The sequence below is a fragment of the Heteronotia binoei genome, chromosome 1, assembly GCF_032191835.1.
Source record: "Heteronotia binoei isolate CCM8104 ecotype False Entrance Well chromosome 1, APGP_CSIRO_Hbin_v1, whole genome shotgun sequence".
In the NCBI taxonomy this organism is placed as follows: domain Eukaryota; kingdom Metazoa; phylum Chordata; class Lepidosauria; order Squamata; family Gekkonidae; genus Heteronotia; species Heteronotia binoei.
In genome coordinates, this window is record NC_083223.1 from 267,293,287 (window position 1) to 267,435,344 (window position 142,058).

At 50.3% G+C, this 142,058-nt stretch overlaps 2 protein-coding genes across 2 annotated transcripts in view; one reads left to right on the top strand and one right to left on the bottom strand.

Moving 5' to 3' along the window:
• Positions 1-57,045: 57,045 nt before the first annotated feature.
• ADAR (adenosine deaminase RNA specific) lies at positions 57,046-117,523 on the top strand. The gene is made up of 15 exons (XM_060253496.1): positions 57,046-57,079; positions 59,514-61,113; positions 71,248-71,446; positions 73,309-73,463; positions 75,705-75,840; positions 79,019-79,230; positions 82,409-82,565; positions 91,547-91,718; positions 92,373-92,466; positions 94,778-94,897; positions 99,301-99,434; positions 102,679-102,861; positions 104,426-104,538; positions 112,077-112,204; positions 114,916-117,523. Exons 1-15 carry the CDS (start codon positions 57,046-57,048, stop codon positions 115,154-115,156), a joined length of 3,678 nt encoding a protein of 1,225 aa, XP_060109479.1. The 3' UTR covers positions 115,157-117,523.
• A 13,120-nt stretch (positions 117,524-130,643) lies between these two features.
• The window catches only part of CHRNB2 (cholinergic receptor nicotinic beta 2 subunit), a 60,293-nt gene continuing 48,878 nt past the window's right edge, over positions 130,644-142,058 (bottom strand). Inside the window, exons 5-6 of the mRNA XM_060255438.1 lie at positions 140,873-141,905; positions 130,644-130,828 (exon numbers count right to left, since the gene is read on the bottom strand). Of these exons, the coding sequence (XP_060111421.1) occupies positions 130,658-130,828; positions 140,873-141,905 (1,204 nt within the window). The 3' untranslated portion in view covers positions 130,644-130,657. The remainder of the gene's footprint in view (positions 130,829-140,872; positions 141,906-142,058) is intronic.

The window sequence follows — 142,058 nt, forward strand, 5'->3', positions numbered from 1 at the left end:
ATCGAGGAGGTCGCACCCAAGCGCCCTCTGCGTTCCCGCCCGAAGCCGTCGCCCTGGTTCAACCAGGGGCTGCGGCAACAAAAGCGGGGACTCAGAAGGCTAGAGAGGCAATGGCGGCGTACTCGAGACGAAGTAACCCGAACATCTTATAGAGAGAGTTTGAAGGCCTATGAGATGGCAATCAAAGCCGCAAAGAAAGCGTTCTTTGCGGCTAAGATTGCGTCCGCGACTTCGCGCCCGGCCCAATTGTTCGACATAATTAGAGGACTTACAACACTGCCGCAAGGCAGACCAAATTCTATTGAATTGGGAATAGGCTGTGAGGCTTTTGCGAAATTTTTTGTGGATAAAATCGCATCACTCCGCCCCGACTCCTCTGCCAATTTTGAGACAGTTAGCGAACTCGAGGCTCCGAGCCTGTCTTCGGATTATATGCTGGATGACTTCGACCCCCTCAGCCTGGAGGAAGTTGACAGGATCCTCTTAGCTGCTCGCCCAACTACCTGTAAATTGGACCCATGCCCTTCCTGGCTTATTAAATCTTGCCAGGGTGACCTTAGATATCCTATACGGGATATCATAAATAGATCCCTGAGGGAAGGGCACTTTCCAACGCCGCTCAAAGAGGCTGTGGTCCGTCCCCTCTTAAAGAAACCATCTTTAGACCCGGCCCAATTGGCACACTATTGGCCGGTCTCAAATTTGCCCTTTTTGGGCAAACTTATTGAGAGGGCAGTGGCGATGCAGCTGCAGACTTTCCTGGAGGATGCTTCCATCCTTGACCCATTTCAGTCCGGCTTTCGCCCGGGACATGGGACGGAGACGGTGCTGGTCGCCCTAGTGGATGACCTTCAACGGCATCTGGATCGGGGTGGCTCGGCGGTGCTGATGCTGTTAGACCTGTCGGCTGCGTTCGACACGGTCAACCATCGGCTACTGAAGGGTCGCCTCGCCGACGCAGGGATTCAGGGGTTGGCTTTACAGTGGCTTTCCTCTTTCCTTGAAGGTTGGGGACAAAGGGTCGCAGTTGGGGGGGAGCTGTCCCGGAGGTGCACACTTGATTGTGGTGTGCCCCAAGGGGCGGTTCTCTCCCCGATGTTATTTAACATCTATATGCGACCTCTTGCCCAGATTGCCCGAAGGTACGGGCTAGGGAGTCATCAGTATGCTGATGACACCCAGCTCTATCTACTGATGGACGGCCAGCCGACCTGCGTCCCGGAAAATCTAGATCGGGCACTATATGCCGTGGCTGAATGGCTCAGACTGAGCGGGCTGAAGCTTAACCCTGCGAAGACAGAGGTCCTTTGCTTGGGTCGCCGCGGTCCGGAAGGGGGAATCCCCCTACCAGCCTTTGACGGTGCGCCGCTGATAGCGGCGGACAGGGTCAGGAGCTTGGGGGTGCTGTTGGAGCCTTCCTTAAAGATGGAGGCTCAGATAGCAGCCGCTGCCAAGTCCGCGTTTTTTCATCTTAGGCGGGCAAGGCAGTTGGCCCCCTTTTTGGAGCGCGACGACCTAGCAACAGTGATCCATGCCACGGTCACCTCGAGGTTAGACTACTGTAATGCCCTCTACATGGGGCTGCCCCTGTCCCGAACTCGGAAATTGCAGCTGGTGCAGAATGCCGCGGCCCGGCTGTTATTGGGTCTCCCAAAGTGGGAACACATTCAGCCGGGTCTTCGGACCCTGCACTGGCTTCCAGTAATATACCGAGTCCGGTACAAGGTGCTGGTTATCACCTTTAAAGCCCTATATGGCTTGGGACCTGTCTACCTGAAGGACCGTCTTTCCCCGCACGTTCCCCAGAGAGTACTGAGGTCGGGAACACAAAATCTCCTTACTATCCCTGGGCCGAAGGAAGCCCGTTTGAAATCCACCAGAGAAAGGGCTTTCTCTGTTATGGCCCCTACATGGTGGAATCAGCTGCCGGAAGAGGTGAGGGCCCTGCGGGACCTTGTACAGTTCCGCAGGGCCTGTAAGACGACCCTCTTCCGGCTAGCCTATACCTAGCTTGAGAATTTTAATGTAACTTGCCGGATTTCTTTTATATACAGTTGATATATTTATTAATATTTATTGATAACCATGGTTTTGTTTTTATCTGTTTTAAATGCTGATCCCTTTATATGTTTAAATACTGTAATTTTGTTGGATCTATCACTGGAAGCCGCCCTGAGCCACTTGTGGGAAGGGCGGGATATAAATCCCAAATAAATAAATAAATAAAATAAATAAATTTGGATGAGGCCAATGGCCCATCCAGTCCAACATCCTGTTTCACACAGTGGCCAAGAAAGGTTCATCAGTGGGGCTAGGATACTAGGAGCCCTCCCACCGTGGCACCCACAAGCACCAAGAATACAGAACATCACTGCCCCAGACAGGGAGTTCCAACAATAAGCTGTGGCTAATAGCCACCGATGGACCTCTGCTTCATATGCTTATCCAATCCCCTCTTGAAGCTGTCTGTGCTTGTAGCCGCCACCACCTCCTGGGGCAGTGAATTCCATGTGTTAATCACCCTTGGGGTGAAGAAGGACTTCCTTTTATCGGTTCTAACCCGACTGCTCAGCAATTTCATACATGTCCACAAGTTCTCCTATTGGAGATCAGTTCTAATTCCAGGGGGATCTCCAGACACGGCCTGAAGGTTGGCAACCTTTGATTTGGAGCAGTTGACCCATCTCTCTGCAGCCTGTCACTTGTACACATGATGCAGAATGCTGGCTGCAGATCGACAATCCACCTTTTGTGGGTAAGAACTGGCAGCTTCCTTAAGGGCAGTGTGCTTGTTCTTCAGATGCGGCACCCGAGATTGTTCCGTGTTTCTCAACCTTCAGCACAGGCCTTGCCACAGAATTTGGCTTCCTGACACACTCCCGTTTCCATTTCTGGCAAGCAAGTTCCTAGTCCTCATGGAGGCAAAGAGGGGGAAAGTTGCAATGGGCCAGAAAATCAGATGCTGGATATGCACATACTCTTAGAAGTCATGTGGACATCTCTATACCATTAAAAACGTTTAAAAGTTAGAAGGGGCCTAAGGACCATCCAGTCTAACACACACACACACACACACACACCGTGCAGAATGACCTATGGCAGGGATGACAAACATAGGAATGTCCTATCAGGCCCCCGAGCAACTGGCTGTCATCTGCTTCCTTCTCCCTCTCTTGCTTCCTTCTGCAGCTTGCTTTGCAATGCTTGCTCAATCACACAGGAGCTACAGAGCAAAATCTCTATTTATTGACTGAGGCTCCTCCCTCGGGGAGGAAGGGGGGGGGGAGGGAAAGCTTGCTTTGCCAGGCTCTCTCAATCGCACTGCAGAGCTACTGAGCCAAGCCTTTCTTCCTTCTATTGGCTGAGGCTTCTCCCCCTCCTGGTCCCCTGGGGAAGGAAGGAAAGAGCCAGAGCTTCCTTTGCCTACTTCCTTGGATCCCATGGGAGAAAGCCAAAGAAATCACCCATAAGACCGACGAGTACTAATGTTTTAAACATGTTTTAAGTTTTTTTTTGTTTTTTTAAATCTTTCACTGTTTGCGCCTGTGTCCTTGATAAAGTTTATATCTCTGCTATCTAATCTTAAATCGTTACAAAGTGCTGGTTATTACCTTTAAAGCCCTATATGGCCGAGGGCCTGCCTACCTGAGGGACCGTCTTTCCCCATATGAACCCCAGAGAGCACTGAGGTCAGCAGGGAAGAACCTGCTGACTATCCCCGGGCCGAAAGAGGTAAAACTACAGAGTACCCACACTCGGGCTTTCTCTGTAGTGGCTCCACACCTATGGAACCAGCTCCCGGAAGAAACGCGGGCCCTGCGGGACTTTGAAGAGTTCCGCAGGGCCTGCAAGACCATCCTTTTTAGGATGGCCTACATCAATTAAAGAGAGAGACTGCTAAGGAAAATAAAAACTTACCATCGGTTTAATAGCACCAGGATGTCAATTTTATTAATTTTACTAATTTTAGAATTTTAATTAATTTGTTAAATTAGTTGTTGCTTCGAATATTATTGTACCTAATGTATTAATTTAATGCTGTTAGCCGCCCTGAGCCTGCTTCGGCGGGGAGGGCGGGATACAAATAAAATGATGAATGAATGAATGAATGAAATAGGTACACACATGGCCCAGACCGACATGGCCCGGCCCAGCAAGGTCTCATTTACGTCAGATCTGGCCCTCATAACAAATGCGTTCGACACCCCTGACGTAAGGCATTGCTGAGACTAATCTCTGTTCAGACCCCTCCAAGGAGGGAGAACCTTCATAGTTTCCGGGCAACTGATTCTACCACTGAACTGCCCTTGCTGTTAATTCCCTCCCCCACCCCCACCCCCGTATCCTGCTGATATGTCCCCATGTGTAACTGAAATCCACTGTTATGAGTCTTAAGGATATAAGAAAAGCCACGTTGGATCAGGGCAATGGCCCATCCAGTCCAATACTCTGTGTCACACAGTGGCCAAAAAAACAACAACCCAGGAGCCATCAGGAGGTCCATCACTGGGGCTGGGACACTAGAAGCCCTCCCACTGTTGCCCCCTCCTCCCAAGCACCAAGAATACAGAGCATCACTGGGGGTAGAGAGACTTTCCTCTGGGCATGTGTAAAGTGCATTTCCGGCCAGACGGAGTAAATATCTCCTGGGTGGCAGAAACCCTGGAATAGAGGATGTGGCATCCGCGCTCTCGTTAGCCCCGACACCGATCCAAACTGAGCCTTGGTGCTCCAAATGAATTTTCTGTTTTCCCCTCTCTCCCTTCCAGCTGAGTCACGAGCCCATAAAATTTTTTCATTCTGTTTTCAAGGCAGATTTAAGACATAATAAATGCCGGCTTAGGAGCTTTGTCAGGGAGTTACATACTTTGAGCACTTGTGCAAAGTGCGCCTCTCCGCATCCGTTAAAAGAAAAGGCAGAAATGGGTCTCCAGCTGCTTTCTCTTGATCGCAGTATCTTTATTAATTTCCATTTACGAAGCAATTTATGACGATGGCTTCGGGTGAGAATACAAATGAGCGGAACCTCAATTAGGAGAACCAGCTGCAAATATGCGGTGAGCGCCGTTTCTCCTGTGGGACCAGCATTGGAGTCAAGTGTGTTTCAAACTGGTAGCCTGCATTGTTGACCCTTATTAAAATATTTATCCCTCAGTAGTGGGTCTTTCAGCAGCCTGAAGACACCCCCCCCCCCCCCCCAGTCTAGCCAACTTGCCAGAACTCAGAAGCTAAGCTGAGTCAGCCCTGGTTAAGCCTTGGACGAGAGACATAAGCACATAAGAGAAGCCATGTTGGATCAGGCCAATGGCCCATCCAGTCCAACACTCTGTGTCACACAGTGGCCAAAAAAACCAGGTGTCATCAGGAGGTCCATCAGTGGGGCTAGGACACTAGAAGCCCTCCCACTGTCTCCCCCACCCCAAACACCAAGAATACAGAGCATCACTGCCCCAGACAAAGAGTTCCAGCAATATGCTGTGGCTAAGAACCACTGATGGACCTCTGCTCCATATGTTGATCCAATCCCCTCTTGGATTGGTATAGTGGTTAAGTGTGAGGACTCTTATCTGGGAGAACTGGGTTTGATTCCTCCACCTGCAGCTGCTGGAATGGCCTTGGGTCAGCTGTAGCTCCACCTTTTTCTCTGAGGGGGCCATACAGGCCATCTAGTCCAACCCTCTGCTCAGTGTAGGAACAGCTTTTCTGTTGTTCTTCTGAGGGGAAGGCCTCGGCCTCTCTCCCTTGTTGTCGGCCCTCCAGAGGAACTGGTTGAGGCCACCATGTGAGACAGGACGCTGGACTAGATGAAGAAGAAGATATTGGATTTATATCCCGCCCTCCACTCTGAAGAGTCTCAGAGCGGCTTACAATCTCCTTTACCTTCCTCCCCCACAACAGACACCCTGTGAGGTGGGTGGGGCTGAGAGGGCTCTCACAGCAGCTGCCCTTTCAAGGACAACCTCTGCCAGAGCTATGGCTGACCCAAGGCCATTCCAGCAGGTGCAAGTGGAGGAGTGGGGAATCAAACCAGGTTCTCCCAGATAAGAGTCCGCACACTTAACCACTACACCAAACTGGCTCTCCTACACCAAACTGGCTCTCCTGGACCACTGCTCTGATCCAGCAGAGCTCTTCTGATGTTCTTGTTAGAAACAAAACAAAATTCAAATAACACATTTAAAATATTAAAATATATGACTCAGAATGATACTACTGAAACCAGCCCAGTGCCTCTGGTGATCCTCCCACGGCCAACCTGAACAATTCAGCCTTACGGGCCTTGCTGAAACAAAGCAAGTCTCACAGGGCATGGGTAGCATCAGAAAGCGCATTCCACAGGGTAGGGGCCAGCAGTGAGAAAGCCCTTCTCCTGGAAACAGGTAACCAAATCATTCTGGGATCAGGCAATTGTAAAATAAAAGACCCTGAGAGGAGTGAGCAAAGGGACAGGGGGAGGGGCACAATGGTTGTAATATCTATCATGTCCTCTCCTCAGTTATCCTGTCTCTAAACTACAAAGCTCCAATTATCTTAGTCTTTCCTCATAGGGAATTCTAACAAGATCAGCATTGTGAATGGAGAGACATTCAATTCTGGCCCCAGGATATCCACCTAGGGAGGATCTTCCTGGAGCCGGCTCCCATGTCGGGTGGCGAAAAGAGGATCACCGGCTTCGTGTCAAGCCCAAATAGAGGCTGCCATCTTCTGGCTGCAGAAGGTACGTACACTTTGGGCTAGGAGAAAAAGCCCAGGCAATCCAAATGATGACCTCCACCCACTTGTCCCAGTGGAAGTTCCAGGGATACAGTTGCCAGCCTCCAAGTGGGACCCGGAGGTCTCCAAGAATCACAATCTCTGGACTGCAAGGATCAATTCCCCTGGAGAAAATGGCACCAACATTTGCCAGCCCCTGGGTTGGGAATGTTTTGGAGGTTGGGGGAGGGGATCTTGGGGAGGCCAGGGTTTACGGTTGCCAAGTCTGTGTTGAAAATACCTGGAGACTTTGGGGGTGGGGCCAGGTGAGGGCGGGGTTTGGGGAGGGGAGGGGTCTTAGCAGGGTACAAGGCCATGGAGTCCACCAAAGCAGCCTTTTTCTCCAGGGCCATTCCATTCTCAAACCCAACCTCAGGCAAAAGCCTCAGCCTGTATGCCCTGTTGATGGCCCTCCAGAGGAACTAGCTGGTCACTGTGTGAAACAGGATGCTGGACTAGATGGACCCTCACTGGTCTGATCCAGCAGGGCTCTTCTGATGTTCTTATGAGGGGAAGGCCTCAGCCTCTCTGCCCTGTTGTTGGCCGTCCAGAGGAGCTGGTTGAGGCCACTGTGTGAGACAGGATGCTGGACTAGATGGACCCTCACTGGTCTGATCCAGCAGGGCTCTTCTGATGTTCTTATGAGGGGAAGGCCTCGGCCTCTCTGCCCAGTTGTTGGCCCTCCAGAGGAGCTGGTTGAGGCCACTGTGTGAAGCAGGATGCTGGACTAGATGGACCCTCACTGGTCTGATCCAGCAGGGCTCTTCTGATGTTCTTATGAGGGGAAGGCCTTGGTCTCCATGCCCTGTTGTTGGCCCTCCAGAGGAACTGGTTGAGGCCACTGCGTGAGACAGGATACTGGACTGGATGAACCTTCACTGTCCTGATCCAGCAGGGCTCTTCTGATGTTGTTATGAGGGGAAGGCCTTGGTCTTCATGCCCTGTTGTTGGCCCTCCAGAGGAACTCGTTGAGGCCACTGTGTGAGACAGGATACTGGACTAGATGAACCTTCACTTGTCTGATCCAGCAGGGCTCTTCTGATGTTCTTACGAGGGGAAGGCCTCAGCCTCTCTGCCTTGTTGTTGGCCCTCCAGAGGAACTGGTTGAGGCCACTGTGTGAGGAAGGATGTTGGACTAGATGGACCCTCATTGGTCTGATCCAGCAGGGCTCTTCTGATGTTTTTATGAGGGGAAGGCCTTGGCCTCTCTGCCCTGTTATTGGCCCTCCAGAGGAACTGGTTGAGGCCACTGTGTGAGACAGGATACTGAACTGAGCCAGTTTGGTGAAGTGGTTAAGTGTGCAGACTCTTATCTGGGAGAACCGGGTTTGATTCCCCACTCCTCCGCTCGCAGGTGCTGGAATGGCCTTGGGTCAGCCATAGCTCTGGCAGAAGTTGTGTTTGAAAGGGCAGCTGCTGTGAGAGCCCTCTCAACCCCACCGACCTCACAGGGTGTCTGTTGTGGGGGAGGAAGGTAAAGGAGATTGTGAGCCGCTCTGAGACTCTTCGGAGTGGAGGGCGGGATATAAATCCAATATCTGAACTAGATGAAGCTTCATTGGTCTGATCCAGCAGGGCTCTTCTGATGTTCTTATGAGGGGAAGGCCTCAGCCTCTCTGCCTTGTTGTTGGCCCTCCAGAGGAACTGGCTGGCCACTGTGTGAGACAGAAGGCTGGCCAGGAGGACATACCGGGAAGGAGGCACCTAAGGAGGTGGGGAGAGGAGGAGGAGAGGCAAACAGAGCTGCATAAAAGAATTCACTGGGTCTCATTCCTATGCTTGGCTGCACAAACTCTATTTTACAGTCCCTGCGGTGGATTCAAAGCTCCCTTCGTCAGACACGAGTAGACACTGATTAAAGAAGGGCTACAGCAACTAAGGAGTGTTATCATTCTTTTATATAAGAGCCCTGTGGCACAGTGTGATATAGCTGCAGCACTGCAGTCCAAGCTCTGCTCACGACCTGAGTTCGATCCCGGCGGAAGCTGGGTTCAGGTAGCCAGCTCCAGGTTGACTCAGCCTTCCATCCTTCTGAGGTCGGTCAAAGGAGTACCCAGCTTGCTGGGGGGGAAGTGTAAATGACTGGGGAAGGCAATGGCAAACCACCCCGTAAAAAAGTCTGCTGTGAAAACGTTGTGGACGCGATGTCACCCCAGAGTCAGAAACGACTGTTGCTTGCACAGGGGACTGACTACCTTTACCTTTTATCATTCCTTTTGTTGTCAGAGTGAGTCGGGGTGAACAAAAGCCAAGAATATAGGAAAGAACCGGGGGTTGTTTTGTAGAAAAATAGGTTGTGGAGCTCATTAGCGTAACTCATTAGCATATGCTGCCCCCCCCAACCAAAAGCAACCCCCATGCAAGAAAAGAGAGCCCCGAGCGAGCGAGGCCTGCTTGGGCTGGCTAGAGATCCAGCCAGCCCAAGCAGGCCTTGCTCTCTGGGGCTCTCCTTGGCCACCCCACCCCCTTCAAAAGGCCAGCAAGTCACCTGCCGCCCAAAATCACATAAGAAGTGTAGAAAGGGTGGTGTGGGCTTCTCCAGGGGTTAATGAGGGCTGCTGGGGGCGTGGCAAAGGCCCTGGTGGCTGGCTGGCTGCTCTCCTAATCCAGGGATTGTTATGCAGCTGCACCTACTATGCAATGGAGAAGGTAGGTGAGGAGGAGGAGGAGAGGGAACACTCAGAAAGGTTCAGGAGCTGTGCTCCTTTGAGCTCCTGCTGAATCTGAGGCCTGGACAGAACCATTCTTAAGCACCGAGTCTAGGGTTGCCAAGTCCAATTCAAGAAATATCTGGGGACTTTGGGGGCGGAGCCAGGAGCAAGGGTGTGACAAGTATGATTGAACTCTAAAGGGAGTTCTGCCCATCCCATTTAAAGGGACTGCACACCTTTTTAAACACCTTCCTTCCATAGGAAATAATGAAGGATAGGGGCACCTTCTTTTGGGGCTCGTAGAATTGGACCCCCTGGTCCAATCCTTTTGAAACTTGGAGGGTATTTTGGGGAGGGGCACGGGATGCTATACTGAAAATCTGGTCCCTCTACTTCAAGAAAAACAGGACCCCAGAGCAGCAGATACCCGCGGATCAGTTCTTCCCTAAGTCTCCATAGGGAATAATGGAGTGCCCAGCAGACATTTCCTTCCCCTCCCCCCGCTTTCTGATGACCCTGAAGCAGGGGGAGGGCTTCCAAACTGGGGGATCCCCTGCCCCCACCTGGGGATTGGCAACCCTAGCCGGGTCTGGAACATTCCTAACAATCCCCTTCTAGAGACAGGTGAGCTGAGGACCGGGGAATGTGGCAGCTACTCTTCGCCTCCTTTCGAGCACATCACCTGTCAGCCAGGAAGTGCTGAATCCATCCACTCTCAGGTGTGATGAGCCAGCAAGCTGTCAGCTCCGCCCCACGGTATTGATTGGCACCGCTGGGGCTTGAAACTAGTTTCAGACACCTTGGCTTCGAATAACTCTCTGCCTAGGGCTATCATTGCAATAAGGTGAGCGCCCAGACGTGCTGTGAGAGAACAGCTACTGTGGCATGTGAAATTAATGAGAGACTCCTGGGACCCAAAAGGCTACCGTGGTTGCCCACTGTGTCTCTGCGTGTTGCCTTTCTGTCTTGGCCTGCTTTCAATCTTCTTCCACCTGGGGGAAGAGTAAGTCTGTCATAACCCTGCATCAGGCATGAATGAATACTTGCGTCGCACCGGGTTCAGAGACACACAGCCCCTCCTCTCCGAGACTTCCTGTTGCATCTCTGCATGGCAGTGCCCCTTGGCGAGTCAGTTTGGTGTAGTGGTTAATTGCGTGGACTCTTATCTGGGAGAACCGGGTTTGATTCCCCACTCCTCCACTTGCAGCTGCTGGAATGGCCTTCGGTCAGCCATAGCCCTGGCAGAGGTTGTCCTTGAAAGGGCAGCTTCTGTCAGAGTCTCTCAGCCCCATCCACCTCTCAGGGTGTCTGTTGTGGGGGAAGAAGATAAAGGAGATTGTAAGCTGCTCTGAGACTGATTCAGAGTGGAGGGTGAAATATAAATCCAATGTCGTCGTCGTCTTTTTTTTTTGTCAGGCAGTTCTCTTGTGCCTTTATACTTGGGTGTATTTGGATCAGGGAATCGCTCTCTGGGCAGAGATGCAGCAGAAATACCTGCCCTTGAGGTTTTCTGTCGTATCGCTGCATGAATCACTGCTCCTGCATTGCCTCCTTGCAATCGGCCTGATGATGACTGATGATTCTCTCACCTTTCTGTATTAAGTGTGATTGGACCACCCCCAAATACAGATGCAGCAAAACTACCTGCTCTGAGAAAGAAGCCTCTTGTTGCATCTCTGCACGAGTCACTTCTGACTTTACGTTCCTCCAGCCATGTTCTGCTTTTTATCACCCCCCACTGTTGTTTCAGCCCAGTTAACAATACTAACAAACAAACACAGACCCCAATTTGTGATTCTTTTAATCTGCTAAGAACTTTTCCATGACTCTACATACCAACTCACTGCCCACTTTCTCTGTATTTAGGACTGCTTGCCGTTCCATTTTTGCCTGATGAAGTCTGCTTAGAGCATATGAAAGCTTAAATTCTGAATCAAACTTAGTTGGTCTTAAAGGTGCCACTTGTTAAATTTTGGCCACTATGTGACACAGAGCGTTGGACTGGATGGGCCATTGGCCTGATCCAACATGGCTTCTCTTATGTTCTTATGGCCACTGTGTGACACAGAGTGTTGGACTGGATGGGCCATTGGCCTGATCCAACATGGCTTCTCTTATGTTCTTATGTGACACAGAGTGTTGGACTGGATGGGCCACTGGCCTGATCCAACATGGCTTCTCTTATGTTCTTATGTGTGACACAGAGTGTTGGGCTGGATGGGCCATTGGCCTGATCCAACATGGCTTCTCTTATGTTCTTATGTGACACAGAGTGTTGGACTGGATGGGCCACTGGCCTGATCCAACATGGCTTCTCTTATGTTCTTATGTGACACAGAGTGTTGGACTGGATGGGCCACTGGCCTGATCCAACATGGCTTCTCTTATGTTCTTATGTGTGACACAGAGTGTTGGGCTGGATGGGCCATTGGCCTGATCCAACATGGCTTCTCTTATGTTCTTATGGCCACTGTGTGACACAGAGTGTTGGACAGGATGGGCCACTGGCCTGATCCAACATGGCTTCTCTTATGTTCTTATGTGACACAGAGTGTTGGACTGGATGGGCCACTGGCCTGATCCAACATGGCTTCTCTTATGTTCTTATGTGTGACACAGAGTGTTGGGCTGGATGGGCCATTGGCCTGATCCAACATGGCTTCTCTTATGTTCTTATGTGTGACACAGAGTGTTGGGCTGGATGGGCCATTGGCCTGATCCAACATGGCTTCTCTTATGTTCTTATGGCCACTGTGTGACACAGAGTGTTGGGCTGGATGGGCCACTGGCCTGATCCAACATGGCTTCTCTTATGTTCTTATGTGTGACACAGAGTGTTGGGCTGGATGGGCCATTGGCCTGATCCAACATGGCTTCTCTTATGTTCTTATGGCCACTGTGTGACACAGAGTGTTGGGCTGGATGGGCCACTGGCCTGATCCAACATGGCTTCTCTTATGTTCTTATGTGTGACACAGAGTGTTGGGCTGGATGGGCCATTGGCCTGATCCAACATGGCTTCTCTTATGTTCTTATGGCCACTGTGTGACACAAAGTGTTGGACTGGATGGGCCATTGGATGGGACTGGAGAGCCAGTTTGGTGTAGTGGTTAAGTGTGCAGACTCTTATCTGGGAGAACCGGGTTTGATTCCCCACTCCTCCACTTTCACCTGCTAGCATGGCCTTGGGTTAGCCATAGCTCTGACAGAGGTTGTCCTTGAAAGGGCAGCTGCTGTGAGAGCCCTCTCCAGCCCCACCCACCTCACAGGGTGTCTGTTGTGGGGGAGGAAGGTAAAAGAGATTGTGAGCCGCTCTGAGACTCTTCAGAGTGGAGGGCGGGATATAAATCCAATATCTTCTATTGGCCTGATCCAGCATGGCTTCTCTTATGTTCTTATGGCCACTGTGTGACACAGAGTGTTGGACTGAACAGGCCATTGGCCTGATCCAACATGGCTTCTCTTATGTTCTTATGGCCACTGTGTGACACAGAGTGTTGGACTGGATGGGCCATTGGCCTGATCCAACATGGCTTCTCTTATGTTCTTATGGCCACTGTGTGACACAGAGTGTTGGACTGGATGGGCCACTGGCCTGATCAATACGGCTTCTCTTATGTTCTTATGGCCACTGTGTGACACAGAGTGTTGGACTGGATGGGCCATTGGCCTGATCCAACATGGCTTCTCTTATGTTCTTATGGCCACTGTGTGACACAGAGTGTTGGACTGGATGGGCCACTGGCCTGATCAATACGGCTTCTCTTATGTTCTTATGGCCACTGTGTGACACAGAGTGTTGGACTGGAGGGGCCATTGGCCTGATCCAACATGGCTTCTCTTCTGTTCTTATGGCCACTGTGTGACACAGAGTGTTGGACTGGATGGGCCATTGGCCTGATCCAACATGGCTTCTCTTATGTTCTTATGCTTCAGACCAACACGGCTGCCCACTTGGATCTTCATACACTCAGACATACAATTGTGGCTTGAACGACACAACCTCCAGACCTGCATCTGCTTGCTGTACAAGAAATTCCTAAAGAACGATCGATAGAAGGGATGAGAAGAGCTCATAACGGAAGGGACACACAAAAGGCCAGACTGTTACATCACTTACAGGAATTCACCCGCAAATGAGGAGAAGCAGAGAGGCCCGAGTTCAAGTTATTAGCCCTCTGTTGCTTTCCATGCGCCTTTTACAGTGTTGTGATTGGATTTTAAAAGAAATAATTATTATGTTCTGAACTGACTTGGAGTGTGGGAGGAGGTGAAGATATATAACTGTTGGTCCAATAAAACAAATGAGAGTTGCCCTAGTTCCCTTTGGGTCCACAGATCTGATATTAACCAGTCCAACTGTCCCTTTATCTCCCGATCTACTTTCCACTCCCGGGCCAGTTTCCCACCCATCTGGCCAGCAAGAGCCGAGGCTGTTCAAACGCCAGGATGCCGAGAGGATATTAAAGATCTTTGTGCGATGGAACAGATAGCGGTGAGCGTATCCACGAAGCCGCGGCTCTGACCGGCAGGCGTCTGGCTGCCGCTTCGTTTGCAACGGACGAGTGCTTGGGAACGGCCCCGTTTCCCATCCATCAGGGGAGCCAGCTTTGATTACTTCATTTGGCGCGCAAGTAAATTTTTATGCTTTGGGATGATAAGCAGGCTTATAAATCCCTTTATAGATCATTCTGGCGAGATATACGGTTGCACGCAGGAGAACAGAGAGCTCCCCCGTTGCCTCTGGGGGACGGCGGACAAATTGATATTGGGCAAGTTCTTTGGATTGGTCTGGTGCAGGGCTTCTTTTTTTTTTTTTAGCAGGAACTCCTTTGCATATTAGGCTGCGCCCCCCTGATGTAGCCAATCCTCTGCAGCTGGATATGCAAAGGAGTTCTGGCTACCAGGCCTTGAATTCAGCAGGAGCTCACCGGAGCACAGCTCCCGAAGCTTTCTGACGTACCCCCCCCCTCCCTCCCTTATCCATTGAATAGGAGGTGCAGCTGCATAATAATCTCTATATTAGGAGAGCGGGCAGCCAGCCAGCCAGCCACCAGGGGCTTTGCCACACCCCCAGCAGCCCTCATTAACCCCTGGAGAAGCCCGTGCCACCCTTTCTCCACTTCTTACGTGATTTTGAGCTGCAGGTGGTTTGCTGGCTTTTTGACTGGGGTGCAGCTCAGGAGAGCCCCAGGAGAGCGAGGCCTGCTTGGGCTGGCTGGATTTCTAGCCAGCCCAAGCATGTCTCGCTGGCCCAGGGCTCTCCTTTCTTGCATCGGGTTGCTTTTGGCTGGTGAGGAGGCAGCATGTGCTAACGAGTTATGCTAATGAGCTCCACCGCCTATTTTTCTACAAAACAACCCCTGCCTGCTACAAGAAAAGCCCTGGTCTGGTGATCGTTATTGGGGAAACAAGGTGAAGAATCATCCCCATCAAGGAACAGATATGCTTGGGGATTGTCTACACCAGATGTGGCCAAACTGTGGCTCTTTCGCACGTATTATGTGATTCTCAAAGCCCCCACTGCCCTGTCAGCTGGCTTGGAGAAGGCATTTCTCTCTTTAAATAATTTCTCCAAGCCAGCTGGTGGGTTGGAGAATGCATTTAAAGTTGCTTTCTTTCCACACCTCCCTCCCCATCTCCCTTCCTTCCTTCTCTCAAACATCTGACATTCATGTCTTGTGGCTCTCAAACATCTGGTGTTTATTCTGTGTGGCTCTTAACATTAAACAAGTTTGGCCACCTCTGGTCTACACTGATATAGAATCTATAAGAACGAGAGCTCTGACACTCTCTCTGCTCATCAGCAATGTAGCTCTACCTGCGCCTTCAATATTTAACAGCGATTTGAATTCCAAACAAGCAGTTCCGCCTCCGATCCCAAATAGTAAGATGGGTAGCCATGTTTGTCTATAGCAGTAGAAAGATGAAGACGGGTAGTTGGGTTAGTCTGCCTGTAGCAGCAGAAAAGAGCAAGAAGAAGAAGATGAAGAAGATATTGGATTTATATCCCGCCCTCCACTCCGAAGAGTCTCAGAGCGGCTCACAATCTCCTTTACCTTCCTCCCCCACAACAGACACCCTGTGAGGTGGGTGGGGCTGAGAGGGCTCTCACAGCAGCTGCCCTTTCAAGGACAACCTCTGCCAGAGCTATGGCTGACCCAAGGCCATTCCAGCAGGTGCAAGTGGAGGAGTGGGGAATTAAACCTGGTTCTCCCAGACAAGAGTCCGCACGCTTCACCACTACACCAAACTGGCTCTCTGCGTTAGTGTGAGCTAGATCACAGTTTCTTAGCCTCCAGCTCACACATTTCTGTCTTAGCTCAGGAAGGATGACCCCAGAGCACAAGCTTTATGCAGCAGCTCCCAACTTGAATGCTAGTAGCTCGCAAAGTAGAATTTTTGCTCACAAGACTCCGCAGCTCAGAGGGAACATTGCTCATTATGCATGATACAAGAGGTCAGAGGTCTGAATGGACAAAGCGATGAAGTGGGGTAAATCCCATTTTCAACAGCTCCTGGGATAAGATTTTATGCTGCCATTTCTGTTCCTCCGGGTTTTGTGGGCCTCTTTCTTAGGGCACCAGTTTGGTATTGTGGTGAAGAGCGGCAGACACTAATCTGGAGAACCAGGTTCAATTCCCTCCTCGAGTCAGTCATAACTCTCTTAGAGTTCTGCTCAAGAGAGTTCTCTCCAAGTTCTCTCAGCCCCACCTTCCTCACAGACAGGGTTCCCTCTAAGCTGAGTTAGCGTGAGCCAGCTCACAGTATTTCGGCCTCTGGCTCATGCATTTTTGTCTTAGCTCAGGAAGGATGGCCCCAGAACAAACTAATTCGTTCAGTAGCCAAGTTGCTTGCTCACAACTTTAATGGCAGGAGCTCACAAGGTAGAATTTTTGCACACAAGACTCCACAGCTTAGACTTAGAGGGAGCATTGGCAAGGTGTCTGTTGTGGGGAGGGGAAGGGAAAGGAGATTGTAAGTCAGACCCTGAGTGAAGGGCAGGGCAGAAATACAATTTCCTCCTCCTTCTTCGCGGCTTCAAGCAAAGTAGAGCTGTCTTACATCTGTAAAGCAATTCTAAGAATCTTAGAGAAGCCATGTTGGATCAGGCCAATAAGAACATAAGAGAAGCCATGTTGGACCAGGCCAATGGCCCATCCAGTCCAACATTCTGTGTCACACAGTGCCCAAAAAATCAAAGGTGCCATCAGGAGGTCCATCAGTGGGACCAGGACACTAGAAGCCCTCCCACTATCCCCCCCAAGCACCAACAATCCAGAGCATCACTGCCCCAGACAGAGAGTTCCAACAATATGCTGTGGCTAAGAACATAAGAGAAGCCCTGTTGGATCAGGCCAGTGGCCCATCCAGTCCAACACTCTGTCACACAGTGGCCAAAAAACCCCCAAGTGCCATCAGGAGGTCCACCAGTGCGACCAGGACAGTAGAAGCCCTCCCACTGTTGCCCCCCCACCCAAGCATTAGGAAGACCGAGTATCACTGCCCCAGACAGAGAGTTCCAACAATACATTGTGGCTAATAGCCACTGATGCACCTCTGCTTCATATGTTTATCCAATTCCCTCTTGAAGCCGTCTATGCTTGTAGCCACCACCACCTCCTGTGGCAGTGAATTCCACGTGTTAATCACCATTTAGATGAAGAAGTACTTCCTTTTATCCGTTCTAACCCAACTGTTCAGCAATTTCATTTTCTCCCCTTACTCCCACCCATCAGGTGTCAAAAGGTCATCTTGTCCCAAAACAGCCTAGGCCTCTGGCACAGTGTTCAAAACACTGGCTGCCCCCCCTCCCATTTTTGGTCTCCTTGCCAGATGATAAATTACACACAATTATTTACGGGAAATAGGCTTCCTAACCCTCCCGCCCTGGCGGGGGACCCCAGGATTTCCAGCCTCTTCCCCCGCTCCCCAAAAACACGGCTGAGCCCATCTCGGAGGAGCAGCCACGGCGAGCGGAGAAGAGGCAGCAGATGCGCAGCGGCTTTGCCCGCTCTGAGACGGGGCGGCTCACCACGCTCCCCAGCGCCATTTCCCCCCTCCCCCCTAGCTCCACCCCAGTGTCTCCTGGCTCCACCCCCAAAGTATCCTGGCTCCACCCCCAAAGTCCCCAGATATTTCTGGAGTTTTACTTGGCAACCCTAACGGGAAATCCGCTTGACACTGCTACTGTTCGCACTAATCAAATTAAGAGGGATTTACCTTATCAAGGAGAGGGCGAGAGAGAGAGAGAGAGACAGAGGCGAGTCCAAATTAATTGGAGATGTCCTCTCTGTTCTCCCAGCTTTTTGAATCAGAAGAGATGGAGTTCACGTTCCTGAAAAGTGACATGAAGAAAAGAATTTAAATAAAGCAAGGGACGGGACTGGCTCACTCACCTTGATATGGAAGAGGCGTTGAGAAAGGAGAGTTATCTATTAGCGCGGCTCCGGGCCACTTCAGTGATTTAATTGTCCTCCCTGATGGCTCAGGCTGGAGAGGCGGCAGTTCTGTATTTAAAAAATAATAAGCAGAGAGGTAGCCGCTGCTTTGAAAATTGCTGATAAAAGAAACTGGAGGACAGGACCAGAAATGAGATGGCCAGAAGAGAGCTGGGTGGTTAACGTTTACTCTGTTACCCTCTGTAGTGCTCTGCAATGGCCTCTATTACTCTGCCTCCTTGACTGTCTTCGCATTTCTTAATGATTTTCACTGCTGCCAAAGGCTCTTGCCTTAGATCTCTTTGTTCAAGATGAAGAACTGCATGGCTTAGTTATATTCAGGGGTGGAATTGTAGCAGGAGCTCCTTTGCATATTAGGCCACGCACCCCTGATAGGCTTCTCAATCCCCAGGACCCAGCAGGGGATCCCCCAGTTTTACAGGCTTCCCCCCCCCGCCCCCAGTCAGCTGGCCGGCAGGGGAAGCTACGCCCCTCAGCCAACAGTACCTCTAGATCTCTCACAGGTTAACAAAACCCACAAACAGGTCCCGTTTTAAAACGCCTCTTTGTGTTTGTGTGCCCCTTTAAAGTTGAGCAGGAAGCAGGAAGTATTTCATGGGGAAGGGTCAGAAGCAGAGCCTCCGTTTGTTTTGCATTTGTTTCACAGCAAGTAAGTGTGTGTGCGTGTGAACATAAGAGAAGCCATGTTGGATCAGGCCAATGGCCCATCCAGTCCAACACTCTGTGTCACACAGTGGCCAATATATATGTGTGTGTGTGTGTACACACACACACATATATATATACTGTGGTTAATAGCCACTAATGGACCTCTGCTCCATATTTTTATCCCATCCCCTCTTAAAGCTGGCTATGCTTGTAGCCGCCACCTCCTGTGGCAGTGAATTCCACATGTTAATCACCCTTTGGGTGAAGAAGGACTTCCTTTTATCCGTTTTAACCTGACTGCTCAGCAATTCCATCAAATGCCCACGAGTTCTTGTATTGTGAGAAAGGGAGAAAAGTACTTCTTTCTCTACTTTCTCCATGCATAATCTTGTAAACCTCTATCATGTCACCCCGCAGTCGACGTTTCTCCAAGCTAAAGAGCCCCAAGCGTTTTAACCTTTCTTCATAGGGAAAGTGTTCCAAAATTTTAATCATTCTAGTTGCCCTTTTCTGGACTTTTTCCAATGCTATAATATCCTTTTTGAGGTGCGGTGACCAGAATTTTACACAGTATTCCAAATGAGACCACACCATCGATTTATACAGGGGCATTATGATACTGGCTGATTTGTTTTCAGTTCCCTTCCTAATAATTCCCAGCATGGCATTGGCCTTTTTTTATTGCAATCGCACACTGTCTTGACATTTTCAGTGAGTTCTCTACCACGACCCCAAGATCTCTCTCTTGGTCAGTCTCTGCCAGTTCACAACCCATCAGCTTGTATTTGTAGCTGGGGATTCTTGGCCCCAATGTGCATTACTTTGCACTTGGCCACACTGAACCTCATCTGCCACGTTGACGCCCACTCACCCAGCCTCAACAGATCCCTTTGGAGTGCCTCACAATCCTCTCTGGTTCTCACCGCCTTGAACAATTTCGTGTCATCTGCTAACTTGGCCACTTCACTGCTTACTCCCAACTCCAGATCATTAATGAACAAGTTGAAGAGCATGGGACCCATTACCGAGCCCTGCGGCACCCCACTGCTTACCGTCCTCCACTGCAAAGACTGCCCATTTATACGCACTCTCTGCTTGCTATTAATTAGCCAGTTTTTGATCCACAAGAGGACCTGCCCTTTTACTCCATGACTCTCGAGCTTACTAAGGAGTGTGTGTGTGTGTGAGAGAGCAGCGTAGCCCCTGTAATTGTCAGATGTGGTTGTGGAGGAACCAGACCCAGTGAGAGAGAGAGAGAGTACTTTTCAGAAGTCTTTGTAGGGGAGGCAGTAATAGTGTGTGTGTCTGTCTCTGTGCTTGTTTTGCATTGTTTTCAGAGTCTTTGTACAGGAACCTGTTTATGGGAAAGAGCAGGGGTGGCCAACGGTAGCTCTCCAGATGTTTTTTTGCCTACAACTCCCATCAGCCCCAGCCATTGGCCAACAGCAAGGTGATATGAGTATAGCTCCACAATACAGTGATGCAGTGGGCTTTAAAGGCGTAGGGGGAGGCCAACTGATCTAATAGATGGATGCCTGCTGTCTCATCCAAAGACCTGGCAGAACAGCTCCATTTTACAGGCCCTACAGAAGGCCAGATAGGGCCCGGATCTCTATTGGGAGCTGATTCCACCAGGTCAGAGCCAGGTCTGGAAAAGTCCTGGCTCTGGTAGAGGCAAGACGGGCATCCCTTGGGCCGGGGACTGTCAGAAGATCCTGGGAGGCCGAACGAAGCGACCCCCGGGGCGTATATGGAAGGAAACGGTCCCATAGGTATGTTGGTCCCAGGCTGTGTAAGGCTTTAAAAGTCAAAACTAACACCCTGAAATGGATCCGGTACTCCATAGGCAGCCGGTGCAGGTTGCGGAGCGCCGGCCGTATGCTCATCCATATAGGTGATGCAGTCAGCAGGCGAGCTGCTGCATTCTGCACCCACTGCAGTTTCCGGGGCAAGCCAGCGTAGATCAAGTTACAGTAATCCAGTCTGGAAGTGACCATTGCATGGATCACTGTAGCCAAATCTTGGGAGGATAGGTATGGTGCTAGTTGCCTGATCTGCCGTAGGTGGAAGAAGGCAGACCGCGTAGCTGCTGTGACCTGGACCTCCATGGAAAGGGAGGCATCCAGAATCACTCCCAGATTCTTCACCTGCTGGGCCGGTACCAAAGTGCCCCGTCCAGGGCTGGGAGCTGGATGCACGAACCCACCCCCCTTCGATTCAGGTACAGGACCTCCATCTTAGTTGGATTTAACTTCAGTCAACTCTGCCGTAGCCATCCAGCCACAGCTCCTAACGCCTCCTGAAAAAAAGCCCTGAACAGACCCAATTTCAAGCAGACCTCTTTAAGGATTGCACTGCTAATGTAATAATAAAGTATACACTATTATTTATCTATGGCTCTCATTTTTAAAAAATAATCTACAGCATTGCTGCTGCTACTAAGGAACTCAGCTGCACCCACCCTTCAAATCCCTCAGGTCTAAAGAGGCTAGATCTAGGTGGGCAGCCATGTTGGTCTGAAGCAGTAGAACAAAGCAAGAGTCAAGGTGCACCTTTAAGACCAACTAAGTTTATTCATAGGCTTTCATGTGCTAGGGTTCCCAAATCCAATTCAAGAAATATCTTGAGGGGGTGGAGCCAGGAGACTTTGGGGGCGGAGCCGGGAGAAAGGTTGTGACAGGCATAATTGAACTCCAAAGGGTTCTTTTAAATGCTTTCCCTCCATTGGAAATAATGAAGGGTAGGGGCACCTTTTTTCTGGGGCTCACAGAATTGGACCCCCTGGTCCAATCCTTTTGAAACTTGGAGGGTGTTTTGAGGAGATGCACTGGATGCTATACTGCAAATTTGGTGCCTCTGCCTCAAATCACAGCTTCCCCAGAGCCCTAGGTACTCACTGATCAATTTTCCATTATACCCTATGGGAATCGGTCTCCATAGGGAATAATACCCAGCAGACATTCCCCCCCCCCCTTCTGATGAGCCTGAAGTGAGGGGAGGGCCTCCAAACCGGGGATCCCCTGCCTCCCCCTTTGGATTGGCAACCCTATGCTAGAAGCAGACTTCATCAGACAAAAGTATGGAATGGCAAGCAGTCCGCAATATAGAGAAAGTGGGCAGTGAGTTAGTATGCAGTCATGGAAATTTTTTTTAGCAGATTAAGAGTCCCAACAAACACCAGACCCCAACTTGTGACTCTTTTAATCTGCTAAAAAACGTCTCCACGACTCTGCACACTAACTCACTGCCCACTTTCTCTATATTCAGGACTGCTTGCCATTTCATACTATTGCCTGATGAAGTGTGCTTCTAGCACACAAAAGCGTACATCAGAGGTGGCCAAACTGTGGCTCAGGAGCCACATGCGGCTCTTTCACAACATATTGTGTGGCTCGGCTCTTGGAGCCCCCACTGCTTCATTGGCTGGCGGCTTGGAGAATGAATTTTAAGTTGCTTTCTTTCTACCACTCCCTCCCGATGTATTCCTTCCTTCCGGCTCTCAAACAGCTGATGTTCATGTCTTGCGGCTCTCAAACATCGACCATTTATTCTGTGTGGCTCTTATGTTAAGCAAGTTTGGCCACCCCTGGCTTACATTCTGAATAAAACTTCATTGGTCTTAAAAGTACAACTTGATTCCTGCTTTGGCCTAAAGAGGTTGAAAGGCGGGATAATGGGGGGGGGGGCTAATCACGTGACGCTTGGCCGTTCTCGATCACGTGCCTGGCCCTCCGGTCGCGCAGCGCGTGACGCTCTCATTCTGCGCCCAGCACGGCGGCGCTGAGGAGAAAAAGAAAGAGGGCTACGGACGAGGAGGGAGACAAAAGCTCGCAATCTGCTTTTGCAGGACGGCGCTCGGGCCGGAAGGGCTTGAGAGGGTAAGGACGCTACGGAAAGGGTGGGGAAAAGGCCGGTGGGAGGCGCCGCCGGTTGCAGAACGAAGCCCCGGTGAAGCGAAAGAAAGGAACCGAGCGGGAAAAACGCAGCTCCGGGCCGCGCGTGCGCGGTGGCGAGAGGCTAGGGGACGACCGGTGTCGTCCGCGCGTGCGCAGTGTGGGGGAAGAGCGGCCACGCGCCGTTCTCTCTGCGCCGGGCTGTTCCGAGCGCGTGCGCAACGAAAGCAATGGGTGTTTTCCAGTGTGTGGATGCTCTAAAGGAAGCGGGGGGGGGGGAGTGGTGCCAGTGCTTTTCTTTTGCAACAGGGAGAAATCTTTGCGGGGGTGTACCGTTGCTCAGCCATGCGGGGAAGAAACAGACTATTTGCCTTCTTCTCTTCTCTCCCGAACCCTGACTCCAGGCTGTAGGTGAAAGGAAGAGGAGGGGGGGGCGTAGCCCTGTCTTCTTCTCTGCTGCCTAAAAGCATAAGAACATCAGAGAAGCCATGTTGGCTTCTTCACCCAAAGGGTGATTAACATGTGGAATTCACTGCCACAGGAGGTGGTGGCGGCCACAATTATAGCCACCTTCAAGAGGGGGTTAGATAAAAATATGGAGCACACGTCCATCAGTGGCTATTAGCCACAGTGTGTGTGTATATACAAAATTTTTTGCCACTGTGTGACACAGAGTGTTGGACTGGATGCGCCGTTGGCCTGATCCAACATGGCTTCTCTTATGTTATGGATCAGGCCAGTGGCCCATCCAGTCCAACACTCTGTGTCACACAGTGGCCATAAGAATATAAGAGAAGCCATGTTGGATCAGGCCAGTGGCCCATCCAGTCCAACACTCTGTCTCACACAGTGGCCATAAGAACATAAGAGAAGCCATGTTGGATCAGGCCAATGCCCAATCCAGTCCAACACTCTGTGTAACACGGGCCAAAAAACCCAGGTGCCATCAGGAGGTCCATCAGTGGGGCTAGAAGCCCTCCCACTGTGCCCCCCACAAAACACCAAGAATACAGAGCATCACTGCCCCAGACAGAGAGTTCCAACAATACGCTGTAGCTAGTAGGCACTAATGGACTTCTGCTCCATATGTTGATCCAATCCCTTCTTGAAGCTGGCTATGCTTGTAGCTGCCACCACTTCCTGCGGCAGTGAATTCCACATGTTAATCACCCTTTGGGTGAAGAAGTACTTCCTTTTATCCATTCTAACCTGACTGCTCAGCAATTTCATTGAATGTCCTTGAGTTCTCATATTGTGAGAAAGGGAGAAAAGTTCTTTCTCTACCTTCTCTATCCCATGCATAATCTTGTAAACCACTATCATGTCACCCCTCAGTCAACATTTCTCCAAGCTAAAAAGCCCCAAGCATTTTAACCTTTCTCCATAGGGAAAGTGTTCCAATCCTTTAATCATTCTAGTTGCCCTTTTCTGCACTTTTTCCAATGCTATAATGCCTTTTTTTGAGGTGTGGTGAGCAGAATTGCACACAGTATTCCAAATGAGGCTGCACCATCGATTTATATAGGGGCATTATAATACTGGCTGATTTGTTTTCGATTCCCTTCCTAATAATTCCCAGCATAGTGTTGGCCTTTTTTTTATTGCAGTCACACATTGTCTCAACATTTTCAGTGAGTTATCTACAGAGACCCCAAGATCTCTCTCTTGGTCAGTCTCCACAGTTCACACTGGTGGAAGCAAAAAGAGAAGGTGCAGAAATGTTATTTGCCAGGCTGATCCATCGTATGTATTTAAGTGAACAACTTCTCATTTACGTGTAAAATAATATTTTTGTTGACTTGCATCAAGGGCTTTTTTCTGAGGGAATGTGGTGGAATGCAGTTCTGAAACCTCTTTGTGGAAACAAAAATGTAAAAAAAAAAAGTTTAAAAATTCACTTTAGTCACCCCTCTTGAGACCTACATTTATCTAATGTGATGTGGTGGCTAAAAAGGCAAATGCAATTTTGGACTGTATCAACAGAAGTATAGTGTCCAGATCACATGAAGTGATGGTATCGCAATACTCACCTGGAGTATTCTGTTCAGTTTTGGGCACCTTATTTTAAGAAGGATATAGACAAGCTGGAACGGGTCCAGAGGAGGGCGACAAAGATGGTGAGGGGTCTGGAGACCAAGTCCCATGAAGACAGGTTGAAAGAGCCAGACATGTTTTGCCTGGAGAGGAGGCGACTGAGAGGTGATAGGATCACTATCTTCAAGTGCTTGAAGGGCTGTCATCTAGAGGATGGTGTGTAATTATTTTCTGTGGCCCCAGAAGGTAGGACCAGAACCAGTGGATTGCAATTAAATCAGAAGAGTTTCCGGCTCAACATTAGGAAGAACTTCCTGACCGTTAGAGCAGTTCCTCAGTGGAACAGGCTTCCTCAGGAGGTGGTGGGTTCTCCTTCCTTGGAGGTTTCTAAACAGAGGCTAGATGGCCATCTGACAGCAATGAAGATCCTGTGAGTTTAGGGGGAGGTATCTGTGAGTTTCCTGCATTGTGCAGGGGGTTGGATTAGATGACCCTGGAGGTCCCTTCCAACTATCTGATTCTAATGCCTTGTTAAAGCCACTTCATTGTTCCATCCCATGATGGCAAAGATCGGTCAGTCGAAAACATTCTTAAAACTGATTTTTAAACATTGCAGGTTTGCTAGAAAAGCAAAGCTCTCTGGTGCAAAAAGTGTGTTGATGCTCTCCAGGCATGCCACTAAAACCAATATACAGTCTTGGTTTTGAATTTTGTTTGAATGAGAATCCTGGTTGGCCTCGACATATCATCTGAGGGAGCGAAGAAGCACGTGGTCCCATTCCAAATATGCTCACCACCTTGTGTGCCTTTCGCAGGTTGAGATGGAGGTGGGCGGGCTCTCAAGGTAGAACTCCTACCCAGAGTTGAATTATTTATTTATTAAATTAGAGTTTTAGACTGCCCTCTCCTGTGGAACAGAGCTCAGGGCAGTGTACATAGAATCATAGAATAATAGAAGAAGACTGCAGTTAGTAGACTCTAGACCAAACTGGCTCTCATAGAGTTGGAAGGGACCTCCAGGGTCATTCAGTCCAACCCCCCCCACACACACACACAATACAGGAAACTCACAAATACCTCCTAAATTCACAGGATCCTCATTGCTGTCAGATTGCCATCTAGCCTCTGTTTAAAAACCTCCAAGGAAAGAGAGCCCACCACCTCCCGAGGAAGCCTGTTCCACTGAGGAACCGCTCTAACGGTCAGGAAGTTCTTCCTAATGTAGAACTGGAAACTCTTCTGATTTGATTTCAACCCGTTAGTTCTGGTCTACCTTCTGGGGCCACAGAAAACAATTCCACACCCTCCTCTATATGACAGCCCTTCAAGTACTAGAAGGTGGTGATCATATCACCTCTCAGCCGCCTCCTCTCCACGCTAAATATCCCCAGTTCCTTCAACCTTTCCTCATAGGACTTGGTCTCCAGACCCCTCACCATCTTTGTCGCCCTCATCTAGACCCGTTCCAGCTTGTCTATATCCTTCTTAAAATGTGGTGCCCAAAACTGAACACAATACTCCAGGAGGAAAGAAGGCAGGCAAATAGATAGCGAAGGGGAGAAGAGGAGTGGAAAGAAAGCAACTCCCCCTAAATTCACAGGATCCTCATTGCTGTCAGATGGCCAGCTAGCCTCTGTTGAAAAACCTCCAAGGAAGGAGAGCCCACCACCTCCTGAGGAACCCTGTTCCACTGAGGAACCGCTCTAACGGTCAGGAAGTTCTTCCTAATGTTGAGCCGGAAACTTTTCTGATTTAATTTCAATAAAACATTTACATAATATATTCACAATTAAAATAATAAAACCTGCAGTTTATACCTTGTTTCTGCAGGAGTACAGGAAAATTGCCAATGGGATAATGAAGGTTGAGTTCAGATTCCTGAGAAGTCATCTCTTCATTTAATCTGAGAATCCACCTACTCGTTTGCTTGTGTCTGACAAAGGGAGTTTGGACTCTCAAAAAGCTTCCACCCTGAAACACTTGTTGGTTTCTAAGATGCTACCGGGGCAGTCATAACTCTCTGATTTGAGTTTTTTAAAATAAAGGAACCCTTGAGTCCTTATGGGTACATGTATATTTTTAATCCTGTTTTTCAGGATAAAAATTGGCTTTCAAAGCAGCTTCTGTGGATTGAAATCACAATACAAACAATGATTGATGTTTAAAACAGCATGTATCTTTACAGGAAGAGAGATTCCTCGAGTTGCTTTTAGGCACAAGGAGCACATTCTCAGCTGTACCCCCCCTTCTCTCAGATGGTCACAGCAAAGGCAATTGAAAGCTGGAGGGAGGGAGGCACTGGAGCTGAGTTAAGCCCTAATGGAAGAAGAAGACTGCAGATTTATACCCCGCCCTTCTCTCTGAATCAGAATCGCAGAGCAGCTTACAATCTCCTATATCTTCCCTCCCAACAACAAACACCCTGGGAGGTAGGTGGAGCTGAGAGAGCTCTCTTACTGAAACTGTCCTTTCAAGGACAACCTCTGCCAGAGCAATGGCTGACCCAAGGCCATTCCATCAGCTGCAAGTGGAGGAGGGGGGGGGGAATCAAACCCGGTTCTCTCAGATAAGAGTCCGTGCGCTTAACCACTACACCAAACTGGCTCTGGCTTGCCCTTCGTTTGATTGCCAGTTCTGTGGCTAATCGAGCCCTGGAAGAGGTGGGGCGCTTTCAGCCCCAAAAGGCTGAGTGAGATTCAACCTGAAATTGCTAAAGAGGAATACTTTCAGCACATGCAGAGTGCATTTAAAAATCCTTGGCCTGCTTTTCAGTGGAAAGCCGCTCACAGGTGGGGGAGAGCAATGAAATTGCATTAAAAATGCATAAAGATGTTCCCAGGAGAGGCGACGCTAAGCTGAGCAGGATCCAAGTGGGTTATGGGTTGCTGCCTTGTCTCCCTCTGACAGGCCTCTCTCTAACACAACTTCTAGTTGCCAGTATGAACAGTGAACGTAAGAGAAGCCATGTTGGATCAGGCCAGTGGCCCATCCAGTCCAACTCTCTGGGTCACACAGTGGCCATAAGAACATAAGAGAAGCCATGTTGGGTCAGGCCAGTGGCCCATCCAGTCCAACACTCTGTGTCACACAGTGGCCATAAGAACATAAGAGAAGCCATGTTGGATCAGGCCAATGGCCCGTCCAGCCCAACACTCTGTGTCACACAGTGGCCATAAGAGAAGCCATGTTGGATCAGGCCACTGGCCCATCCAGTCCAACTCTCTGGGTCACACAGTGGCCGTAAGAACATAAGAGAAGCCATGTTGGGTCAGGCCAATGGCCCCTCCAGTCCAACTCTCTGGGTCACACAGTGGCCGTAAGAACATAAGAGAAGCCATGTTGGGTCAGGCCAGTGGCCCATCCAGTCCAACACTCTGGGTCACACAGTGGCCGTAAGAACATAAGAGAAGCCATGTTGGGTCAGGCCAATGGCCCCTCCAGTCCAACTCTCTGGGTCACACAGTGGCCGTAAGAACATAAGAGAAGCCATGTTGGGTCAGGCCAATGGCCCCTCCAGTCCAACTCTCTGGGTCACACAGTGGCCGTAAGAACATAAGAGAAGCCATGTTGGATCAGGCCAATGGCCCATCCAGTCCAACACTCTGTGTCACACATTGGCCAAAAAACCAGGCGCCATCAGGAGGTCTACCAGTGGGGCCAAGACACTAGAAACCCCCCCCCCCCACTGCTGTGCCCCCCCCTCCCAAGCACCCAGAATACAGAGCATCACTGCCCCAGACAGAGTTCCAACAATAAGCTGTGGTTAAGAGCCACTGATTAACCTCTGCTCCATATTCTTATACAGTCCCCTCTTGAAGGGCTGTCTATGCTGGCAGCCGTCACCACCACCTGTGGCAGTGAATTCCACGTGTTCATCACCGTTTGGGTGAAGACGTTTATCAGTTTTAACCCGACTGCTCATCAGTTTAACACGTAATAACTAATATATAATAAATCCCTGTTCCTTTTCTTTCCGCCTTGCTCTCCAAACGGGAGCATGCTATCCCAGGGCCTCCTCGATGCGCATTTGTTGGCTAATTAATTTCCCCACACGCAAGCAGCTGTGTTTGGTCTTAACGGGTTTGCAGCTGAGTCCTGTGGTGAATCTCTCTATTCTCTCTGCCAGCGGCTATAAATAGTTGCGCATGTAGAGCGGTGACAAAGGGAAGTGGCAATTCGGTGGCCTTGTGTCATTTTGAAGATCGGCCATAAGGCCCTGGGGGTTTTCTCTTCTGCCCCAGTTGCACGCAGAACTCAGCTAAGGGTTAGCCCCGGGATAAATACTCATCAGCACCTGCTAAAAGGGATAGTTTCAGAGGGTAGCCATGTTGATCTGCTGTAAAATCGGGGCTTTTTTGTAGCAGGAACTCCTTTGCATATTAGGCCACACCCCACTGATGTAGCCAATCCTCCTGGACTTTACAGGGCTCTTAGTACAGGGCCTACTATAAGCTCCAGGAGGATTGGCTACATCAGGGGTGTGTGGCCTAATATGCAAAGGAGCTCCTGCTACAAAAAAGCCCTTGGGTCAGCCATAGCTCTGGCAGAGGTTGTCCTTGAAAGGGCAGCTGCTGGGAGAGCCCTCTCCAGCCCCACCCACCTTACAGGGTGTCTGTTGTGGGGGAGGAAGGTAAAGGAGATTGTGAGCCGCTCTGAGACTCTTCGGAGTGGAGGGCGGGATATAAATCCAATATCTTCATCTACCTCGCAGGGTGTCTGTTGTGAGGGAGGAAGGTAAAGGAGATTGTGAGCCGCTCTGAGACTCTTCGGAGTGGAGGGCAGGATATAAATCCAATATCTTCATCTACCTCACAGGGTGTCTGTTGTGGGGGAGGAAGGGAAAGGCGATTGTGAGCCGCTCTGAGACTCTTCGGAGTGGAGGGCGGGATATAAATCCAATATCTTCTTCTACCTCACAGGGTGTCTGTTGTGGGGGAGGAAGGGAAAGGAGATCGTGAGCCGCTCTGAGACTCTTCAGAGTGGAGGGCAGGATATAAATCCAATATCTTCATCTACCTCACAGGGTGTCTGTTGTGGGGGAGGAGGGGAAAGGAGATTGTGAGCCGCTCTGAGACTCTTCGGAGTGGAGGGCAGGATATAAATCCAATATCTTCATCTACCTCACAGGGTGTCTGTTGTGGGGGAGGAAGGGAAAGGAGGTTGTGAGCCGCTCTGAGACTCTTCGGAGTGGAGGGCAGGATATACGTTAATCCAATATCTTCTTCTACCTCACAGGGTGTCTGTTGTGGGGGAGGAAGGTAAAGGAGATTGTGAGCCGCTCTGAGACTCTTCGGAGTGGAGGGCAGGATATAAATCCAATATCTTCATCTACCTCACAGGGTGTCTGTTGTGGGGGAGGAAGGGAAAGGAGATTGTGAGCCGCTCTGCGACTCTTCGGAGTGGAGGGCAGGATATAAATCCAATATCTTCATCTTCCTCACAGGGTGTCTGTTGTGGGGGAGGAAGGGAAAGGAGGTTGTGAGCCGCTCTGAGACTCTTCGGAGTGGAGGGCGGTATATAAATCCAATATCTTCATCTACCTCACAGGGTGTCTGTTGTGGGGGAGGAAGGGAAAGGAGATTGTGAGCCGCTCTGAGACTCTTCGGAGTGGAGGGCGGGATATAAATCCAATATCTTCATTTACCTCACAGGGTGCCTGTTGTGGGGGAGGAAGGTAAAGGAGGTATTGTGAGCCGCTCTGAGACTCCTTGGAGTGGAGGGCGCGATATAAATCCAATATCTTCTTCTGAGTACAATAGCTAGATTTGAATCTGGCAGCACCTATAGACTAGCAAGATGGTCAGGGTATAAACGTCCAACAGTCAAAGCTCCCTTCGTCAGGCATCTTTAAAATGTATTAAGTCGCTCGTTGTGCAAATAGAAGCATCCCGTCAAGTTTCCGTAGGCAGTCAGGACACATGTAAGCAGGGCTGGCGCTGCGTATAAGCATTAAATTCTCAGAGTCTGAACAGATAGGAGCCTGTGAATTGTTCTTAATTTGTAAAGCCAGTATGGTGTAGTGGTTAAGTGTGTGGACTCTTATCTGGGAGAACTGGGTTTGATTCCCCGTTCCTCCACTTGCACCTGCTGGAATGTCAGTTATGACTCTTCAGTCAGAAGTTGTTCTGCTCAAGAGCGGTGTCTGTCAGAGCTCTCTCAGCCCACCTGCCTCACAATGTGCCTGTTGTGGGAGGGGGAAGGGAAGATTGTAAGCCGCTCTGAGACTCCTTTGGGTAGTGAAGGACAGGGTATAAATCCAATCTCTTCTTCTTCCCCACTCCTTCACATGCACCTGCTGAGTGGCCTCGGGTTAGCCACGGTTAAGAACTAACATAAGAACAGAAGAGAAGCCATGTTGGATCAGGCCAGTGGCCCATCCAGTCCAACACTCTGTGTCACACAGTGGCCAAAAAACCCCCAAGTGGTACCAGGAGGTTTACAGGGGAGGGACGGTGGCTCAGTGGTAGAGCATCTGCTTGGGAAGCAGAAGGTCCCAGGTTCAATCCCTGGCATCTCCAAAAAAGGGTCCAGGCAAATAGGTGTGAAAAACCTCAGCCTGAGACTCTGGAGAGCCGCTGCCAGTCTGAGAAGACAATACTGACTTTGATGGACTGAGGGTCTGATTCAGTATAAGGCAGCTTCATATGTTCATATGTTCAAGTGAGGCTAGTTCTTGAAAGAGCTGCTCTCTGAAGGAAAAAGGAAAGGTCCCCTGTGCAAGCATCAGTTGTTTCCAACTCTGGGGTGACGTTGCTTTCGCAACGTTTTCACAGCAGACTTTCTACGGGGTGGTTTGCCATTGCCTTCCCCAGTCCTCTATTCTTTCCCCCCAGTAAGCTGGGCCCTCATTTGACCGACCTCGGAAGGATGGAAGGCTGAGTCAACCTGGAGCCAGCTACCTGAAAACCCAGCTTCTGCCGTGGATCGAACTCAGGTTGTGAGCAGAGCTTAGGACTGCAGTACTGCAGCTTTAACACTCTGTGCCACGGGGCTCTCTGTTCTCTCAAGAGCAGTTCTCAAAAGAGCTCTCTCAGCCCCACCTGCCTCACAAGGGTGTCTGTTGTGGGCAGAGGAAGGGAAAGAAAATTGTATACCGCTCTGAGACTCTGCGTGAAGGGTGCGGTATAAATCCAATCTCCTCCTCCTCTCCCTGGATGACCTCAGCTAGCTGGATCCTTCCAGATCCTGGAAGGTAAGGAGGGTCAGTCCTGGCTAATACTTGGAGGGGAGACCACCAAGGAGGTCCAGGGTTGCTTCACAGAGGCAGGCAACAGCGAACCAGTTCTATTCTTCTTCTCTTGCCTTGAAAACTGTAAAGGGTTGCCATAAGCGAGCTGCGACTGGATGGCATTTTATGAACGCACAGGCATTCTTCTTTGCCCTGCCGTTGAACTTAGCAAAAAGTAGGTGAACCTAAATCATCCTCGCTTTTCGTCAGAGGCAATTAGAGGATCCGTCTAGAGCCGTTTATAGCCTGAACGGTGTTAATTGTCTTCGTAGCGTTCGGATGAGCTGAAGACTTTTGTCCCAGTTTCCGAACAAATTCCCTGACTGTTGTAATCCTGCGTAAATGAGTATGCAAATATAAATGCGAGCTGTCACGCTAGCTGTCGGTTTGAATGGATTCTATGTGCCGCAGCTCCGGGAGTTAGAAGGAACTTTCGTATCAGTTTCTGACTTCCGGGTAGCGGTCTAATAAAACGGTGCTTTGCGATCGCCTTGATTTCCCAGCATAGCAAAGACAAGGGCAGCTTGTCAGAAAAGGGCGACTAGAATGATTCAAGGGTTGGAACACTTTTCCTACGAAAGGTTAAAACGCTTGGGGCTCTTTAGCTTGGAGAAACGTCAGCCGAGGGGTTGACATGATCGAGGTTTACAAGATTATGCACGGGATAGAGAAGGTAGAGAAAGAAGGACTTTTCTCCCTTTCTGACAATACGAGCACTCGTGGGCACTCCATGAAATTGCTGAGCAGTCGGGTTAAAATGGATAAAAGGAAAGACTTCTTCTCCCAAAGGGTGATTAACATGTGGAATTCACTGCCACAGGAGGTGGTGGCAGCTGCAAGCATAGCCAGCTTCAAGAGGGGATTGGGTAAACATCTGGAGCAGAGGTCCATCAGTGGCTATTAGCCATAGCATATTGTTGGAACTCTCTGCCTGAGGCAGTGATGCTCTGTATTCTTGGTGCTTGGGAGGGGAAACAGGGTGAGGGCTTCTGGTGCCCTGGCCCCACTGATGGACCTCCTGATGGCACCTGGCATTTTTTGGCCACTGTGTGACTCAGAGTGTTGGACTGGATGGGCCATTGGCCTGATCCAACATGGCTTCTCTTATGATCTTACACCTGTCATTCAAGGGAAGCAGTGGCTCAGTATGTACCAAGAGGACCATGAAGGACAACCGTCATGGTTGTCAAGGCTTGGGTGCGTTGTAAATTTATGCATGTAGTGCGCAAACCTGTTAGTACTTTGGCATCCCTCGGCTCTTTTGGTTAAGCATGCAGACTCTTATCCGGGAGAACCGGGTTTGATTCCCCACTCCTCCACCTGCACCTGCTGGAATGGCCTTGGGTCAGCCATAGCTCTGGCAGAGGTTGTCCTTGAAAGGGCAGCTTCTGGGAGAGCCCCCTCAGCCCTACCCACCTCACAGGGTGTCTGTTGTGGAGGAAGAAGATAAAGGAGATTGTGAGCTGCTCTGAGACTCTGTCCTTGAAAGGGACGCTTCTGCGAAAGCCCTCTCAGCCCCACCCACCTCACAGGGTGTCTTTTGTGGGGGAGGAAGATAAAGGAGATTGTAAGCCACTCTGAGACTCTGATTCAGAGAGACGGGCGGGGTATAAATCTGGTCTTCTCTTCCTTCTCCCCACCTATACCAAGAGGAGCATGAAGGACAACCTTCATGGTTGTCGAGGCTTGGGTGCTCTGTAGATTTATGCATGTGGTGTGCAACCTGTTAGTACTTTGGCATCCCTCAGCTCTTTCGGTTAAGTGTGCAAACGCTTTATCTGGGAGAACCGGGTGTGATTCCCCGCTCCTCCACTTGCACCTGTTGGAGTGACCTTGGCTCAGTCATAACTCTATCAGAGCTGTTCTCTCCTGAGCAGTTTCTGTCAGAGCTCTCTCAGCCCCACCTACCTCACAGGGTGTCTGTTGTGGGGAGGGGAAGGGAAAGGAGATGGTAAGCCGCTCTGAGACTCCTTCGGGTAGTGGGTAGGGTATAAATCCTCCCTTCTTCCTCCTCAGTGGTCTCTCATGTAAATACTGACCAAGGCGGACCCTGTTTAGCTTCCAAATTCTGATGAGATCAGGCTAGGTCAGGGCAGGAGATTGTATGGGTACTCACAGTGTTGCCATGGGCATCCACATGAAGGAGAAAGATACCTGACGAAAAGAGCTTTGACTGTTGGACGCTTATACCCTGACCATCTTGTTGGTCTCTAAGGTGCCGCCAGATTCAAATCTAGCTATTCTACTCAGGGCTTTTTTTGTAGCAGGAACCTAATTGCATATTAGGCCATACCCCCGCTGATGTAGCCAATCCTCTTGGAGCGTACAGGGCTCTTCTTACAGAGCCTACTGTAAGCTCCTGGAGGATTGGCTACATCGGGGGGAGTGGCCTAATATGCAAAGGCGCTCCTGCTAAAATTCCATCCCTGGGCCACACACCTCTGATGTAGTCAATCCTTCAAGAGCTTACAGGGCTGTTCGTACAGGGCCTACTGTAAGCTCCTGGAGGATTGGCTATATCAGAGGGGCGTGGCCTAATATGCAAAGGAGCTTCTGCTAGAATTCCATCCCTGGGCCACACACCCCTCATGTAGCCAATCCTCCGAGAGCTTACAGGGCTCTTTGTACAGGGCCTACTGTAAGCTCCTGGAGGATTGGCTTCATCGGGGGGAGTGGCCTAATATGCAAAGGCGCTCCTGCTAGAATTCCATCCCTGGGCCACACACCTCTGATGTAGTCAATCCTTCAAGAGCTTACAGGCTCTTCGTACAGGGCCTACTGTAAGCTCCTGGAGGATTGGCTATATCAGAGGGGCGTGGCCTAATATGCAAAGGAGCTTCTGCTAGAATTCCATCCCTGGGCCACACACCCCTCATGTAGCCAATCCTCTGAGAGCTTACAGGGCTCTTCGTACAGGGCCTACTGTAAGCTCCTGGAGGAGTGGCTACATCGGGGGGAGTGGCCTAATATGCAAAGGTGCTCCTGCTAGAATTCCATCCCTGGGCCACACACCTCTGATGTAGTCAATCCTTCAAGAGCTTACAGGGCTCTTCGTACAGGGCCTACTGTAAGCTCCTGAAGGATTGGCTATATCAGGGGTGTGTGGCCTAATAGGTAAAGGAGCTCCTGCTACAAAAAAAAAAGCCATGGGTGGGAGTAGCCTAAAAGCAATCAACTTGCATTCATGGTGCCTACAAAATTGGACATGTTTGTGTATGCCGGGCTGCCAGGATGGTTTTAAAACATGTCTCGGCATGGATGCTGCTGGAACAGGTATACCCTGAATCCAAGGCGGTTGATGGATTGATAGAATGCCAAAATACAAATTCTGGAACATGGGAGGGAAACAATGGAACTTATTTTTAACCCTTCTGTGGGCTTTTTCTCCCCATTTTCCTGGCAAGCCATGCTGTAGTGCAGGGGTGGCCAAACTGTGGCTCTTTCACACATATTGTGTGGCTGTCAAAGCCCCAACCGCCCTGTTGGCCGGCTTGGAGAAGACATTTTTCTCTTCTTCCTCCTCAGTTTGGTGCAGTGATTAAGTGTGTGGACCCTTATCTGGGAGAACCGGGTTTGATTCCCCACTCCTCCCACTTGCACCTGCTGGAATGGCCTTGGGTCAGCCATAGCTCTGGCAGGAGTTGTCCTTGAAAGTTTGGTGCAGTGGTTAAGTGTGTGGACCCTTATCTGGGAGAACTGGGTTTGATTCCCCACTCCTCCACTTGCACCTGCTGGAATGGCCTTGGGTCAGCCATAGCTCTGGCAGAGGTTGTCCTCGAGAGCCCTCTCAGCCCCACTCACCTCACAGGGTGTCTGTGTGGAGGTGGAAGTTAAAGGAGATTGTGAGCCACTCTGAGATTCAGGGTGGAGGGTGGAATATAAATCCAGTGTTGTCTTCTTTAAATCACTTTGCCAAGCCAGCCAACAGCTTGGAGAATGCATTTGAAGTTGCTTTCTTTCCCCTCCTTCCTTCTCCCCCCCCCCTTCCTGTCTTGCAGCTCTCAAACATCTGATGTCCATGTCTTACAGCTCTCAAAACAACTGATGTTTATTCTGTGAGGCTCTTACATTAAGCAAGTTTGGCCTCCCGTGCTGTAGCGGCACATTGTGGCTCATGAAAAGAGGCCATAGACATTCCTGGCAAAACGGCTGTTGCATTTGTGCTATAGCCCAAGCACGGCCGTCGGGAATGGGGAAGGCTGCAGTGATTGACAAGGGACTAGGGTGTGTGGGTGCTGTACTGACGCCTTCTACAGCAGCGGTGTGTTTTCACCCTCCTGTCCGGAAGCCTTCATATGCTTATAAGCCGCAGTCTTCATCGCAAAAATACTGAGCCTGCCTTACAGAATGCTGAAGAATGAGGCATCGAATGTTATGAATGCAAGGAAGTACAGGGTTTGTGCCAAAATCCCTGAGCTCCTATACGGGCAGCACTTTGAGAGCCAGTTTGGTGTAGTGGTTAAGTGTGCGGACTCTTTTCTGGGATATATACCGGAGGCTGAAATGTCATGTGCCTGCTTTCCAATCCAGTGGGCTGAGTGTTTGACCTTGACGGACTATCGGTCTGGTTCAGTATAACGTCTCTGCTGGAGAGATGTTTCTCCAGTAACAAGGTGGATTGCTATCATCTTTGCGGTCACTTTGATCGGGTGCGTGTTGTGCCTTTGATTTCTTCCTGCTCTTCTGGCATTCTATGAATCTGTGCGGGGCTCTGCAATGAGTTGTTTTGAGCGTCGCTCTTCAGTCTCTTTTAATTCTGTAGACAGCATTATTCACAACTTTTTGTGATTCCGCAAACCTAGTCCCATTGGATTTTTCACTGGATGCTTTAGGCTATATGATTGTATTGTATTCTGTAATCTGATTTGGGGTAGCCCAGGCTAGCCTGATCCCATGAAATCATGGAAAGCTAAGCAGGGTTGGACTTGACCAGTGTTCTTGCTTAGTCAGGGGTGTCAAACATGCAGTTCGGGGGCCAAATCAGGCCCCCAGAGGGCTCTTATCAGGCCCCCGAGAAACTGACTGTCATCTGCTTGCTTCTTCCTCTCTCTTGCTTCCTTCTGCATCACAGCTTGCTTTGCAAGGCTTCCTCAATCACACAGGAGCTACAGAGCAAAGCCTCTATTTTCTCTATTGGCTGAGGCCTTGGGGAGGAAAGGGGAAGGAATAGCTTGCTTTGCCAGGCTGTCTCAATTGCACAGTGGAGCTACTGAGCCAAGCCTCTCTTCCTTCTATTGGCTGAGGCTCCCCCCAGTCCCCTGAGGAAGGAAGGAAAGAGCCAGAGCTTCTTTGCCCAGTTCCCAGGATCCCATGGGAGAGATACAAAGAAAGCACCTTTAAGACCAATGAGTGCTAATGTTTTAAGCAGGTTTTAAGTTTTTTAAAATATATATATCTGTATTTGTCTGTGTTCTTTATAACATTTGTTATCTCTGCTACCTAATCTTAAATAGGTGCACACATAGCCCAACCCGACATGGCTCGACCCAACCCAACATGGTCCGGCCTGAGAAGGTCTCATTTATGTCAGGTCCGGCCCTCATAACAAATGAGTTCGACACCCCTGCTCTAAGCTGAGTTGGTGTGCGCTAGCTCACGGTTTTTTAGCCTCCAGCTCACAGATTTTTGTCTTAGCTCAGGAAGGATGACCCCAGAGCACACTAATGTGTGCATTCGCTCACAACTTTAATGCCAGCAGCTCACAAAGTAGCATTTTATTTTATTTAATTTATATCCTGCCCTCCCCGCTCAGGGAGCCTTACAGGTTGGGGTCGAAAAATGACCAACAGGGTAAAACATCAATAACAATAAAACATAGAAACGATTTTAAAACATCAGTTATAAAACAACATAACGATTAGGTGCTAATACAGTGGTTCATGGAGCAGTTAAATTCCAATGGTAGCAGTATAACTGGATGGTCAGTATTAGATGTTCCAAAGGGACCCCAGATCACCATAGCGTGGTAGGAAGTCCAGAGTGATGTTAAGTCCAGAGTGGTGATAAGGTTCCGGTTTATGGGCCTAGTCCGTTGCTGTAGAAGTTGTCATTATGGAAAAGCAAGGTGGAAGAGTGCCGTTTTGCAGGCCCTGCGGAACTGTAGGAGCTCTCGCAGGGCCCTAACGTCGTCCGGCAACTCATTCCACCAGCTAGGGGCAGCCGCAGAAAAGGCCCTGGCTCTAGTTGACTGAAGCCTAACTTCCCTGACGCTGGGGACTGTCAACAGGTTTTGAGACCCGGACCGATGTGCTCGCTGGGGCATATACGGGGAAAGGCGGTCCCTAAGGTATGCGGACCCTGGCCATATAGGGCTTGAAGCGAATCTGGTACGTTATGGGTAGCCGCAAGACTCTGTAGCTTAGAGAGAGCCTTGGTCCTGGATGGGAGACCTCCCAAGGAATACTAGGGCTGTGGCGCAGAGGCAGGCAATGGGCAAACCACCTCTGAGCACCTCTTCCCTTGAAAACCCTGCAGGGGTCACTGTAAGTCAGCAGACTCGATAGCACTTTCCACCACCAGTCTGCCTTGAGTTTCACAGAGAAAGCCGAGCTATCAATGAAGGAAGTAAATCTTTTAAGATTTAAGTGGCAGCGGAAAATCTTTTCCTCCAGGCGTCTGTCGTGTCCTTGTCGCGTTTCTTGTGCTTCAGTGAGGACAGAATGGCCCAGTGGTGGAGCATCTGCTTGGTCAGCAGGCGGTCCCAGGTTCAATCCGCCGCGTCTCCAACTAAAAAGGTTCCAGCCAAATAGGTGTGGAAAACTTCAGCTTGAGACCCTGGAGAGGGGCCAACGATATACACCACAGGGTTCCCATGCCAGCACATCATTGGATCATTCAAACCAGCAGGGGGCCCGTGATTGGAGCAGGGCAGTAAGGATTTGGATCCTACTGCCCGTTGTTCCCGAGTCCCTAAGCTCAGTCCTACAGGCTCCAGTGAGCCAGGCAGGAGCACCCTTAACAACACACTTCTTAGTCCGCAAACACAACAGTAGTCTTCCATCCAAGGGCAAACCAAGGCTGACCCTGCTTAAAAGAATTGACACGATTGGGCTTGCCTGGGCCGTCCAGCTCAGGGTAGATGTGTAATTCACACAGTCCGTCGTATGTAAAGTTGCCTTCACAATCACAGCTGTCTTGCGGTGACCCCTTAAGAGTTTTCAAGGCAAGAGATTAACCAGGTGGGCAACCGTGCTGGTCTGAAGCAGTAGAGCAAGGTTTGAATTCAGTGGCACCTTTTAAGCCCAACGAAGTTTTATTCACAGTATAAGCTTCTCAGGGCCTTTTTTTTGCAGCAGGAGCTCCTTTGCATATTAGGCCACAAACTCCTGATGTAGCCAATCCTCCCAAGAGCTTACAGGGCCAACTGTAAGCTCCAGAAGGATTGGCTGCATCGGGGAGGAGTGGCCTAATATGCAAAGGAGTTCTGCTACAAAAAAAAAAAAGCCCTGGTTCGTGCACAAGCACACTTCTTCAGAAAAAAGCATGGTTAAGCATGAAAGCTTTGTATATTATAAGGCGGGTAGCCGTGTTGGTCTGAAGCAAAAGAGTAAAGTTAAGAGTCTGGGGGCACCTTTAGGACCAACAAAGTTTTATTCGAGGTATGAGATTTTGTGTGCAGTTCGGTGTAGTGGTTAAGTGTGTGGACTCTTATCTGGGAGAACCGGGTTTGATTCCCCCACTCCTCCACTTGCACCTGCTGGAATGGCCTTGGGTCAGCCAGAGCTCTGGCAGAGGTTGTCCTTGAAAGGGCAGATCCTTATCTGGGAGAACTGGGTTTGATTCCCCCACTCCTCCACTTGCACCTGCTGGAATGGCCTTAGGTCAGCCATAGCTCTCCTAGGAGTTATCCTTGAAAGGGCAGCTGCTGTGAGAGCCCTCTCAGCCCCACCCCACCTCTGTTGTGGGGGGGGGGGAGATATAGGAGATTGTGAGCCGCTCTGAGTCTCTGATTCAGAGAGAAGGGCAGGGTATAAATCCGCAGTCTTCTTATTCTTCTTCAACGAAATGGAAGAAAACCGTTCTGTCTATAACAGGGATGGCCAAACTTGCTTAAAGTAAGAGCCATATAGAATAGACGTCAGCTGTCTGAGAGCCGCGAGACGTGAAAATCAGACGTTTGAGAGCAGGGAGGAAGATGGGGGACGGAGAGGTGGAAAGGAAGCAATTTTAGATACATTTTCCAAGCCACTGGCTGACTTGGAGAAGTGGTTTAAAGAGAGAAATGCCTTCTCCAAGCCAGCCAATGGGGTGGTGGAGGCTTCAAGAACCACACAACATCGGCAAAAGAGCCACATGTGGCTCCTGAGTTGCAGTTTGGCCACCGCGGTCCATAAGTTAGAATGAGTTTTCTCAGAGGTCATTTTGTAGAAAAATAGGTGGTGGAGCTCACCCAAGGATTGTTATGCAACTGCAATACTATTCAATGGACAAGGAGGTGGAACTCTCAGAAAGGTTCAGGAGCTGTGCTCCTGTGAGCTCCCACTGAATCCGAGGCCTGGGTTTTCTTCCATCTCATCGGATCAGAAGAAGCGCGTGTGCCCACGAAAACTCATACTTCACCGGTATTCAAGGAGCCCCTGAATTCTAACCTTCTTCTATGGACAGAGGTGGTGGTTTGCCCTCTCCTTTCTCTGCCTCCCCCAAAGCACTGCAGTTCTGGCGGCTTGCAAAAATCAACCCCCGTGTTGGTCTGAAACAGCAGAACAAAGCAAGAGTCAAGTCGCACCGCACCTTTAAGACCAACAAAGTTTTATTCGGAATGTAAGCTTTCGTGTACTCTAAGCAGAAGTGTGCTTAGAGCACACGAAAGCTTACATTCCGAATAAAACTAGGTTGGTCTTAAAGGTGCAACTTGACTCTTGCTTTGCTTTGCATAGTCTGCCATTTCCAAGAAGGAGAGCCCCCCCCTCCCCGGGGGCCTCTAGGGGGTCTCCCGCGTTTCTCAACCCTCCCTCCGCGTGGCTTTTCAGAAGCGCCGGAACGGGGAAGGGAGAGCGAACCCTTCCTGTGCCCTCTCCAAAGATGGCTGCCCCTGCTTCGCCGCGTGCTCTTTCGCCGTCACTTGGTCGGCGCGCGGTTCTTTCCGACCCTTTTTCGGCGTCATCAGCCCTTGCCGGTGCGCCTCCCGCACGATACAGGCGGTTTCTTTCGACGGTGCCCGCAGGGTTGTGGGGAGGGAGGTAAGACCGGGCTGCGCGGGAGGAGGGCGCGCTTGAGCTCTGCCGGAGCTTCGCCGGCATCTCCAGGCCTGGGACTGCTGCAGTCCGTGTTCCCCCGTGCAAATGCACCAGCCGCTTCCTGTGCAGGCGTACCGAGTAGTGTCCAAACGCCTTGCGTGTTTACTGCGGCGTAAATCGCACTGAGCTCATTGGGACTTGCTCCCAGGTCGGCGTTGTCCTAGACTCGCAGGAATAGGGTAGAATATGTAATTTCTGCGTAGGGTTGCCAAGTCCGATTCAAGAAAGATCTGGGGACTTTGGGGGTGGAGCCAGGAGCAAGGTTTTGACAAGCATAGTTGGACTCCGAAGGGAGTTGTGGCCGTCACATTTAACGGGGCCGCACGCCAGTTAAATGCCGTCCTTCCATAGGAAATAATGAAGGATAGGGGCACCTTCTTCTGGAGCTCATAGAATTGGACCCCTTGGTCCAATCTTTTTGAAACTCGGGTTGGTATTTTGAGGCCAGGCTCTAGATGCTACACTGAAAATCTGGCACCTCTACCTCAAAAAGCAGCCCCCCCCCCACCAGAGCCCAGATACCTGCAGATCAATTCTCCATTATTTCCTATAGGAATAAGTCTCCATAGGGAATAATAGAGTTCCCAGCAGACATTTCCTTCCCCTCCCCCTGCTTTCTGATGACCCTGAAGTGGGGGGAGGGCCTCCAAACCGGGGGAGCCCTTGCCCCCACCTGGGGATTGGCAACCCTGTTTCTGCAGAGAGGCTTCAGTGGTTCAGAGGTGATTGGTGCCTCCATGTACCAAGTTGTTGTGTAGGTGTGTGTGTGGGGGGGGTAAAACTGCATGGGTCTGGTGTGGGTGGGCTTCCTCGCCGGGCTGGCTGCACTTGGGGGCAGGATACTGGGTCACTTTGGGGCTGATCCAGCAGAGCTACTGTTGCGCTTGCTCTTTCATTCCTATCCTCCCCCCCCCCCCCTTCCTCCTTATAACAGTATCCACCCATTCCCTGCCACTGCCTCTTACATTTTTAACCTGGCCTGCTTCTGGAATTCAGGGCATCTTACCATTCACCCCTCTTCAGTTCTGTCTTTGCAGCAATTGTTGCCGATGTTACCAAAGTCTGCAGCCAGCACAAAATGAACTGAATGGCTGTGTGATCGATCTCCCAGTTTGATGTAGTGGTTAAGTGTGCAGACTCTTATCTGGGAGAACCGGGTTTGATTCCCCACTCCTCCACTTGCACCTGCTGCAATGGCCTTGGGTCAGCCATAGCTCTGGCAGAGGTAGTCCACGAAAGGGCAGCTTTTGTGGGAGCCCTCTCAGCCCCACCCACTTTACAGGGTGTCTGTTGTGGGGGAAGATGATTAAGGAGATTGTAAGCCGCTCTGAGTCTCTGATTCAGAGAGAAGGGCGGGGTATAAATTTGCAATTCTTCTCCCCCTGTTCGACTCTGTTGCTGTAATTTTACTAAATTATGCATCAAACTGCCCCATGCATCCCATAATGTCTCTCAAGATAGCACTTCTTCCCTTCCCCCCGCCCCTTCATCAAGGCATGAAGCACAGAGAAGTTGCAGCGTGGATTATATATCTAGGTTCTGTCTAGTTATTTTAGTGGTCGTAATGCAGGCACTTAGTCTTTTCTTTGTATTCTCTTTAAAAATGGATTGTCTCTTTTAAGAAGGTTGGCATGAAGGCCCAGTTCCTGGTGCAACTTTTGTTCAGACGTCCTGGCGTTCACGAGGGACATGTGCTCCAGGGGATTTCCCTAAGATCTGCAGAATGCTATTTTTGAAACTTCAGTCTAGCAACGTGCGTGCGTTTAAACAGATGCCATCTGTTGTTCCAAAAGGGCATTATTCAAAGTCTACAGATGGAGTGGGAATGATTAAAGACCTCCTCATTCGTCCCCCATTATTTCTAGCCACAATTTTCCTTTGCCTTTCTCTGTTAACAAAAAGCATATGTTCAATAGTGACTTGGCTGGTAGTTAAAAGTAATTTTAGCTTTGTGAAGGGGCTGCTCCTGTGAGAGAACAGGTGCAGTCACGCTACTAAGGCTAAACCTGTTGGCCAGAAAGTTTCCCAAAGGAATCTCCTCTCTTGCTAGGTAGTTTTGGGCTTTTAGTTGAGAAACCCCTCTGTCTTGCAGGTGATGATGATGAAGCTAGTAAGTCTTTGGTGTAGTGGTGAAGTTTGTGGAGGCTTTTCTGGGAGAACCGGGCTTGATTCCCCACTCCTCCACTTGCAGTTGCTGGAATGGCCTCGGGTCAGCCATAGCTCTGACAGAGGTTGTCCTTGAAAGGGCAGCTGCTGTAAGAGCCCTCTCAGCCCCAGACACCTCACAGGGGGTCTGTTCTGGTGGGAGAAGATATAGGAGATAGTCGGCTGCTCTGAGACTCTGTCCTTGAAAGGGAAGCTGCTGTGAGAGCCCTCTCAGCCTCACCCATGTCACAGGGTGTCTGTTCTGGGGGGAGAAGATAAAGGAGATTGTCGGCTGCTCTGAGACTCTGTCCTTGAAAGGGCAGCTGCTGGGAGAGCCCTCTCAGCCCCACCCACCTCACAGGGTGTCTTTTGTGGGGGAGGAAGGGAAAGGAGATTGTGAGCTGCTCTGAGACTCTTATTCAGAGAAAAAGTCAGGGTATAAATCTGGCGCAGAGTGGTAATGCTACAGTACTGCAGTTGGAGCCCTCTGCTCACGACCTGAGTTTGATCCCAGTGGAAGCTGGTTCAGGTAGCCAGCTCGAGGTTGACTCAGCCTTCCATCCTTCCGAGGTCGGTAAAATGAGTCCTCAGCTTGCTGGGGGGGAAGCGTAGATGACTGGGGAAGGCAATGGCAAACCGCCCCGTAAAAAGTCTGCCGTGAAAGCAACGTCACCCCAGAGTCGGAAACAACTGGTGTTTGCACAGGGGACTGCCTTTACCTTTATAAATCTGCGGTCTTGTTCGTACAGGCAGCTGCATGAATTGTTATGGAATTGTTTGAATTTTGTTTAGGAGGCTCCCTGGACCATGTTGTGAGGTTTCTTGGTACTCTTACAAATCTGCCTTCACTTTTGTTAATTTCTATGCCCCAAAAGTTGCTACACCTTAGGGCAGGGATCTTGCGGTGTGCTGCATGCCAACACCTTTCCTGGCGCTCACCAAGTATTACTGGGATGTGGGTGGGGCTTGCACCCAACAGGACTTCAGATTGGCTTTGCAGATTTCCGCCTTAAATGTCGAAGAGTCGCTATAAGAGTCGTGCATAACGTTTCCCCCTACTGTGATTAGCTCCGCTGCCTGGAGTGGCCATTTTGTTGTTGCGCCCACCATCCTGTGTCTGAATGTCAAAAGTGCCCACAGGCGTGAAAAAGCTGGGGACCTCCTGCCTGAGAATGAGAAGAGTGCATTGCCTAGCTCAACAAACATAGCCAGCTTCAAGAGGGGATTGGATAAGCATATGGAACAGAGGTCCATCAGTGGCTATTAGCCACAGCGTATTGTTGGGTCTCTCTGTCTGGGGCAGTGATGCTCTGGATTCTTGGTGCTTTTGGGGGGGGGGGCAGCATTGGAAGGGCTTCTAGTGTCCTGGCCCCACTGGTGGACCTCCTGATGGCACCTGGGTTTTTATGGCTTCTCTTATGTTTTTATGTTCTCTTCACACAAAAGTTAGGCGAACGTGAGGACATAAGAGAAGCCATGTGTGCATTTGCATGGAGTGCATTTGCTAGGATTCTGCCAGAACAATACTCACGACTTTGCCTACCAAGCAGTGGTTGGGATTTTCCAGGTCCAAACTCAAAAGTTCCCTCTAAGCTGCAGAGTCTTATGAGCAAAAATTCTACTTTGTGAGCCTCTGGCATTAAAGTTTTGAGTGACTGCATAAATTAGTTTGCTCTGGGCCCATTTTTCCTGAGCTAAGATAACAATTTGTGAGCTGGAGGCTAAAAAAAACCGGTGAGCTCCCGCTGACTCATCTTAGAGGGAACACTTGCTTAGGTGGAGTCGGTAGGGCTGAGAGCGTTCTGAGAGAATCGTGACTAGCCCGAGGTCACCCAGCAAACGTCACATGTAGGAGTGGGAAATAAAACCCGGTTCTCTAAAGCAGAGTCCGCTGCTCTTAATCCCTCCGGTACGCTGACCCCGAGCAAGAACTGTTCTTCTGCCTTTACTGGCAGCAAAGTTTTGGAAGTGACTCTTCCAAAATTCCATGTGTTGTTAGCAGTTGCTGTAAGAGTCATGCATAACCTTTCTCCCTGCTGTTAGCTCCACTGCCCGTAGCAGCCATTTTGTCGCTGTGCCCACCATTCTGGGTCTGAATGTCACATATGGCCCCGAATATTTCAATTGCTGAACAGAGCAACCTGCCATCCTGTAGTTGTAGTAGGAAAGGTGAATGGTACCTGCAGAAGCTAAGTGGGTGTAGGTTTTTATAGGCAGAGAGCCAGTTTGGTGTAGTGGTTAAGTGTGCAGACTCTTATCTGGGAGAACCGGATTTGATTCCCCGCTCCTCCACATGTACCTGCTGGAATGGCCTGGTAGGAGTTGTCCTTGAAAGGGCAGCTGCTGGGAGAGCCCTCTCAGCCCCACCCACCTCACAGGGTGTCTGTTGTAGGGGGAGAAGATGTAGGAGACTGTAAGCCGCTCTGAGACACTGATTCAGAGAGAAGGGTGGGGTATAAATCTGCAGTCGTCGTCTTCTTGGTCAGCATGCCTGGAAGGAAGACGTCAGGACCCCGTGCGTTCTCATATAAAGTGGGACATTGTAGAGAAATGTCCTGCGCCCAAGAATTCATCCCAGTATTTTGATTATTGTGACGGCTGTCTGTCTATATCCAAGAGGCTATCTGCAAGCAAATAGCTGGAAGAAAACATATGAAACTGCCTTGTCCTGAATCAGACTTTTGGTCCAAGATCTACTAAGACTGGCAACTGCTCTCCAGAGACTCACGGATAGGTTTTTTTCTACTGCCTGGTCCAGGGGTGGCCAAACTTGCTTAACATTAAGAGCCACGTAGAAGAAGCATCAGATCTTTGAGAGCTGCAAGACAGGAACATCAGCTTCTTGAGAGAAGGCAGGCAGGCAGATGGAAGAGGGAGGGAGAGGTGGAAATAAAACCACTTTAAATGCATCCTCCAAGACTCTGGCTGGCTTGGAGATGTGATTTAAAGAGAGAAATGCCTTCTCCAAGCCAGCCGACAGGGCAGTGGGGGATTTGAGAGCCGCACAATATGTGTGAAAGGACCACAGTTTGGCCACCTCTGTCCTGGTCCTATTGACGTTACCAGAATTGCCCTGGAATTATGTTGTGGGGAATTAACAGGTGGGCAATTCGGGTCTAGTGGGATCTTTGGAATCTGTGTATACAGAGGATTTCTCCTTGGAAGTCACCCAATAACGAGGAGGTGTTGTCTAATAATCAAGGGGGGGATTATTGTAAAAATATAGGCACACGTACAAGGGTATAAAATCATACATCAAACATACGGGCCTAAGAAAATAGGGTTGAAATGGATAGGGGTAAACATGAGGCGGACAAACAGGGTAATAATTACCTATCGTAGTCTTCCAGCCCCGTGGTGCAGAGTGGTAAAGCTGCAGTACTGCAGTCGGAGCCCTCTGCTCATGACCTGAGTTCAATCCCAGCGAAAGCTGGTTCAGGTAGGCAGCTCGAAGTTGACTCAGCCTTCCATCCTTCTGAAGTCGGTAAAATGAGTGTCCAGCTTGCTGCGGGGGGGGGGGGGGGGGGAGAAGTGTAGATGACTGGGGAAGGCAATGGCAAACCAATTCGTAAAAAGTCTGCCGTGAAAACGTTGCGAAAGCAACGTCACCCCAGAGTCGGAAACGACTGGTGCTTGCACAGGGGACCTTTCCTTTCCTTTCCTTGCTGGGGGGAAAGCGTAGACGACTGGGGAAGGCAATGGCAAACCACCTCGTAAAAAGTCTGCCGTGAAAACAATGTGAAAGCTACGCCACCCCCAGAGTCGGAAACGACTGGTGCTTGCACAGGGGACTACCTTGACCTTTAGTCTTCGAGGAAGGCGCCAATGGCGCCAAAAAGGGAGATTGGGAAGGACCCTCAACTGATCAGGTATTGGAGGGGCGTATCTACACAGCAGGGTAGGCGTACTGTCAGATGCACACATGTGGGGCATTGGTTCAGAGGTTATAAGGACTACCGTACTTTGAGCCCTTAGGGGGTGGGAGGTCCAGGGGTTTATGACAAGGGGTCCGATGGGACATGATGCTGTATCACATGGTACGTTACCTCAGAAGAGGTACATTACCTCACATGGGTACATTACCTCAGAAAAGGCTCCAAAATGGGGTATGGTCAAACATGGGTCAGATCTGGGGTGAGGGGGATTAAAATAAGTATCTAGAATGACAATAGAGGGCCAGATTGACGTCTAAGGTGACACCCGGTTTACGCAATAGCTCTGACCGGTCTTCCTCTTTTTCCTCCTCTGGCTGGCAGCATTCTTTGTCTAGAGTCCCGTTTGACAAAAGCTTGGGCAATCCTACCCAAGTTAAACTTAATTGCTTTATGCAGATGTTGAAGAGCTGTTGTTGAGCCTATCATGGAGTCTGGCTGGGCAGGAATATGGCCGTTTAGTGCTGCCAGCATTGGAATGTAGCCTCCATGGAACGGGCTGAAAACCGCTTGGCTGGACAGCTTATGGCAGTGCGACTTCTTCCATTGCAGTGGCCGAGAGTATGCACGCACGGTGCGTCTGGGAGCTTGTCGTCACTCCTAGTTAACCATTCAGAAGTAGAGAGTGCCTCTGCAAAGATGAGGCCCTTAGTATCTCTTAGAAAAATGGCAAATGAAACCCACGTCTTAGAGTAGATGTGTGTGAGTTGTAACTCCAGGCACCCTGGCAGCCAAACTAGTGATCACGATGTCCATATATAAGTGAAAATAGAAGGCTCCCGCTCGCAGACTGGAGATGCGGGGGATTGAACCTGGGATCTTCTGCATGCCAAGCAGAGGCTCTACCACTGAGTCATGGCATGAAAGGGAGGAACTGTAAGAAAGAAGCCTTAAACTCCCAGCACAGAGCACACAAGCTCTTGGTTGGGCTAAGGGCACTGGCCAAAGCGGGACGGTTTCTAACTGTGACATGTAGAAGAAGAAGATTTTGGATTTATATCCCGCCCTATACTCTGAATCTCAAGAGTCTCAGAGCGGTCACAATCTACTTTACCTTCCCCTCTCCCCCACAACAGACACCCTTGAGGTAGGTGAGGCTGAGAGAGCTCTTACAGCAGCTGCCCTTTCAAGGACAGCTCTGTGAGAACTGTGGCTGACCCAAGGTCATTCCAGCAGCTGCAAGTGGAGGAGTGGGGAATCAAACCCGGTTCTCCCAGCTATGAATCCGCACACTTAACCGCGACACCAAACCACCACATAATCTTGAGCTTTTGCTTCTCTCTTGGTACCTTTATGGAGACCCTCTTCTGTTCTCCCCCATTTGTAAATGCCGAAGAAACAGTGTGTGTGTGAGAATGTCTCGGGCACTACAAGAGAAACCGCTGATCCCAAATCATTAAATTATGTTTTGGAGATACTACCGATATTGGGCATATCCCTTCCCTCTGGGATAAAGTTACCGCGGTCGAACTTGTCATAAGGCACAGAGTGTGAACCGCAGCTTAGGATGAAATTTCACCTCCACAGCTCAGGTGATCAGGCAGTTTAAACAGGACCAGAAAGGCTACTCTCAGAATGCCAGGTGAGGTGAACTGTGGCTGGCAGGCTCCAGCGCTTTAGACCGCGGGATGCTTCTGCAAGAGAGAAGACGGGAGCCAGTTTGAAGGAACCCAGGAAGCCTGTCTGTTTCCTCGGAGCAGGGAAAGCACAGCCTGCCTTTGCAGTTTACACTTCCCACTTTGCCCTCATGTGCTCAAGCAAGGGGAGGGGCTGGGCTCAGCAGAAGGTCCCTGGTTCATCTCCAGTTGAAAGGACCAGGTTGTAGGTGGTGCGAAAGACTTCCGCGTGAGTCCCTAGAGAGCCGCTGCCAGTCTGAATAGACAACACTGATCTTGAAGGGCTGAAAGTCAGGTTCAGTATAAGGGCATTTCATTCATGTGTGCGTTCACGTTTACAGTAATACATTCCTCATTTGCTACGTCTTCTGTTGCTAGAGCTTCCTTTGCCCAGTTCCCTGGATCCTATAGGAGGAGAAGAAGAAGATATTGGATTTATATCCCTCCCTCCACTCCGAAGAGTCTCAGAGCGGCTCACAATCTCCTTTATCTTCCTCCCCCACAACAGACACCCTGTGAGGTAGATGAAGATATTGGATTTATATCCCGCCCTCCACTCCGAAGAGTCTCAGAGCGGCTCACAATCTCCTTTCCCTTCCTCCCCCACAACAGACACCCTGTGAGGTAGATAAAGATATTGGATTTATATCCCGCCCTCCACTCCAAAGAGTCTCAGAGCGGCTCACAATCTCCTTTATCTCCCTCCCCCACAACAGACACCCTGCGAGGTGGGTGGGGCTGGAGAGGGCTCTCACAGCAGCTGCCCTTTCAAGGACAATCTCTGCAAAAGCTATGGCTGACCCAAGGCCATTCCAGCAGGTGCAAGTGGAGGAGTGGGGAATCAAATCCTGTTCTCCCAGATCAGAGTCCGCACACTTAACCACTACACCAAACTACAAAGAAAGCATCCTTAAGACCAATGAGTGCTAACGTTTTAAGTTTATATATATATATATATATATATATATATATATATATATATATATATATATATATATATATATATATATATATATATATATATATATATATATATTTGTGTTTGTGTTCTTTATAAAATTTATATTTCTGCTACATAATCTTAAATAGGTACTTACATAGCCCAACCCGACATGGCCCCAGTCCCTCAAGGTCTCATTTATGTCAGATCTGGCCCTCATAACAAATGAGTTCGACACCCTTGCTCTAATGCTGCCTCCCTACATCCATTAAGTCTGCTGCTAGAAATCCTGCTGGTCTCTGATGGTGGGCAGGCCTCTACCAAGAAGAAGAAGAATTGCACATTTATACCCCGCCCTTATCTCTGAATCAGAGACTCAGAGGAGTTTACAATCTCCTATATCTTCTTCCCCACAACAGACACCCTGTGAAGTGGGTGGGGCAGAGAGAGCTCTCACAGCAGCTGCTCTTTCAAGGACAACCTCTGCCAGAGCTATGGCTGACCCAAGGCCATTCCAGAAGCTGCAAGTGGAGGAGTGGGGGAATCAAACCCGGTAATCCCAGATAAGAATCCATGCACTTAACCACCACACCAAACTGAAGGGTTGCCATCAGCGCTTAGTTCTTTTGCCCCTCATCCAGGGAAATGCTGATCACCGCTTTGGGATAAGGCAGAATTTTTTCTTCAGGCCAGTTTGGCCAGGGATTCTGGAGGGGTTTCTTTTGTCATCTTCTAAGTATGGAACAGGGGTGTGTGGGGGAGAGGTAGTTGTGAATTTCCTGGAGGGCTGCCAAGTCCAATTTAAGGAATATCTGGAGACTTTGGGGGTGGAGCTAGGAACACTGGGGGTGGAGCCAGGACACTTTCGGGGTGGAGCAGGAAAAAGGGAGTGACGAGCATGACTGAACTCCAAAGGGAGTTCCGGCCATCGCATTTAAAAGGAACACACACCTTTTAAATGCCTTTCTTCCATTGGAAATAATGAAGGATAGGGGCACCTTCTTTGGGGGGGTGGTTCCTAGAACTGGACCCCCTTGTCCAATCTTTTTGAAACATGGCGGGTGTTTTGAGGAGAGGCACCGGATGCTATGCTGAAAATTTGGCGCCTCTATCTCAAAAAACAGCCTCCCCAGAGCCCCGGATACAAACATCATTTCTCCATTATACGCTATGGGAATCAATCTCCATAGGGAATAATGGGAGTGCTCAGCAGACATCCCCTCCCCACGGCTTTCTGACGACCCTGAAGGGGGGAGGGCTTCCAAACTGGGGGATCCCCTGCCCCCACCTGGGGATTGGCAACCCTACCCTGGAGGTTCCTTCCAAGTCTAGAATTTTATGAACTCCGGCACTGAGACTGACTAGCGGCAAGCAGTTACTAATGCTGACAAATCAATCCAAACGGAGGTCCTTCTGTGAACTTCCTGCCGTTAATAATTCTGCAAATCTACCTTTCCAGACTTCCTCCTTTCCGTAAGTAACGCTTGCCAAGCAAACCTGGCCGGCTGCGGCGGGTCCTGAGGCGCGCTTCCTTTGCTGAAACAGGACACGAGCCTCGCTATCGTCTTGCAGGAATTGAAATTATACATACCCAGTAATTAACTATTACGAGGGGGGCAGCCGTGTGAGTCTGCCTGCAGCGGCAGAAGAGGGCAAGAATCCGGCAGCACCGCTAAGGGTGTCAAGCTCATTTGTTATGAGGGCCGGATCTGACATAAATGAGGCCTTGGCGGGCCGGGCTGGGCTGCGTACCTATTTAAGATGAGGTAGCAGAGATATAAACTTTTTAAAGGACATAAACACGACTAAAGTTCTTAAAAAAAAAAAAGAAATAAAACCTTAAAATAAAACATGCCTAAAGCTGCAGTACTGCAGTCCTAAGCTCTGCTCACGACCTGAACTCGATCCCTGGTGGAAGCTGGGTTTTCAGGTAGCTGGCTCGAGGATGACTCAGCCTTCCACCCTTCCGAGGTGGGTAAAAGGAGTACCCAGATTGCTGGGGGGAAAGCGTAGAGGACTGGGGGAAGGCAATGGGCAAACCACCCCGTAAAAAGTCTGCCGTGAAAATGATGTGAAAGCAATGTCACCCCGGAGTTGGAAACGACTGGTGCTTGCACAGGGGACCTTTCCTTTTCCTTTCCAAAACGTTAGCATTCATTGGTCTTAACGGTGCTTTCTTTGTATCTCTCCCATGGGATCCAAGGAACTGAGCAAAGGAAGCTCTGGCTCTTTCTCTCCCTCCCCAGGGGACCAGGAGGGGGAGGAGCCTCAACCAATGGAGAAAATCGAGGTTTTGTTCTTTAGCTCCTGTGCCATTGAGCAAGCCTTTCAAAGCAGCTGAGATGCAGATGGAAGCAAGAGAGAGGGAGAAGGAAGCAGATGACAGCCAGCTGCTCGGGGGCCTGATAGGAGCCTTTTTGGGGCCTGATTCAGCCCCTGGGCTGCATGTTTGACACCCCTGCCTTTAAGGATAGCAAAATTTGTGGCTGCATAGGAGTTTTTGTAAGGTGTCTGAAGAAGCGAGCAGTGACTCACAAATGCTCCTACCCTGCCACAAATGTTGTTAGTCTTTAAGGTGCTACTGGAGTCTGAAGGTTGCCTGCCTCCAGGTGGGCCCCCAGCAATCCACAAAACAGTCACTGTGACCAGGGCTTTCTTTTGTAGCAGGAACGTCTTTGCATATTAGGCCACACACCCCTGATGTAGCCAATCCCCCAGGAGCTTACAGTGCCTACTGCAAGCTCCAGGAGGATTGGCTACATCAGGGGGGTGTGGCCTAATATGCAAAGGAGCTCCTGCTAGAATTCCATCCCTGGGCCACACACCCCTGATGTAGCCAATCCTCCAAGAGCTTACAGGGCTCTTCGTACAGGGCCTACTGCAAGCTCCAGGAGGATTGGCTACATCACGGGTGTGTGGCCTAATATGCAAAGGAGCTCCTGCTAGAATTCCATCCCTGGGCCACACACCCCTGATGTAGCCAATCCTCCAAGAGCTTACAGGGCTCTTCGTACAGGGCCTACTGTAAGCTCCAGGAGGATTGGCTACATCAGGGGTGTGTGGCCTAATATGCAAAGGAGCTCCTGCTAGAATTCCATCCCTGTTAGGCCACACCCTCTGATGTAGCCAGTCCTGGAGCTTACAGGGCTCTTAGTACAGGGCCTACTGTAAACTCCAGGAGGACTGGCTACATCAGGGTTGTGTGGCAAAGGAGTTTCTGCTACACACACAAAAAAGCCCCGACTGTGACTATAATTACAACGAAAGTTAAAGACATTACTATGAAATTTAAAGATTTCAGCCGTTTGAGCGTTAGCCTGATGGAGAGTTTGGTGGAGCCTTTGTGACCCAGCGAAGGTTTTTGCAGCTATTGTCTATATTAATTTACGAGGTTCCTTTGATAATCCCATGCCTGAGGAAATAATCGTTGAGACAGGAGAAGGAAGCTGACGTTGCCCGTTGCATATCCCTATGGGATTAAGAAGCACAATGTCACATTCGCTGCGAGAACTGAACCTTTGCGCGACGGAGTCTGAAGCCGCCAAACTGCCAAATTGAAGCGCTGTTTTCTATGGTCTTTGCATCCTACTTTATGGTATACCCACTGCTTGGGGACTTTCTAATAGAGATTTGTGTGCCTGGATCTCATTCTATCGCTTGGTGTTGGTGATTTTAGCAAGACTGTAATGTGACTGTGTGAATGTCTTTAAATTTCATAGTAAGCATACTCACAGCGACTGTTTTGTGGTTTGTTGGGGTTAACCTTTTGGGACGACTCTCACGGTATACATGGCCTCCGGGTGAGGCCTGGAGACCTCCCACTCTTACAACTGATCTCCAGCTGGCAGAGATCAGCTCCCCTGGAGAAAAATGGCTGCTTGGAAGGGTGGACGGTATGGCATGGTACCAGGCAGAGGCCCAGGGCTCTTTTTGCAGCAGGAACTCCTTTGCATGTTAGGCCACACACCCCTGATGTAGCCAGTCCTCCAAGAGCTGACAGGGCTCTTCGTGCAGGGCCTACTAAAAGCTCCAAGAGGATTAGCTACATCAGGGGTGTGTGGCCTGATATGCAAAGGAGTTTCTGCTACAAAAAAAGCCCTGCAGAGGCCCCTCCCCAAACCACGCCCTCTCTTAGCTCCATCCTTAAAGTCTCCAGGTATTTCCCAACAGAGATCCGGTAACCATCTACACTTTTGCGTTTTACTATTACAACCAGCATTTCTCTCTACTGAGGACCCAAAGACAGCCAGTTTGGTGTGGTGGTTAAGTATGTGGACTCTTATCTGGGAGAACTAGGTTTGATTCCCCACTCCTCCACTTGCACCTGCTGGAATGGCCTTGGGTCAGCCATAGCCCTGGCAGAGGTTGTCCTTGAAAGGGCAGCTGCTGGGAGAGCACTCTCAGCCCCACCCACCTCACAGGGTGTCTATCGTGGGGGAAGAAGATAAAGGAGATTGTAAACTGCTGTGAGACTGATTCAGAGAGGATGCAAGAGAACCTTTCCGACCTGCTGATCCCACCGGCTACCTCCAAGAAGCGTTTGGGCGGCCGGTCACTGCACTATCCCCGTGGGTCGGGGCTTCCTGCTTGGTCTTAGTACGCCCACGTAACACCTGCGGCACCCTGGGCCCGGTCTGCCAAATCTTCTGCCGTCACCCCGCCAGTGTCTCGTTTTGCACCTGGAGAGGCGAGCGCGTTACCCGAGCCTGTTAACCAATACCCGGGGAGGAAAGTTTATGCCGCCGGCGTAGGTGAGCCTGCCCTTGACCCGGTTTGAACACTCCTGCCTCGGTGGGCTGGCGGCTGCACCTTGGCTCTGCCATCTGTCTGGAACCCGTAGATCCCAAATGACGCGAAGGGAAGGGGGGGGGGGAGGTGGTCAGAGGGGGAGATTGTTTTTCACTCGTTCCGGGCTCCGTCATCTCTTGGCCACGTTCAATAACAACCCACCTGCGTAGCCATGCGTGTAGCAGAGGTAGGATGCTGAAGGCCGATATCGTGTGTGTTTTCTGAACTGGAACTGGACCCAAATAGATTTACTTTCAGAGTATAGGCCATGTGAATGAATGCCCCGCCCGTTCCGGGCACGCCTAGGCTAGCAGACCTTCTAACTGTGGCACATTGGGCAGCTCAGTTGTACCCAAGGCAGTGACACAGGGCACCATTACCCGCTGTCAGGGGAGCCTGATTAGAAGGTGAGTGGAACAGCGACTCATGCAGTGGCACAGCGGGCAGCCTCTTGGGGCTCAGAGGAGCCTTTGGCCCGTGTCGGGGTTGGAAGACTGAGAAATTGCATGCAGCAGACAGCCGGTGCTTCGTTTGAAGCAACGTTGGAGGCTGTTTGGTGTGGGAACATTAGGCAGTCTTAGGTAGGGTTGCCAATCCCCAGGTGGGGGCAGGAGATCCCCTTGTTTGGAGGCCCTCCCCCCCCCCGCTTCATGGACGTCAGAAAGCCAGGGGGGTGGGATGTCTGCTGGGAACTCTTATTCTTTATGGAGACTTATTCCCATAGGAAATAATGAATGGATCTGCGAGTTTCTGGGGGAGGGGCTGTTTTTTTTGAGGTAGAGGCACCATATTTCCAGCAGAGCATCCAGTGCCTCTCCCCAAAATGCCCACCAAGTTTCAAAAAGATTGGACCAGTGGGTTCAATTCTCTGAGCCCCCAGAGATGGTGCCCTTATCCATTATTTCCAGTGGAAGGAAGGCATTGAAAAGGTGTGCGGTCCCTTTCAATGTGATGGCCAGAACTCCCTTTGGAGTTCAACGATGCTTGTCACACCCTTGCTTCTGGCTCCACCCCCAACGTCTCCTGGCTTCACCCCCAAAGTCCCCAGCTCTTTCTTGTATTGGACTTGGCAACCCTAGCCTTAGGTAATTGAGGGAAGGGGCTCAGAAGCAAACGAACAGAGGCAAAATCGACTCTGCTACGTGGCGTTTCGGGGAGCGAACTGTGTCTTGCAGCTGCTCTGTTCTCTGCTTTCCAAACGCTGATGGTAGCAAAGAGGCCGCTTTTGATTTGGAAAAGGCTGTTTTAACTTTCTCGGGTCCCAGGAGCTCCAAAACTCTCCCCCATATACCTGGGGGGGGGGGGATTCTGATCAAGACCAGAAGGAATGTGTGTGTGGGGTGGGGGGTGTTAAGAAGAAGAAGAGGACATTGGATTTATATCCCGCCCTCCACGCCGAATCTCAGAGCAGCTCACAATCTCCTTTATCTTCCTCCCCCACAACAGACACCCTGTGAGGTGGGTGGGGCTGAGAGAGCTCTCCCAGAAACTGCCCTTTCAAGGACAACCTCTGCCAGAGCTATGGCTGACCCAAGGCCATTCCAGCAGGTGCAAGCGGAGGAGTGGGGAATCAAACCCGGTTCTCCCAGATAAGAGTCCGCGCACTTAACCACCACACCAAACTGGCTCTCTTCTCTTAAGCCCCTCTTCCTACAAGTGCCCAGTTTCTCTGGCCCGAAGCCTCCCGGTTTCCTGCCTGACCTCTAGAGCAGATGGTTTCTCTTTTGGTCCCACCCACCTTGCCTGAACTAAGCAGGAGTCAAGTTGCACCTTTAAGACCAACCGATTTTTATTTCGAACGTAAGCTTTCGTGTGCTCTTAAGCACACTTCGTCAGACGAGGAATCCAGCACAGTGAGCAAAGCCATACAGAGCTGGTAGGCAGCGGCCCAGAATGCCACATGGTACAAATTTAAGAACCAATGACAATGAAGTAAAATTATCTGTTAGGCAGTGGTTTAGCATGTAAAATGGTACAATGACCGAATAGTAAAATTAACAACTTGAGCAAACCTTTGATCTGAGTAGCGTGAGCATGCGAAAGCAACAAAACAGCGGTATGTCAAAATGTGAGATCGTCTGTCAATGACAACGGGAGATGGGTTCAACATATGTAATGGGATAAGCAACCAAAGTCCCTGTTTGAGTGTGTCAATACAGCTAAAAGAGAAATACATTGGACAGGGACGTTCTTGTCCGCCTAATTTACTTTTTAACATGTAAAACATCACTCTAGTTTGCCATAGGAAAAAGGAATACAATAAAACAGAGTGAAAATGGGTGAAGTATATGTAATGAGATATACAGCCAACAGCCCTGTTTTGAGTGTGTCAGAACAAATAATTATACTGACACACAATTCTAAAAGAGAAACACATTGGAATACCGTGGCTGTATATGTGAAACTCACTGCCTGAAATGTGAAACCACTCGGCCAAGCGTGGAGAGGGGAGGTTGGGCTGCCAGGGAATTGAAAGCGAAACTTATCTTTGGAGCGATGTTCAGAGGCCCCGGCAGCAGGAGCCCAGGGGAGGGGAGGGGAGGGGGTGGGTAGCATTCAGGAGCTTTAGCAAAATATCCTCCCCCCCTTTTGCTAACAGGTAGCCCAGAAGGAGGTCAGGTTCCTCCCATAGTCCCTCGTGGGGTGGGGTGGGATCTGAAACGCTCGAGTTTGTGGGAGCGCAAGGCTCTCTCCCTCTAGGTTTCTTGCCATCACTGCAATGCCCCGTACTTACCGGGGTGGGAAGAAAAAAGGTAAGCTTCCCCCCTCCCTCTTCCTACCTGCCTTGAGCCCCCCCCCCCCCCCCCGCTCTGAAACACCCAGACGGCTTTCTCTTTCTCCCCTCTCCCCTTCCGGTTCCCTTTCAGTTTGTTGCTCTTAGAACCAAAGGCGGCGGGGCTGAAGGAATGCAGACCTGGTACGTTTTGAGCAAACGGGGGGCTGCATTTGAATTGGGGGGGGGAGGGTATTAGGGGGCTTTGTGGTTAGCTTCAAACTGTGGCATTGCCGAATGGCAAGGGTTGTCATGTCCCCCCATGGCCACCGGTGGCAGGCTGCCTGAGCCCACCCACCTCTGTAACAGATCTCCTGCAATACTATTTGGAGACCCAGGCCCAGTTCTGGTGCTGATCTCAATGGGCCTTTGCCCCACAAGGGGGCTCTGCAGTTGTGGGCAGTGTTCCCTCTGAGCTGAGTTAGTGTGAGCTGGCTTGCAGATTTTTAGCTTTCAGCTCACAGATTTTTGTCTTACCTCAGGAAGGATGACCCCAGAGCACCATAACTGATGCAGCAGCTCACAGCTTTAATGCCAAACATAGGAATCGATTGCACCTTTAAGACCGATTTAGTTTTATACAGAATGTAAGCTTTCGTGTGCTCTAAGGAATCTGGCAGGGAGCAGAGCCATACATAGCCGGTAGGCAGTGGCCCAGAATGCAAAATGGTACAGATTTAAGAACCAGTGACAGTGAAGTAAAATTTTCTGGTTAAAATGGTACAAATATAAGATTCAATGACAGAATAGTCAAAGTAACAAATTGAGCAAACCTTTGATCTGAGTAGCACGAGCGCGCGAAAGCAACAAAACAGCAGCGTGTCAGCTTGTGAGAGTGTCGGTCAATGCCAGTAACTCACAAAGTAGATTTTTTTGCTCACAGGACTTTGAAGCTTAGAGAAAACATTGGTTGTGGGCTCAAAAGAAGGAATGCCTGGCTCCTTCGCCCGAACCAGAGGTGAAAATCTCCAGAACACCTGGGCCAGGAACTTAGCATTTGATGGCATAGTTTCTATTCCGGGGCTTGCGTATCTTTTTTTCTTTTTCTGTGCGGTGTGTGCACGCCTTGGTTTCTTAGGGGTTGCTTAGATCATGTGGTTGTGAGAATAAATTGGGGAGGGAACCACGTATTGGGAGATGACACCAAATCCCCGGTTTTAGTGTGTGTGTGTGTGGGGGGGGGGAATCCCACTTTGCTTTGTGTATGTTGAGTTTGCACTCTGTGAATGCTCAGAGGTTAAGCTCAAACAGTCTGATCGGAAAGAAAGGACTGGTCCTCCCCCCTCATCTCCCTTTCTCAGTTCCTTCTAAGTTCCCCGCTGAGAATTTGCCCCAAATTAGTCTGTCTCAGCCCCCCCCCCCAAAAAAAAAAATCTCAGAAGCTCGTAATGTAAGATGGCACCTGTTAGTGGCACTTTTAAGACCAACAGAGTTTAGTTCTGGGTGTAAGCTGAGGGTAAAAGGAGACCCAGGACAGAAATAGAGCAATTAATACTCTCCACATTTATTGCCATTCTCACTGGCATTTTCCAGTTTTGTCGTTTATTGCCAGGTTGGTGTGAGAGCCAGTTTGGTGTAGTGGTTAAGTGTGCAGGGAGAACCGGGTTTGATTCCCCACTCCTCCACTTGCAGCTGCTTGAAATGGCCTTGGGTCAGATTGTGAGCCGCTCTGAGACTCTTGAGTGGATGGCGGAATATAAATCCAATGTCGTCTTATTTATTGACACTTATTATTATTTGACATTTATTGCTTACAAGTTTTCCCTTGCAACTTATACTGCCCAGACCAAACTCTTCTTCTTTCAGTTTGTTCATTTCACTATTTAGCCATTGGATTCTAACTTTGTACCGTTTTGCATGCTTAACCCTACCCACAAGCTATATGTAGCAACGCTAACTGTACTCCATTTCATTGTCTGATGAAGTGTGCTTCTAGCACACGAAAGCTTACATTCTCAATAAAACTTGGCTGGTCTTCAAGGAGCCACTGGACTCCCAACAGTGTTCCGTTGCTTCAGACCCGCCCAGGTGCCCACCGTGTCGGGGAGTAGTGGAAGGGAAAGAGCATTGTGTCGTTCATGTCTGTTCATTGTCTGGCAAAGTTTGAATCAGTTTTCGACTTACCTTGAAGGAAAAGCCACGCTCGTTCAGTCCTGGGCAGGGTGGGCTCCTCTTCATTCCCAGAGTCTCTGAAAGCAGCGTTTTTAGTCTGTGACGAAGAAAGCATGCGTCTGCATTGCTGGCGTGGGGTTTCTCTGCTAGGAGCTTGCTGCTCAGTCGCTAGGGAAGCCGTTGCCTCTCGGTGCCATCTCGGGACAGAGGGGGAGGCTGGTCAGGTGCGCCCGCCGGGGCTGTAGGGAGCATGTAACCCACGTCTGAAACGTGCCTCATTCTCTTTGTCTCCTTCCTGCCAGGCCCCAGCTCAGCGGCACCCGCAAGAGGGACTCGCGGCTCCTTCTGCTCTGGCGCACGAGTGCCCGCTTTCCCCCTCGTGCTCCAGCACCACGCTATGAGCAGAGGTGTCTGTCAAGGCAGAGGTTCAGATCAGACGCTCCGCAAACCCAGCGGCCTCTCTCACCCAGCTTTCTCCAACGGTCCTCTTTTCCCGCAGGCAGGAGGCCCCTACGATTTCCGTCAGCAACAGGCCCTCTTCCTAAAGGGGCAGCTGCATGACGCGCCGCTGTGGCAGTGCCAGGCGCAGAGACCCCAGGCGTATCAAGGCTACCGCCCAGATTCAAAACCTTCCAGCCCACCCGCTCCCCCGAGCGTCTCCTTCAACTGCTGGGGGGCAGCCAGAAGGCCTCCGTGTAACAGCTGGCAAGAGCCAAGTCGGCATTTCCAACCTCCGCCCAGGCAGGGCGGCCGGAACTTCAACGGAAAGCTTGATGAATTTGTGTCTGAGTTCCAGGAGCTAAGACTCGCCGTCCCGGAGGTCGAACGACGGCTGCTAGAACTCCTACGGCAGCTGGAGCCCGGGAGCACCGAAACAGCTCGCCAACTCGCCCGCAAGCTCCAGATCCAAAAAAAGGAGGTCAACCAGCATCTCTACAGGCTCCTCCAACAGGGGAAGCTGTGGAAAATAGGGGAGACCCCTCCTCAGTGGAGATTGGCAGATAGCCCTAACCCTTGGGGCACAGCCAGAGAAGGCCCCTGCGCCAGCCAGAAGAGCTGGTGCAGAGCTCTGCCAGCCGGGTCTCCCGAGCAGAGTTCTGCCACCGATTCAGAAGACGATTCCGATTTGCCCGTCATGGCCGAGGTCAAGGAGAAGATTTTCGACTACCTGTTCAGCGTCCCGGGGTCCACGGCGCTCAACCTTGCCAAAAGCATCGGCTTCAACAAAGCCAGGGACGTGAACTCGACCCTCAACGCCCTGGAGAAGGCCGGAGATGTGTGCAAGGAGAACAGTAATCCCCCGAGGTGGTCCCTCACCGACAAGAAGCGGAAGCGCATGCAGCTCAAGGTGAAGGCCGAGGAAGTCCAGGAAATGGCCTCCGTCGTCCCGGATCCGGCCCCGGAGGCTCCGGCCCCCGTCATAGAGAAGGAGCTGCCTGCAACTGTGCCAACTCCTCCTCCTCCTTCCTCTCCTCCTCCTCCACCTCCTCCGCCGCTGCAGGAGGGCGAGGCAGAGAAAGTTGAGAACGGGCAGCAGCCGTCCGAGCCGGTGGCGGGAGACGTCGCCGCTCCCCGCTTCGGCCCCCCTCGCAGCAAGAGAGCCAGGTACCAGTGGTTCCAGGGCTACGACAACTTCGAGAACGGCAAGTGGGCCACGGACGACATCCCCGAGGACCTGAATGCCATCGGCAACCAAGACGAGTCGCGGTGCATCATGGAGTCCCCCCTGTCCCCCGGCTACACGGCTCAGTTCGACGCGGCTTTCCTCAGCACCCCTCTGGAGAAGCTCATGGCCTGCCAGAAGAAGAACCCCGTGAGCGGCTTGATCGAATACACCCAGTTCATGTACCAGCACTGCGAATTCGTCTTGCTGAACCAGAGCGGGCCCTCGCACGAACCAAGGTAAGGGCAGATCTCCGGGGCTGGGGAGGGGAGGGGGAGGAGGCTTGCTTTGGAAGAAGGCTCTTATCTTTTCTCGTTGTCTTGCATAAGGTGATCACATAGCCATCTTCTCCCTTAAGTAATCGTAGAAGAAGGTTTCACTGTCCCGGGAGTGTCTCCGTTTAGATCACCGGCTCGTTTCAGTAGCCGCTATGGCTCCTCGCGCTAGGTAAAGAGCACTGTTAACGGTGGCTTTATCAGACCCTAAAGGGCAGGGGTGGCCAAACTGTGGCCCGGGAGCCACATGAGGCTCTTTCACACATATTGTGTGGATCTTGAAGCCCCCCCCCATCACCCTGTCGGCTGGCTTGGAGAAGGCGTTTGTCTCTTTAAATCACTTTGCCAAGTCAAGCCAGCCGGAAGCTTGGGAGAATGCATTTAAAGTTAAAGCTGCTTTCTTTCCACCTCTCCCTTTCCCCATTTATTTGCTTTCTTTTCACCCTTCCTTCCTTCCTTCCTTCCTTCCTTCCTTCCTTCCTTCCTTCCTTCCTTCCTTCCTTCCTTCCTTCCTTCCTTCCTTCCTTCCTTCCTTCCTTCCTTCCTTCCTTCCTTCCTTCCTTCCTCTTGTGGCTCTCGAACGTCTGTCGCTCATGTCTTAAGTACATTGACTCTTATCTGGGAGAACCGGGTTCGATTCCCCACTCCTCCACTTGCAGCTGCTGGAATGGCCTTGGATCAACCATAGCTCTGGCAGAGGTTGTCCTCGAAAGGGCAGCTGCTGTGAGAGCCCTCTCCAGCCCCACCCACCTCACAGGGTGTCTGTTGTGGGGGGAAAAGATATAGGAGATTGTAGGCCGCTCTGAGGCTCTGTCTTTGAAAGGGCAGCTGCTGTGAGAGCCCTCTCAGCCCCACCCACCTCACAGGGTGTCTGTTGTGGGGGGAGAAGATATAGGAGATTGTTGGCTGCTCTGAGACTCTGTCCTTGAAAGGGCAGCTGCTGTGAGAGCCCTCTCAGCCCCACCCACCTCACAGGGTGTCTGTTGTGGGGGGAGAAGATATAGGAGATTGTTGGCTGCTCTGAGACTCTGTCCTTGAAAGGGCAGCTGCTGTGAGAGCCCTCTCAGCCCCACCCACCTCACAGGGTGTCTGTTGTGGGGGAGAAGATATAGGAGATTGCAAACCGCTCTGAGTCTCTGATTCAGAGAGAAGGGCGGGGTATAAATCCAGTATCATCGTCATCATCTTCTCATCCAGGTTGTGTACATCTCAGAATTAAGAATGAAGTAGCAGGGATACTTTTCTGTCAATCTGCGCGCTCTCTGCCCTTCTGTGCGCCCCAGATGACTAGCAGCTTGGGTTATGCGCGAGCAGGCAGAATGGTAAAGGTTGAAGCGGGCTGCTAACTTTTGTGGATTCCCCCACCGCACGTGCGCACACACACATTTGCTTCAGTTGCTTCTCTGGAGTCTGCTGAGATTCGGATTGCTCGGTCTCCACTGTCTGGAAAACTCCTTGAGATTTGGGGGCAAAGTCTGGGGAGGACAGGGACCTCAGCGGGGCGCAGTGCCCCAGAGTCCACCCTCCAAAGCAGCCGTTTTCTCCGAGGGGACTGTTCTCTGTAGTCAGGAGATGAGCTGTAATTCTGGGGGAATCTTCAGGCCTCGCCTGGAGGATGGCACCCCTCGCTGACGTGGCCGTCAGCTTCTCTCTCCCCAATTTGAAAAGGGCTCCTTAGCAGAAAGGAAAGGAAAAAGGGTGAGGTGTGAAGGAGAAGAGGGAGAGAGCTAGGGCAAGAATGAATGAATGGATGAGAATTCAATCCTCGGTCACGGCTGCAAGGGGAAAGGACCTGCCCTCTAGGTGTTCGGTAGCTTAGGAAATATATTCTCCCTTCAAGTCTCTTGTCTTCCTGGAGTCATCCTGTTCTCAGCAGCAGGTGTCCGTTGCCTTACACAGGAGACCTAGAGCGTCTCTGCCTAGCGCTTAGAACAGCCCGAGGATTTGGGTTTTTATTTTGGAAAGATTTGCTTGGTGGTTTGTTAAGAGGCACTGTGTTAAAAACCACACGCCGCCTCTCCCTGTGTTTGGGTTGTTGTTGGGTTCTTCCCAAGCGCTGGGTGTGGAGGGCTGTGGCTCATTGGCAGAGCATCTGCATGGCATGCAGAAGGTCCCAGGTTCAATCCCCCGGCATGTTCGGTTAGAAAGACCAGGCAGTAAGCGATGCAAAAAGGCCCCGAGGCCCAGGAGACTCAACTACCAGCCAAAGTAGACAAGACTGACTTTGATGGACCAAGGGTCTGACTCAGTACAAAGCTTTGATGGACCAAGGGTCTGACTCAGTGGCGTCCTATAGAGGATGGGGTGGAATTGTTTTCTGTGGCTCCAGAAGGCAGGGCCAGAACCAACGGGTTGAAATTAAATCAAAAGAGTTTCCGGCTCAACATTAGGAAGAACTTCCTGACCGTTAGAGCGGTTCCTCAGTGGAACAGGCTTCCTCGGGAGGTGGTGGGCTCTCCTTCCTTGGAGGTTTTTCAACAGAGGCTAGATGACAACAATGAAGATCCTGTGAATTTAGGGGGAGGTTTGTGAGTTCCCTGCATTGTGCGGGGGGTTGGACTAGATGACCCTAGAGGTCCCTTCTAACTCTATGATTCTATGAAGGCAGTTTCGTGTGTTTCACCAGCCAAAAGCCCTGTGTGTGACACTCAGTGGTACATCAGCCGACTTAATAGCAGTGTTCCCTCTAGGCCCCGGGGTGGCCAAACTGTGGCTCAGGAGCCGCATGTGGCTCTTTCGCACGTATTGTGTGGCTCTTGAAGCCCCCACCACCCTGTCAGCTGGCTTGGAGAAAATATTTGTCTCTTTAAATCATTTTTCCAAGCCAAGCCAGCAGGTGGCTTGGAGAATGCCGTTAATGTTGCTTTCTTTCCACCTCTCTCCCTCACCCCCATCTATTTTCCTTCCTTCCTTCCTTCCTTCCTTCCTTCCTTCCTTCCTTCCTTCCTTCCTTCCTTCCTTCCTTCCTTCCTTCCTTCCTTCCTTCCTTCCTTCCTTCCTTCCTTCCTTCCTTCCTTCCTTCCTCCCTCCCTCCCTCCCTCCCTCCCTCCCTCCCTCCCACATCTGACGCTCATGTCTTGTGGTTCTCAAACATCTGACATCTATTCTGTGTGGCTGTTACGTAAAGCAAGTTTGGCTACCCCTGCTCTAAGCTGAGTTAGCGTGAGCTAGCACACAAATTTTTAGCCTCCAGCTCACACATTTTTGTCTTAGCTCACGAAGGATGGCCCCAGAGTGCAACTAATTTATGCAGTAGCTCACCACTTTAATGCCAGTAGCTCACAAGGTAGAATTTCTGCTCACAAGACTCTGCAGCTTAGAGGGAACATTGCTCGCTAGATAGGAAGACTGGCCTAGTTCCTCCCCTCACCCCATCTTGGACCAACGTGAAAAGCAGATCTGTTCTTTGCAAGCCACAGAAAAAGGAGAAGCTGTGAAGCAGGGAGGAAATACTTCTTTCTTTGCACAGGGAGTGTTTAAAACATGGAATTTGCTGACAGAGGATGGATGTAGTAATGGTCACAGGCACAGACAGCGTTTAGATTCATGGAGGGAGGGGTCGATCAGCAGCTCCTAGCCATGGTGGCTGAAGGAATGCTCCATATTCAGAAACACTGATCTTCTGAATCCCAGTGCCAGGAGGCAACATCTGGGGAAGGCCTCAGTCTCTGCCCTGTTGTTGGCCCTCCAGAGGAACTGGTTGAGGCCACTGTGTGAGGCAGGATGCTGGACTAGATGGGCCCTCACTGGTCTGATCCAGCAGGGCTCTTTTGATGTTCTTTTGAGGGGAAGGCCTCAACCTCTCTGCCCTATTGTTGGCCCTCCAGAGGAACTGGTTGAGGCCACTGTGTGAGACAGGAGGCTGGACTAGATGGACCCTCACTGGTCTGATCCAGCAGGGCTCTTCTGATGTTCTTATGAGGAGAAGGCCTCAGCCTCTCTGCCCTGTTGCTGGCCCTCCAGAGGAAATGTTTGAGGCCGCTGTGTGAGACAGGAGACTGGACTAGATGGATCCTCACTGGTCTGATCCAGCAGGGCTCTTCTGATGTTCTTATAAGGGGAAGGCCTCGGCTTCTCTGCCCTGTTGTTGGCCCTCCAGGGGAACTGGTTGAGGCCACTGTGTGAGGCAGGAAGCTGAACTAGATGGACCCTCACTGGTCTGATCCAGCAGGGCTCTAATAATGTTCCTATGAGAGGAAGGCCTCAGCCTCGCTGTCTGGTTGTTGCCCCTCCAGAGGAACTGGTTGAGGCCACTGTGTGAGACAGGATACTGGACTAGATGGACCCTCACTGGTCTGATCCAGCAGGACTTTTCTGATGTTCTTATGAGGAGAAAGCCTCAGCCTCTCTGCCCTGTTGTTGGCCCTCCAGAGGAACTGGTTGAGGCCACTGTGTGAGACAGGAGGCTGGACTAGATGGACCCTCACTGGTCTGATCCAGCAGGGCTCTTCTTACGTTCTTATGAGGGGAAGGCCTCGGTCTCTCTGCCCTGTTGCTGGCTCTCCAGAGGAACTGGTTGAGGCCACTGTGTGAGACAGGATGTTGGACTAGATGGACCCTCACTGGTCTGATCCAGCAGGGCTCTTCTTACGTTCTTATGAGGGGAAGGCCTCGGCCTCTCAGCCCTGTTGTTGGCCCTCCAGAGGAACTGGTTGAGGCCACTGTGTGAGGCAGGATACTGGACTAGATGGACCCTCACTGGTCTGATCCAGCAGGACTTTTCTGATGTTCTTATGAGGAGAAAGCCTCAGCCTCTCTGCCCTGTTGTTGGCCCTCCAGAGGAACTGGTTGAGGCCATTGTGTGAGACAGGATGCTGGACTAGATGGACCCTCACTGGTCTGATCCAGCAGGGCTTTTCTTATGTTCTTTTGAGGGGGAGGTGTTGATCTCTTTGCCCTGTTGCTGGCCCTCCACAGCAACTGGTTGAGGCCACTGTGTGAGACAGGATGTTGGACTAGATGGACCCTCACTGGTCTGATCCAGCAGGGCTCTTCTGGTGTTCTTCTGAGGGGAAGGCCTCAGCCTCTCTGCCCTGTTGCTGGCCCTCCAGAGGAACTGGTTGGCCACTGTGTGAGACAGGAGGCTGGACTAGATGGACCCTCACTGGTCTGATCCAGCAGGGCTCTTCTGATGTTCTTATGAGGGGAAGGCCTCGGCCTCTCTGCCCTGTTGTTGGCCCTCCAGAGGAACTGGTTGAGGCCACTGTGTGAGGCAGGATGCTGGACTAGATGGACCCTCACTGCTCTGATCCAGCAGGGCTCTCCTGATGTTCATGTGTTCTCAGAGGCCCTTCGGCACTGCTGACCTCATTTCAAAACTGATCAGAACAAACCTGAGGGCCCTTAGAACTTTACTGGAGTTTCCTGATCAGAGGCTAGGCCTCCTTTGGAAGACAGCCTGCCAGTTGCTGCTGATCTTCCACTGCTGCTCACAACCACAAGAGAATTCCAAACAAGCTGCATCTTCAGTTCAAGAGGGGCAGCAGGCAAAGACCCATAAGTCTTGGTGTAGCCAGTCCTCCTGGAGCTTACAGTAGGCCCTGTCTTAAGAGCCCTGTAAGCTCTTGGAGGACTGGCTGCATCAGGTGATTGCGACCTAATATGCAAAGGAGTTCCTGCTACGAAAAAAAGCCCTGCCAATGGACCTTCTAGTCCAGCACCCTGTCTCTCTCACACGGTGACCCCAACCAGTTCCTCTAGATGGCTAACTATAGGGCCGAGAGGCTGAGGCCTTTGCCTGATGTTACCTGCTGGCTCTGGGATTCAAAGGTTTTGTGCCTCTGAATGTGAAGAAAGTTTGAGTCCAGTGGCAACTTTAAGACCCATCAAGTTTTAATTCTGGTTATAAGCTTTTGTCAGGTTCATCTGAAGAAATGTGCATGCATGAGAAAGATTATACCAGGGGTGACCAAACTTGCTTAACATAAGAGCCACATAGAATAGTAGTTTTCTCCCTTTCTCACAATACGAGAACTCGTGGGCATTCGATGAAATTGCTGAGCAGACAGGTTAAAACGGATAAAAGGAAGTACTTCTTCACCCAAAGGGTGATTAACATGTGGAATTCACTGCCACAGGAGGTGGTGGCGGCCACAAGCATGGCCACCTTCAAGAGGGGTTTAGATAAAAATATGGAGCAGAGGTCCATCAGTGGCTATTAGCCACAGTGTGTGTGTGTGTGTGTGTATATAAATTTTGGCCACTGTGTGACACAGTGTTGGACTGGATGGGCCATTGGCCTGATCCAACATGGCTTCTCTTATGTTCTTAATAAATGGCAGATGTTTGAGAGCCGCAAGACGTGAACGTCAGATGTTTGAGAGCCGCAAGGAAAGAAGGAAGGAAAACAGATTTTATTTTATTTTATCAGATTTATATCCCACCCTTACCGAATGGGCTCAGGGTGGCTAACAACAGTTAAAAACAAACATAAAATATTAAAACAGAAGATACAATAAAATCATTTCCATACCTTTTGCAGTCAAACTAGAGAGCCAGTTTGGTGTGGTGGTTAAGTGTGCGGACTCTTATCTGGGAGAACCGGGTTTGATTCCCCACTCCTCCACTTGCAGCTGCTGGAATGGCCTTGGGTCAGCCATAGCTCTGGCAGAGGTTGTCCTTGAAAGGGCAGCTGCTGTGAGAGCCCTCTCCAGCCCCACCCACCTCACAGGGTGTCTGTTGTGGGGGAGGAAGGGAAAGGAGATTGTGAGCCGCTCTGAGACTCTTCGGAGTGGAGGGCAGGATATAAATCCAATATCTTCATCTACCTCACAGGGTGTCTGTTGTGGGGGAGGAAGGTAAAGGAGATTGTGAGCCGCTCTGAGACTCTTCGGAGTGGAGGGCAGGATATAAATCCAATATCTTCATGTACCTCACAGGGTGTCTGTTGTGGGGGAGGAAGGTAAAGGAGATGGTGAGCCGCTCTGAGACTCTTCGGAGTGGAGGGCGGGATATAAATCCTATATCTTCATCTACCTCACAGAGTGTCTGTTGTGGAGGAGGAAGGGAAAGGAGGTTGTGAGCCGCTCTGAGACTCTTCGGAGTGGAGGGCGGGATATAAATCCAATATCTTCATCTACCTCACAGAGTGTCTGTTGTGGGGGAGGAAGGGAAAGGAGGTTGTGAGCCGCTCTGAGACTCTTCGGAGTGGAGGGCAGGATATAAACCAATATCTTCATCTACCTCACAGGGTGTTTGTTGTGGGGGAGGAAGGTAAAGGAGATTGTGAGCCCCTCTGAGACTCTTCGGAGTGGAGGGCGGGATATAAATCCAATATCATCTTCTTCTTCCAAGATGCACAGGGATATTCTGATTATTCCGACGTTCCTGGTTTCAGTTCTGTTAGTTCAGTGAGATTGTCAGTGCTGTGGAATAACAGAGAGAGGTGGGAAGAAAGCAACTTCAACTTTAAATGCATTCTTCAAGACACTGGCTTTGAGAGCCACACAACGTGTGTGAAAGAGCCACACGTGGCTCCCGAGCCACAGTTTGGCCACCCCTGGTTTATACCAAGAATTAAACTCCGTTGTTCGTAAAGGTGCCACTGGCCTCCAGCTTTGTTCTGTCGCTTCCTACCAATGTTCCCTCCAAGCTGCAGAGTCTTGCGAGCAAAAAAATCTACTTTGTGAGCTGCCGCATAAATTATTGTGCTCTGGGGCCATTTTTTCCTGAGCTAAGACAAAAATGTGTGAGCTGGAGGCTAAAAATGTGTGAGCTGGCTCACACGAACTCATCTTAGAGGGAACACTGCGTCCATCTGTCTGAATGTGGAGGTTCCCCTCAGTCACCACAGCTAGATTTATCCTCCATGAATCTGTCTAACCGTGTTTAAAGCGGTTTAATCCTGTGGCCACCACGGCGTCCTCTGGCAGCAAATCTCACGTTTTAATCACTCTCTGCGTAAAGAAGAATTTCTTTTAAATATTTGCTGTTAATTTTCCCCCCCGTTTCTGCCTTCTTCAGTTTTGAAATGGTAGCAGGAGATTTTACAGTTAAAAAGCCAACTCATATGAACATATGAAGCTGCCTTCTACTGAATCAGACTATCAGTTCATCAAAGTCAGTCTTGTCTGCTCAGACTGGCAGGGGCTCTCCAGGGTCTCAAGCTGAGGGTTTTCACACCTATTTGCCTGGACCCTTTTAGTTGGAGATGCCGGGGATTGAACCTGGGACCTTCTGCTTACCAAGCAGATGCTCTACCACTGAGCCACTGTCCCTCCCCTAAATGAAGCTGCCTTCTACTGAATCAGACCGTGGGTCGATCAAAGTCAGTCTTGTCTGCTCAGACTGGCAGCGGCTCTCCAGGGTCTCAAGCTGAGGGTTTTCACACCTATTTGCCTGGACCCTTTTAGTTGGAGATGCCGGGGATTGAACCTGGGACCTTCTGCTTACCAAGCAGATGCTCTACCACTGAGCCACTGTCCCTCCCCTAAATGAAGCTGCCTTCTACTGAATCAGACCGTGGGTCGATCAAAGTCAGTATTGTCTTCTCAGACTGGCAGCGGCTCTCCAGGGTCTCAAGCTGAGGTTTTTCACACCTATTTGCCTGGACCCTTTTTAGTTGGAGATGCCGGGGATTGAACCTGGGGCCTTCTGCTTACCAAGCAGATGCTCTACCACTGAGCCACCGCCCCTCCCCTAAATGAAACTGCCTTCTATTGAATCAGACCCTGGGTCCATCAAAGTCAGTCTTGTCTACTCAGACTGGCAGCAACTCTCCAGGATCTTAAGCCGAGGTTTTTCACGCCTACTTGCCTGGACCCTTGGAGATGCCGGGGATTGAACCTGGGTCCTTCTGCTTACCAAGCAGATGCTCTACCACTGAGCCACTGTCCCTCCCCTAAATGAAGCTGCCTTCTACTGAATCAGACCGTGGGTCGATCAAAGTCAGTCTTGTCTACTCAGACTGGCAGCGGCTCTCCAGGGTCTCAAGCTGAGGTTTTTCACACCTATTTGCCTGGACCCTTTTTAGTTGGAGATGCCGGGGATTGAACCTGGGACCTTCTGCTTACCAAGCAGATGCTCTACCACTGAGCCACCGTTCCTCCCCTAAATGAAACTGCCTTCTACTGAATCAGACCCTGGGTCCATCAAAGTCAGTCTTGTCTACTCAGACTGGCAGCAGCTCTCCAGGGTCTTAAGCCGAGGTTTTTCACGCCTACTTGCCTGGGCCCTTGGAGATGCCGGGGATTGAACCTGGGTCCTTCTGCTTATCAAGCAGATGCTCTGCCACTGAGCCACTTTCCCTCCTCATTCCTCGTTTTAAGTTATAACTCATTATAACTTCATAACTCGTTAGGTTGCTTTTTTAAAACCGTGGCAGAACTAACAGCTTTCCGTTTTTATAGTTAGCCTAAGTATCAAACACGCAGATGATTAAAGCATCTTATTTTTGTCATTGTTGTAAATGAATTTGAGACCGGGGGGGGGGGGGGTGGCCAAACTTGCTTGTCATAAGAGCCACACAAAATAAACAGATGTCTGAGAACTGCAAGACATGAACGAATGTCAGACGTTTGAAGGAAGGAAGACAGATCAGGAGAGGGAGGAGCGAGGGAAAGGAAGAAAGAAAGCAACTTTAACTTTAAATGCATTCTCCAAGCCAGCCGATGGGGCGGTGGGGGCTTCAACAGCCACACAATATGTATGAAAGAGTCGAGCCGCGGTTTGACCGCGCCTTTTTGAGACTTTAAGGATACTTGACTGTTCCCTCTGGGTCAAAGACTCAGCCTGAATCACCATTGATTTCCCTAAATGATCAATTTGTGTGTGTGGGGGGGGGGGGATGTATTACTAGTATGGTTGCCAGCTCTGGATTGGGAAATACCTGGAGATTTTGGGGAGGATGGGGTTTGGGTAGGCATCTTAACCAGGGGACATTGCCATAGAGTCCACCCTCCAGAACAGCCGTTTTTCACCAGGGGATGTGATCGCCGTCATCTGGAAAGCACGTGTAACAGTGGAAGATCGCCACCTGGGGGATGCGAACCCTAATTTATAGCCCCTTTCAGCCAGCTCAGGAGAGAGCGGAGAGAAAGCACCGACTTCCTAACCCAACTGCCCCCGTCACGTTTGACGTTAACGTTTTCCTCCGTCCAGGTTCAAGCTCCAGGCCGTGATTGACGGCCGCAAGTTCCCGCCCGCGGAAGCGGGCAGCAAAAAACTGGCCAAGCAGGAAGCCGCCGCAAACGCCATGAAGATCCTCCTGCACGAAGCCGAGCACGAGGAAGACGACATGGAGCCACAGCAGCACGAGTCCTTCTACGAGGACAGCTCCGCCAATGAGGTGGCGGAGGAGGTGAGGGAAGGGCACCGGGGTTGCCAGCACAGAGGGGCAGGAGACTGAGGTCACATGTGACAGGCGATTCCTTGGCTCGGGGCCGCTGCAAGAATCGAAAGGCCGGCTTTCCCTCTTCAGTCTGTGTTCTTTAACAGATTTTGTCAGTCTTTGCTCCTGGACTCTTGCTCTTTTCTACTGCTCCTGGCAGACCAACACGGCTGCCCATCTTGATCCTTCCCGTCCGTCACCCCTGAGGAATAATGCACTTTCGATCCCAACGGGTAGCCGTGTTTGCCTGTGGCAGCAGAAAAGCGCAACAGTCCAGTATCACCTTAAAAGACTTAACAGTTTTTGTGGCAAGCTATGAACTTTCATGAGTCGTTGCTCGCTTCTCCGAAGAAGCGAGCAGTGACGCACGGAAGCTTGCACGGAGGCTTCTCTGAAGAAGTGAGCAGTGATGCATGAAAGCTTGCACGGAGGCTTCTCCGAAGAAGCGAGCAGTGACTCACGGAAGCTTGCATGGAGGCTTCTCTGAAGAAGTGAGCAGTGATGCATGAAAGCTTGCACGGAGGCTTCTCTGAAGAAGTGAGCAGTGACTCACAGAAGCTTGCTCCCTGCCACAAATTTTGTTGGTCTTTATGGTGCTTCAGTTTGGTGTAGAGCCAATTTGGTTAAGTGGTTAAGTGCGTGGACTCTTATCTGGGAGAACCGGGTTTAATGCCCCACTCCTCCACTTACACCTGCTGGACTGGCCTTGGGTCAGCCATAGCTCTCTCAGGAGTTATCCTTGAAAGGGCAGCTTCTGTGAGAGCCCTCTCAGCCCCACCCACCTCACAGGGTGCCTGTTGTGGGGGAGGAAGGGAAAGGAGATTGTGAGTCGCTCTGAGACTCTTCGGAGTGGAGGGCGGGATATAAATCCAATATCTTCATTTACCTCACAGGGTGTCTGTTGTGGGGGAGGAAGGTAAAGGAGATTGTGAGCCGCTCTGAGACTCTTCGGAGTGGAGGGCGGGATATAAATCCAATATCTTCATTTACCTCACAGGGTGTCTGTTGTGGGGGAGGAAGGTAAAGGAGATTGTGAGCCGCTCTGAGACTCTTCGGAGTGGAGGGCGGGATATAAATCCAATATCTTCTTCTTCTGCTGCAGCAGAAAAGTATCATTCTGCACTCAGGAGCCCCTTAGAATTAAAGTTAAAATCATAGAGTTGGATGGGACCTCCAGGGTCATCTAATCCAGGGGTCCCCAACCCCATGCCATGGACCAGTACCAGTCCGTGGTCTGTTAGCAACCGGGCCATGAGTTGTATAATTATTTCATTATATATTAAAATGTAGTAATAATAAGACATTGGATTTATACCCTGCCCTCCACTCCAAATTTCAGAGTCTCAGAGCGGCTCACAATCTCCTTTACCTTTCTCTCCCACAACAGACACCCTGTGAGGTGGGTGGGGCTGAGAGAGCTCTGATAGAAGCTGCCCTTTCAAGGACAACTCTTCGAGAGCTATGGCTGACCAACAACAGGCTGACCCAGCAGGTGCAAGTGGAGGAGTGGGGAATCAGACCCGGTTCTCCTAGATAAGAGTCCGCACACTTAATCACTACACCAAACTAATAGAAAGAAAGTGCACAATTGTATCATCCTGAAACAATCACACACACGCACACACACACCCCAGTCTGCGGAAAAATTGTCTTCCACAAAACCAGTCTCCGGTGCCAAAAAGGTTGGGGACCGCTGATCTAGTCCAACCCCCTGCACACTGCAGGAAATTCACAAATGCCTCCCCCTAAACCTAGCTTCTGCATCGGCACCACATTCTTCAGCTTTCCCCCTTAAACGCTTTTCTTTTTTCCCTTCTTCTCCCCAGGAACAGCCCGAGCAACCCGAGCCGGAGGCATCCAGCACACCGCAAGGAAATGCGGTCTCTGGAAAGAACCCTGTCAGCGCACTGATGGAATACGCCCAGAAGTTGGGGAACGTCTGCGAATTCCAGCTTCTCTCTCAGGAGGGTCCCCCTCACGACCCAAAGTAAGACTGGGGTTTGCAACTTCCTTCTTGATATAACTTGAGCTCGCTTGAGGGGGGAGGTTACGACAATCAAATGCTTATTTTTTTTTCATTTAAAAACTTAATACCCTGCTTTTCGTTCAAATGGTTTTCATAAGAACGTGAGAGAAGCTGTGCTGGATCAGGCCAATGGCCCATGCAGTCCAACACTCTGTGTCAAACAGGGGCCATGAGAACATAAGAGAAGCCATGTTGGATCAGGCCAATGGCCCATCCAGTCCAGCACTCTGTGTCAAACAGGGGCCATAAGAACATAAGAGAAGCCATGTTGGATCAGGCCAATGGCCCATCCAGTCCAACACTCTCTGTCACACAGTGGCCATAAGAACATAAGAGAAGCCATGTTGGGTCAGGCCAATGGCCCATCCAGTCCAGCACTCTGTGTCACACAGTGGCCATAAGAACATAAGAGAAGCCATGTTGGATCAGGCCAATGGCCCATCCAGTGCAACACTCTGTGTCACACAGTGGCCATAAGAACATAAGAGAAGCCATGTTGGATCAGGCCAATGGCCCCTCCATTCCAACACTCTGTGTCACATAAGAACATCAGAGAAGCCATGTTGGATCAGGCCAATGGCCCATCCAGTCCAACACTCTGTGTCACATAAGAACATAAGAGAAGCCCTGTTGGATCAGGCCAATGGCCCATCGAGTCCAACACTCTGTGTCACACAGTGGCCATAAGAACATAAGAGAAGCCATGTTGGATCAGGCCAATGGCCCCTCTAGTCCAACACTCTGTGTCAAACAGGGGCCATGAGAACATAAGAGAAGCCATGTTGGATCAGGCCAATGGCCCATCCAGTCCAACACTCTGTCACTCAGTGGCCCAAACCCAGGTGCCATCAAGAGGTCCGCCAGCAGGGCCGGAACTCCAGAAGCCCTCCCACTGTTGCCTCCCCCAGTCACCAAGCATACAGAGCATCACTGCCCCATACATAATAATCTTCCATCTATTCCTTTGGCTAGCAGCTGCTGATAGACCTCTCCTCTTAAGAACATCAGAGGAGCCATGTTGGGTCAGGCCAATGGCCCATCCAGTCCAACACTCTGTGTCACACAGTGGCCAAAACCCAGAAGCTATCAGGATGTCCATCAAGAAGACCCGAACTCCAGATACCCTCCTACTATGGCGCCCCAAGCACCAAGAATTCAGATCATTACTCCCCCAGTCATAAGGACAGAAGCCATATTTATTCAGACTAATGGCCCATCCAGTCCAACACTGTGTGTCACACAGTGGCCCAAACCTAGGTGCCACTAGCGGGGCCAGAATTCCAGAAGCCCTCGCACTGTATACCTCTCTCCCCCCCCCCCCCCGCCCCCAAGCATCCAGTATTACAGTGAAGGAAACTTACCAAGATCCCTCCTGGATTTTCTTGTATGCAGAGTTTCAATATCTAACAGGGACTGGGTCTGACTGAAACTGCTCTCTGTTCTTGTCGGCCCCTCCCGAGCCATCAAGAAGAGTACCTGCTCTTATCCACCGCTGACCCCACCTCTTCATACGGGCAGCCGTATCGTGGCTTCGGCCTCTCGGCCTCAGCAGCACATGATGGGAAGCTGCAAACTGTGGCTTAAACTGAGTCTTGGTACCTTTAACTGAAAAAAATCGAATTCCACTGGTTCTCTAGGTGCCGCCCATAGTACAAATACTACGCTGAACCTTTCTACCAGAATCATCGCTGAAAGATTGCCAGGGCGTGTTGAATTTGAGTCTTGCTTTCCTTTTTCTGCATCTGCTGCCTTCCTAACTGCTGCTTGCTATGTATGCAGCCACTTTCTGTATGCATGCAGCACTTTTTGAGAGGGGGACGGTGGCTCAGTGGTAGAGCATCTGCTTGGTAAGCAGAAGGTCCCAGGTTCAGTCCCCGGCATCTGCAACTAAAAAGGGTCCAGGCAAGTAGGTGTGAAAAACCTCAGATGGAGACCATGGAGAGCTGCTTCCAGTCTAGCTACAGGCTGTGGCTCAGTGGTAGAGCATCTGCTTGGTAAGCAGAAGGTCCCAGGCTCAGTCCCCGGCATCTGCAACTAAAAAGGGTCCAGTCAAATAGGCGTGAAAACCTCAGCTTGGAGAGCCGCTGCCAGTCTGAGTAGACAAGACTGACCTTGATGGACCAAGGAGGGCCTGATTCAGTATAAGGCAGCTTCACATGTTCATATGTTCAACTCTCTTGTCTCTCCGTGGCCGCCGTTCAGGTTCAAGTACTGCGTGAAGGTGGGCAGCAGTGTTTTCCCCGCCGTGGTATCCAACAGCAAGAAGGGGGCGAAGCAGATGGCGGCCGAGATTGCAATGAAGAGCCTCTCAGGGGACACCAGTGGTTTGATGGAGGTAGCTATGTCATAGAATCCTAAGAGTTGGAAGGGACCTCCGTATCAGCTCTGGGACTATCCTCAGTTCAGGAAGACTTCCAGTAGTGATCAGAAAGCTGTCTTTATTGATAGATAGATCAGTAGCCATACAGGACTGCATCAAAACTGGCTCACCTGGGGGGTTGGCCAGTCTTTTGTACCTTACCAAGGACCGTTGTGCAGCCCCTCCATAATACAGCGCAAAAAGTCTGCACAGAATAGTACAACTCAGTTCCCACCAACACCTGTGTTTCTTAGATACTTGGCGGCTGAGCTGTCTCTGCAAAAAGATAAACCTTGCAGCACCAGCCTGCTACTTGCAGAGCCAGTTTGGTGTAGTGGTTAAGTGCGCAGACTCTTATCTGGGAGAACCGGGTTTGATTCCCCACTCCTCCAACTTGCACCCGCTGGCATGGCCTTGGGTCAGCCAGAGCTCTGGCAGAGCTGTCTTTGAAAGGGCAGCTGCTGGGAGAGCTCTCTCAGCCCCACCCACCTCACAGGGTGTCTGTTGTTGGGGAGGAAGGGAAAGGAGATTGTGAGCCGCTCTGAGACTGTGATTTGGAGTGGAGGGTGGGATATAAATCCAATATCTTCATCTACCTCACAGGGTGTCTGTTGTTGGGGAGGAAGGGAAAGGAGGTTGTGAGCCGCTCTGAGACTCTGCGATTTGGAGTGGAGGGTGGGATATAAATCCAATATCTTCATCTACCTCACAGGGTGTCTGTTGTGGGGGAGGAAGGTAAAGGAGATTGTGAGCCGCTCTGAGACTCTTCGGAGTGGAGGGCGGGATATAAATCCAATGTCTTCATCTACCTCACAGGGTGTCTGTTGTTGGGGAGGAAGGGAAAGGAGGTTGTGAGCCGCTCTGAGACTCTGCGATTTGGAGTGGAGGGTGGGATATAAATCCAATATCTTCTTCTTCCTTTCTGCAGGGCTGGAAGACATACATAGATTTGTTGCAAAGAACAGAGCATAGCTTTAAAAAACAGACCTAAGGCACACACACACACCATTCGTAAGACATTCAGCATACAGAAATAAGAAAAGGTCAAGGGCTCTTGACACACCCGGGTCATCTAGTCCAACCCATCTAGTCTCTCCTTTTTCGTCTCTGGGTATTCCTTCCGATCCTGCTGTGCAGCTCCTTTAATTTTCTGATCTGTTTTTTTTTTTTTAAATTATAGATCAAACCCCCCCCCCCAGACAGAAATAAATTTGAAAAAAGCAACACCAACGGGGGCAAATCTACAGATAATCCTCTAGGAAAGAGGTTTCCAATTAAGGAAACTGGCCTTCGGGTGGGACCAGTGGATTCCCTGGAATTACAGCTCATCTCCAGGATATAAAGATCAGCTTCCCTGGAGAAAATTGAGGCTTTGGAGGATGGACCTTAGGGCACTGGACCCCCCTGAGGTCCTCGTCTTCTCCAAGCTTCAGCCCCGAATCTCCAGACGTTTCCCAACCTGGGTCTGGAAACCCTATTCTCCCATCCCCCCGCTGGTGGCCAGGGTGAGCCTGACAACCCTCCTTCCTCACCCGAAAAATATGCCCACATGCATTTGTCATCTGTATGCAATACTTTCAAATGCTGATAAGGTCGTAAGGTCCTTAAGAGAGCCAGTTTGGTGTAGTGGTTAAGTGTGCGGACTCTTATCTGGGAGAACCGGGTTTGATTCCCCACTCCTCCACTTACAGCTGCTGGAATGGCCTTGGGTCAGCCATAGCTCTCATAGACCTTCTTCCCCTGAAGTGGTTAAGTGTGCGGACTCTTATCTGGGAGAACCGGGTTTGATTCCCCACTCCTCCACTTACAGCTGCTGGAATGGCCTTGGGTCAGCCATAGCTCTGGCAGAGGTTGTCCTTGAAAGGGCAGCTGCTGGGAGAGCCAGTTTGGTGTAGTGGTTAAGTGTGCGGACTCTTATCTGGGAGAACCAGGTTTGATTCCCCACTCCTCCACTTGCACCTGCTGGGATGGCCTTGGGTCAGCCATAGCCCTGGCAGAGGTTGTCCTTGAAAGGGCAGCTGCTGTGAGAGCCCTCTCCAGCCCCACCCACCTCACAGGGTGTCTGTCGTGGGGGGAGAAGATGTAGGAGATTGTGACTGCTCTGAGACTGTCCTTGAAAGGGCAACTTCTGTCAGAGCTCTCTCAGCCCCACCTGCCTCACAGGGTGTCTATTGTGGGGGAGGAAGGTAACGGAGATTGTGACCGCTCTGAGACTGTCCTTGAAAGGGCAGCTTCTGTCAGAGCCCTCTCAGCTTCACCCACCTCACAGGGTGTCTGTTGTGGGGGAGGAAGGTAAAGGAGGTTGTGAGCCACTCTGAGACTCTTTGGAGTGGAGGGTGGGATATAAATCCAATATCTTCATCTACCTCACAGGGTGTCTGTTGTGGGGGAGGAAGGTAAAGGAGATCGTGACCGCTCTGAGACTGTCTTTGAAAGGGCAGCTTCTGTCAGACCTCTCTCAGCCCCACCTGCCTCACAGGGTGTCTGTTATGGGAGAAGAAGATAAAGGACATTGTGACCGCTCTGAGTCTCTGATTCAGAGAGAAGGGCGGGGTATAAATCTGCAGTTGTCTTCTTAATCAGTTGGATGCCTGGGTATGGGCATTTACAGTGTTGTAAGGCAGGTCTTAGCAACAGGAAGGGTACGGAGGGTCTGTTTTCATTGACCATCAGCTAATCTCCAGGAGACAGTTTAGAAGTACACAAGCATCCTCAAGAATCAATGAATATTCTAACACAATATTGATTTAAGTAAGTAATTGTTCCCGAATAAGACTGAATAACTGGAGCAGGCCCAAAGCATATGTTTAAAAGACACGTTATGCGAGTTACAGCACCAGCCATTAGGCACTCAACAGTCATAGAATCATAGCATTGGAAGGGACTCCCCTGGAGGTCATCTAGTCCAACCCCCTGCACATTGCGGGAAACTCAGAAATACCTCCTGAGTTTACCTCCTTTACTAAAAAGACACTGTGGTGTCCAGTATATCCGAAACATAATATTCTGCTCATCGAGTCATAGCTTAAGGTCCGCAGAAACGTGAAGTTTGAGCAATACAGCCATATCGCATTGCTTTGGCAAAATAAGGGTGATCCCCGTTCCTGTTTGCATCCCTAGCGGCTGACTCTCTCTTTCTGTTCTGCTCGACTTCCAGGCAGAGGCCCAGGGCGAACCACCGTCGGAAGTCTCTGGCGGCCAGACTCTGAATTTAGATGAGACGAAGGCTGCGAGTGCAAAGGGCGTCGGCGAGCTGATTAAGTACCTGAATTCCAATCCTGTAAGCGGCTTGCTGGAATACGCCCGGGCCAACGGTTTTGCAGCCGAGTTCAAGCTGATCGAGCAGACGGGGCCGCCGCATGATCCTAAGTGAGTCATCTGTACTGTCCCCTGGGATATAGCAATTGTATCGTCGTCACTATGAGAGCCAGTACGGTGTAGTGGTTAAGCGCGCGGGCTCTTATCTGGGAGAACCGGGTTAGGTTCCCCACTCCTCCACTTGCAGCTGCTGGAACGGCCTTGGGGCAGCCATAGCTCTGGCAGGAGTTGTGCTTGAAAGGGCAGCTGCTGTGAGAGCTCTCTCAGCCCCACCTACCTCACAGGGCGTTTGTTGTGGGAGAAGAAGATAAAGGAGATCGTGACCGCTCTGAGACTGTCCTTGAAAGGGCAGCTTCTGTCTGAGCTCTCTCAGCCCCACCTGCCTCACAGGGTGTCTGTTGTGGGGGAAGAAGATGTAGGAGATTGTGACCACTCTGACTGTCCTTGAAAGGGCAGCTTCTGTCAGAGGTCTCTCAGCCCCACCTGCCTCACAGGGTGTCTGTTGTGGGGGAGGAAGGTAAAGGAGATCGCAAGCTGCTCTGAAACTCTAAGATTCAGAGCGAAAGGCGGGAGAGCAATCCAGTATCTTCCTCATCATCATCATCTGACCCAATGCTTGGAGCTTCTCTGACTGGAAGCAGCTCTCTGGGGACGTGGGCAGAAGCTTCTCCTAGCTGTGGCTTCTGCCCCAGGATAGTTTTAACTGGTGGTGGCGGTAATAGGGCAGCAATTCACTGCAGAGAGAACATTCGCTCCTGTTCAGTTGAGAGCCAGTTTGGAGTAGTGGTGAAGTGTGCGGACTCTTATCTGGGAGAACCGGGTTTGATTCCCCACTCCTCCACCTGCAGCTGCTGGAATGGCCTTGGGTCAGCCATAGCTCTGGCAAAGGTTGTCCTTGAAAGGGCAGCTGCTGTGAGAGCCCTCTCAGCCCCACCTACCTCACAGGGTGCCTGTTGTGGGGGAGGAGGATAAAGGAGATTGTGAGCCACTCTGAGATTCGGAGTGGAGGGTGGGATATAAATCCAATGTCGTCGTCTTCTTCACAGAGCCAGTTTGGTGTAGTGGTGAAGTGCGTGGACTCTTATCTGGGAGAACCGGGTATGATTCCCCACTCCTCCACTTGCAGCTGCTGGAATGGCCTTGGGTCAGCCATAGCTCTGGCAGAGGTTGTCCTTGAAAGGGCAGCTGCTGTGAGAGCCCTCACAAAGTTGTCCTTGAAAGGTCAACTTCTATCAGAGCTCTCTCAGCCCCACCTACCTCACAGGGTGCCTGTTGTGGGGGAGGAAGATAAAGGAGATTGTGAGCCACTCTGAGATTCGGAGTGGGGGGTGGGATATAAATCCAATGTCGTTGTCTTCTTCTTTTTCACAGAGCCAGTTTGGTGTAGTGGTTAAGTGCGTGGACTCTTATCTGGGAGAACCGGGTATGATTCCTCACTCCTCCACTTGCAGCTGCTGGAATGGCCTTGGGTCAGCCATCGCTCTGGCAGAGGTTGTCCTTGAAAGGGCAGCTGCTGTGAGAGCCCTCTCAGCCCCACCCACATCACAGGGTGTCTGTTGTGGGGGGAGAAGATATAGGAGATTGTAAGCCGCTCTGAGTCTCTGGTTCAGAGAGAAGGGCAGGGTATAAATCTGCAATTCTTCTACTTCTTCCTCTGATTTCTTTTTTTATAATTTAAAGTTTATTGGAACTTTTATAAAAACAGCAAATACAAATCGATGAGTGACAATAAAATAATATATAGCTACGTATGGGTATATATACAAAGCCATTAAATAGTAAAAATAAATGCACTGAAAAACAAAAGACTTAATACACCATCAAGCCTCTAAAAAAAAGATATTACGATACATTTCAGCATGTCATTAATAGATCATGATATTCATGTATTTGAGTGGGATTTTGCCAAAGTTAGATTCTTTGTTGTTAACATACTCCAGAAAGACAAACCACTTTTCAAGAAACCTATCTCCTATTTCTGAGTTGTCGTGCACAGCAGTACTGGTAGCTAACTTATAATGAATAAGGATATCTCAAACTTTGTTAAACCAACGCGTTAAGAGTAGGAGCTTTAGATAGTATCCAGTAACGGGCTATAACAATTTTACCAGCTAGTGTTAATAGAGCAATTTGTTCTTTCTGGAGTGAAGTCATTCTCTGATTTTTAAGACTGCCCTGGGATCGATGATTTCAAGCTCAGTCACACAGGCTTAGTGCTGACATTCTGGAAGAAATGGTCAGTTGTTTTGCTGGGGGGGGGGCGGGGTGGGAGATGTCCCCAACTTGGTGCCTGCTATCACCTTTCCTGAAGTGCTTTTACAAAGTAGGTGAGGCTTTTTCCCAGCATGGCTTCTGATTGGCTGTGCAGATAAAAAGGGCGTTCTGTTCATCAGAGCTTCTGCCTGAAATGTTGAAGAACTGCTTTTAGAGTCATAGATAATCTCGATCCCCGACGCTTTGTGGCCCCCACCTCCTGCGGCAGCCGTTTTGTGATTGGCTCAGCCTCCTGCGGCAGTTGTTTTGTGATTGGCTCAGCCTCTTGTGGCAGCCATTTTGTGAGCGTGCCCACCGCCCTTTGTCGGTATTCCAAAGGGGCTCACAGGGACAGAAAGGTTGAGGGGACCCCTGGTTTAACTCATGATGGATCTTGCTCCAAATTTTAAGATGATGTCGCACTTTGGCTCGCTGAAGCTCTGCAGACCAGCCGACTACCAGCAGCACCATCTCTGTGGCACTGAGAAGGGAGTGTAGAATGGATTGGTCCCTTGAGGTTGTATCAGTGAGCTGTCAGGTTACACTGGTGCCTTACCTCCACTGTGCCAAAAATGCTAGACTGAATGGAGGAGAGCAGAGTGCCCAGGGAGCCAGATCTAGCCTTTGGTGTAGTGGTTACGTGTACAGACTCTTATCTGGGAGAACCGGGTTTGATTCCCCACTCCATTTGCGGCTGCTGGAATGGCCTTGGGGTAGCCATAGCTCTGGCAGAAGTTGTCCTTTGAAAGGGCAGCTTCTATCAGAGCTCTCTCAGCCCCACCCACCTCACAGGGTAGTTGTTGTGGGGGAGGAAGGTGTAAAAGAGATTGTGAACCGCTCTGAGATTCAGAGAGGAGGGCGGGATGCAGATCCCATGTCGTCGTCTTCTCTCCTCTCACGGGCTGAGGTTGGTATATTTCAGCTTGTCTGCGAGATGTCCTTACTTTCTCCTTCCACTTCCCCCGCCCGCCGGCAGGTTCATCTTCCAAGCCAAAGTGGGAGGCCGCTGGTTCCCGGCTGTCAAGGCGCACAGCAAGAAGCAGGGAAAGCAGGAGGCGGCCGACGCGGCGCTCCGGGTTCTGATCGGGGAGACAGAGAATGCTGAACACCTCGAAGGGATGGCCATCACAGAGGTGCGTCTCCCAGAGCCTCCTCCCCCGGCCCTCTGCTAACCCCGAGCTCTTTCCAAAAGGCCGTCGCGGTACTTCCTTCCCCTGCCCTCCTGCCTCCTTCCGGGATCATTCCTGGCATGTCTCCTGGCCGCAGGGCGTGCTTTGTCCCCTGGGCACAACTGGCATCATTTGTAGTTTTAATTAGCACTAGGTCAGGGGGTTATGACCAGTGTTCCCTCTAAGCTGCAGAGGCTTGTGAGCCAAAAATTCTACTTTGTGAGCTACTGATGTTAAAGTTGTGAGCTACCGCATAAATTATTGTGCTCTGGGGTCATCCTTCCTGAGCTACGAAAAAAACGTGTGAGCTCAAAATCTGTGAGCTAGCTCATACTGACTCCCCTTAAAGGGAATGCTGGTTGGTGGTTACTGTCTCTCTTTTTTTCCTCTCTTCCTTAATAAGCTGACTGCCCCACGTCTAGTGCTTTTGAAACTGAGTGCATACGCATGTGTTTAAACAGAGATTTGCACAGAACCAGGATGTGCTGACAACTGCATTCATTTTGCACAGTAACGATACAACCCTGGGTACATTCCAGACTCAGGGAGCAGGTCTTCCCAGAGCTTTTTTAAATAACAGGGATGCACAGGAACACAGTTTCGGCTCGATTGGCATCATGGGGTGTGGTCTAGTATGCAAATGAGCTCCTGCTGAACTTTTTCTACAAAACCCTGTGTGAAACAATGGCAATGTCCATGAGTGTGGCCTAATATGCAAATGAGTCCCTGCTGGGCTTTTTAAGAACATAAGAGAAGCCATGTTGGATCAGGCCAATGGCCCATCCAGTCCAACACTCTGTGTCACTCAGTGGCCATAAGAACATAAGAGAAGCCATGTTGGATCAGGCCAATGGCCCATCCAGTCCAACACTCTGCGTCACACAGTGGCCAATATATGTGTGTGTGTGCATGTGTGTATACACACACACACACACACACACATTATATTGTGGCTAATAGTCACTGATGGACCTCTACTCCATATTTTTATCCAATCCCCTCTTAAAGCTGGCTATGCTTGTAGCCACCACCACCTCCTGTGGCAGTGAATTCCACGTGTTAATCACCCTTTGAGTGAAGAAGGACTTCCTTTTATCCGTTCTAACCCGACTGCTCAGCAATTTCATTGAATGCCCACGAGTTCTTGTATTGTGCGAAAGGGAGAAAAGTACTTCTTTCTCTTTCTCCATCCCATGCATAATCTTGTAAACCTCTATCATGTCACCCCGCAGTCGACATTTCTCCAAGCTAAAGAGCCCCAAGCGTTTTAACCTTTCTTCATAGGGAAAGTGTTCCAACCTTTTAATCATTCTAGTTGCCCTTTTCTGGACTTTTTCCAATGCTATAATACCCTTTTTGAGGTGCGGTGACCAGAATTGTACACAGTATTCCAAATGAGACTGCACCATCGATTTATACAAGGGCATTATGATACTAAAGTTGTGAGCTAGTGCATTAATTGGTTTGCTCTGGGGCCATTTTTCCTTAGCTAAGACAAAAATGTGTAAGCTGAAGGCTAAACAAATTGTGTGTTAGCTCACACTAACTCAGCTTACAGGGAACACTGCCCGTGTCTTCCCAGCCATATCCTATTTGGAAAATCGACTGCAGCGTTTTCCTTTCTGTTACCGGAAGTGTGTTGTAGGGGTTGAGCTAGACTCAGGGGGGTCTGGGTTCTAATCTCTCCCCTCCCTTTTGCTATGAAATTTGTCGTGTGACCGTAGACCTGACCTTCTCTCTCATGATCCTCGCTAACCTCCAGAGAGTAGATGTGGGGGGTGTAAGGGGGAAAGGAGAATCATATGCACCCCCACCCTGAGCTCCTTGGGAAGTAGGGTGGGCTGCAAATACGCTAGGTGAGTGGTTTTCGGTGTGGTGCTGAGGGTGTCGTGGCATCCCTCAGTACCTTTTCCAGCACCAGAAAAGTAGTGCTGAGTCAGACGCAGTTACAAAGCTTCTGCCTGGTTAATGTCGTTTTGGTGGCAGCTGACATCATGGTGTTAAGAACAGAAGAGAAGCCATGTTGGATCAGGCCAGTGGCCCATCCAGTCCAACACTCTGTGTCACACAGTGGCCATAAGAACATAAGAGAAGCCATGTTGGGTCAGGCCAGTGGCCCATCCAGTCCAACACTCTGTGTCACACAGTGGCCATAAGAACATAAGAGAAGCCATGTTGGGTCAGGCCAGTGGCCCGTCCAGTCCAACACTCTGTGTCACACAGTGGTCATAAGAATATAAGAGAAGCCATGTTGGGTCCGGCCAGTGGCCCATCCAGTCCAACACTCTGCGTCACACAATGGCCATAAGAACATAAGAGAAGCCATGTTGGGTCAGGCCAGTGGCCCATCCAGTCCAACACTCTGTGTCATACAGTGGCCATAAGAACATAAGAGAAGCCATGTTGGATCAGGCCAGTGGCCCATCCAATCCAACGCTCTGTGTCACACAGTGGCATAAGAACATAAGAGAAGCCATGTTGGATCAGGCCAATGGCCCATCCAGTTCAACTCTCTGTGTCACACAGTGGCTATAAGAACATAAGAGAAGCCATGTTGGATCAGGCCAATGGCTGATCCAGTCCAACACTCTTTGTCACACAGTGGCCAAAAAACCCAGGTGCCATCAGGAGGTCCGTCAGTGGGGCCAGGACACCAGAAGTCCTCCCACTGTGCCCCCCCCCCCCAAGCACTAAGAATACAGAGCATCACTGCCCAGAGTTCTAACAATAAGCTGTGGCTAATGTTGGTTTTCTTCTCTCTCCTTCCTCTTTCCCAGTGTATTTTTAAGAATTACTTCTTGACTCCTGCACCTGTGCTTACTGAGGGGGTGGAGCCTCTGTCTTTGATGGTGGCCATTTTGTGGTCAGCTCCACCGTCTGGGAGGCCATTTTGTGGCTGGCTGTGCCTCGGTAACGGCTGATCTTCTTCGTGGTCTCTGTGCATCACACCGATGGGAGAAGGCGCCAGCGCCGATCACGATCGGTAAACTTCAATGCTGCGGATTTCCGCGTCTCCGCCCCAGTGCGCATGCCTAGGAGCCCCACCACGCATGCCCACTGGGACGGGAGCGGACATCCCGCCAGTTCTCTTCTGACCGCCGCGCTGATCAGTCGATCCTTGGCTACGGTCGGTGAACTTAGTCCAATTTATTGGTTTATTAGTTAGATAGCTGTTAGTTCCTAGTTAGTTTTAGCATAGTTAGTGTAGTTTTTCTGCTGCGCGGGAACGTAGGGTGAGTCTTCCGCCCTCCGGGCGGCTTCCCTATCCGTTCCCCGCGATCCCTTCCCGCCGCTTTCCCTCGCATGGAAAGGCGGTGGGGTTTTTTCAGACGGTGCGTCAAGTGTGGAAGCAAGATCGCACCGCCTGACGGACACTCGCTGTGTCTGTTGTGCCTTGGAGAACGCCACAAACCGGACTCGTGTGTGCATTGCTCCAAATTTTCCAAACTCGGAAAAATCGGGCGGCGAGACTGGCGGCGGCGCTAATGGAACAGGCGCTTTCCCCCCGCAAAATGGCCGAAGAGCCGAAGGCCGCCACCGAACAGGTATCGGCACCGAACAGGCATCGGTCGATACTGAACAGGCCCCCTCCGACGCCGACCGCCCACAAAAACGCTCGGGCTCGGCTGAAACTTCGGATTCCTCAGTGCCTGTAAAGCTGCACAAGGAGGATCGAGGGGAGCACAGCAAGAAGGCCGAAAAGGCGAAGTCTCGCAAGCCAGCCCTGCAGATCTCGCCGGAGTCGGAGGATCCGTCGGTCCCGACGAGGACTGTTCCTCCTCTAAAGCTATTTGCGTCGCCTCATCGACAGAGCCCTCTGGCATCCATGCCGACCCAGCTGGTCATATCGGATTCGGACTCCGAGATCGAACCGGCCCAACGCTTCGACACCGACAGGAGCCCTCTCCCTCGACTGGGGACCCCCCGCTCCCGAAGCCCTCGGGACCGATGGGATTCATCCCGCGAGCATCGACTGGAGGCTCATTCACCACGCCACACTGATGGTGACCACTCTCCGCATCGGCCAGCGACTCACGTCCCGTGGGACCAGCGTCAATGGCAGTACTTATATGGCGCGTATCCCATGCAACCGCCTTTCCCGTGGCTCCAACCCAGACAGACGGAATGGGATCAACGCTCAGCCTCGTCATATCGGTCCCGCACTTCCTACCGCACCCTGAAGCACTCTGCATCGGCGTCGGTCTCGAAGCCGCCTGAGGTGGAACCTCGTCGGGAGTCGGTACAGCCCCCGGTGATTAAACCGAAAGCGCCTGTCGAACCCGAGTCGCCGCCACCCCGCAACCCGTCGGAACCCTCGCAGTCCCCAGGAGACTCTGCAAGGTCCATGCGGGACTCTTCCCCAGAGGAACTAGAGGGCTCCTCCCCGGCGGAACCCTCCCCACCGGAGAAGACGTCGGAGGAACAACCCATCTCCCCGTCGGAGGACTTGAAATCCTTCGGGGATTTGATCAAGCGAATGGCCCAGGTACTATCGCTACCGACAGAACAACCACAGCCGGTGGTGATGGACACTGTATTCGACATCGTCCAGCGCGACACCTCGACCGCGGTTGCGCTTCCCCTGACGAATGTAATGCTCCAAACGGCAAAATCCTCATGGGATAAACCCGCTTCGACACCGGTGTCTTCCCGACGTCTCGATCACATGTATCGAATCCAGGAGAGCACTGCGGACTTTTTATACACCCACCCAAAGCCGAACTCGGTGGTTGTGTCTTCGTCGTCGAAAGCGAAGAAGACACACTCCACGCCCCCGGACAAGGAAGGCAGGAAACTGGATTCCATGGGTCGCAGACTTTATTCGGCGGGTTCCCTGGGCGTAAAGATAGCCAACTACTCTGCCTGCATGGGCAGATACCAGTATGCGCTATGGGACCAGGTTTCCAGCATTCTGCCCGCCCTGCCAGATCAGAGCAGGTCTGCTCTCCGGAAGCTGCAGAAAGAAGGGATGTTGCTGGCTAAACAGCAGCTGAATGCATCCAAGCACTCTGGGGACACTTGCTTGAAGGCTTTGACTACCGCCATATCGTTGAGGCGCCATTCATGGCTCAGGTCTACCGCCCTCCAGCCTGACACTCAGGCTTACATCGAGGACCTTCCCTTCGATGGTTCGGGTCTCTTTAGCTCTAACACGGACTCCGTCCTCCAGGGGCTCGATAAGAGCATGAAGACGTCCAGGAACCTGGGGGTGTCAGCGTCCCACCCGACGGCTATACGCCAATGGACAAAGTCATGGCAGAGGAAACCATACGCAAAATCTCCAGAGCGCTCGTGGCGCCCGAAGCAGGCATCTTCCTTCCCACGTCAGCAGTACTCCGCGAAGCCCAAGTACTCTCCACCTGCCACCCAGTCTGTCAGACAGAAGGGCTCTAAGCAACAGAAGCAGAGCCTTTGACTCCCTCCGGGCAGCTCGCCCACCCACGGCTGTGGACTCTATCCGCCTTTCCCGCTTCCTCTCTGTGTGGGGCCGTATTACATCGGACCTCTGGGTCCTGGCTATCATACGGCGGGGATACAAAATAGAATTTCTGCAACACCCCCCGACTCCCAAATTCGTATACACCTCACCGTCCCCAACTCTCCAAGAGGAGGTGCAATCCCTCCTCCTGAAAGGGGCCATCGAAGTCGTACCGGAAAATCAGCGGGGTCAGGGCTTCTACTCCCGCTACTTTACGGTTCCCAAGCGGGATGGGGGCCTTCGGCCTATCATGGACCTCCGTGCGCTGAACTTTTTTGTCCGATGCGACAAGTTCCGTATGACTTCCCTGAAGTACATCCTTCCTCTACTCAGATCAGGCAACTGGATGGCCACCCTAGATCTGAAGGATGCGTACTTCCATATTTCTATCCTTCCCTCCCATCGACAATTCCTACGTTTCGCTATTGGGGATGCCCATTTCCAATACCGGGCCCTCCCCTTTGGCCTATGCACTGCTCCGAGGGTCTTTACCAAGACCATGGTGGTCGTCGCGGCTCACCTGCGGCTGCAGGGGGTAACGGTGTTCCCGTATATCGACGACTGGTTGATTGTGGCGAATTCACGGGAATCACTGATGCGACATATTAACGTCACTCTTGCTCTACTAGCAGACCTGGGCCTCCAAGTCAACTGGGGGAAGTCCCATCTACAGCCTGCTCAATGGGTACAGTTTATCGGCGCAGTCCTGGACTCGGTGGCCTGCAGAGCGTTCCTCCCTCTAGATCGCGCAGCAGTCATCATCCAGACGGTCTGTCTTTTCCGCCAGAACCCCATGGTGCGGGCTCGTCAGGTTCAGCGCCTCTTGGGGCTCATGGCGGTGACGACGGGGGTCTTGGGCCTGGCGAGGCTTCGCATGCGCCCGTTACAGCTCTGGTTCCTCCGGGTCTTCAACTGCAACAGCGACCCTCTGTCTCGTCTACTGACAGTCCCTCCCGAGATACTGAAGTCCCTGGACTGGTGGGGGATAGAGCACAACCTAGTGGAAGGGGTCCCGTTTCAGAGACCTCCGCCTTCTATCACGGTGACGACAGACGCATCCCTGTGGGGATGGGGGGCTCATGCCTCGGGACTGTGCGTGGGGGCCCCATGGCCCAGTCGTCTACAGTGTCAGCACATCAGCTTCTTGGAGCTGATGGCAGTTTTTCATGCCCTGCACTCCTTCCAGACTCTGATTCGGGGCAGGTCGGTAGCCGTTCTGACAGACAACACCACGGCTATGGCCTACCTGAATCGGCAAGGGGGCACGGTGTCCCGCAGCCTGTGCAGACTGGCCATGAGTATTTGGGAGATGTGTGGGTCCCTGGGGATATCCCTGGTGGCCACTCACCTCCCGGGGGAACAGAACGTTCGAGCGGACTTTCTCAGCCGAGGTGGGGCGCTGCTCCATGAGTGGGAGCTGAATTGGGACTATCTGGAACCAGTCTTCCGGCGCTGGGGCACGCCAGACCTCGACGCCTTTGCGACAAGGGGCAACAAGAAGTGCAGGATGTTCTGCAGCAGAGGAGGAGCGGATCCCAGGTCCCTGGGAGACGGCCTCCTTGTCCCGTGGCGCTGGCACAGAGTGTACCTGTTTCCCCCCGTCCCACTCATTACTCGGGTGCTGCAGAAGATTCTGCAGGACCGGCCGGTGGGCATCCTCATAACACCGTGGTGGCCGAGGCAGGAGTGGTTGTCCCTCCTCCTGGAGCTGGCCAAGGGCGAGTTTCACCACTTCCCACAAGTGCCGGACCTCTTACTGTCGCACCACGGTCGGGTACTTCATCACGATGTCCCGCACCTGAAACTCACAGCGTGGCGCCTGAGCCGCGACAGCTATCTGAGAGAGTGCGATTTGTTCTGATGAACTGCAGGAAGCTTTCCACGCGTACATCGTACTCGTATAAGTGGAGCAGATTCTCCAGTTTTGCTGAGGCGGCAGGGGTCCACCCGCGTGAAGCGGGTCTGCCAGTTATCTTGGATTTCTTAATCTCCTTAGTAGATGCGGGCCTGGCGGCTACGTCAGTGCGCGTCTACTTGGCTGCCATCTCGGCAGAACACCCTCAGGTGGATGGACATTCTGTTTTTGCCCACCCGGACACCAAGAGATTCCTGAAGGGCCTCGCTCGGCTATTTCCGGCAGTGCGGGTGCCCGCCCCCGCTTGAGACCTGGTCTTAGTGCTCAAGGCTTTAACCGGCAAGCCGTTTGAGCCAATGGCCACCTGTGCTCCGCACCTCTTGGCATGGAAGACGGCCTTCCTAGTGGCAGTGACGTCGGCCAGGCGAGTGGGCGAATTGGCGGCCCTCCGAAGTGATGCCCCCTATTTGTCCTTCACACCAGAGGGGGCAGTGCTCCGTCCGGACATTACTTTCTTACCGAAAGTCTTGTCCTCCTTCCACCTCAACGCTGACATTTCGTTGCCGGCTTACTACCCCAACCCGGTGTCGGAATCTGAGCGCAGGCTACACGCTCTCGATGTGAAAAGGGCGTTATCCTTCTACGTACATCGTACGAAGGGCTCGCGAAAGGACCCCCGCTTGTTCGTGTCTTACGCAACTGCAACGAGGGGGCAGAGAATATCGTCCCAGAGACTGTCCAGGTGGATTGTCGAGACGATTCGGCTCTGTTACCTGCTTTGCAAGACGCCGCTTCCGGGGCCGGTGCGGGCCCATTCCACTAGGGCGATGGCCACCTCGGCGGCATTCATGAGGGGTGTACCCCTTCAGGACATCTGCAAGGCTGCGACATGGGCGTCACCGCACACCTTCGTGTCGCACTATGCCCTGGACCTGAGGCGTCATCGGGAGGCTTCGGTGGGTCGTGCCGTGCTGCAATCTGTTTCCTACTGACGAACCGTGGCACCCTCCTCCAGGTATGCTTTAGCTTGCTAGTCTCCCATCGGTGTGATGCACAGAGACCACAAAGAAGATAAACAGGTTTCCTACCTGTAACTGATGATCTTCGAGTGGTCATCTGTGCAGTCACACTACCCGCCCTCCTTCCCCTCTGCGGCCGGTCCGTCAGTGGGCTGACGCAGCGGTCAAAAGGAACTGGCGGGATGTCCGCTCCCGTCCCAGTGGGCATGCGTGGTGGGGCTCCTGGGCATGCGCACTGGGGCGGAGACGCGGAAATCCGCAGCTTTGAAGTTTACCGATCGTGATCGGCGCTGGCGCCTTCTCCCATCGGTGTGACTGCACAGGTGACCACTCGAAGATCATCAGTTACAGGTAGGAAACCTGTTTTTTTGTAGTCACGCCCACAATCCTGTGTCAGAATTGCAAATAGACTCCAAAACATTGGGAACCCCCATGCTAGACAGCAGAGGAAGGACCCAGATTTGTTGTTTCCGTTTCTATGCAGTTCCCATCTGTGTGTGTGGGGGGGGAGGGTGTGTGTGCCTAGCACTCCGTGAATCTTACTTCTTTCTTCCTTTTTCTTGCCCACACTTCCTGCCTTTCTCCTCGGCAGCTTCCCGTGAGCGGCAGCACCCTGCACGACCAGATCGCCATGCTGAGCCACCAGCGGTTCAACACGCTCACGGCTCGCATCCAGCACAGCCTGCTAGGGCGCAAGATCCTGGCCGCCATCATCATGCGGAGAGGGCAGGAGGGCCTGGGCGTTGTGGTCAGCATTGGGACAGGTAGGACATCTAAACATATGATGCTGCCGTATTGTCTACTCAGACTGGCAGCGGCTCTCCGGGGTCTCAAGCTGAGGTTTTTCACGCCTACTTGCCTAGTTGGAGATGCCAGGGATTGAACCTGGGTCCTTCTGCTTACCAAGCAGATGCTCTGCCACTGAGCCACCGTCCCTCCCCTAACTGGCAGTGGCTCTCCAGGGTCTCAAGCTGAGGTTTTTCACGCCTATTTGCCTGGACCCTTTTTAGTTGGAGATGCCTGGAATTGAATCTGGGATTTTCTCGTTACCAAGCAGATGCTCTACCACTGAGCCACCGTCCCTCCCCTAGAACATATGAAGCTGCCTTATACTAAATCAGACCCTCAGTCCATCAAAGTCGGTATTGTCTACTCAGACTGGCAGCGGCTCTCCAGGGTCTCAAGCTGAGGTTTTTCATGCCTATTTGCCTGGACCCTTTTTAGTTGGCGATGCCGGGGATTGAACCTGGGACCTTCTGCTTACCAAGCAGATGCTCTACCACTGTCCCTTCCCAAACCAAAGGCTCAAGCCATTGGAGAAATGCCATCTTCAACTGGCTGCGCTGAGAATCTCTAGTTGGAGGTTTCCTGACAGTTGTCTTTTTTTCTTCTTTTCCTTTCTTCTTTTTGCCCACTAGGCAATCGGTGCGTGAAAGGGGAGGAACTGAGCCTGAAAGGGGAGACGGTGAATGACTGTCACGCAGAGATCATTTCCAGAAGGGGCTTCATAAGGTGAGGAGGGGACAGTGGGAGAGTCATACCCAAGATTATTAGGGCCTTCCGTAGGAGCAGGGTTTTTTCGTAGCAGGAACTCCTTTGCATATTAGGCCACTTCCCTAATGTAGCTAATCCTCCTGGAGCTTACAGTAGGCCCTGTTCTAAGAGCCCTGTAAGCTCTTGGAGGATCGGCTACATCAGGGGTATGTGGCGTAATACAGGGCTTTTTTCGTAGCAGGAACTCCTTTGCATATTAGGCCACTTGCCTGATGTAGCCAGTTCTCCTGGAGGATCGGCTACATCAGGGGTATGTGGCCTAATACAGGGCTTTTTTTCGTAGCAGGAACTCCTTTGCATATTAGGCCACTCCCCCTGATGTAGCCAATTCTCCTGGAGCTTACAGTAGGCCCTGTACAAAGAGCCCTGTAAGCTCTTGGAGGATTGGCTACATCAGGGATATGTGCCTTAATACAGGGCCACCCTTGGGCTAGCCTGAAGCCGACCAAGTCAGGATAGGTGGTAGAACGTGCCGCTGAGCCATAGTCGACTTACAAAGACTCTACGGGGGTTTCAAGGCAAGAGATGAGCAGAAGCCGCTTGCCACAGGCTGCCTAACCTTGGGCTTCCTTGATGGTCTCCTGTTGGAGCGCCGGCCAGGGTTGACCCTGCATAGCTTCCAAGATCCAACGATATTGGGCTAGCCCCTAAGCCAGCCAGATCGGGGATCAACCTTATTATTTTTCCAAGCAGCATTCCCTCTAACTTAACTCTAAGCCAAGTTAGCGTGAGCTAGCTCTCAGATTTTTAGCCTCCAGCTCGCACGTCTTTGTCTTAGCTCAGGGAGGATGGCTCCAGGTAACACTAATTTGAGTTCAACTAAAGTTGAAGGAGCTGGGGGTGTTTAGCCTGGAGAGGAGGCGGCTGAGAGGTTGATATGATCACCGTCTTCTAGTACTTCAAGGGTTGTCCTATAGAGGATGGCGTGGAATTGTTTTCTGTGGCCCCAGAAGGTAGGACCAGAACCAACAGGTTGAAATTAAATCAAAAGAGTTTCTGGCTCAACATTAGGAAGAACTTCCTGACCGATAGAGCGGTTCCTCAGTGGAACAGGCTTCCTCGGGAGGTGGTGGGCTCTTCTTCCTTGGAGGTTTTTCAACAGAGGCTAGATGGCCATCTGACAGCAATGAAGGTCCTGTGAATTTAGGGGGAGGTGTTTGCGAGTTTCCTGCATTGTGCAGGGGGTTGGACTAGATGACCCTAGAGGTCCCTTCCAACTCTATGATCCTAATTTATGCCGCAGCTCACCACTTTAATGCCAGGAGCTCACAAAGTTGAATTTTTGCTCACAAGACTCTGCAGCTTAGAGGGAACACTGCTTACAAGAGTTCTGTAAGATCGGCCAGTAGCCTTATACAGTAAATAAAGATGGGCTGGGAGTGGAGGGGGAGCCAAGGTTGAGATCGTGGCTTGCCCAAGACATCCTGGCGAATTCAGGGCAAAGTTGAAACATAGGAGCAGACTGCCAGGCTTACAGCCCAGTCTTACTGTCACGATTCAGGGGTGTGTCACCAATGGCTGCCACCACTCTGGGTTAAGGGTTCCCCTTGAGAAGGCCCAGAGTTCCCTCCCAACCCCTTCAGACCTCCTTTAGCTTAGGCCAGATAATAGGCGTGAGGACCAGGCAGAGGGAACAACAGGAAACAAAAGGTTTATTTAAAAGATCAGTTCAGTGCAATATAAACTAAAAAGGTGCATTAAACAGTAAAAGGGGGTGAAGGGAAAAGAAACAAATGCCCTAATGCGTCTGGACTTACTGTCCCTAGATTGTCTCAGTCAGGCTTGGGCCTACTCACCCTTCCTCTAAGAGCAAGGGTCTCTTCCTTGCAGCAGCTCTTCCTAAGAACATAAGAGAAGCCATGTTGGATCAGGCCAGTGGCCCATCCAGTCCAACACTCTGTGTCACACAGTGGCCAATATATGTGTGTGTGTACACACACACACACTCTGTGGCTAATAGCCACTGATGGACTTCTGCTCCATATTTTTATCCAATCCCCTCTTAAAGCTGGCTCCTCAGCTCAGCCTTCCAGGAAAAGAACACCCCCTGCCTGGGCTTGGCCCTTTTATGTTCTCCTCCCAGGCCTCACCTCTCTCTGGCCCAGTTTCCCTCCAAAACCTTGCCACCCAATCAGAGGGGATCCTGGGAAATATAGGCTTTCCCCAGTAACTCCTAGGCAGGCTTCCCTGAGGCCTTCAGGCCTCACTAAACCCAGGATCATGACTCTTAACCAATGGTGATAACAGCAGCACTGGGGTTCCGTTGCAGATTTCTGTACAGCGAGCTCATGAAGTACGACCCCTCCGCCCCCGAAGACAGCATTTTTGAGCCAGCGGGCGACAGCAAGCTGAAGATCAAGGACGACATCACCTTCCACCTCTACATCAGGTCCGTACCCCCTGCAGAGTCGACCTGTCCGTAGTTGTACCTTCAAAGATCGAGGGGCGGGTGGGTGGAACGTCTCGAGAGGGGGGCTTTCACACAGGCTGAATAATGCGCTTTCAGTCCATTTTTCAAATGGACTTTACGGTACGAAGGGGTGGGGGGGGGATACACTTGCAAATGGTTGCTAAAGTGGATTGAAAGTTGGTTGTAGATTTTCCAGGCTTTTGGTTGCCAAGTGTGTGTTTTTGATGGAGGAACTTTTTTTTTAAAAAACAAGGTCAAAAATAGGAAAGCCTGAAGCAGGAGTGGGGTTGAAAGCACAAGCCCAGGAGCTTACCAGTTCTGATGTCACTAGTCTGATCCAACTATAAAGACTGTTCTCCTTTCTGATAACTTTTATCTAGGCTAGTGGAACTATGTGGCATGAAGATATTTTTTCCTTGCCCCCCTCCCCTCCCCCCCAAAAACCCTTTGGACTACCTCTTTTCTGGAAGTCTGAAAAAAAAATGACATTTGTTTTCTCTTTCAAAGAAACTTTCTGCTAACACAAATGCAAATGAGCTTTTTTCCCTTGAAGATGTAACCAACGGACTATTATGTATGACTATTTTGTGCTGTTGCTCTATGTGCTCAGGGTTGTTTAAATGCTAAATGTTTCAGATGACTGAAGTTTTGACCAAGGATGCAGGAATGAAGATTTAGAGCCCATGGCTGATTTGGTCTTGCAAAAGGCTTCACTCCTGGTTTGTTTTGTAATAATTGGTTTTGACCTACACATTTTCAGTATAATGGTAAAATATTTTGTATGTAAAGGTTTTATAGATGAATTGAAGTGATATTTCTGTTAAAGCATCTAAAGACATTTTTATTGGATACATCATTTTTATATAACTTTTGCTTTAAAGGAGAGGTTACCAATTAAAGTGAAAATTAATAAAAGTTAAAGATCAAAAAAAAAAAAAAGGTCAAAAATAGGAAAGCCTGAAGCAGGAGTGGGGTCGAAAGCACAAGCCCAGGAGCTTACCAGTTCTGATCCTCCAGCAGCCGCTATTGCAGTGGTGGAAAAAAGCTCTTGTTTGAATGAGGGCAGCTGATAACAAGCCCTGCATCTCAGTGGCCCTGCCCATTTTCTGAAAAGCGTGGTGGGCACCGGGGTTGGGGAAGCTTGCCTCAATCTCTCGACACTTTTTTTGTTGTTCAGTCGCGCCGTCGAGTCTGACTCTTTGTGACCCCATGGACCAAGTCACGGCAGGCCCTCCTGTCTTCCACCATCCTCCAAAGTCCGCTCAAATTCATGTTAGTTACGTCAGTAACGCTGTCCAGCCGTCTCATCTTTTGCCGCCCCCTTCTTTCGCCTTCTGTCTTTCCCAGCATCAGAGCCTTCTCCAGTGAGTGCTCCTCATTTGGTGGCCAAGGTATTTGAGCTTCAGCATCTGACCTTCCAGTGAACAGTCTGGGTTGATGTTGGATCAGGCCCGAAGCCCATCCAGTCCAACACTCTGTGTCACACAGTGGCCAAAAAACCTAAGTGCCATCAGGAGGTCCACCAGTGGGGGTAGAAGCCCTCCCACTGTGCCACCCCCCAAACACCAAGAATACAAAGCATCCCTATCCCAGACAGAGAGCTCCATTTATACCCTGTGGCTAATAGCCGCTGATGGACTTTTGCTCCGTATGCTTATCCAATCCTCTCTTGAAGTTGAAGTCAGGAAGGAGGGAAGGGAAGGGAGGAAGGAATGTAAGAACATAAGAGAAACCATGTTGTTGTCCAGTCACACAGTCAAGTCCAACTCTTTGCGACCCCACGGACCAAGTCATGCCAGGCCCTCCTGTCTTCCACCATCCTCCGAAGTCTGCTCAAATTTGTGTTTGTTGCATCAGTAACGCTGTCCAGCCATCTCATCTTTTGCCGCCCCCTTCTTTTGCCTTCTGTCTTTCCCAGCATCAGGGACTTCTCCAGGGAGTGCTCCCTTCTCATTTGGTGGCCAAAATATTTGAGCTTCAGCTTCAGCATCTGTGACCTTCCAGGGAACAGTCAGGGTTGATCTCTCTTAGGGGACTGACTGATTGAATCTTCCTGCAGTCCAAGGGACTCTCAAGAGCCTTCCCCAGCTGTCCGCTTTCCCCACTGTTGTTTATAATGACTCTTGAAATCTTACTGATGCAAATCCAAGAAGATAAAGAAATTGAAGGATTAAAAGTAAAAGGATTTATTTACAAATATAGAGCATTTGCAGATGATATAATGTTTATAAATGAAAATCCCATACACGTCACACCTTTGTTGTTAGCTACAATACAAGAATATGGGGAATTGGCGGGACTTTGTATTAATAAAGAAAAATCAAAACTTCTATGTAAAAATATGCAAGTAAATAAGCAAAAGGAATTGCAGAGGCTAACGGGTTGTGAAGTTACCTCCAAGGTAAAATATTTGGGTGCAGAGATAACAATGAAGAATATTGATTTGTTCAAAAATAATTATGAGAAGCTATGGCATAAAATGGATGAAGATATGTTAAAATGGAATAAACTTAATTTGTCATCGCTGGGCAGAATAGCTGCAATTAAAATGAATATTCTACCAAGAATAATGTATTTGTTTCAAACTATGCCGATTGTGAAAGACAGTAAACGATTTAATAGATGGCAAAGAAAAAATTCAGAGTTTGTGTGGGCTGGGAAGAAACCAAGGATTAAAATGAAAATTTTAACAGATGCAAAAGAGAGAGGCAGATTCCAATTACCAGATTTAAAATTATATCACGAAGCAGTTTGTTTAGTGTGGATAAAAGAATGGATGATGCTGTTAAACAAAAAACTCTTAGCGTTGGAAGGTTGTGGAAATAAATTTGGCTGGCACGCTTATATGTATTATGGGGAAAAAAGATGGATGTTTTTTTCTCTCACCATTATATAAGAAATAATTTGCTAAATACATGGATAAAATATAAGAAATATGGAGATGAGAGAAAACCGTTATGGATAGTGCCAGCAGAAGTAATAAAAATAACAGCTGAGACGGGTGAAGAAAAGTGGTTGTCATATAATCAACTATTAAAAATGCAAAGTGGCAAAATAGAATTGAAAACTGCTGAAGAGCTGAATAATAAATATGATTGGTTCCAAATGCAACAAATAAAGAGCTTGGTGGATAATGATATTAAAACGGAAGGAATAAGAAAAGAGCAAACAAATGGAAAGAGTTCTGCTTGGAGACAATGAAAAATTAATTTCAAAACTATATAAATTACTTTTAAAATGGTCTACGAAAGATGAAGTAGTAAAATCTCAAATGATTAAGTGGGCAATAAATGTAAATAAAGAAATGCAGATGGAAACTTGGGAATATTTGTGGAAGAACTCTATGAAGCTTTCGACGTGTCATAGTATTAAAGAGAACTGTTTTAAAATGATGTATAGATGGTATAGGACTCCTAAAAAGTTGGCAAAGATGAACAATAAGATGCCAGGCAGATGTTGGAAATGTAAAAAACATGAAGGTTCTTTCTACCATATGTGGTGGACTTGTGAAAGAGCAAAAAAGTATTGGCAGATGATTCAACAAGAAATTTCTAGGATCTTGGGATATGAATTTAAGAAAATTGCAGAGACTTTTCTGTTGGGATTACAAATGGAAAAATTTCCAAAAGAAGATAGAACTATAATTTGGTACTTGCTTTCAGCTGCTAGGACATTATATGTGCAGTTGTGGAAGCAAGAAAAAATACCAGAGAAATGGGATTGGATTGTAAAAGTTATGACATGGAGGGAAATGGACAAATTAACAAGAATTTTAAGAGACTATGATTTAGAAGTTTTTAAGGTGGAGTGGAAAAAGTTCAGAAGATACGTAGAAAAAGAGTGGAAAATAAAAGGACATTGGACAATTTTTGATAATGATTAAGTCTTAGAAGGAAGAAGAACGTAAATTTTTGTTTTTATTAGTTAAGGGTACCTTTTAATATTAGTATTATAAGTAAATAACACCGGCGGGGGTCAAGTAATGGGGGGAGGGGTGGTTAGAAAGTAATATATGGGATAGATAAAAAGAAGTTATTAATGATGCCGGAATAAGATATTGTTACCATATGTTACTCAATAAAAATTGTTTTAACCAAAGAGCCTTCTCCAGCACCACAGCTCGAAAGCATCTGTTCTTCTGTGCTTGGCCTTTCTTTGCGGCCCAACTCTCACAACCATGCCTCACTGCACTGTACTAATGCAAGTTTTCTCCAGACAAGCAGCTGCTTTTCCTCCTGCTATTCTTTCCCTTCTTATTCCCACACCCCACGAAGCATCCCTGGTTTGGAGCAGGCCTCCTGGAGCCTGTTCCAGTCCTGCCTTATTTTGGCTCAGCTGCGATTCCACGCCTCCTTGTTTTTGTTTTGTCTTTTGTTTTCCAGCACGGCGCCTTGCGGGGACGGGGCTCTCTTTGACAAATCCTGCTCCGACCCGGCAAACTCTGTGGGGGAGGGCCCCCATCAGCCGCTCTTCGAAAACCCCAAACAGGGGAAGTTGCGCACCAAGGTGGAAAACGGTGAGTGCCACAAGAGCCGTCCGTCTGCTGTCCAGTTGGGTTTGGCGTCCTGGGAAATTGCAGTTTTGGGTTTGAAAGGGGGGGAAAGCAGGCCCTCCAGCCCTTTGGGATGCAAAGCTTTGATAAATTGGCACGTGTGTCAGGCTGGTTCTGACTTACGACGACCCTAGGAATTAATGTCTTCCGAAGACTTCTTGTTAACAGCCTTGCTCAGATCTTCTGTCTGTATTTACGTGTGCCATTCCCCACTCCTCCACAGGGACCTGCTGATGGTGGATTGGAGAATGCACTTAAAGTTAAAGTTGTTTTTTTTTTCACTTCTCCCTCCCTCATCCCTTTCCTTTCCTCCTTCCTGCCTTCCCTCCCTCCCGCTCCTCAAACATCTGACATTGACATCTTGGGGCTCTCAAACATCTGACATTAAGAACATAAGAGAAGCCATGTTGGATCAGGCCAATGGCCCATCCAGTCCAACACTCTGTTTCACACAGTGGCCATAAGAACATAAGAGAAGCCATGTTGGATCAGGCCAGTGGCCTATCCAGTCCAACACTCTGGGTCACACAGTGGCCATAAGAACATAAGAGAAGCCACGTTGGATCAGGCCAGTGGCCCATCCAGTCCAACACTCTGTCTCACACAGTGGCCAATATATATGTGTGTGTGTGTGTGTACACACACACACACACACACACACTGTGGCTAATAGCCACTGATGGACTTCTGCTCCATATTTTTATCCAATCCCCTCTTGAAGCTGGCTATGCTTGTAGCCGCCACCACTTCCTGTGGCAGTGAATTCCACATGTTAATCACCCTTTGGGTGAAGGACTTCCTTTTATCCGTTCTAACCTGACTGCTCAGCAATTTCATCAAATGCCCACGAGTTCTTGTATTGTGAGAAAGGGAGTAAAGGACTTCTTTCTCTACTTTCTCCATTTATTCTGTTTGGCTCTTACGTTAAGCAAGTTCAGCCACCCCTGGGCCTGGGGTGTGCTATAAATTCATAAAATGACAGCGCAGGGGTAGAGCAAGTGAACTTCCTCCCTTCTCCCGTAGCACAAGGTCACCCAGCGTGGCTTATCTTACGTTCTTCTGAAGCTGATGGTTGCTAGATGCGGGAGGAGTTTATGCATCTTTGCTCAGCGAGTCATTGTGAAGTTCTTTGTCGGTGGGTGGAGTGCGGGGGCCGCTGGCTTCAATGGCTCTAAAAACGGGATTCGGGTAGGTAGCTGCGTTGGTCTGAAGCAGCGGAGTGCAAGTCCAGTGGCACCTTTAAGACCAACACAGTGTTTATGTAGGAGTCAGGCCAGATAGCAGCGAAGAGGGCCATCCACAGTGACTAAAGAGAACCTCCCACCCAAGAGTGGAATTCTAGCAGGAGCTCCTTTGCATATTAGGCCGCACCCCCTTCCGATGTAGCCAATCCTGCTGGAGCTTACAGTAGGCCCTGTACGAAGAGCCCTGTAAGCTCTCGGAGGATTGGCTGCATCAGGGGTGTGTGGTTCAGGGATGGAATTCTAGCAGGAGCGCCTTTGCATATTAGGCCACACACCCCTGATGTAGCCAATCCTCCTGGAGCTTACAGTAGGCCCTGTACGAAGAGCCCTGTAAGCTCTCGGAGGATTGGCTGCATCAGGGGTGTGTGGTTCAGGGATGGAATTCTAGCAGGAGCTCCTTTGCATATTAGGCCACACACCCCCTGATTTAGCCAATCCTCCAAGAGCTTACAAGGCTCTTTTTTAGATCCAAGTGGGCAGCTGTGTCAGTCTGAAGTAGTTGAACAAAGCAGGAGTCAAGTGGCACGTTTTAAGACCGACCAAGTTTTATTCAGAACGTAAGCTTTCATGTGCTCTCTAAGCACACTTCATCAGACGGGGGGGATCAGGTACAGTGGGCTGAAATACATGCAGTTTGTTGATTAAGAGGGCATACTGGCTGGGATCACACAGTGGAACAGTGTGACAGTTTAGAAGGCCATTTGGTCTGGATAGCCATAAAAGATAATAAAAGTTGCCAGGCAATTGGTGTTCCTGCAAGCCTAGGTAAATCAAAAAAAGGACATGTATTTCCTTGTTCTTGTCCACCTAATTTACTTCTCAACATCAATCTATACATTATAAACCCAGTCAGTTTGCCCTCTTAATCAACAAACCGCATGTATTTCAGCCCACTGTACCTCATCCCTTCGTGGGAAATACTGTGCTTTTAGCACACGAAAGCTAATGTTCTGAATAAAACTTGTTTGGTCTTAAAGCTGCGACTTGACTTCTGCTTTCTTCTAAATAAGTAGTTTGGCGTTCCAGGTTTTCATCTTGTCTCCTCAGACTCAGTGCTCAGACCCACTGTGGGCTGAAATAGAAGCCGTTTGTTGTAAGCTCTTGGAGGATTGGCTACATTGGGGGGGGTGGCCTAATATGCAAAGGAGCTCCTGCTAGAATTTCACCCCTGCTCTCACCCAGAGGCAACAGACCTCCAAACGTTTCCTCACCCCGGAGCCTTGAAGGCCTTGGCCTCTCTGCCTAGTTTTGTTAGCCTTCTTGGACAGCCGCAAAGGACAATGGCAGCACAATATACAAAATACAAATGAAACAAAAAATATTGTGCCAATCACACTATTAAATATCTTGTACAATTTATATTACATTGTGTAAAAACATACAAAAATTTGAGGGGAAGCGCAAATGCACTGCTGTTAAGCTTCATCGTGTTAAAGAACACTAATTTGCTTTTCTCCCCTTCCCGTGCACTAACGTGGATGGAGCATATGAGCTTCCTGTAAAAGAATCCAAGATTCAGTTGTGTACCCTGAGTACAAAGTTGGCTTACGAGGAAGCTGCAGGAGCAGCGGAACGCAATTAAAAACCGGTAGTTGTGTGAAGGCGAGCGTTTTTCCTTCGGAAGCCGACAAACAACGGAGGGACTCCTTTGGAACTTTATTTCTGAGTCATAGCACTCTCTTTGTGAAAATAAGAGACTTTGTGGGGTCCTCCTTGAAATAATACATTTGAGACTTTGCGTTGCTGAAATGTTTTGTATATATTGAAATTTTTGTATGTTTTTACACGATATAATATAAATTGTACAAGATATTTAATAGTGTGATTTGCACAATATTTTTTGTTTCTTGGGCAGCCGGGCAGCCAGCTACCCCATGAGCTGGGTCACGGGACTGGTGCAGTGGGCACCACGCTTGCGCTTTTCCAGGTTTTTAGCATGTCTGATTTCTGGCTTCCCCAAACAGGCGAAGGCACCATTCCCGTGGAGTCGAGCGACATCGTGCCAACGTGGGACGGGATCCAGCACGGCGAGCGCCTCCGCACCATGTCCTGCAGCGACAAGATCCTTCGCTGGAATGTGCTGGGCCTGCAGGGGGCGCTGCTGTCCCATTTCCTGCAGCCGGTCTATCTCCGCTCTGTGACGCTGGGTAGGAAGCGCTTCCTTCCCCTCAACAGCGCTGCTTGGGATCTCTCCGCCTCTTGGATCGTAGCTAGGGAACAAAAAAGCGTTTTCTTCTTTGGGAGGGGGGAGCTGAACTGTCCAGGAGGGGCAGGCAGGGAGGCACAAAGCTGTTAGTCTGAGTTCCCGTTTTCTCTTGTTTGCTGAGTGTGTGTTTCTGTGTTCTTTGATGGAGGGATTTTTTTTAAACGTTCTATAAATGTTATCGGAAGAATTGTAAATAGATGCAATAACAATACACTGAACAGAAGTCATTCCGAAATACAGAGACGTAGACCTGAGGCATAATTAGTTTTTTTTTAAAAGATAATAATAATTAAATTGGTCAGTTATTAACGATACGAAAGCAAAGAAAAAATATAGAGGAGAGCCAGTTTGGTGTAATGGTTAAGTGTGTGGACTCTTATCTGGGTGAAGAAGAATTGCAGATTTATAGCCCGCCCTTCTCTCTGAATCAGAGACTTAGAGTGGCTTACAATCTCCTATATCTTCTCCCCCCACAACAGACACCCTGTGAGGTGGGTGGGGCAGCTGCCCTTTCAAGGACATCCTTTGCCAGAGCTATGGCTGACCCAAGGCCATTCCAGCAGGTGCAAGTGGAGGAGTGGGGAATCAAACCCGGTTCTCCCAGATAAGAGTCCACACACTTAACCACTACACCAAACTGGCAGAACTGGGTTTGATTTCCCCACTTCTCCACTTGCAGCTGCTGGAATGGCCTTGCGTCAGCCATAGCTCTGGCAGAGGTTGTCCTTGAAAGGGTAGCTTCTGAGAGAGCTCTCTCAGCCCCACCCACCTCACAGGGTGTCTGTTGGGTGGGGAGGAAGGTAAAGGAGATTGTGACCGCCCTGAAACTCTGAGATTCGGAATATAGGGCAAGATATAAATCCAATATCTTCTGTTTGGTGTAGTGGTTAAGTGCGCGGACTCTTATCTGGGAGAACCGGGTTTGATTCCCCACTCCTCCACTTGCACCTGCTAGCATGGCCTTGGGTCAGCCATAGCTCTGGCAGAGGTTGTTCTTGAAAGGGCAGCTGCTGTGAGAGCCCTCTCCAGCCCCACCCACCTCACAGGGTGTCTGTTGTGGGGGAGGAAGGTAAAGGAGATTGTGAACCGCTCTGAGACTCTTCGGAGTGGAGGGCGGGATATAAATCCAATATCTTCTTCTTCTTCTTAATAGATGGCGTTAATACCTTCTAGTATTGAATGATATTCTTCCTTGCTAAACATTCCAGAAATGGAAACCAGACAGTCGCAAATTTAGTTTCCAAGAAGTCAGTATCTAGCTGGGTGAGGGAGTCAGACTGGAGGGATTGTGGTCATTCCAAACATGTGGGGGAAGGGAAGCTGTTCCGAGGCTGATATAGTTAAGATCATAGAGTTGGAAGGGGTCATACAGGCCATCTAGTCCAACCCCTACTCAATGCAGGATCAGCCTAGAGCATCCCTGACGAGTGTTCGTCCAGCCGCTGTCTCCCACTGGAATACCTCCATGCCGCTCAGACTTCTCCCCCCCCCCTTCTCCTTTCCAGGCTACCTGTACAGCCAAGGTCACCTGACGAGGGCCATCTGCTGCCGCATGTCGAGAGATGGCACTGCATTCCAGGCGGGGCTCCAAGAGCCGTATTGTGTCAACCACCCTGAGGTACGTCTGCATACGCTCTCTGGGCACTGTCGCACCTTTCCCGTATGCATTTAGTTGCCGTTCGGCCTTACCGGGTTAGGTAACCTGCTTTACGTTGGAGATTTTGGGGTGTCCCCCACCTTTAGCTCGAGACCGTAACAAAAATTGCAGTGCGGTAGTTGCAAAGGCCATAGTTTTTTCCTGCAAATGATGAGAGGATGGCTTACAGAAGCAGAACAGTCCTTTACGTGCTCAATGTTAGACACCTAGATCCTGGTGAAGATGCAGAAGGTCCAAGGTTCAGTCCCTGGCCTCCCTAGTTAAAAGCAACATAGTAACATCAGAAAAGCCCTGCTGGATCAGACCAGCGAGGGTCATTGTAGTCGATCATCCTGTCTCACACATGTGCCTCAACCAGTTCCTCTGGAGGGCCAAGAACAGGGCAGAGAGGCCGAGGCCACTCCCTCAGAAGAACATCAGAAGGGCCCTGCTGGATCAGACCAGTGAGGGTCCATTTAGTCCAGCATTCTGTCTCACACAGTGGCCTCAACCAGTTCCTCTGGAGGGCCAACAACAGGGCAGAGAGGCTGAGGCCTTCCCCTCATAAGAACATCAGAAGAGCCCTGCTGGATCAGACCAGTGAGGGTCCATCTAGTCCAGCATCGTGCCTCACACAATGGCCTCAACCAGTTCCTCTGGAGGCAAGCAAAAGAGGAAGCTGTGTAAATGAACTGGGAATAGGAAAGCGAAAGCTAGATACTAAATACAGCTAGATACTGCAAATACTAATATATTTAACCACACATGAAAAATCACTTATTCAAAATACCACATCCAAAATACAATTTCAATGCACAAACAATCGCAAAACCAAATCTGACCCAAATGAAACAGTCATTGCATAATGCTGCTCCACCTGAAAGGTGCGCATCTCTCCATATTTAAAGAGCAAGCACTCCATTTTGGCTCCTGCGCTCACGTGGAATTCAATGCGGTAAAATGAAATTTTATTGTAGATTACAAATATATTCGAGATGTCCCAAAATTGGAAGTCCAAATGTAGCGGTAGACCGGTAAACTAACCGTTTCCCAGAATGCTTCATCAGGCACAGATGTAATATTGGGACTAACGAGTGATATAATCACAGTTGCTTTTCGAGTCAGACAAACACTGTGCCCGGAAGCACCTGCAGTGTTTGTCAGACTCGAAAAGCAACATAGAACCGAGACCATCCCCTGATGTTGCCTCCTGGCTCTGGGATCTAGAGAGCATAAGAGAAGCCATGTTGGATCAGGCCAGTGACCCACCCAGTCCAGCACTCTGTGTCATGCAGTGACCAGAAACCAGATGCCATCAGAAGGTCCACCAGTGGGGCCAGAACTCCAGAAGCCCTCCAACATGGCTTCTCTTAGCGTTCTTATGAAAGGCACTGGTTCCAGAACTGCATCCAAGAGTACTAAAAGAACTTGTGGGTGTAATTTCTGAGCCTGTCCGCTATTTTTGAGAATTCATGGAGAACAGATGAGGTGCTGGAAGATTGCAGGGAGGCAGATGTTGTCCCCATCTTCAAGAAGGGGGAAAAGTAGTATCTGGGTAACTACTGAATCTGATCCATCCAGGTTGACATCTATACCTGCAAAAGTTTCAGAACAAATAATCAAAGTCAATCCTGTAAATTTTAGGAAGGACTGCTGTGATTACTAAGAGCCAGCAAGGGGTTCTCAAGAAGTAGTCTTGTCAGACTAACCGAATCTTTTTTGAGAAAGTTACTACCTTGCTGGATCAGGGGAATTCTGTAGACATAGTTTATCTTGATTTCAGTAAGGTGTTTGATAAGGTTCCACACACTTTTCTTGTTGAAAAGTTGGTAAAATATAGTTTGGATCCTGTTACCATTAGGTGGATCTGTAACTGGTTGACAGAGAGACCAAAAGTACTTGTGAATGGTTCCTCATCCTCTTGGAAAGGAGTGACAAGTGGAGTGCCTCAAGGATCTGTCCTGGATGCTGCTTTGTTCAACATCTTTATAAACTATTTGGATGAAGGAATAGAGGGAATGCTTATTAAATTTGCTAAATGATACTAAATTGGGGGGGGGGGTCGCAAATACAGTAGAAGAAAGAGTCAGGATACAGTATGATCTTAACAGGCTGGAAAAGTGGACTAAAACAAACAATAACCGGGATAAAGGTAAAGTTCTTTGTTTAGGTAGGAAGAATCCAATGCATGGTTATAGGATGGGGAAGACTTGTCTTGGCAGTAGTATGTGTAAAAAAGGATATAGGAGTCTTAGTGAACATGAGTCAGCAGTGTGATGCAGTAGCTAAAAAGGCAAATGTGATTTTGGGTTGTATAGAGCCCAGATCACATGAAGTGATGGTATCACTTTACTCTGCTCTGGTAAGACCTCACCTGGAGTATTGTGTTCAGTTTTGGGCATCCCATTTTAAGAAGGATGTAGACAAACTGGAACGGGTGCAGAGGAGGGCGACAAAGATAGTGAGGGGTCTGGAGACCAAGTCCTATGAGGAAAGGTTGAAGGAGCTGGGGATATTTAGCCTGGAAAGAGGCAGATGAGAGGTGATAGGATCACCATCTTCAAGTACTTGAAGGGCTGTCATATAGAGGATGATGTGGAATTGTTTTCTATGGTCCCAGAAGGTCGGACCAGAACCAGTGGGTTGAAATTAAATCAAAAGAGTTTTCAGCTAAACATTAGGAAGAACTTCCTGACAATTGGAGCGATTTCTCAGTGGAACAGGCTGCCTCGGGAAGTATTGGGCTCTCCTTTGGAGGTTTTTAAACAGAGGCTAGATCAGGTGCGTCAAACTTGTGGCCCACAAGCAACTTCTTTCTCCTGCTTCCAGTGTACACTGTGTCAAGTACTGCAAGTCTCTTACATCCAACACACCATTTAATGAAAGAAAAGATTTATTGACTGATGAGCACGACAGGCAAGATGACTCTTGCTAGAACTGCTTTTGGAAGGCAAAGCCCCTCTACATGTAACTGAGGTCCAGCAATTACAAACTTGAAAGTTTAAGTGCCAAAACCCCACTATATCAGTCCCTCCCCCCATAGTCCAGCATAACATTGTGCAGACACTGACCAGATAAGTCAACCTTGGTTTGTCTTGCGCAGGGCGGAAGGTTACTTCATGAATGGTACACAGTGAACAGCAGAAAGATAGCAAAAAAGCAAGGTCTCAGGGTTATTACAGGAAATATCATTATGGCAAGAGGCATTTTTGACACACTGAGGAAATTATTGTGACTTCCTCTGAAAAGTTTAAAACGGGAGGCCAAACTTGCTCAACGAAAGAGCCGCATAGAATAAACGTCAGATGTTTGGGAGCCGAAAGAAATGAATGTCAGATGTTTGAGAGAAGGAGGGAGGAAGAGAGGTGGAAAGAAAGCAACTTTAACTTTAAATGAATTCTCCAAGCTGCCAGCTGGCTTGGCAAAGTGATTTAAAGAGAGAAATGCCTTCTCCAAGTTGGCCAATGGAGAGGTCAGGGGGCTTCAAGAGCCACGGTATGTGTGAAAGCATTACATGTGGCTCCCAAGCCACAGTTTGGCCATCCCTGGTTTTAAAAAAAGGAAAGAAAATATTGGATTTCTCTGTTCCTGTCTGGGTTTATTTTCATCCAAAAAGACCCTGATTAGGAATTAGGACTTTTGGATTGGTTCTTATATCTTGGAGAGCGGAGTGGTTCTAAATGCTAATGAGACAGGAAACCGAGGTCTCAGTTCAGTCCAGGAAAAAGCATTTTCTTGAGTTTCATTGTCAATTGCAGTTGAGCAGTCTCTCTCTCTGTCCAATCTCCTTTTGAAATTGCTTCATGAGCCCTGCTACTCTTAGATCAGCAACGGAATGTTGTGATTTCTAATGTCAGACTTATGTCCATTTAGTCTTTGCATCTTTGTGGATGGAGTTTTGAGACCTAGGTTTTCTGTCTCGTTGCCAACGCTGACATTTCTCTCTTTAAATCACTTTGCCAAGCCAGCTAGCAGCTTGGAGAATTCATTTAAAGTTAAAGTTGCTTTCTTTCCACCTCTCTTCCTCTCCCCTTCTCTCAAACATCTGACATTCATTTCTTTCGGCTCCCAAACATCTGACGTTTATTCTATGTGGCTCTTACGTTGAGAAAGTTTGGCCTCCCGTTTTAAACTTTTCAGAGGAAGTCACAATAATTTCCTCAGTGTCTCAAGAATGCCTCTTGCCATATTTCCTGTAATAACCCTGAGACCTTGCTTTATGTGCTATCTTTCTGCTGCTCACTGTGTACCATTCATGAAGTAACCTTCTGCCCTATTCCACACCCTACTACCCTTCTGCATTCCACACCAAAAAATGCTGAATGCATTTTTTGCCTCCGTCTTCACCGTGGAAGATGAGAAGTGTTTGCCCGCCCCAGAACCACTAATATTGGAAGGGGTGTTGAAAGACCTGAGTCAGATTGAGGTGACAAAAGAGGAGGTCCTACAACTGATAGACAAATTAAAAACTAATAAGTCACCGGGTCCGGATGGCATACATCCGAGAGTTCTGAAAGAACTCAAAGTTGAACTTGTGGATCTTCTAACAAAAATCTGTAATCTTTCATTGAAATCTGCCTCCGTTCCTGAGGACTGGAAGGTAGCAAATGTCACCCCCATCTTTAAAAAGGGTTCCAGAGGAGATCCGGGAAATTACAGGCCAGTCAGTCTGACTTCAATACCGGGAAAGTTGGTAGAAACCATTATCAAGGACAGAATGAGTAGGCACATTGATGAACACGGGTTATTGAGGAAGACTCAGCATGGGTTCTGCAAGGGAAGATCTTGCCTCACTAACCTGTTACATTTCTTTGAGGGGGTGAACAAACATGTGGACAAAGGAGACCCGATAGATGTTGTTTACCTTGACTTCCAGAAAGCTTTTGATAAAGTTCCTCATCAAAGGCTCCTTAGAAAGCTTGAGAGTCATGGAGTAAAAGGACAGGTCCTCTTGTGGATCAAAAACTGGCTGAGTAATAGGAAGCAGAGAGTGAGTATAAATGGGCAGTCTTCGCAGTGGAGGACGGTAAGCAGTGGGGTGCCGCAGGGCTCGGTACTGGGTCCCATCCTCTTTAACTTGTTCATAAATGATTTAGAGTTGGGAGTGAGCAGTGAAGTGGCCAAATTTGCGGATGACACTAAATTGTTCAGGGTGGTGAGAACCAGAGAGGATTGTGAGGAACTCCAAAGGGATCTGTTGAGGCTGGGTGAGTGGGCGTCAACGTGGCAGATGCGGTTCAATGTGGCCAAGTGCAAAGTAATGCGCATTGGGGCCAAGAATCCCAGCTACAAATACAAGTTGATGGGGTGTGAACTGGCAGAGACAGACCAAGAGAGAGATCTTGGGGTCATGGTAGATAATTCACTGAAAATGTCAAGACAGTGTGCGTTTGCAATAAAAAAGGCCAACGCCATGCTGGGAATTATTAGGAAGGGAATTGAAAACAAATCAGCCAGTATCATAATGCCTCTGTATAAATCGATGGTGCGGTGTCATTTGGAGTACTGTGTGCAGTTCTGGTCGCCGCACCTCAAAAAGGATATTATAGCATTGGAGAAAGTTCAGAAAAGGGCAACTAAAATGATTAAAGGGCTGGAACACCTTCCCTATGAAGAAAGGTTAAAACGCTTAGGGCTCTTTAGCTTGGAGAAACGTCGACTGAGGGGTGACATGATAGAAGTTTACAAGATAATGCATGGGATGGAGAAAGTAGAGAAAGAAGTACTTTTCTCCCTTTCTCACAATACAAGAACTCGTGGGCATTCGATGAAATTGCTGAGCAGACAGGTTAAAACGGATAAAAGGAAGTACTTCTTCACCCAAAGGGTGATTAACATGTGGAATTCACTGCCACAGGAGGTGGTGGCGTCCACAAGCATAGCCACCTTCAAGAAGGGGTTAGATAAAAATATGGAGCAGAGGTCCATCAGTGGCTATTAGCCACAGTGTGTGTGTGTGTGTGTATATATATATATATATATATTTGGCCGCTGTGTGACACAGAATGTTGGACTGGATGGGCCATTGGCCTGATCTAACATGGCTTCTCTTATGTTCTTATGTTCTTACCTTACGCAGCCAGTTGTTACTCACCTGCTATTGTCATTCAGTATCTGAAATCACCTTTATTAAGTCTGTCTCGAGTACCTCGTGTTCATTTCATGGCACTCATGGCCCGGCCCAACAAAGGGACATTTATGTCAGATCCGGCCCTCATAACAAATGAGTTCAACACAGCTGTGTTGGGTGGCCATCTGACAGCAATGTTAATCCTGTGAATTTAGGGAGATCATGAAAGGGAGAGCAGGAAGGATTGCATCAGTGCTGAGTTCTTGCGGCGCTTTCTTACATGTCCAGCAGGGCTTTTTTTGTAACAGGAACTCCTTTTGCATATTAGGCCACACCTCCCTGATGTGGCCTATCCTCCAAGAGCTTACAGGGCTCTTTGTACAGGGCCTGCTGGAAGCTCTAGGAGGATTGGCTACATCAGGGGGCGTGGCTTAATATCCAAAGGAGCTCCTGCTAGAATTCCATCCCTGGGCCACACACCCCTGATGTAGCCAATCCTCCAAGAGCTTACAGGGCCTGCTGGAAGCTCCTGGAGGATTGGCTACATCAGGGGGGCGTGGCCTAATATCCAAAGGAGCTCCTGCTAGAATTCCATCCCTGGGCCGCACACCCCTGATATAGCCAATCCTCCAGGAGCTTGCAGGGCTTCTTAGTACAGGGCCTACTGTAAGCTCCAGGAGGATTGGCTGCATCAGGAGGGCGTGGCCTAATATGCAAAGGAGCTCATGCTAGAATTCCATCCCTGGGCCACACCTCCCTGATGTAGCCAATCCTCCAAGAGCTTACAGGGCTCTTCTTACAGGGCCTCCTGTAAGCTCCAGGAGGATTGGCTACATCGGGGGGGGCGTGGCCTAATATCCAAAGGAGCTCCTGCTAGAATTCCATCCCTGGGCCACACCCCCCTGATGTAGCCAATCCTTCAAGAGCTTACAGGACTTCTTAGTACAGGGCCTCCTGTAAGCTCCAGGAGGATTGGCTACATCAGGGGGGCATGGCCTAATATGCAAAGGAGCTCCTAGAATTCCATCCCTGGGCCACACACCCCTGATGTAGCCAATCCTCCAAGAGCTTACAGGGCTTCTTAGTACAGGGCCTACTGTAAGCTCCAGGAGGATTGGCTACATCAGGGGGTGTGGCCTAATAGGCAACGGAGCTCCTGCTACAAAAAAAAAGCCCTGATCCAGGGAAATGCTTATCGCCACTCAGGCAGCAGTTTTTCCTCCAGGCCACTATGGGCAGGGACCTGGGGGGGCGGTATTTGTTTTTTGCCATCTTATGGCCACAGAGGCAGGGGTCACGGGGTGTATGTGCAGGGAGGGATTTGTGAGTTTCGTGCATTGTGCAGGAGGTTGGACTAGATGACTCCGGAGGGTCCCCTCCAGCCCTGCGATTCACAGAAGAGTATTTCCTGAACTCCCGTCATTCGTTCTGTCTTTCCCTGCTGACTCAGGTTGGCCGTGTCAGTGTCTACGACTCAGCAAGGCAGACGGGCAAAACAAAGGAGTCCAGCGTCAACTGGTCCCTCCCCGACGACACCGACGTAGAAGTCCTGGACGGCACAAAAGGCAAAGTAGACGGGTAAGGGAGACTCAGCAGGGTTGCCACCTGAGCCTCGGTGGAGCAGGCACCAAGAAGGTCTTGCTGCAAGGAAGCAGTGGATTGTGGGTAGCCTCTACTTCCTTATCGGCATGCTCAAGGTTCAAGCGGTGACCCTTAACTGAAACAAAAACACCCAATAGGAATTTTGGGGCTTCCCTCGTTGAAGGACAGGAAGCATTTTGCTTTTGCCGGAGGTCCCAGGCTAACATCCAGGCACGTGAATCTCAGGCCGCGGGGTTCTTCAAAAGTTAACCATCGATAGACCGGTCCTCCGTGAATCCACCCTTTTCCAAGCTGTTTATTCTTGTTGCCATCGCGACATCCTCTGGCAGTGAAGCGAACGTTTTCATCTCGGCTCAGGCGCAGACAGACAGAGTCACGTGGGTAACCGCACACCGTCGAGCCACCTTGAAATTCAGTGCGAGCCTCCATTCATTTCCGTGAGGGAGAAAGAGTAGATTGCGCCCCACGTTTTGTTCCGTAGTAGGAATAGAGAGTGGCGCTGGGCAGGTGGTTTTCAGGAGGGAGCCGAGTCGGTCTGCAGTAGAACGGCCAGGTTCAAGCCCAGGAGCACCTCAAATGACAGAGTCTCCTTTATCCGATACAAGTAGGTGGGGCTTTTCTTGTAGAAAAAGCCCAGCGTGGACTCATCTGCATATTAGGCCACACCCTTCTGTCACTTGTTTCACACGGGCTTTTTAAAAAAGGGGAAAAAAACCCAGCAGGGATTCGTTTGCATGTTAGGCCACACCTCCTTGACCATCACTATTTCGTGCAGGGGGTTGTGCAGAAAAGGCCCAGCAGGACCTCACTTGCATATTAGGCCACACACCTCTGACCAATACTCCCTCGAAGCTGTGGAGTCTTGCGAGCAAAAATTCTGCTTCATGAACTACTGGCATTAAAGCTGTGAGCCACTGCATAAACTATTGTGTTCTGGGGCCATTTTCCCAGAGCTAAGACATAAAGGTGTGAGCCGGAGGCTAAAAAACTGTGAGCAAGCTCACACTAAGCTTAGAGGGTAGACTGCCCCTGAGATCACTGTCGCTTCATGCAAGGCTGTTTTTGTAGAAGCAGCCCAGCAGGGACCCGTTTTGCATATTAAACCACACCCCCTGATGTCACCATGGTTTCACACAGGGCTTTTTTGTAGAAGCAGCCCAGCAGGAACCCGTTTTGCATATTAAACCACACCCCCTGATGTCACTGTTGTTTCACACGGCTTTTTTGTAGAAGCAGCCCAGCAGGAACCCGATTTGCATATTAGGGCACACCCCCATTGTCACACAGGAGCTCATTTACATATTAGGGCACACCCCCGATACCGAGCCAACCAGAACTCTGTTCCTGTGGGTTCCTGTTCAAAAAAAGCCCTGTGAGTAGGTATGGAGGCCCCTTGAGCTGTGAAGGAGCTAAAGTCCATAGATTCAGAACTGCCCCCGGGGCTGAATAGAGACATGGGATTTTTTTTTCTCGCTCCAGAGACTGATTTTCTGGCCCTCAGCGTTTCTCCCCTGCTCTGATCAAATCTGATCGCATATTGCGGTTATGGCGCTGCAGTCTTGAATTCCTTCTTTGCAACACCCCTCCCACCTTCTGACTGGGATAGAAGGACTCTGAGATCTCCACTCGGACTCCTATCTGACCAGGGGACCTTTATGTCCTGAAAGCTTCTACCCCCCCCCCTCCTCAAAAAAAAATTTATGTTTATCACTAAGGTGCTTTTGGATTTGAGTCTAGAGCAGGTGTGTTAAGAGTTCATTTGCCGTAAGAACAAGGAAGTTTGATTTCTTCCTTGAAGGGGGAGAATTGGCCACATCCTTGTTCAGTTCCCAGGGAGTGCCAGTCACTTGCAGCCTTTCTTTGTGCACCGTTGTCTCCTTGACGTAGCCTCGCCATCCAGCTGGATCAGAGCAGTGGTCCATCTAGTCCGGCATCCTGTCTCACACAGTGGCCGGCCAGTTCCTCTGCAAGGCCAACCAAAAGGCAGAGAGGCCGAGGCCTTCCCCTCATAAGAACGTCAGATGAGCCCTGCTGGATCAGACAAGTGAGGCTCCATCTAGACCAGCCTCTTGTCTCACACAGTGGCCTCAGCCAGTTCCTCTGGAGGGCCAACAAGGAGGGCAGAGAGGCTGAGGCCTTCCCCTCATAAGAACGTCAGATGAGCCCTGCTGGATCAGACCAGTGAGGGTCCATTTAGTCCAGCCTCCTGTCTCATACAGTAGCTTCAACCAGTTCCTCTGGAGGACCAACAACAGGGCAGAGAGGCCGAGGCCTTCCCCTCATAAGAACATCAGAAGAGCCCTGGTGGATCAGACCAGTGAGGGTCCATCTAGTCCAGCATCCTGCCTCACACAGTGGCTTCAACCAGTTCCTCCGAAGGGTCAGCAACAGGGCACAGAGAATGAGGCCTTCCCCTGATAAGTACAGGAGAAGAGCCCTGCTGGATCAGACCAGTGAGGGTCCATCTAGTCCAGCATTCTGCCTCACACAGTGGCCTCAACCAGTTCCTCCGAAGGGCCAGCAACAGGGCAGGGAGGCTGAGGCCCCCTGGCACTGGGATTCAAAGGCCAGTGCGCCTCCATGCCTTTGATTTCCCGCGTGCCTCATTGTTTGTGAAGTCTGAGGTTTTGTCCCCTTGCCACCTCCTGTCCCCACGATGCTTGAGAAGCACTTCCCTCTCGTTGCAGACCAAAACTGGACGTCTCCCGGGTCTCCAAGCGGAACCTGTTCCTGCTGTTCCAAGAGCTGTGTGCCAAGACGGAGCGCAAGAGCCTGCAGCAGCTGACGGTCTATTCGGAGGCCAAGGAGGCGGCCGCCGCATACCAGAGTGCCAAGCAGAGCTTCTTCTGGGCGTTGCAGGAGATGGGCTACGGGAGCTGGATCTGCAAGCCCCAAGAGGAGAAGACCTTCAGCGCGGCCGACGTCTAGCGGGGGCCGCACAAGGGAGGGGGTGGGGGAAGGGCAGTCTTTTTTTTTTTCCTGGCCGGAGAAGGGAAAGGGACATTTTTTTTTTAAATTGTATTTTGCGTTTTTGTTTTTTTTTTAACGGAAGCAGGAAATACTAATTAGGAGTCTGAATTTTTCCGAGGCCTTCCTTCCGGTTAAATTTACAGCACGTTTTAAACTCTGTCGGGAGGCAGAGGGGAGGGGGTTCTGCCCTTGTGCCCCTTAATCCCCCCCTTTGGCAAACATTGAGAAGGCATCCAGAGAGAGAGAGAGAGATCCACCAGCGTCCACACATGTTGTCTGTGTCCTTCCCACCCCCACCCCCTCCAAAATCAGGAGGCTGCCTCTTATTCCGCCTCGCCAACTCTCGGCCTTCCCGGATGTGTGGGGGGGGGGGGGGAGAATCGTGATTTGAAACTTCCTTTCAAGCTGTGAATCGGTCCCCCGCCATTCAAGGCACGCCTCTGGGTCTTTCCTTTTCTGCCTCCCATTTTCCCAGTTCTTACAGCGCCTTCCCTGGAGGATATAAAGATTCCCCTTCTTGGTCAGTTGAGTAGGACCCTGGCACCGAGCGCCTGTAGGGTCTTCAGCCTTTCCCATCCACACGGTTTGGGGGGGCCCAGGGCAGCGTCCCGTTGTGCGGTTGCCCTGATGTCTCCCCTAGCCTCTCTGCAGAATCCCGTCTGCCACTAAAGTCCAGCTGTTTCTCCAGGTGTGCACCGACAGCTGCTTTGCTTATTTTTAGCTAACGAAGCAGGGCAGCTTCCTCATTCCTTCATTGCTTAATAGAAGACCGTGATGTCGAACTTGTCAATCCGGCACGAACCCTGCGCGCTCCTTCCTTCCTTCCTTCCTTCCCCCACTGCCCTTCTCAGCTGAACCCTCTGTATTTTTAGGCTCCGTTCTGAGGAGCCAGCCAGTCTTCCTGCCGCGTTGAAGAGCCACGTAGCCAAAAGAAGGGGAGGATTTAGGAGACGCTCGAGGTGGGCAAAAAACCACCTTTGCAGCTAGCCTTCAGAATAAAACCGGTCGCTGGAAAGCTGGCAGAATCTCTCCCTCTAAGGAACGAGCGATCCGGAACGAGCAAATGGCATTGTGCCTTGCTCGTTTAGAGCATTTGAGGAAAAGGAGCAGGGGCTAGGGTCATAGAGCCCAAAGGCCTCCAGCAAGACAGCTTTGGGGTCCAGTGAAACCGCTCAGGCCTGATTCGCACAAACCAAAGCCGAGCCGGTCTTCTGCGACCGTACCACTCCAGATTGTGGGGAAAAGGGGGTGGCCTTCGTGCCTGACTACTCCCCCATCGTGTAGGGGAGAAAGGTGGGGTTTCCGTTGCACCCACAAAACACGCTGGTGATGAAAAGGCTAAATTAGAGTTGATCTCACTGACACGGCAGAAGGGTTTTTAAAAATTACGTTCAGGAAATTTTGCTTTGGATGCAGAAACATAGCTCCCCCCCCCCCACCCCATGGCTCCAAACTGCAGAATCCAGAATGGCAGGCCCTTCCCTCTGAAAACTGGAAGGAAAAAAAGAGACCATGGAGATGAAATACAAATCTCCTTTAATAGGGGCTTTTTTTTGTAGCAGGAACGCCTTTGCATGCTAGGCCACTCCCCCCCCCCCCGATGTAGCCAATCCTGGAGCTTACAGGGCTCTTAGCACAGGGCCTACTGTAAGCTCCAGGATTGGCTACATCAGGGGGGAGTGGCCTAAAGGGCGTCCTTGCTCCAAAAAAAGCCCTGCCTTTAATGCTTCAAAGCTGCACTTCCCACCAGCCCCCCCACCCCCCCCAGTCCACCAGACGAGCGGAAAACCAGAAGCAGCTGCCGCCCACAGAAACCCTTCCTGCCCCATGCGGTTCTCCAGGGCTGGACCCGCGAAGGGTTCCTAACTTCTGATCAGCCAGGCCGCTTGGCATTTGCCTTTGTCCCCGCCCCCCTCCCCATCCTGTCGGCACATCCAGGCTTTCGCCGCTGCAGCTCAGCTCGGCTGGCAAGGTTCTCTTATGCAAAATGTGTTTTCCCCCCCACCACGAGGCAGCCTCTCTCCTCCTTTTAACTTGCCTTTTGTTTCCCCCCCCTCCTCTCTCCCTTCCACCCACCCCCCCAGCTGTCTTTTCTCCTGTCCACTTTCCCCAGTCGCCGAGACTCTAGATCAGAAAACAGATGTAAACTCGTTCATGGCAAGTCCGTGCCCTTTTTGCCGCAGCCACCACCATTGTAATTCAGGTTTTGTTTTTTTTTTTATTTTCAAACGTCTGCTTTTAAGTGTCCCTCTAGATCCTGTTGTCGGATGATTTGATGTCATCACATTCCGCCTGAAATTAAAAAAAACGAGAAATTTTTCTGTACCGGGCTGGCCCTGGCGTGATTCCTTGAGGCGTCTGCGCTCCGTTCATTCCCCCGGAAACCCGTAAAAGCACTTTGGGCTGCATGCCACCCCACCCCCGACGCTCTTCCCTGGCCCAAGGAGCCTTCCCGGATGCCAGAGGCCTGCCCCCACCAGTAGGAGGGATCCAAGGCAAGCCAGCCTGAGGTTTGCTAATAGGAGTGACGTCCTGGAGACAGTTCCCAAAGTCATTCGGAGATCTGCGTGCTGGCAAAAGTAGTCTCCCACCTCCTCTGTGGGGGCTTGTTTTGAGAACACAAGAACCCTGCTGGATCAGACGAATGTTCTTTCTAGTCCAGCATCCTGCTTCACACATTGGCCAGCCAGTTCCTCTGGAAGGCCAACAACAGGGCAGAGAGGCTGAGGCCTTCCCCTCATAAGAGCATCAGAAGAGCCCTGCTGGATCAGACCAGTGAGGGTCCATCTAGTCCAGCATCCTGTCTCACACAGTGGCCTCAACCAGTTCCTCTGGAGGGCCAGCAACAGGGCAGAGAGGATGAGGCCTTCCCCTCATAAGAACATCAGAAGAGCCCTGCTGGATCAGACCAGTGAGGGTCCATCTAGTCTAGCCTCCTGTCTCACACAGTGGCCAACCAGTTCCTCTGGAGGGCCAGCAACAGGGCAGAGAGGCTGAGGCCTTCCCCTCATAAGAGCATCAGAAGAGCCCTGCTGGATCAGACCAGTGAGGGTCCATCTAGTCTAGCCTCCTGTCTCACACAGTGGCCAACCAGTTCCTCTGGAGGGCCAACAGGGCAGAGAGGCCGAGGCCTTCCTCTCATAAGGACATCAGAAGAGCCCTGCTGGATCAGACCAGGGAGGGTCCATCTAGTCCAGCATCCTGTCTCACGCAGTGGCCTCAACCGGTTCCTCTGCAGGGCCAACAGCAAGGCAGAGAAGAGAACGCACTGATAACATCAGAAGAGCCCTGCTGGATCAGCCCAGTGAGAGTCCATCTAGTCGATCCTGGCTCACCCAGTGACCTCAGCCAGTTACTCTGGAGTGGCAGCATCAGGGCAGAGAGGCTGAGGCCTTCCCCTAATGTTGGGTGCTAGCGCTGGGATTCAGAGGTTGACTGCCTCTGAATGTGGAGGTTCTTTTTAGTCACCATAACATATGAAGAGCCTTACTAAATCAGATCAAAAGCCCCATAGTAACCCATCAGATGGCTCTGGGAAGCAGCTGCCTGATAGTGCATGAGAGACCCCTTGTCAATCAAAGCCAGTATTATCTACTTAGGCTGGCAGCAGCTCTCCCATCCCTCAGGCAAAGGAGTTTCACATCATGCGCGAAGTGATCCCTTTGAAAGGTCGAGCTGCTGCTGCTGGGGATTGAGCCGGTGACCTGCATGCCAAGCAGAGGCTCTTCCAGTGAACCACAGCCTTTCCCAGTCTCACTGGGTGGTTGTGTTGGATCAGATGGAGAAAACACCGTAAGCTGCTTTGAGTTCCCATTGGGGAGCGGCAAGATTTGAGTCCAGGAGAACTTTGGAGACCACGATTTTCAGGGTATAAGCCAAGGGTGGCCAAACTGGCTTGGGAGCCACGTTGTGTGGCTCTCGAAGCCCCCACCACCCCACCAATTGGCTTGCAGAAGGTATTTAAATCGCTTCTCAGAATCACAAGTGTTGAAAGGGGTCATAGAGGCCATCTAGTCCAACCCCCTGCTCAACGCAGGATCGGCCTAGAGCATCCCTGACAAGGGTTTGTCCAGCTGCTGCTTAAAGACTGACAACGGGGAGTTTGGTGTGGTTAAGTGTGTAGACTCTTACCTGGGAGAACCGGGTTTCATTCCCCACTCCTCCACATGCAGCTGCTGGAGTGATCTAGGGTCAGTCGTAACTCTTGACAGAGTGGTTCTGCTCAAGAGCAGTTTCTGTCAGAGCTCTCTCAGCCCTACCTACCTCACAGGGTGTCTGTTGTGGGGAGAGGAAGGGAAAGGAAATTCTAAGCTTGTCTGAGACTCCCAAGTGAAGGGCAGAGTATAAATCCAGTCTCTTCTTTCTTCTTTAGGTAGCTGATTCTACTGTTGAGCAACTTAGTCTAAAAAAGGGTTTTCCTAATATCCAGCTGGTGCCTTCCCAACCTTAACTTAAATCCATTCTTGTGTGTCCTCTACTGCCAACAAGAACAGCTCCCTGCCCTCCTCTAAGTGGCAGCCCTTTGAATACTTAAAGAGAGCCCTTGTGTCCCCCCTCAAACTCAGAAGAGAAGCCATGTTGGATCAGGCCAATGGCCCTTCCAGCCCAACACTCTGTGTCACATAAGAACAGAAGAGAAGCCATGTTGGATCAAGCCAATGGCCCCTCCAGTCCAACACTCTGTGTCACCTAAGAACAGAAGAGAAGCCATGTTGGATCAAGCCAATGGCCCCTCCAGTCCAACACTGTGTCACCTAAGAACAGAAGAGAAGCCATGTTGGATCAGGCCAATGGCCCGTCCAGTCCAACACTCTGTGTCACATAAGAACAGAAGGGAAGCCATGTTGGATCAGGCCAATGGCCCCTCCAGTCCAACACTCTGTGTCACATAAGAACAGAAGAGAAGCCATGTTGGATCAAGCCAATGGCCCCTCCAGTCCAACACTCTGTGTCACCTAAGAACAGAAGAGAAGCCATGTTGGATCAAGCCAATGGCCCCTCCAGTCCAACACTGTGTCACCTAAGAACAGAAGAGAAGCCATGTTGGATCAGGCCAATGGCCCGTCCAGTCCAACACTCTGTGTCACATAAGAACAGAAGGGAAGCCATGTTGGATCAGGCCAATGGCCCCTCCAGTCCAACACTCTGTGTCACATAAGAACAGAAGAGAAGCCATGTTGGATCGGGCCAGTGGCCCCTCCAATCCAACACTCTGTGTCACATAAGAACAGAAGAGAAGCCATTTTGGAACAGGCCAATGGCCCGTCCAGTCCAACACTCTGTGTCACATAAGAACAGAAGAGAAGCCATGTTGGATCAGGCCAATGGCCCCTCCAGTCCAATACTCTGTGTCGCAAAGTGGCCCCAAAAAACCCCAGGTGCCGTCTGGAGATTCACCAGTGGGGCCAGGACACTAGAAGCCCTCCCACTGTGCCCCCCCAAGCACCAAGAATACAAGCCATCACTGCTCCAGACAGAGAGTTCCATCTATACCTTGGGGCTAAGAGCCACTGATGGACCTCTACTCCAGATGTTTATCCAATCCCCTCTTGAAGCAATCTATGCTCGTAGCCGCCGCCACCTGTGGCATTGAATTCCATGTGTTAAATCACTCTGGGTGAAGGAAGTACTTCCCTTCATTGATTCTAATCCAGCTGCTCAGCAATTTCATGGAGTGCCCACGAGTTCTCGTATTGTGAGAAAGGGAGAAAAGTCCTTCCTTCTCTATCCAGAGAGCCAGTTTGGTGTAGTGGTGAAGTATGCGGACTCTTATCTGGGAGAACCGGGTTTGATTCCCCACTCCTCCACTTGCACCTGGTGGAATGGCCTTGGGTCAGCCATCGCTATTGCATGAGTTGTCCTTGAAAGCGCAGCTGCTGTGAGAGCCCTCCTAACCCCACCCACCTCACAGGGTGTCTGTTGTGGGGGGAAAAGATATAGGATGGGTGGCCAACGGTAGCTCTCCAGATGTTTTATGCCTACAATTCCCATCAACCCCAGCCATTGGACATGCTGGCTGGGGCTGATGGGAGTTGTAGGAAAAACATCTGGAGAGCTACTGTTGGCCACCCCTGATATAGGAGATTGTGAGCTACTCTGAGACTCTGACTTCAAAGAGAAGGGCAGGGTATAAATCTGCAGTCTTCTATCCCATGCATAATCTTGTAAACCTCTGTCACGTCACCCCTCAATCGACGACGTTTCTCCAAGCTAAAGAGCCCCAAGCGTTTTAACCTTCCTTCATAGGGAAAGTCTTCCAACCCTTGAATCATTCTAGTTGCCCTTTTCTGCACTTTTCCCAAAGCTACCATCTCCTCTCTTCCATCCCCTAGCTGAGTAACTGCAGTGTGTGGCAGAGGAGGGGTTTTATAGCTCAGCCTCTTTTTTTGTTCTTTACGTGAGCTAAGCCAGTCCCCGAGGGCCAGTTCAAGCCATGTTTCCTTCCTTCCATCACCTCCAGGACCTGCAGTGTTGCCAGCTACAGCCAAACTTGGCACCAGCGCAGCCAGCAGGAGGACGAGCCCAGAAGCCAATGGCACTTGCTGTTGGGTGGAAGCGAGCCAGGCCGTCATTTGGCCGGGAACCGGCCCTGGAGGTGCCTTTGATGACAGCAGAGAGCACCATTTGATGGGTCTTTGGTTGCCCGGGGTCTGCTAGAGCACGTCGGCTTGTCGAACTGAAGCGGGAAGTCACAGTGGCTTCGGGAGGCCTTGCCAGGCATCTGCTGCCCCTCTGAAAGGCCAGGAAACTGCCACCTTCCTGGAGAAGGAGAGGGCAAAGCGGGCCCTCTGCCAGACAGGCAGCTCTGCCGGGGCTTGTCACATGCTACGTGTTTGGGGATAATTGACGGCTTCAGCTGGAAGGGAGGTAGTGATGCAGCAAACTTGGAGCTCAAAGCGGGGGGGGGTGGTTGTGTGAGCTTTTGGGGGGAGCTAGAAGATGATGAAGAAGAAGATGAAGAAGATATTGGATTTATATCCCACCCTCCACTCCGAAGAGTCTCAGAGCGGCTCACAATCTCCTTTCCCTTCCCCCCCCCTCAAAAGACACCCTGTGAGGTAGATGAAGATATTGGATTTATATCCCACCCTCCACTCAGAGTCTCAGAGCGGCTCACAATCTCCTTTCCCTTCCCCCCCACAACAGACACCCTGTGAGGTAGAAGAAGATATTGGATTTATATCCCACCCTCCACTCCGAAGAGTCTCAGAGCGGCTCACAATCTCCTTTCCCTTCCCCCCCCACAACAGACACCCTGTGAGGTAGATGAAGATATTGGATTTATATCCCACCCTCCACTCCGAAGAATCTCAGAGCAGCTCACAATCTCCTTTCCCTTCCTCCCCCACAACAGACACCCTGTGAGGTAGGTGAAGATATTGGATTTATATCCCGTCCTCCATTCCAAAGAGTCTCAGAGCGGCTCACAATCTCCTTTCCCTTCCCCCCCCCTCAACAGACACCCTGTGAGGTAGATGAAGATATTGGATTTATATCCCACCCTCCACTCAGAGTCTCAGAGCAGCTCACAATCTCCTTTACCTTCCCCACCCCCCAACAGACACGCTGTGAGGTGGGGTGGGCTTAGAGCTCATACAGCAGCTGCCCTTTCAAGCACAACTACAAAAGCTATGACTGACCCAAGGCCATTCTAGTGCGGTAATTGGAGGAGCGGGGAATCAAATCTGGTTCTCCCAGATAAGAGTCCGCGCACATTACCACTATGCCAAACTGGCTCTCCAGAAGAAGTCTTGTTGGGCTGAGATTCGTAAATGCTGCAGGGACCCTGGGAGCCCTGACCTGGGCAGTCTGGCCTGGCCCGATCTCACCAGATCTCAGAAGCTAAGCAGGTTCAACCTCAAAAAGGATATTATAGCATTGGAGAAAGTCCAGAAAAGGGCAAGTAGAATGATTAAAGGGCTGGAACACTTTCCCTATGAAGAAAGGTTGAAACGCTTAGGGCTCTTTAGCTTGGAGAAACGTCGACTGAGGGGTGACATGATAGAGGTTTACAAGATTATGCATGGGATGGAGAAAGTAGAGAAAGAAGTACTTTTCTCCCTTTCTCACAATACAAGAACTCGTGGGCATTCGATGAAATTGCTGAGCAGACAGGTTAGAATGGATAAAAGGAAGTGCTTCTTCACCCAAAGGGTGATTAACATGGGGAATTCACTGCCACAGGAGGTGGTGGCGGCCACAAGTATAGCCACCTTCAAGAGGGGGTTAGATAAAAATATGGAGCAGAGGTCCATCAGTGGCTATTAGCCACATTGTGTGTGTGTGTATATATACACACAAATATATATATATATATATACACACACAAATATATATATATATTTGGCCGCTGTGTGACACAGAATGTTGGACTGGATGGGCCATTGGCCTGATCTAACATGGCTTCTCTTATGTTCTTATGTTCTAACCATGGTTAGGATTTGGATGGGGACCACCAAGGAAGGCCAGGGTTGCTACACAGAGGCAGGGAATGGCAAAAACACCTCTGCTCATCTCTTGCCTTGACCTGGATGGCCTAGGCTAGCCCAATCATGTCAAATCTCAGAAGCTAAGCAGGGTCAGCCATGGTTAGGATTTGGATGGGGACCACCAAGGAAGGTCAGGGTTGCTACGCAGAGGCAGAGAATGACAAACCACCTCTGCTCATCTCTTGCCTTGACCTGGATGTCCCAGGCTAGCCCAGTCTCCTCAGATCTCAGAAGCTAAGCAGGGTCAGCCACGGTTAGGATTTGGATGGGGACCACGAAGGAAGGTCAAGGTCGCTACGCAGAGGCAGGCAAGGGCAAGCCACCTCTGAATGTCTATTGCCCTGACCTGGGTGGCCCAGGCTAGCCCAATCTTGTCGGATCTCAGAAGCTAAGCAGGGTCAACCATGATTAGGAGTTGGATGGGGGACAGCCAAGAAAGGTCAGGGTTGCTACGCAGAGGCAGGGAATGACAAACTACGTCTGCTCATCTCTTGCCTTGACCTGGATGGCCTAGGCTAGGAAAGTTTCGTTAGATCTCAGAAGCTAAGCAGGGTCAGCCCTGGTTGGCACTTGGATGGGAGACCGCCAAGGAAGCCCAAGGTTGCTACGCAGAGGCAGGCAATGACAGAACACTTACCTCTCAGTCTCTTGCCTTGAAAAACCTATGGGGTCGGGACGAGTCGGTTGTGATTTAATGGCACTTTACACACACAGCACGGGAAGGGCAGTGGCCCAGTGGAACAGCATCGGCTTGGCAGTCAGAAGATCCCAGGTTCAATCCCTACTTTATCCAGTTAAGGACCAGGTTGGTGACGTCTCTGCCTGAGACTCTGGGGAGCTGCTGCCAATCTGAGAAAGGGCCATGGCTCAGTGGTAGAGCCTCTGTTTGGCAGGCAGAAGATCCCAGGTTCAATCCCCAGCATCTCCAGTTAAAAGGACCAGGCTGTAGGTGATGTGAAAGACCTCAGACTGAGACCTTGGAGAGCCACTGCCAGGCTGAATAGGGTCTGTGGTTTAGTGGTAGAGCCTCTGCTTGGCATGCAGAAGGTCCCAGGTCCAATCCCCGGCATCTCCAGTTAAAAGGACCAGGCAGGAGGTGATGGGGAAGACCTCAGCCTGAGATCCTGGAGAGCTGCTGTCACTGAGAAGAGAAGACCAAACTTGATGGACTTGATAGTCTGATCTGGTAGAAGGCAGCTTTGACCCCTAGTAGGGCCTGGAGGATGTTCAGAGAGGTGGCTGAATAAAGCCTGCCCCTGCCCTCCCAACTGCTGGTGTTCCTTGGAGGTCTCCCATCTGAGTACTTGCCAGGGTCAGCCCTGCTTAGTTTCTGAGAGGAGATCGGGCTTTCCTGGGCTATCCAGGTCAGGGCTGGATAGAACTTTGATGGTCAGAAGGAGATGAGTAAGTTATGCTGGTTGCTTTCTCCCAGGACTTTTTTTGTAGCAGGAACACCTTTGCATATTAGGCCACACCCCCCGATGTAGCCCATCCTCCAAGAGCTTCGTGGGCTTCTTGTATAGGGCCTCCTGTAAGCTCCAGGAGGATTGGCTGCATCAGGGGTGTGTGGCCTAATACGCGAAAGAGTTCCTGTTACAAAAAAAAGCCCCGCTTTTTCCCATTTCTGTGTTTAGCTAGTGAAGTAAAGTTGGGGGGCGGGGTGTCCAGGTTCAATTCAAGAAATATCTGGGGACTTTGGGGGTGGAGCCAGGAGACATTGGGGGTGGAGCCAGGAGCAAGGTCGTGACAAGCACGATTGAACTCCAAAGGGAATTCTGATTGTCGCTGTAGAGAAACGCCATCTTGGTTAATGTTGGTGCTTGGTTGGAGGGGAACATGAAACTACTAGGCAGGCTGTGTGGCCTAGCCTTCCTTTCACTCCGCCCCTCCCTTCTGGAGTTAAACCATCAACGCTAGGGGGAAAGCCTCCTAGAGGGGCAGGAAGTTCTTTAGCCTTCCCCTCATTCCCTCCTCCCTTCTGGAGTTAAACCAGCAACTCTAGGGGGGAAAGCCTCCTAGAGGGGCAGGAAGTCCTTTTTTTTTTAATTTGAATTAGGCGGAAAAAGTGCAGTTCTCAGCGGGTACTCAGGAAGAGACGTTGCCAGCCTGTGGGCTCCTGCCTGTGGGACCCCAGGCAGTCATTCACAAGGTAGGGCAAGTTTACACCAGGGACGAGGGGATGCGTTTAAACCCACCTTTTATTTGTCCTGCTTGTTGCTGTCCAGGTGCTGGGCTAAACTTTTACATGTAACTGTTTTTGTTTTTATTTTTCTTTCTCTTCTTATGAAACATTTTTACTGTTTTGAATGCTGGCAGTCAAACTCTGTACCACATAGATCCCCAACCGCTTTAGACCACGCTGCTTTATGAAGGGGGAAGGCATGCAGTTGGATAAAGTGCCAATCCTCCAGGGGTTCCCCGAAGAAGTGCTGTGGTCTCTGTGATACCCAAGGGTGGCAGAGGACCTTGAGGCCTGGCCTCATAGCTGGAGAGGGGGATTGGGAGTCCTGTTCCTCTCAATCTGAACCCCTAGACTGAGCAGGTGGTGGCAGCGAGCCCAAGTGGCCAGAGGAGAAATAGCTTCCTCCAGGAGTTGGCGACTCAATAGGGAGTTGACGGGACCCGGGTCTGAAGGCAGAATCGGGCCGGTTCCGTCACAGTCGCATTTAAAGGGACCACATACCTTTTAAATCTCATCCATCCATTAGAAATGATGAAAGATAGGGGCACCTTCTTTTGGGGCTCATAGAATTTGACCCCCTTGTCCAATCCTTTTGAAACGTGGAGGGTGTTTTGAGAAAAGGCATCAGATGCTATGCTGCAATTTGGGTGCCTCTACCTCAAAAAACACCCCCCCCCCCAAGCCCCAGATACCCACGGATCAATTTTCCATTTTACCCTATGGAAAGCTGTCTCTATAGTGAATAATGGAGTGCCCACCAGAGATCCCCCCCCCCAGCTTTCTGATGACCCTGAAGCGGGGGGAGGGCCTCCAAACCGGGGGATCCCCTGCCCCCACCTGGGGATTAGTAACAACTGAAATAAACCACTGTCTTATATGTTGCAAATAATTGCTCCACAGACATTTCTTATATCCTATTCACGTATTCTTCACTACAATTCTTACAAATGTCCATGAATACAGCAAAACTCAAAATATAAATTAATTTCCAATTGCTTTAAGGGTACCAGAGTCCACTGTCCGTATCCTTTTGTTGATAGACGTGTGCAGTACTGAAGAAGAAGACTGCAGATTTATACCCCACCCTTCTCTCAGAGCGGCTTACAATCTCCTATATCTCCTCCCCCCACAACAGACACCCTGTGAGGTGGGTGGAGCTGAGAGGGCTCTCACAGCAGCTGTCCTTTCAAGGACAACTCCTGCGATAGCTATGGCTAACTCAAGGCCATTCCAGCAGCTGCAGGTGGAGGAGTGTGGAATCAAACCCAATTCTCCCAGATAAGAGTCCGCACATTTAACCACTACATCAGATTGACTCCCAAGTACCAATAAATGTGCTACTTCTTGCCTGGATAGCAGTCTGAAATCCAACAGGTACGGCATGTGCTGCTTTTTCCTTGGGTAGCAGTCTGAAATCCAACAGGTGCAGTGACATGAGTCCATGTTTCATTCACCCTTCTACTGGCCGCTTTTCTTATGTTGTGGAACCCGTGCTTCATGCAAACTGAAGAGACATAACGTGTCATGTGAGCTTTTGCCTTAAGCACGGGTTCCAGAACATCAGAAAAGCAGCCAGTAGAAGGATGAATGAAACACGGACTGAATCTAGGATCCGTGTCGCCGTACCTGTTGGATTTCGGACTGCTACCCAAACAAGAAGTAGCACATGCCGTACCTGTTGGATTTCGGACTGCCACCCAAGCAAGAAGTAGCACACGCCGTACCTGTTGGATTTCGGACTGCTACCCAAGCAAGAAGTGGCACATTTATTGGTACTGGTATATCAATGAAAGGATACAGATAGTGGATTCTGGTACCATTACAGCTATTGGAAATTAATTTGTATTTTGAGCTGTGCTGTATTCATGGACATTTGTAAGAATTTTGGTGAAGAATACGTGAATAGGATATAAGAAATATCTGTGGAGCAATTATTTGTAACATATAAGTAACGTAGTGGTTTATTTCAGTTGTTACTAATCAGTACACTGGTTTTGCCCACCTGGAGATTGGCAACCCTGGTCCAGGCACATTTTCTTTTGATATAACTTACGTATTAAATCTGGAGCAGTAGAGAAGAGCAGGAGTCCAGGAACACCCTCAGGGCAAACAAAGTCTGCGGCAGAAGAAGTGAGCAGTGACTCATGAAAGTACGCCCCCTTTCCTCTCGCCTGCGGCGTGTTTTTAAGTGGAAGGAGCCTGGTGGGCTTTTGCTTATCCAGGTTTCTGATTCGCTGCTGGAGATTGAATTTGTTTACTGGATTTTAATAATGTTGCTTTGGAATAGGCTTCCCAAACCTCCCGCTCTGGCAGGAGACTTCTGGGTTCGCAGCCTCATCTCCTGCTCTTCAAAACTCTGGAAGCGGGGGTGGGGGGTGGAGGGGGGGAGAACATACCTTTAGGCTTCATGTTGTAGAGCTCCTGAGCCGTTTGCAAAATGTCTGCCCCTTTAAGGCTGGGCAGGAAGCAGGAAGCAGAAAGGGCTTCTGAGAACGGCCCCTCCCTTGCTTTTGCTTTCGTTTTCACAGGAAGTAGAGTTGTCCGGAGGAAGATCTGGTAAGTGTGTGTGTGTGAGAGGGAGGGGGCAGGGGATTCCCTGGTATGGAGGCCCTCCCCGCCTTTAGAAAGCGTGGGGGGGGAGGGAAATGTCTACTAGGCACTCTATTATTCCCTATGGAGAACGATTCCCATAGGGAATAATAGGGAATTCATCCGTGGGTATTGGGGGCTCTGGGGGGGCTGTTTTTTGAGGTAGAGGCACCAAATTTTTAGTATAGCATCTAGTGCCTCTCCCCAAAATACCCCCCAAGTTTCAAAATGATTGGACCAGAGGGTCCAATTCTATGAGCCCCAAAAGATGGTGCCCCATCCTTAATTATTTCCTATGGAAGAAAGGCATTTGAAAAGGTGTGCTGTCCCTTTAAATGTGATGGCCAGAACTCCCTTGGAGTTCAATTATGCTTGTCACATCCTTGTTCTTGGCTCCACCCCCAAAGTCTCCTGGCTCCACCCCCAAAGTCCCCAGATTTTTCTTTAATTGGACTTGGCAACCCTACTTTGGAAGCAGATTGCCACCACAGTACACTGTGCGACTGAAGATAAGCTGTGGCGGCCATTTAGTGGCTGCACTCGCCATCCTGGCTCAGATTTCCAAAGGTGGCCACAGGCTGAAAAAGGTAGGGGGACCCTTGTCTTACACTCTTGACCCCTTTCTGCTCCCCACCCCCCTCCAAGTCCATACTCTATATCCCTTTCCATGTTTTCAGGAATTTTCTCAGTATTGAGGACTAGAAACTGAAATCAAAAGCTTTAAAAGCCAAGATCTTCAGAACGAATGGCCATATCTATGCATTTCTGTGTGGTCATGAGTAGCAATCCCTGTAAGTGTGAGCTAGTTCACAGCTTTTTAGCCTCCGGCTCACACATTTTTGTCTTAGCTCAGGAAAAATGGCCTCAGAGCAAACTAATTTCTGCAGTCACTTCCCACTTTAATGCCAGTAGCTCGTGAAGTAGAATTTTTGCTCACAAGCCTCCATAGCTTAGAGGGAGTATTGAGGAGGAGGAGAAGACTGCAGATTTATATCCCGCCCTTCTCTCTGAATCAGAGACTCAGAGCGGCTTACAATCTTCTCTATATCTTCTCCCCTCACAACAGACACCCTGTGAGATGGGTGGGGCTGAGAGGGCCATTCCAGCAGGTGCAAGTGGAGGAGTGGGGAATCAAAACTGGTTCTCCCAGATAAGAATCTGCACACTTAACCACTTAACTACACCAAACTGGCTCTCGCTCACTAACCTCAGTCACAAAATGAGTGTCCCTCAGCAGGGTTTCCCAATGCCCCTCCGCAGTTTGCCAGTTTTCCTTCCCTCACCCGAAATGACGACCACGTTCCTTCTATGTGACCTATTTTATTGGTTTTAACTGTGACAGCGTTGGCTGCGGGGAAAGGGGGGGGACACAGTCAAATGCTATGTGGTGAGAATGCTTTGGTCTCTCTGCCGAGGCCGCTGGTCGTCTGGTGGAGAAATTATCTGTTCCTGGGAGACTGGAGCCCTCCTCTCTGTTCCTCCGAGAGCAGACTCCGGTAAGGGTCGCCTTGGCATTAATCTGGTCAGGGCGATGGAAGAAACGAAAGGGATGGGATGGAGCAGACAGGTGGTCTCTTCCCCCACCCCCTCTTACCTTGCAGTTTTCCCGATCGCCTCACAGGAACGGAGGGGAGCCCCCTAGACTCCCTGGGGGGGGGGCAACTAAATGCCCCTTTGGTGAAGCCACCATAAAGATAGCTGTTGCCGTCACCAGAACTGGTATGGAGCTGTATCAAGGGGCAGAGGCCTGCCCTATGCAACCCGGTTGCTGTTTTCTTGAAATATGTAGGGTATTTTTCTTTTAAATCCCTGAGTTTGGGAGCTGGTACCCCAGAATTGGCACAAGCCTGGGCGTAGGGGGGAATGGGGAAGCTAGAGTCCTCTTTCAGAATGCGCACGTGGCAGCAAGACCACCACAGAAGCCGCCGTTCAGCCTTTGACGAATGCCTTGCGAGAGCCGTTCGGAAACTTTGGAGATGTCCCTGCGTCCTTTCGCTAGGTACTGATACGCACCACAGCCGTTCGGCACTGTCTTTCTTTGCGGGTTCCCCCTTCTCCAGACAGGCTTCGTTCCTGGAACTAAAGCAAGATCCAAAGGAAGGGAGGGCCCATCTCGACAGCCCCTTGAAAGGTCCAGCAGGGTGTCTCTTCTCCACAGAGGGCTGCCAGAGAAGAGAAGGGGGAACCCCGCCCCCCCTGCTATTTGGAGCCGGGAACCCCATGGTTCAACTGCAGCAGAGAGTTGGAGGTGTAGTTTTGGAAGAGCGGCTGCAGGAACATGCCGATGGTGCCGAAGACGCAGACGAAGACGAAGATCCACAGGAAGAGGCGGTCGATCACCATGGCTACGTACTTCCAGTCCTCGCTCACCTGGACAGGGGAACAAGAAGAAGAGATTGGATTTATGCCCCATCCTTCACTCAGAACCTCAGAGTGGCTTACAATCCCCTTCCCTTTCTTTCCCCACAACAGACACCCTGTGAGGTAGGTAAGGGTGAGAGAGCTCTGAGAGAACTGCTCTGAGAGAGCTGGAACTGATCAGCGTCCAGATCATGTGAGGTGATGAATCCTTTTATGAATAATAACAGAACCTTTTTATAAATCAGGGTCATCTAGTCCAACCCCCTGCATAATGTAGGAAACTCACAAACACCTCCCCCTAAATTCACAGGATCCTCATTGCTGTCAGATGGCCATCTAGCCTCTGTTGAAAAACCTCCAAGGAAGGAGAGCCCACCACCTCCTGAGGAAGCCTGTTCCACTGAGGAACCGCTCTAACGGTCAGGAAGTTCTTCCTAATGTTGAGCCGGAAACTCTTCTGATTCAATTTCAACCCGTTGGTTCTGGTCCTACCTTCCGGGGCCACAGGAAACTATTCCACCCCATCCTCTAGATGACAGCCCTTCAAGGACTTGAAGATGGTGATCCTATCACCTCTCAGCCGCCTCCTCTCCAGGCTAAACATGCCCAGCTCCTTCAACCTTTCTTCATAGGACTCGGTCTCCAGACCCCTCACCTTCCTCGGGAGGTGGCAGTCTCTCCTCCTTTGGAGGATTTCAAACAGAGGCTAGATGGCCATCTGGGAGCCACACACCCCTGATGTAGCCAATCCTCCAAGAGCTTACAAAAAAAGAGCCTTGTAAGCTCTTGGAGGATTGGCTACATCAGAGGGTGTGGCCTAATATGCAAAGGAGCTCCTGCTAGAGTTACACCAGTACTCCAGGTCTGCTCCCCCACCGGCCACTGGCAGAGGCTGGGGCGGTAGGGTTACCAGATCCATGTTGGGAAACTTTTGGGAGGAATTTTGGTGTGGAGCCTGGGGAGGACAGGAACTTCAGCAGGGTACAATGCCACAGAGAGTCCACCCTCCAAAGCATCCATTTTCTCCAGAGGAACTGATCTCTGTAGCCCGGAGATGAGCTGTGATTCCAGAGACCTCCAGGTCCCCCCTGGAGGCTGGCATCCTTGACATTGTCCACAATGCGCATACTGAACAGAGCCTCCCCTCACTCCCCAAGTTGCTCATAGCTTGGCCAAGAACGGCAATCTCACAGGGCTGCCTGAGGCCTTCCCATCAGCCAGCTGTTTCCGTTCCCGGTTCCTATGGCGACCACTTAAAACTTGGCTCCCGTTTCCTCAGCATCCGCAAAACAACTGTACCACCCAAGGAGGGGAGGGGGAGATTTGGCAAGGCCTGAAAGGTTATGGAGTGATTTGGGGGTTGTTTTTTCTTGGGGGGGGGGGAGTGAAGCTGACTGAGGTCTGGGTGTCAAATTACGGGGGAAGGGAAGTATTGGACAGCTCCTGATCCGTCACCACCTTACGCTGTGGGAAGAGACCGTGGTTGCCAGTAAGCTTGACCTACACGTTACCAAGAAGAGAAGCCTATTCCTCTCAGCCTGCTCCCCCCCCCCCTTCCCTGCGCACACCCACACACCTCCCCACGCATGAATTTTTCATGGGCCTTCAACACCGAGCTCCAGCCGAGCAGAAGTGAAATATCGATTCTGGAGGTTTGCAGACGCGGCCTGCCGCACAGTTTGGGTGGCGGAGGGGAAAGAGAGGGGTCAGCAAAGGACAACGATCTCTGACTCACTGCACTGGCGTGATGTGGTAGATTGGGGGTGGGGGGGGGGAGTCATGCGTCTCCCTGCAAGTGATTTTGGCGGATGAAATGTCTTTTTACAGCCTCTCTGTACCAGGTTAGGGACCCTTTGCTACGTTTCTTTTGTAGTCGGCCTGCCAGATTGAAAGAAATTGGCTACGCCGTTATTTGATTAGTCTACCCTGCAGCAGGGATCAATTTTCCTGAGGTGTTTTAGAATGGAGAAACTGGGACACGCATACCCACATCTGTTTCTTTGCGGAGGGTATTTTGGCTCCAGAGGTCTCCCTTTGTGGTGGTGGCAACCAACGTTCCCTCTAAGCTGCAGAGTCTTGTGAGCAAAAATTCTACTTTGTGAGCTGCTGGCATGAAATTGATACGCTCTGGGGTCATCCTTCCTGAGCGAAGACAAAAATGTGTGAGCTGGAGGCGAAAAATCTGTGAGCTAGCTCACGCTAACTCAGCTTAGAGCAGGGGTGTCGAACTCATTTGTTATGAGGGTCGAATCTGACATAAATGAGACCTTGTCAGGCCGGGTCATGTGCGTACCTATTTGAGATTAGGTAGCAGAGATAAAAACTTTTTAAAGGACATAGACAAACACGACTAAATATATATATATTTAAAATCCCAACTCTAAAACATGCTTAAAAACATTAGCACTTGTTGGTCTTAAAGGTGCTTTCTTTGTCTCTCTCCCATGGGATCCAGGGAACTGGGCAAAGGAAGCTCTGGCTCTTTCCCTCCCTCTCCAGGGAACCAGGAGGGGGAGGAGCCTCAGCCAATGGAGCAAATGGAGGTTTTGCTCTGTAGCTCCTGTGCGATTGAGCAAGCCTTGCAAAGCGAGCTGAGATGCAGAAGGAAGCGAGAGGGAGAAGGAAGTAGACAAGAGCCAGTTGCTCAGGGGCCTGATAGGAGCCCTCCAGGGGCCTGATTCGGCCCCCGGGCTGCATGTTTGACACCCCTGGCGTAGAGGGGACAACGGTGACAAGTGCCATCCAGTCACAGTTGGTGATAATGACCTTTGTGAGGTTTTCAAGGCAAAAGACATTCAGATGTGGTTTTGCCACTTCCTTCCTCTGCGTAGCAACCCTGGGCTTCCTTGGTGGTCTCCCGTCCAAATACAAATGAGGGCTGACCCTCCTTAGCTTCCGAGATCTGACAAGGTCGGACTAGCTTGCCGATTGAAAAGGAAAGCTCACTTCAAGGCCAGCAAAGGGCCAGCGGAAGCGGGGGGGGGGGAGGCTTTATTCGACCATCTTTCCGAATATCCTCCTGGCCCCCAGTAGGGGTCAGTCAGCTGAGGTCACCATGACTTCCATACGCACAAACACACACATACAAAAAATACAGGGGTGGAATTCTAGCAGGAGCTCCTTTGCATATTAGGCCACACACCCCTACTGTAGGCAATCCTCCAAGAGCTTACAAGGCTCTTTTTTGCAAGCTCTTGGAGGATTGGCTACATCAGGGGTGTGTGGCCTAATGTGAAAAAGGAGCTCCTGATAGAATTCTACCCCTGCAAAAATATACCTCCCCCAAAAAAAGAAGAGACCCACAAGATTTTCAGGGTGCGAGCATTCGAAAGTCAACGTTTCCTTTGTCAGTTATAGTATCTGATGAAGAAGAAAAGAAGAGATGGGATTTATACCCCCCCCCTTTCCATCGGAGTTTCAAAAGCATCTTACAATCTCCTTTCCCTTCCATTCCCCACAACAGACACCCTGTGAGGAAGGTGGGGCTGAGAGAGCCAGTTTGGGGTAGTGGTTAAGCGCGCGGACTCTTATTTGGGAGAACCGGGTTTGATTCCCTCTCCTCCACTTGCACCTGCTGGAATGGCCTCAAGTCAGCCACACCTCTAGCAGAGCTGTCTTTGAAAAGGCAGCTTCTGGGAGAGCTCTCTCAGCCCCACCTACCTCACAGGGAAAGGAGATTGTGAGCTGCTCTGAGACTCCGAGCGAAGGCTGGGGATAAATCCAGACCGTTTTCACACTAACTTTGCTCTGACTTGTGACTTGCCGCGTGGCAGCGTAAACCTGAAAAAAAAACAGGGTTACGCTGCCACACGGCAAATCGCGGGTTGCCCTGGCACAAAATGGCAGTGCGGAGCAGCTGGTGCAAAATCGCTAGCTTGCTCCAGAGAGAAACACAAGCCTGGCGCAGAGCAAGGTTAGTGTTGAAATGGTCTCTTATCGTTTCTTCTTCTTCTTCAGAGAACAGGTCTGACAGAATTACGACTGACCCAAGGTCACCCAGCTGGCTGCATGTGGAGAAGGAGTGGGGAATCAAACTCAGTTCTCCAGATTAGAATCCTGCTGCTCTTAACCTCGACATCAAGCTCTCTCACTCTCTCTGACCAATTTCGCACTAGACCTTTAATCCTGGTTTAACTCTGTCCCCGAACTGACATTCTACAGTAGAATCAGAGAAACCATGACCGATTTTGCACTCGCGCCGCTCCCACATTCGTCTTCTCAGTGCGGCTTCCCTCTGATTTCCCACTATCTGCCCTGGGGTTGCATCAAGCTTCGGAGTTTTCACACAGGAAACTAGTTTCTGTTTGCTGCACAAAAATGGCGATGCTTGCTGCGGGCCTGGGGCAGATAGTGGGAAATCGGAAAGAAGCGGCGCTGAGAAGATGAACGTGAGAGCGGCGTAAGGTGAGTGCGAAATCGGTCTATGATTTTAGTGTAGAATGTCAGCTTGGGGACAGGGTTAAACCAGGATTAAAAGTCTAGTGTGAAATTGCTCCGTCTCCCTCTCTCTCTCTCTCTGAAGGGAACTTAGGCTCTTGAAATCTCATCCACCCCCCTCCCAAAATCTTGTTGACAGGGCTTTTTTTGTAGCAGGAACTCCTTTGCATATTAGCCACACCCCCTTGATGTAGCCAATCCTCCAAGAGTTTACAGTAGGCCCTGTAAGAAGAGCCCTGTAAGCTCTTGGAGGATTGGCTACATCAGGGGGGGTGCAGCCCAGAGATGGAATTCTAGCAGGAGCTCCTTTGCCTATTAGGCCACGCCCCCTGATGTAGCCAATCCTTCTGGAGCTTACAGGAGGCCCTGTAAAAAGAGCCCTGTAAGCTCTTGGAGGATTGGCTACATCCGGGGTGCGTGGCCTAATATGCAAAGGAGCTCCTGCTACAACAAAAGCCCTTCTTGCTGGTCTCTAAGGGTCAACTGGACTCAGATGGAGCTGTTCTACTGCAGACCAACCTGGCTTCCCTCTGAAACGATCTGTAGAATGAGCAAAAAAAAGAAGGGAAGTTTTGCAGTGGAAAGTGATTGTTCTGCGAGGCACACAATAAAGGATCTGAAATACAGGCTTCTGTACAATGCCAGTCTACAGTGAATGGCTTTTAATGGCGGGTGGCTATGCAGGGGCGTCGAACTCATTTGTTATGAGGGCCGGATCTGACATAAATGAGACCTTTTTGTGCCGGGCCATGTGTGTGCCTATTTAAGACTAGGAGAGAGATACAAACTTTATAAAGAGCACAGACAAACACAATTAAAGATTTAAAAAAACTTAAAACAATAGCACTCGGTCTTGAAGGTGCTTTCTTTGTACTTCTCCCATGGAATCCAGGGAACTGGGCAAAGGAAGCTCTGGGTCTTTATTTCCTTCCTCAGGAGATTGAGGAGAGGGGGCCTCAGCCAACAGAATGGAGAGAGGCTTAGCTCAGTAGTTCTACTGTGCGATTGAGAGAGCCTGGCAAAACAAGCTCTGCCTCCCCAAGGGAGGAGCTTCAGCCAACGGAAAAAAAAGAGAGGTTTTGTTCTGTAGCTCTTTTGTGATTGAGCAAGCCTGGCAAAGCAAGCCGTTATGCAGAAGGAAGCAAGAGAGAAGGAGAAGGAAGCAGATGACAGCCAGTTGCTCGGGGGCCTGATTTGGCCCCTGGGCCGCATGTTTGACATCTCTGGGCTACTGCTATCATCCACTCCTTGTCTGTTTAAGTAGGGAAGCTACATACATGGGGTCAGTGTAGCCAGCAAAGGTGACAGAAGTCGACGTTTGGCAGCTGGCTCCTGCCGAAGCAGGAAAAAACAAAATCCTCCTTCTCTTGGCATGAACATTTCAGATAAGCAGCCCAGTTCCCTCTTACAGCTGTTCATGCCAGCAGAGTGAGGAATTCAAACGACCCAGCTGGTTTTCCATCTGTGCTCCCCATCACTAATTCCGAAATGATTGGCAGGGTAGACTGATGTGCTCAAAGAGGCTTGCTTGCTGGGAGTCTGCTGCACGCCCAAAGAAAGGAGGCTTCCTACTGCATCACTGAGCGATGCCCTGTCCTGACCTGTTCAGGTCATCGTTATCTCTGTTACAGAGCATGTAGTCCAGGGGTGGCCAGACTGTGGCTCGGGAGCCACATGTGGCTCTTTCACACACACTGTGTGGCTCTTGAAGCCCCCACTGCCTGGAGAGCCAGTTTGGTGTGGAGAGCCAGTTTGGTGTAGTGGTTAAGTGTGCGGACTCTTATCTGGGAGAGCCGGGTTTGAGTCCCCACTCCTCCAATTGCACCTGCTAGCATGGCTTTGGGTCAGCCATAGCTCTGGCAGAGGTTGTCCTTGAAAGGGCAGCTGCTGTGAGAGCCCTCTCAGCCCCACCCACCTCACAAGGTGTCTTTTGTGGGGGAGGAAGGGAAGGGAGATTGTGAGCCGCTCTGAGACTCTTCAGAGTGGAGGGCGGGATATAAATCCAGTATCTTCATCTTCTTCTTCTTGGCTGGCTTGTACAGAGTAGATCATTTTTTCAAGTCAGCTTGAAGAATGCATTTAAACTTAAAATTGCTTTCTTTCCGCCTCTCTCCCCCCATTTCTTTGCTTCCTTTCCACCTTTCTTCCCTCCCTCCCTGTCTTGCAGCTCTCCAATATTTGATGTTCATGTCCTGAGGCTCTCAAACATCTGACATTTATTCTATGTGGCTCTTACGTTAATCAAGTTTGGCCACCCCTGGTGTAGTCTTTTTTTCAGAACAGAGATTCAATCAAATTACCTGCTCTCAGAAGAGGCACCTTGTTGCATCTCTGCGTTAGTTACCATGCTGGCCTTTATCTCCTTCCAATTGGCCTCTGTCGGGGGGGCTGGCAATTGCTGCCTGTCTGCATTCGGTCTAACAATGTCAAGACAGTGTGCGATTGCAATAAAAAAGGCCAACGCCATGCTGGGAATTATTAGGAAGGGAATTGAAAAAGGCAGGTCCAGAACAGCCACTCATGCAAAGATGCAACAGGCAGCCTCTTCAGAGGATAGGATATCAGTATCATAATGCCCCTGTATAAATCGATGGTGCGGTCTCATTTGGAGTACTGTGTGCAGTTCTGGTCGCCGCACCTCAAAAAGGATATTATAGCATTGGAGAAAGTCCAGAAAAGGGCAACTAGAATGATTAAAGGGCTGGAACACTTTCCCTATGAAGAAAGGTTGAAACGCTTGGGACTCTTTAGCTTGGAGAAACGTCGACTGTGGGGTGACATGATAGAGGTTTACAAGATTATACATGGGATGGAGAAAGTAGAGAAAGAAGTCTTTTTCTCCTTTTCTCACAATACAAGAACTCGTGGGCATTCGATGAAATTGCTGAGCAGTCAGGTTAAAACGGATAAAAGGAAGTACTTCTTCATCCAAAGGGTGATTAACATGCTGAATTCACTGCCACAGGAGGTGGTGGCGGCTGCAAGCATGGCCACCTTCAAGAGGGGATTGGATAAAAATATGGAACAGAGGTCCATTAGTGGCTATTAGCCACTAATATATATTGGCCTCTGTGTGATACAGAGTGTTGGACTGAATGGGCCATTGGCCTGATCCAACCTGGCTTCTCTTATGTTCTTAAAACAATCCCTCTGCTCCATATGCAAAGGATATAGTAGAACTACCTATCCTCTGAAGAGGCTGCCTGTTGCATCTTTGCATGAGTGGCTGTTCTGGACCTGCCTTTTTCTGTTTAGGAGGCATACTCCAGATAAATCGCACACGTGAAATTTGTTTCACGTACTGAAAATAAACTCGTTCAGATTTAAAAGTGCATTGACCTTTTAATTCAATCACTGAGTCTCACCTACAGTGTCTACAGCCAGAGAAACATTGGAGGTTTTCCCATCAGTTCCCCACACTGGTCTTCAGCCAGTACTGCTGCCCATAGGCTTTTCAAATTAGGAGGACGGTGACTCTCTCTGAGAGGCAACCAGAGGCACCAAACCTTCAGATAGAGGCACCAAACCTTCAGATAGCATCCAGTGCCTCTTCCACAAGATCCCCTCCAAGTTTCAAAAGCATTGGACCTGCGGGTCCAATTCTATGAGCCCCAAAAGAAGGTGCCCCTATCCATTATTTCCTATGGAAGGATTTAAAAGGAGCACGGTCCCTTTAATTATGCTTGTCACAACCTTGCTCCTGGCTCCACCTCCTATGTCTCCTGGCTCCACCCCCAAAGTCCCCAGATATTTCTTGCATTGGACTTGGCAACCCTAAAAGAGCCCTCAAGTCATGGTTGACTTATGGCAGCCCCAGGAAGGGGCCTTTGAGGCAAGGGAGAAGCAGAAGGGGTCGGCCATTGCTTTCCTCTGCAGAGCCTTCCTTGGTGGTCTCTCATCCAAGTACTGGCTGTGGCCAACCCTGTTTAGCTCCCAAACTCGGACGAGATCAGGCCAGGCTAAGCTGGGCTGGGCTGGGCTGTTAGGCTGCCAAGGAATCCTAGATGCACATAAGTCGCAACTGGATTATGGCGACCCCAGCAGGGGCTTTAGAGGCAAGGGAGAAGCAGAGTTGATTGGCAGTTGTCTTCCTCTGTAGCAGGGGTGGCCAAAGTGTGGCTCAGGAGCCCCAAGTGGCTCTTTCACACATATACTGCAGCTCTCCAAACCCCCACCACCCTGTCGGCCAGCTTGGAGACGGCATTTCTCTCTTTAAACCACTTCTCCTAGCCCAACCAGCTGGCAGCTTGGAGAATGCATTTAAAGTTAAAGGTGGTTTCTTTCAACCTCTCTCTCCCTCCCAACCTATTTGCCTCCTTCCTTCCTTCCTTCCTTCCTTCCTTCCTTCCTTCCTTCCTTCCTTCCTTCCTTCCTTCCTTCCTTCCTTCCTTCCTCCCTCCCTCCCTTCCTTCTTTTCTTCCTCCCACCCTCCCTCCCTCCTTTCTTTCCTTCCTCCCTCCCTCCCACCCTCCCTCCCTCTCTCTCTCTCTCTCTCTTTCTTTCTTTCTTTCTTTCTTTCTTTCTTTCTTTCTTTCTTTCTTTCTTTCTTTCTTTCTTTCTTTCTTTCTTTCTTTCTTTCTTTCCTCCCTCCCTCCCTCCCTTCCTCTCTCCCTCCCCCCCTTCCTCCCTTCCTTCAACATCTAACATCATGTCTTGCAGCCTTCCAACATCTGACATTCATGTCTTGTGGCTCTCAAACATGACATCTGACGTTTATTCTACATGGCTCTTATATTTAGCAAGTTTTGCCACTCCTGCTCTGCAGTCGTCCTTGAAGATCTCCCATTCCAGTACTAACCAGGGCTGATGTGGTTTAGTTGCTGAGATATGACAAGATGGGACTATGTATACCGTGCTGCCTCTCCTCCCGAGCTTACAGACCAGAAATCTGGTTGGTCTGCAAAGTGCTACTGAAGCTAAATCTCGGTCTTCTAAATAAGAAGATAGATCCAAGTGGGCAGCTGTGTTGGTCTGAAGCAGCAGAACAAAGCAGGAGTCGAGTTGTACCTTTAAGACCAACAAAGTTTTATTCAGAACGTAAGCTTTCGTGTGCTAAAAGCACACTTCTTCAGACGGGGGGGATCAGGTACAGTGGGCTGAAATACATGCAGTTTGTGGATTAAGAGGGCAAACTGGCTGGGATCACACGGTGGAACAATGTGACAATTTAGAAGGCCATTTGGTCTGGATAACCATCAAAGATAATAAAAGTTGCCTGTCAATTAGTGCTTCTGCAAGCCTAGGTAAATCAAAAAAAGGACATGTATTTCCTTGTTCTTATCCACCTAATTTACTTCTCAACATCAATCCATACATTATAGCCAGTTTGGGATGTACGAAGGTTCAATGTGCCCACTGGACCTGATCCCCTCGTCTGAAATAGTGTGCTTTTAGCACACGAAAGCTTACGTTATGAATAAAACCTTTTTCGGTCTTCAAGCTGCGACTTGACTTCTGCTTTCTTCTAAATAAGTCGTTCAGCATTCCAGGTTTCGTCTCGTCTCCCCAGGCTCAATGCTCAGACCCACGGAACTGCAGCTTCTTGCTGAGAACAGCTCTGTGTGCCAAGATAGACCGCAAAGACCACCCCTCGCTCCCACCCGTGGCTCTACTCACACTCTGGTCGTCGTCCTCGCTTTTCATGTGGTCTGCAATGAAACGGACTCCATCCACAGCTTCCTCCAGACCGCAACAGCAGTGACCGGGTGGCACCGCTTGACCCGGCCTGTCTCGGAAACCGTTGACCCCATCGGATGTTTCTGTGAAAGGTCTGCTGCTGCCGCCACTGCTGCCGCCGCCACCGCCGTTACCGTTGTTTCCTGTCCCCAGCTTAGTCACGGTGGCAGGATTGAAGTAACGCATGCAGGAATGCGCCCCGTCTCGCCGGAAGAAGCTGCTGGTGGTACGTTCCTGGTTCTGGCGTCTCTGACGCAACCGCTGGCGGGCACAGTTCTGCCGCGGCTGCTTCATGAAGAGGAGTGTGGGCAGTTTTTCCAGGAAAACCACTTTGACCCACGGCGGCATGGTGTGGGTGGTCGGCGAGCGGTGGTGCACGTTCAGCACGCAGACGCTGGTGACAATGGAGAAGGTCACCAGAACCATGGTGAACATCAAGTATTTGCCCACCAGGGGCACATCCAGCGAGGTAGGGGGCACAATTTTGGAGATAAGGAGCAGGAAAACGGTGAGGGCTAGCAGGACCGAAATGCAGAGGGTCATCTTCTCGCCGCAATCGGAGGGCAAGTAGAAGACGAGGATGGCCAAGGAGGTGATGAGAATGCAAGGAATGATCAGGTTGATGGTGTAGAAGAGGGGCTTGCGCCGGATAATGAAGTCATAAGTGATGTCTACGTAAGTAGAGTCATTGGGGTTCTCGTTGCGCCGTCCTGGCAGAGCGATGATATCCCACTCGCCGCTGGGTGTGAAATCATCCAAGCTGGCCACCTCGCTCTTCAGCACCAGGTCAATCTCCGTGCGGTCGTAAGTCCACGAGCGGAACTTCATGGTGCAGTTCTGCTGGTCGAAGGGAAAGTGTTTCACCTCGATTTTGCAGGCGCTCTTGTAGATGGCAGGCGGGAGCCAGAAGATGCTGCCATCGTAAGATACCACCGCGTTGGAATAGAAAGACACTTCGTACATCCCATCGGCACTGCAGGAGAGGAGGAAACCCTGTTTATATTGAGGCGACAAGGGCAAGAAGAGATACACCTTGCAGGAAAGGGTGGATCCGGTAGCTACACCCTTCCTCTTTTTAGCCATGCATTACCCTTTTAACCTTTGACCACAAGCCTTCTTTAATGAA

Bases quoted from the DNA above. Each gene is read 5' to 3' on its own strand.
- ADAR (XM_060253496.1), top strand. From the start codon at position 57,046: ATGCCCCGTACTTACCGGGGTGGGAAGAAAAAAG. The intron at 57,080-59,513 runs GTAAGCTTCCCC...CCTTCCTGCCAG, and splicing joins CCGGGGTGGGAAGAAAAAAG to GCCCCAGCTCAGCGGCACCC. The intron at 92,467-94,777 runs GTGAGGAGGGGA...GTTCCGTTGCAG, and splicing joins TCCAGAAGGGGCTTCATAAG to ATTTCTGTACAGCGAGCTCA.